Here is a 139564-nt window from a genome sequence, read left to right on the forward strand (position 1 = left end):
AATTTTTTTACTTTTTACCCCAGACTCGAAGATCAAACAGGAATTTAAAAAATCATAACCAATAACAGGGACACATCGTAAAGTGCGGGACATCCAGACACAGCCACTATCAATCTCTCCTCCATTTTGCAATCGGAACAAATAATCAGTAGGAACCAAAGTCAGAGGTGCGGTTTTGGAGGAGGGTGCAAACATACTTTCTGATTGGTAGTCATCGCCGCGCGTCACTGCTCATTTGCATAAAGTTGAGCCGAGCTCAACTTGTTCGCGTCGCTGGGTGTCGCTCACTCTCATTGAAAATGAATGACTTCCGGTCGCCGTGTCGCTCTCGTCGCTTTCGGTGTGAACGCAGTTAGAGGGGAACCAGCTCTCGTCGTTCACTTAAAAGAGCCGGCTCTTTGAACCGGTTCGTTCGCGACCGACACCTCACTATTGTGTACGTCTGCGTGTTTGCGTCAGTACCTGAGAACACAATGGTGCATTTATGTTGCCTCGAAAAAAAAAGAAATCAATTTTAAAAAAAGCATGTTGCCTCTGTAAATACGTTAGAATAAGGAATAGATACTGGAAAACAAAACACCCGATTTAACCATGGTATTTGCAGATGCAAAAAGGCTAGAGGAGATGCACCGTAAATTCGCCCGCAAATTAAACCCGATGCACTTTGAATCTACCGGTGCAGTCGAATCGCAGACATGTGTGTCGAATCACCGATGTGAATCTGTGAATCTCCCCATTCCTAGTGCAAACGAGATAATTAAGTATTACTTTATATATAAAGCCAGGTTAGCAGTCAGTTAGTGCACATCCCCTCCTTGGCAGTCAGTTCGTGAACATCCCTGGGAGCAGCTTGCTTTGCTGTGAAAAAAAAAACTTTGTTGCTGCTTGTGAAAGATGACATTAGTATCTCGTTCCCACGTGTTAATTATCTCGTTTCCACCCCTTAAATATCTCGTTCCCACGCATTAATAAGGCGTTCCCACGGGTTATTAAGTCGTGGCCACACATTATTTTTTTACATCTTACGGGCTCCGTAGATGACAGATCAAAAGTTTAATCTGAGTAAATATAACATTTTAAAAGAAAAATATGTTGATTCAAAATTTCACAGTGTCAACAAATCCCAAAAAAGTTGGGACAAGTACCAGTAGCAATAAGTGGCTGGAAAAAGGAAATTGAGCATATAACGAAGAGCTGGAAGACCAATTAACACTAATTAGGTCAATTGACAACATGATTGGGTATAAAAAGAGCTTCTCAGAGTGTCAGTGTCTCTCTGAAGTCAACATGGTAAGAGGATCACCAATTCCAACATAGTTGCGCAGAAAGATAGTGCAGCAATACCAGAATGGTGTTACCCATTGTAAAATAGCAAAGACTTTTATCATCAGCCGTGCATAACATCATCGAAAGTTTCAGAGAATCTGGAACAATCGCTGTGCGTAAGGGTCAAGGCCGTAAAACTCTACCGGATGCTCATGATCTCCGAGTCCTTAAACATCACTGCACCTCAAACAGGAATGCCACTGTCAAGGAAATAATAGAATGGGCTCAAGAATACTTCCAGAAAGCATTGTCAGTGAACACAATCCCCAGACGTCTGTTGAGTGTTGTAAGAAGAAGGGGGATGCCACAAAGTGGTAAAAATGGCCTTGTCCCAACTTTTTTGGCATTTGTTGACGCCATGAAATTTTGAAACAACATATTTTTCCCTTAAAATTATAAATTTTCTCAGTTTAAACTTTTGATCTGTGATTTGTGTTCTATTCTGAATAAAATATTAGATGTTGGCACCTCCACATCATTGCATTCAGTTTTTATTCACAATTAGTTTAGTGTCCCAACTTTTTTGGAATCCGGTTTGTAAAAAGCAGAAAGAGTTTTAAATGTAGGGCTTCTACCAGAATAGAGATGCCTTTGCTCACTTGGCTAACACTTAATTTTTATTTCAGTAATAGGAGCTGGATGTTTGCACCTCTGTGTGTGTGTGTGTGTGTGTGTGTGTGTGTGCATTACAAATCCTGCAAGCCAACTCCTCATCTGTGGGCACTTTAGCTCGAATTGATCAGCAAAATGGATGTAAACAGATGGAAAATGCTGGAAGTGATTATTCTGACCAGAGCATGCTTTGCATCTCATATGTGAAATTATCTGTCATGTGACTACAGTAGTGGAATGAGTTTCTATAGATTTCCAGTAATAACACAAACACAATAGTTCACTAAGCATTGTGAGTTGCAAAATGTAATCAGCAGAGCAGAATAACTTTTTAAGGAACTGGCCTTGAGTTTCTGTGCACGTTCTGATTCAAACCTCAAGGAGCTATCAGAAAGGCTCTATCACATCACATTAACTTATGCAATAGCATATATACACAATATGCTACACTGTATGTTTTTTGATATATATGAAATATTTTTTAAATATTCTGGTCTGGGTGAAGTTGTGTATGATTGAGAAAGACTGTTACCATTGCCTGTTAAACTGGGTTGTTTATTTATTTGTTTGTTTTAGAGTCGATGTAGTGAATTGAGGGATGTTTGACCGCATTATCAATGAAAATTACAAATTTTTTCAGTCACATGAAAGTCAAACACTGAAAAGCCTTTGTGAGATGTGTCCATATTTCAGCAGCGGAGGACACGTCCCAGCAGCGTAGGACACATCCCAGCAGCAGATGACACATCCCAGCAGCGGAGGAACACGTCCCAGCAGCAGAGGACACATCCCAGCAGCGGAGGACACGTCCCAGCAGCAGAGGACACATCCCAGCAGCAGAGGACACATCCCAGCAGCGGAGGACACGTCCCAGCAGCAGAGGACACGTCCCAGTAGCAGAGGACACATCCCAGCAGCAGAGGACACGTTCCAGCAGCAAAGGACACGTCCCAGCAGCGGAGGACACGTCCCAGCAGCGGAGAACATGTCCCAACAGCAGAGGACACGACCCAGCGCAGCCGAGGGCTGCTACACAGGCCTTGTTTGTTTCACAACCAGTGCTTTCCATTATCAGCAAATTAAGCTGGACGGCTTAAAGCAGAAAGCAGGGGAGATTCATTCTGGCGACACGTTTTATTTATTCTGGGCTCTGTCTGCTTCACACAAGAGTTTATCTCCCGTCCTCGTCCCATTCCTTTCTGAAATTTGATAACATCGTCCCTGCTGATTTATGCCAATAATTTGCTGATACACACAGATTTCACCCTGACTGTGTGGTAGACCTGCTGTGACTAAAGTTAGCTTAGGGCGTACTCACACTAGGCACGGTTTGCTCGTTCCGTGCTGGGGCCCGGTTATCCCCCCTCCCCACTCCCCCTCTGGCCTGCACTCACACTGGCTTCAGCAACCCGGCCCGAGCACGCTTACGTCATCACAACGCCGCTTTATTTGGAAAAAAAAGCGCGCTCGCACAACACTATGGAGTTCACGATTCTCTTTTTATTGTATTTTTGGAGTCGTTTTGGGAGTGCAGAAACACGGTGCAAGCACAGATTTATCGATAATTTAACACAACGATTGTTTGCTAATCGCTTTGCTGCTATGACTGTTTAACGTGAGCATCGCATCACTGACGTCATGTTTGAGTTCCAGCGAAATGAACCAATCACACGAGGCACCAAGCGGGCCCGAGCACGGATAGTGCTCACACTAGAAGCGAACCGTGCCTGAGTCCACATGAATCGTGCCCTGGCCCACCTCTTCAAGCAGGCCCGAGCACGGTTAACTGATCCGGATCACAGAGCCTAGTGTGAGTACGCCCTTACATACACAAAAATGACACCATGGGGATGTTTATGGTCTCCCTTAACCATGCCTGTTCCTGTAGAGTTCTTTTGTTATTGCTGGAGATACCATAGCCTCAATGTGGAATACAGCTTATAAGCTACACACATGATTGTTCCCCTACGATTTCTAAAACTCAAACATCAGCTCCAGCACACTGGGATGGTTTAGATTTGGGTGGAACTGGATCAAGCAGTGATTTATCACACTAGCCTTGGCTAGCTGATAAAATGCCTGACTTGGTCTCAGCTTTCATAACTGTGAGATAAGATTTAGCAAAATTACTCTTGGAAAAAGCAGCACCAGAGTGATGACCAAACTCCAGCCAATATGAAAGCATTCTGACCTCAAGCATACCCTGAAGCTCAACACTGAATTTTATTTATTTTTGCTGCAGAGTGAGTGTAAATAAAAAGGCAACAGAAATCTTCAAGAGCTTTAAAAAAAAGTTACTCAGCAACAGAAAGGAGCTATGTGTGGAGGAGCTGATCTGAGCTAGAGGCCACACCCACTCATTAAAAACAAACCACGCCCACACATTTAAAACAGTAGCGAACAGTAGTGGGGGGGGGGGGGGGGGGGCTGTGACACTACTTCATCTCTTCACTGAGCCATGCTTTAAAAGGCCCTGGCTCATCTTCAGCACAATAATGGGCACTGCTCCATACAGAAGCACAAATGTCATATACCTTTAGTGAGACGCTCCCAGAAGCTTTTAGATTAATTGGCTAGTTTATGATTACAAAGAGTGCAGGATATTGTGCGTGCAGGACGACGTCTGAAAGGATCCCGGATCGAACATTAAATGCAGTAGTAACACGGAACACAGCTAGTGTGCTAAATTTAGCAGCGCTCACAATGAATGAGCACTGGAGAGAAGCCTCTGGGTGAATCACAGAAGTCAATAATAAAACGAGGGCTGCCTTTCAGAATACTGTGAGTAACTAATATTTTATTCAATGCTCAGCTATAATAGTAATAATAAAAATGTTTTTTATTAATTAATGTTAATAATCTTTTTCAAGCCATGTTAATTACAGTCCTTGATTTAACTCATTGGTGGATTAGAAGAGACAAAGGATTGATTAAACGTCAGAGAAAATTAGTAATGAACACAGACAATATCACTAGAAACGCCTGAACTCAACGATAACTCCACGATCAGGCATCTTTCAGAGGGAAAATGCCCCTTTGAATCACGACATGTTGACTCATCTTGAGTTGGGTGTGAGGGTCCTGTATGAATATAAATGTGACCAGAGGCGGTAGAGGAGTGTGTCTGAGGTAGTGGTGTGTGTTTGAGGTAGTGGCGTGTGTTTGGGTGAGTGTGGTCACCATTGATCACAGTGATAACAGCCTCTGATACAGAACACTCACTAACAGAACACTCACAGAACATCACTCACAAAACATGTAAAATCTCATCATTTCATCATTGAGACCTTCACAATTTTTCATTCCATAATGTGTTGCTAATAGTCAGATCATGTAAGGTTCAGGACAACATTAGTTAACTCTAGCTACACAATAGCAGTATTGTCTAGGTTTTATTCTAATATGCATGCATTCATAAAATATGCTAATAGATTGTTGCTACAGAGAGGATCACTTAATATAATGTATAAAAATTCAGACATCAAGCTCTTTATCGATCAGTACATAAATAAACGTCAAAGCCCTTCCAGCCAAAATATCAGCCAATGTTGTGGAGATTACATAACAAATAAAAACCACCCCATGTATTTCAGAGAGTTAAAGCAGGGTTTATACAGTATATATGAAAAGTTCTACTGTGGAGACACAAACAAAATTCCTATTGTTGCATTCTGGGATTGGAAGACTATGAGATGTGCCCACTTGCTGTGGATAATTTCACAGATCTTGTTGGTTAACAGAGCGATGCTAAATAACTGAAAGTAATCATCAGGTCAGAACTCAGTAGTCTAGCTGTACAGACAGAAGTGAACAGATCCACTAAAAAATTATAAATTATGTATATATGGCAGCTTGGAATGATGGCTAGCTGTGGCTTTATTATTCAAGGCAGCATTCACAAGAGAACAGAGAAAAGCAACAGGCATGGGGCAGAGTAGAGTGAGAGTGAATAGAGTGAGAGAGAGTAGAGTGAGTAGGGTGAGAGTCAGTACAGTTAGATTGAGTACAGAGAGAGTACATAAGAGTGAGAGTGAGTAGAGTGTGAGTGAGTACAGTGAGAGTGCAAGGAGTGAGAATAGTGAAAGAGTAGAGTGAGAGAACAGTGAGAGTACATAGAGTGAGTACAGTTAGAGCACTAAATTTAGCCTCATTCTTCTATCCCCCTCTATACAGTCAGAGTCCTGCTTGGTCTACCTATGGAGTTCATAAATTCATCCATTTGCTGGTAGAGGTACTGTTAAATCTATTCAGCATAAAGATGCAGCTGAAGAGAATAGCTGGTCTCATTCTTTGTTGCAAGTAAGGTTGACACATGTTACCAAGACACCCTTCAGAGAACGTTTGACAAGCATACAAATAACTCAATTTTTTATCATTATATTTGTATATAATTTTTCAGAGGTGATTATGTTGTCCCACCCCCTTTTACCCCCTTTTCCAGTGTTTGAAATCTCCATCATTATATGCAAACCATACATTATTCAACATATGCAAATTGAGAACCATAAATATGCAAATTCGACACCATTTCAACCCAATGATCATCCCACACCATGTGACATGCGTAAGATGAAGATGTTTTCCTATATTACCATGTCCTTGGAGAAGAGAATATGAACAACGTCCCCCAGATACTCACAAAGGAGCCTTCAGCTCTTATAACAGAGATAACTGCTCTTACTTATCATTCTCCAGTATTGCTAAAGTTGTATCTTTATGTCTACTACTGGAGTAATGAAGCCATTTCCCATGTTTGCTATGGGAACATTCTGGAATGGTCTGCTTTATTCTCACACAGTGACCTTGAGGCCATCTGCACCCAGTACCTGTGGAGGCCTTCACCGTGTACCCAGAGACCAACAAAGGCCTCGGCTTTATACCTCAATTCTTAGGTTTTACCTTAGACTTCATGCTATGTTTTTTATTCAGTGCCCAACCCTTCTACCTTCAAACAGAATACCCTTTTTATTACCTCACTAAATATGGGAGAACACTACAAACTGAAACGCACAGTCCTAGACACAAATCCAAATAGACATACCGGGAAAATACAAATCCATTAATGCATATGGACATGATAGAACAGTGACATATTGTGGGTTTTCACTGGGATATAAATATTATATTGAACCAGGGAGGTTGTCTCTAGAGTATTACATGCATTAAAACAAGAGCATGTCAAATTTGTCTTGAGCATTTCTACTTTCTGAACCTCTTGGTCTACGCCTCACCAGAGGAGCAGGCGTCCCCTCTCAGCTGCCCCTGTGGAAAACTCAAATGATCTCGCCAGTGAAGCGGCAAAAGTCAGCGTTGCATCAGTCAGCCAAAAGCTTCTGTCTCTCAGTCTGAGTGGCACAAATTAAACTGACAGCTGAGTCAGATGCCACACGGTCTGTGAGCAACTCCCAGCACAAGCCAACTTTTCCCATTATCAGTGCCTTTCCTCTCCTGAGTCCAAACCACTGGACATAGCTAACACCACCATCATCATTATCATCACCATCATCATCACCATCAACATCACACGATATGATATGAGGTGTCACAAAGACCAAATGCAAAAGTATTGATGGGGGTGGAAACAAATCTTTCATTTCTTTCCTATAAAAATCCAATTATTGATTTTAAAAATTACATTTAGACATGCAGAAGCTGAATTCACAATATCAGGAATAATAGGACTAAAAGCTAAAGTGGTCTGACATGGTTCTTCAGGCTGTGTTAAAGAAATGTGACATGTGATTCACAGTGGCACCCAACTACGATTTTTCCAAGACCTCTCTGCCAAGGTCCTCAGAAGACAGCAAGTATTTCGCAAGGTGAGAAAAGCATTCTCAAACCACCAGATGTTTCACAGATTCACCTGTGTGCTCAATAGGGACTTCCTTAAAAGTATTGAATGTGATAAGCTCTTGGTAGAGACGGCAGTTTCTTCATTGTCTAAAAGAAAGATGCAGTACTGCTTTCCCAGATCTGTGTTCCTGGTATTGTTTATTCTTGTTAAAGTTACAAATGCTTGCACTTGGGGTTATATGCTCAGCCACGTACATTATACTCTTGCAGCCATGTCATGTTTTTTTGAAGGGGGGGGGGGGTCTTCAGTGATGAATATAAAAAATACAGATATATAACTTGGATTGTGGACAAGTTAGGACACGATAAAAAAAATGATTTGAACTTTCCATATAAAAGAGAAAACATCATGAAGTGGAACGTTGAACAAGCACTGGGTAGGACAAGGACTGAGTAGGACAAGGACTGGGTAGGACAAGGACTGGGTAGGACAGGCACTTGGTAGCACAGGGACTGTATAGGACAGATCTTTATCTTTAATTGTTATTAAAAACTGCCATTTATTATGGAAATACCAATAAAGAATCCTGAGTGTTGATTCATTCTAATTTCCAAAATGATACTTGGGCAGCATGCTTTCTTGATCGATGTTTACACCCAAATTGAAGACTCTTTCAAATTTATATCCAACAATATTTTTATTATTTAATAGGTTTTGCAAGGATACAAGCATTGTAGCTCATTTCAATTCTAAAGTAGAAACTTAAAGATAGGTTTCTTATACAGTACCAGATCAGACAATTACCTCGTAGGTTTTTGATGAAGATATTTGATGCTCCGTTTAGAGAAATCTGTCCTAACATACTGTTATTAACAATACTTGACCTCTCTCTTAAGGAGGGATTAGTGACACCTGCCACATCCTTTTCTTAGGCTACTTTAATGTCTGTGTTGCAGGATAGCTGAGTGGCGCTTGCAAAAAACTGAAAAACAGAACTGGAAGTTCCAATATACCACTTTTATTCAGTCCACCGTGAAGAGTGCCTTCGAACCCAACAAACATTAATAAAGAATGCAAAAAACAAACAAAAAAAAGTCAACATAAACTAATCAACTCAACAGACATATGTCAACCAGGCCCTCAAACTCCTCTGCACTCCAAGCCAGCCCTCTCCCTCTTATCACAGAGTTCTGCCTTTTTCAAACAGCTTACCCCTTGGATTCAACCACCGACCGGCACGCCCGCAGGTAAGGTTTAAAATGCACAGGTTCTCATTACCTTTTTCTATTTTTAAAGAAATCAAACATTTTATTATCTAGTCACTACTTTTGTATGAATATAAAACATTTCATAATAAAACATGAAATGTTTTAAGAGGCTGCAAACATGCTGGGACAAACAGTTAAGTTTAATGACTTTTCAAAACCCACAATAAACAGTTAAAAATGCATGGAATTTTGTAATCCTCTACACCATCAGTTGGCCACCCTGAATAGTGCCAGATAATCACAGTCGTTTATTGTTTTTCAGAGTTCTGACAAGGTCCAACCGGTGATTGTCACTGCAGCCCTGTGGGTATGAATAAAAGAATCTTTAAAACTTTGAGGTTGTCTTGTGGTTCTGTTCTTCATAATAGCTCGCAACATGGAACGGACAAGAGCTCTGTTACAGTCTGCTTCACACTTCCGGGTTGCGAAGTATATGCCACGTACTGAGCGTTCTCTCTCTGCGATTGCCTCTCTGTGTAGTGTCCTCTGCTCTCCTCCTAGACCACGTTCCCTACCTAGCCCTCCTGCACCTCCCGGACTCTGTTCTCCCGGTGTAACCCTGGACATCACATGCAACACCACTGTGTACCGTGTGACGATCAGTGTTTTGCGTTGTTCACCATACGTTGTATTTCCACTATTAATAAAAGCGGCTTTATTCCGCATTTGGATCCTCGTCTGCCTGGTTAATACATTACACATACTTCCACTGGTATACATGAACTTAAGTTTAAGATCAATATTGAACACAAGTAAATCTACACAAGGGACACTATACTGCCAAAAGTATTCTCTTACCCATCCAAATTATCGGAATCATGTGTTCCTATCACTTCCATGGCTTCAGGTGTATAAAATTAAGCACCTAGGCATTCAGACATGATAGAATGGGTCGCTTTCAGGAGCTCAGTGAATTCCAGCGAGGAACTGTGATAAGATGCCACCTGTGCAACAAATCCAGTCGTGAAATTTCCTCTCTCTCTGTATTATAAGAAAAGTGTTTGGGAATGCAACTCAGCCATGAAGTGGTAGGCCACGTAAACTGACGGAGTGGGGTCAGTGAATGCTGAAGTGCATAGTGTGAAGAGGTCGCCAACTGGTGTAAAGCACATCGCCACTGGACTCTAGAGCAGTGGAGGCGTGTTCTCCGGAGTGATGAATCGCACCTCTCAATCTGGCAATCTGATGGATGAGTCTTGGTTTGGCGGTTGCCAGAAGAACGGTACTTGTCTGACTGCATTGTGCCAAATGTAAAGTTTGGTGGAGGGGGATTATTATTACTATGGTGTGGGGAGGTTTTTCAGGAGCTAGTTCCAGTGAAAGGAACTCTGAATGCTTCAGCATACCAAGACATTTTGGACAATTCCATGCTCCTAACTTTGTCCTCCTAACTAGTCCTCATTTGGCCATCTGTTGATCTATGGTCGTTTGGGATTTTACTTTTTAAAAGTCCTTAACTTTCTTTGGAAAATGTGTTTTTTGTTTTAAACATATTTGTGAATGTGTCTGTATAGAGATAGGGCTATTGGCAAAAGACTTTGTGGCTATCTTTACCAGTGGAGTTGAAATAAATGATAAAACCCAATACAAACAGTATTGGTTCCCTTATTCCCTTATTCCAGTCTTAACCTCACACTTGATGAGTAACAGAAATGGTTGTTGTTTCAATATTGGCTAATACAGCCTCAGATTTTAAGTTCGATAAACCTAAGTAGCATTATGCTTTATGTTTCTGGATTCTAGTAATAGCCAGTGTGCTACAGCTGTGATAGGTACAGACTGAGATCCCTTTAAACAAGGTGAGGTCACGTTCACATTAATCTGAGCATCTCTTTATAGCTGCCTGACAAAGTTAATCAATAGTTTCCACAGCCAAACTATATAGATTGTTCTTTCTTTGAGGGACCCAACATCCAGTGCAAATGCTAATATGTATTTTCTTGACGCCTAGTTTAGGACAAAAATAAGACAAAATAATCCCTGTGAGATTTCACTGTGTAATCTAACAGGTCACTGCATATTCCCTGCTCTTGCAAATGAGTCTCAAGAACCAAGGAGAAATCACCTAGACCAGATGACCAAGGACATTTTTTCACCTCAGTGAACATTGCAGTTTTATAACGCATCTATAATGCATCTATAATGATCTATAATGCATTGAGATACAAAAGACTTTGCATTTAGCATTGGTTTGGGTTAGAAATGGTCTGAAATGTCTAGTTTTTCATCATTTCAAATTGATATATGCACATGAGACCAAAAGAAATGTTTGATACGCTCAGGACAGGCTGAGACATGGACACGTGAGCACAGGGTTCAGAGGAATATGGATTATGGATAGCCAAGGCAACCCGAGAAACACACCAGTAAAGGCTGCTTTGGCACCATAACATTTACATGTCAACATGCTGTTAAAAGCATGCAGTGAAGACTAAAACGTGCTGCAGCAGGTACAAATACACTGTATTGTATTTTCAACTTTAAATGTGTGTCAAAGAGGATGATTGAAGTGCAGTAATTTATTATTCATGATTAGCATCTCTCCTCTGGACTGCAACGCATAAAATGTATGGGATGACCACAGCTGAACTATGACCATGCACAAAAAGAAAATGTTTCCAGTTCTGGACATTGAGGTTTCCAAGCAAGTTTTTTTTTTAAGGGACATACTAGCTAAGCACACCAAGTGTACTGCCTAAGTGTACGTGTTGATTAAAATGTGCAATATGGCAAAATGTGGGTTTTCTTTGGAGAACTGTGATTTGCAGTCATGTGAGTTTGTTTGATGTGAATTATTCACCAGCACTTTAGGGCCGTCTCGTTGTCCGAGGGGTTTAAGTTCTCATTCAGGCACTTCTGGATCAGTCGTCTCCCAGGACTACACCTCATCACGCTGTCCACTCTCCCGCCATCATCCTCACTGAACTGAGCACCAACCATAGATGTGAGGGGCTGGTAATCAGTGCTACCTACGATACAGCAAGTCCACATTTTAATGCATTAAGCCAGGGCTGGCATACACCCAAAGCATCTGGAGAGATATCTGGACAGCAGTGGTTTTTATCAGGATATCTAATACACTTGATTAGACTTGAGTTTTTCCCAGGAACTGAACCTCATGAATCATGAGTTCTTGAGGAGCTCTATATGCTACAGGTCTGCAGATGCTGATTAGTTCCAGTTAACCTGCATACAGAAAAGCTGCATATATTTATACCAACTAACACCAAAGGGCAAGAGATGAGTGCAATAGTTGTGTGTGATAGTTCCGTTTGACCCCCAGAAAGGTCACTGCATTTCAATCAATGATATCCAGCACATTTTCCCAGGATGTACAAAGTGACAGTCAGAACGTCTCAAAGCACAATCACTCGGGCCGTTCACAAGAGGTTGGAGAGGTTTGTAATGCTCATTTCACTGCTTCTCCGTCTGTTGTCTTAAACAGACTGTGTTAAAGTAAACGAGCTATCGATGTCCCACGTCCTGCCCTTATCTCTCTAGTCCTCATTACTCAAACAGAGAAGCACCACAAGGTTGAACTGCTTCGGCCTCACGCAGCACCAACACTGACTCGAAGCGTCCTAAAGGTTGAAATTTGTAATTTGCAGCACTTTTTAATATTTAAAAGCAAGTTACAATACCGTGTTTATAAATATTGTGTTTTCTTTCAACAGCCACCTGTTTGCTGCATAAGGGATTGTCATATGGAATGAAACACTTCACTTACGATTGTAGCAAAAAAACTTCTGAATTAATATATATTAATAAATAAATACACAGAAAGGTGTCTTGGTATAATCTAGTAGACAAATTAGGATTGAGTGTAATCACTCATTGTAAAAGCAGAATAGGTCCCTTACAGTGGCGGTTCTAGAGGTGGGGCCACAGGGGCATTGGCTCCAGCTGAAATCTGATTGGCTCCCTGAAGTGCCCCTGTCCTGTCACTCATCTGTCCTTTGCCCGAGAGCGATGATCATCATTATAGGTGGATGCAAATCCATACCCAAACACTAGTGGCGCCAAATCGGAATGTCCAGCGTGAATAAAGCTTACAGAAGATTTGCACGATCCGGCGGAGAAACTTTTTCTATCCACAACCGATGGCACTTTTGAGGAGTTGGTTGGTAAGTCATAAATCCCTGTTTACTCACAGCTGTCACGTAGATTTAGTCTGATTAACATTAAATTAAGATGCAAAGCTAACAATAGTTAACAGTAGTGTTAACCGAGGCCCTACATTGTGTTTAGACATGAACGTTAGCATTTCGCTAATAAATGTAATGCGAATTCACGTTCTTCTTTGTAACTTGTGTGTTAACATTAAATATAATGTTTGGCAATGATAGATAATATAAAAAGAAAGGGTTTTTGGCCAAAAGATTGAGCCAGCCAGACGCTGAAACAGAGCAAAGAGAGAGAGAGAGAGCGCAGCAGAAGACTGCAGACCTGAGGCTGGTCAGGAGCAGGGCAACAACAGTTAATGCTGTAATGTATGATATTGTAACTTGTGAAATGGCACATAAGTTCACTGAATTCGTACACCTCATAGTGATGATTTACCATAACTTGAATGTAATGGCTTAAATTTGTATTGGTTCGTATATGACCACATCTACCACAACTCACTATATTTTAAGCTTTCAAGTCTTTCCTTCAGTTTTAAATAAATAATAATAATGTGGTCTTGTAGACAACATGGTTTCTGCTGAATAGTTTGTGACATATATATATATATATATATATATATATATATATATATATATATATATATATATATATATATATATTTTAGCCACAAACTGGGACAGGACTTAACTCCCCATTCTACTGAGCCACCAGTCACTGATCAGTGCAGATCCTACAGGATCTGATGGTAAGAGGCTATCTTGGAAAGTAATAACTGATTGCGTGTGTATTGTGACACTAGGCTTATGTTAAATAATTTGTCATTTGCTGCTTTCAGACATCTTCCAGTGTGGTGCACAGAATCCTGTGCAGACATCAAATGATTGTTCTGCTCCAGTGGGACCTGATGGTATGCTTTTCATTCTGTAAATGGTCTTTAAATTTCAGTGAATTATGCACTCATTCACTTACTGTTGCTGAATGCCATGAGTTAAAAGTTGAGGGATATTAACAATTGACTGTGTGTGATTGTGTGCAAGGATGTTGGACAAATACTTGGTCCCTCTATGAATGTTGTGGCCCCTTGATGGCCCCTTACTCAGAAAAATCCTAGATCCGCTACTGGTCAGTTATTAACTAGACAGACCCTCCAGAAAGTCGCGATGTTGCGATTTGCAACTTCAACGCAACTTCAAGCAAACACCGCGAATTCAGGGCGGTGTTGCAACTTCAGCCAATCACCGCAACTTTCCCGCAAATTTGACCAATCACTGATGTCGTCTTGATGTGACGTCGACAAACTCCCGCCTTACTTCCGTATATACGTTCAAGAGGAGCAGACTGAAAGCAGCATGAGCGACGAAAATAACGGAAAAGCAGTATCCCGGTACACTACATGAAAGCGGGGATAAACTGTCCAGATCCGACCCGCGAATTGATTATCTATGCCCCCCTGGATGATATTTAATTACTATTAGAACCGGCCCGCAGGCCACAGCCGCCCGATGGTGTTTTGCACGCACAAACACTACATTCCCCACAATGCAACGGTAGCCCGCGAAGTCACTGCAGCGCACACAAGCGGCGAGGGTCTGAGATAAAGTTTATAAGTTTAAACTTTAAACTGAGATCAAGTTTAAAGTCAGAGATAAAGTTTATTTATGAGTTACTAGTTCGCTCTGGCGCCAACCACTGGCGATCGATCTCGATATAATACTTAATTTGTGTCCATTTTACAGGCCGCCCGGTAACAACTTACGTTCGCTAACCCCCCCCCCCCCCGTGTCAACAATTAATGTTCGCCACCCCCTCCAGGTTCAAATCTCACTCCAAGCGATCTTGAAAAGTTGGCAACCCTGAATAAATAGGTAAATAGATAATTAAAATGGACTACTAAATAGAGGAAACCATACAACATTTACTCCCTATTGTAATGTACTCACAAAAAAGCAAAAACACACCGCAACTTCCATCGCAATTTTTTTGAAAAACACCCGCAACATCAAACATTTTAGCCCGCAACAATCACAAAAAAGGCCCGCGAAATCCTGGTGGGACTGACTAGAGGGCTGATGGACAATAATCTGGCTGCATCACGTTCGCTATGTGAAAATGTTGGCCGTCTGCAATATATGCAAATTTCAAGTTTCTAAGATATAAATATTAATGAGTCATGGTAATAAACTGTTTCCAAAAGGTCAATCAGTTAATTTGACCTCTGATGATGTAAAAGCTCGAGAAATTATCGGTTTCACAGAAACCTCCTCCTCCTGTGTTCTTTAATGTGAGAGTACACCATCAGCGATTTCAGTTCCTAATTCTGGAAGACATCTGTCATTCAGCAGGGAGATCTGTTTATCAAGGCACATTGTTAATTTATTCATGTTATGTGCGCACTTTGTGTTCAAAACATCCTGTATAATTAGACCAAGTGTTATCCTGGTCTGTACAAATTGTGTCAACAGAGGGCATCGCATTTAGCAGATGTTTTATTTTATTTTTTCAAAAATATTTAGTTTATTACTTTAAACTAACTCCATTGTTCCAGTCTATGGTTTGACACATTAAAGGGGAGTGTTAAAGATGATTACAACAACTGAGCAAACTATCATTAAAGATGCTTTTAAACACCAACCACAACGTACAAGACGACTAATTTTTTTTGATATGATGCCCCCTGCTGACAACTTACAATTTATTTGAAATTCTGGAGGTACATGGGATTTATTCCAACATATCATAAAATTTTTTTTTAAATATTTTTAATATTGCATATTAAAAAACGGACTATCCACATTAACTTTTTTTTTTCTTTTTGACAACCATGAGAATCAATCTGCCTTCAATTCCATTTCTATTTACATAAAAAGTACAATCAAAGACTTACAAAGGCATTAGCAAGACTTTGAAGTCCACATGACTAAAAGCAAAAAGTATATTTACAGGTTGATGTCAAAACATCATTATCTACAAACACGTGGACCAGCAGGCATGATGAGAGCCTGGATCTCCTGGATCTTGGTTGGTCAGTGGAGCATTCTGTTGTACCACAACACAGCAGGCTCCCGACAGATGTTATGAATGCTGTAGGATTTCCCTACCACACAGAGAAATTTTTGAAATTAGATTTTTTTCTAAGAAATTTGTTATTGTTGCCAGTACATTAGGATAATTTATAATGAAGAACATTAAGGATTCTTACCACAAGGTGTCACAAATGTTTGCCCTGAATTGTATACTGCTTTGATGCCATCGATTTCTACCCGCACACAACTTGAGACAACGTTAAATACCTTGAATAAAAACAAACATTCACAAATAAGAGTACACCTAATATACACATGAAAGTTGCCTACTACTACTGGCGATCGATTGATCGCGATATAATACTTATTTTTTGTCCATTACACCCCCCCCGGTCAACAATTTACATGCCCATGTATGATGTGGCTCTTTGCCATAATACAGTAAAAAAAAAAAAAGTGGCTCTTGGTCTCTGACGGGTTGGCCACCCCTGTGTTAGGAGTTCACATCTCATCACAATGTGTAGGGGGTGTGCTGAAATAAAGTAGCATGAGCCAACTACTCACAGTCACTGCGTTAAGGTCCACCTGTGCAGGTTTCTTCATAAACGACCCCAGCAAAATCTTGCCATTGGAGAAGGTGTTGTTCTGAAGGTCAACCGTATGACCCATTCCTCTGCCCCCATAGGAGTGCCAGTGGAAGTCAGCTGGGCTAATTTGCAGGCCATCTAAGCAGGGAAACACTGAATTAATATTAGTGTACAGCACGTAATTAAATTGATAATTAAAGCCAAGTTAATTAAAAGATTATAAGCTTGTGCAAAAGCCAGAATGTCAGGATCAAGCCTGTGGGCATAACACGTTCTGGACATCACAGCACAACATGTCTCTTGCTTTACAACAAGTGTTTACTGTTCGAAGGTGCAGGCCAGAGGTGTGAGAGCCAGGCACAAATGTTGTCCCAGTCTTCAGGCTCCAGGACGATGGGCCGTAGGGGGGGGGCACACAGATCACAGTCTGCCAGCACCCGAGGAACATGCCACTTCTGGGGTATGACCCGAGATGACGGCAAGTCTGAAATCAGAGCGCAAGACAGTCTCTGTAATAATGCCCCATTGGACAGCTTCAGGATATTTCTTAATTAGTTAAACGATTAATTAAATTTGTGATGCTAATTATGTGCCACTTACCAGCATCCTCATCCTCTTCATATTGCCCGAGTTCAATCATTGATGAAGGGCCACTTTTAAAACCAATGTCACTAAATGAGACAGAAAATCCACACAATTCTAGAGTCAGGATCCAGCAGATGGATTTAACACACCCGGAGAAAGAATTTATTTTACTTGTTCACAGATATGACAACTTACTGATCAGACACCCTGGACCTAGCTGATAACCTAGCGTTGGTAACGGGCTCCATGGTGACACCACTCACACAGACATCAAAGGTAGCGTTACTGCTTGCGTGTTGTCCATCACTGTGGGCGTTGTCACTGTGGGCGTTGTCGCTGGAGCGCTCCGACTGCTCCTCCAGCGAATGGAGCAGGTTCCTGCAGCCCTTTCGCTCGAGACCCCTTGCTCTGGAGGACTCTGCCTTTCCAGAGGCTAAGATGGAATTAAACGTGGCCAAGGACCTTCGCACAGACTTCGGCGTGTTGCTCAGGTTTCTTTTATTCCTTTTCAGAGAATGAACCGCCGTCCGTGCCTTCCGTGAACTCGACGCACTGACGCCATGGTGCGGGTCCTTCTGTGGTATGGGCTTCAGAGGTGGTGGGGAGCTGTCTGGAGATCTCTGAGGAGGCGGCGCCTCCCACCAAGCGCCGGGGGCTTTCCGCTGCCTTCTCTCGGAAACAGTCACTGGTCCTCGGAGTGGAGACGGACGACGTTTCTGAGTAGATCCACACCGATTTTCCCGTGTGTAAATCTTATCAAACATCTTTATGTTTCCTAAGAAAAAACAAAACATCATACATGTATATCACACACATACACACAAAGTATACCAAGCAAAGAGGGTGAATTTCTAACTTTGTAACTGTACCTGGAGTAAGGCTGCGCTGTGGAAGAGGAGAACAGCTGTGCTGCTCAAGAGGAGCACAATCCTGCACCTCTTCTCCAATCACAGGGGCTGGTGCGATGGACAGCGTCTGTTGGCTTGAGGTGAAAGACTTGGGTTTCCGTTTGCCACGTGCCATCTCAGGGTTTTTCAGTTCAGCCACAGAGCTGCACTTCAGTTCATCAGCGGGGGGCTTCTTGCCCTTTCCTTTGCCCTTGGCCACTTTCCTAGCAGGCACACTGCTGTCAGGCTCTCTCGGGCTCTCCTGAACAGGCCTAGGAAATGTCTCCCTGGCACGGTCAGCCGGGCTCGAGGGAGCCTCTTGTCTCTTTCTTCTCTTGTGGGACTTCTCGTCTTTCTTCTCCTGGGGTACAGACCGATGAAGGACCTCCTCCTGCTCCTGCGTGAGGCTTTCGCTTTGGACGCTGACCCACCACTCCCCAGGAGGTTTCCTTTTCCTCCTGCCCGTCACAGGACCCTCCGCAGAAAGGTCACCGTCGGGAACAGTGCACTCCTTTCTCCTGGAGTCCACTTTTGCGTTCACCTTCCTGACCTTTGGTGACCTCTCTGAAGCAGCTCGCTTTGTGACAGGCTGCTTGGTTGCTTTCTTACCGGCTACATGAAGAAAGGGAGTAGACGACTTCAGTAAGAAATGAAATTGCAGTAAATACATATTCCAGTCCATTTTTAGGATTAGCCTTTACTTTTTAAACAAACACTGACCTTTCAACCCTTTAAACTTTGTCTACAGCACCCTAAAACTAGATGCACTAAAAAACTGATTACAGTATTACAACAACTAACTTCAGAAGACTTGTTTTAAAGTCTAAATTTTAAAATATCTTGTTCACATGAATGATACTAAAGCATTTCAAGACATCACTGTAGTTTGTGGTGTTCCCAGTAAACCTAAAAATGCACGCCAAACTATAGAGCGAACCTGCAGTAGTGCAGTGCTGCTGGGGCTGTGTGGTGCTGGAGGCCAACTCATCATGGTGGGCCGGTTCCTCCTCCTGCTCTTCAGACAAACTCTTCTGTGCAGCTGTCTGTTTTCTACCCTGATTTCTTGGTTTTGCTGTGCCACTTATTTTTATGGTGGGTCTGGCTGGGGTGGGTTTGGTCTTCCCGCTGCACTTGCGTGCTCTCCTAGAATTGGTGGGAGGAGATAATATGGCAGATCTCCTCCTTTTGGATGAAGATCTTTGACGTGGACTTTTGGCCGGGACGTCATGCTCTGCATTTTTGTTTTCACTCCAATTAGGTTTGGTTTTGATTCTTGCTTTCTGTTTATCTGCATCTATAAAAGAAAAAAATGGTCCTTCAATCAAAAAGAAATGAAATACATTTTTGATGAAGCATTGGTTAACAACCTTCCAAGTTCAACAAACAATCTGAACTTCTCTGACATCCGTGAAGATGCAGACAGCTGGACAATATTCACAAACGGCAGGAAACTAACGTTTCTTTAAAAATGAAATAAGGCTGGAATGGGGTTATGTACTTCAGCCCTGCTGACACTCAAATGAACAGCACAGCTGGACTGCAGGACGAGGCAACAACCTTCCCCTCTGAGCAAATCTGAAATCTACCAGGGTGTAGCTGTAGACACCAACCCGTCTGGCACGAACCCTAACCCTAGCTTTTGAGGGTAGGTAAGTAATCAAATGCAATTCACCTCAAGAAACTAAAGAAATAACATCTCCACTGACTAACCAGGCAGGCTTGAGCTCACCTGACCTCCCCACATCAAATTATATATCCACTCATTTCTACAGCAAAATTGTAGCATATTCAATATTTATTCCGAGTTTCAAAAGTATTATGCATTTCTTTCACCTACAAGGCAAATCGGCTTCTTGGTTGGTCTGTATATTTGCACTGATCTGTTCACAGAGTGCCACTTCTTCGCTGGCTCCTAAAGACACTACGTTCTCTCCCAAAGCTGCCTCATTCTCACCGTCAGTCTCTTCAATGCAGGTTTGTACACCTTTCTTCACTGTTGTTTTTAGTTTATTAAGAGGTTCATTTTTATAGCTCTCATCTTCTGTTGGCTTTAGGGCAGCCTGCTCGGCCTCTGCCACCTTCGTAAGTTTGGCCTTGGGGGCTCCCGACACGTCCGTAGGTTTGGCCTTAGGGGCTCCCGACACGTCCGTAGGTTTGGCCTTGGGGGCTCCCGACACGGCCGTAGGTTTGGCCTTGGGGGTCTCTGGTGCCGTTTTCCCTCTCTGGCTACTTTCCAGTTTTCTTGGAATGGTGAACAGAACAGGAGCGTTGTCTTCCAGGATCATGAAATCATCATCCAGTTGAACTGGTGAAGCAGCTCGAACTGGTTGTTTCTGAGATTGTTGTTTTCTGAAACTAATTAATAGGTTTCAATTTCAGCAAAGACTGCAAACATAGATGACACAAAACACTTGTTTTACTCATGTTTTACTTTTAAACATGTTTTTACTTTTTAAACATGTTTTACTCATCACATCAAACATACACTTGAATAAATCGAATCTATAATCACTGAAATTACCAGAGGTCACCAAACACAACACTGCTGTAAGTCTCATCAACTAATCACATTTTTAGTTCACACGACACTGGAGTAGAGTGGACCGGTGAAGGCACTGGGATTGCTAAGACTGTTTAATAACAATATTCACTGAACAGACCTATTCACTTAACCACAGTAAATTAAATCACAGGAAAGTGAAAAGGAGTGTGGGTACTAGAGGGGGTGTGGGTACTAGAGGGCGTTTGGGTACTAGAGGGCGTGTGGGTACTAGGTGGTTTTGGCAGCTGCTGTGGGTTGCTGCACACTGCACTCTCATATCTAGATATATGAATGGCTGAAAAAGACAAACGATCACTCCAAAACTCACCACGTAGTTTTAGGCTGTAATGCATTTCTGAGTTTTTGCTGGAAAGACGAATTTTTGATTGCTGCATCCACCTCCAGTTCCTGGGCCTGGTCCTTACGCTGCTCCTGTGGGAGGGGGGCAGGACTCCCCTGAAGTACAGCTGCCAGTGGAGGGCTTGGGCTTCTGTCTCTAAACACACACGCACATTATGAAAAAGACTGACACTACAAATCTGTTACGAATGGATACACTCATCACCACTGTAACAATTTATGCAAAAGAAAGTTCTTACATTTGCAACTCTTCCTGTGTTTCTGGTGCTGGGGTCTGGCTCTCTAGGTCTGGCTGAGTTAAGGTTTTCAGAGTTGTACATCTATACAGGAAAATAAGTAATATGTAAAATTTTACAATGCCAGGTGCGCCTTATATATTGAAAATTGAATAAACCTACAACATAAGTCAATGGGCAAACCTTGGTACAGAAACATCATCCAGATTAGAAGGCTTTGTGAATTCTAAACGTGCTGGTGGAGACTCCAGGAAAACACTGTCCCTACAAAAAAAAAAAAGGAAATTATGTATAATGATACACACACACACACACACACACACACACACACACACACACACACACACACACACACACACACACACCTCTACACCAGTAACTTTAATGGTGCTTTGCAATACTTCTTACCCTTGAAGGATCTTTTTGGGAGAGCTGGGTCTCTGAGTGGGTGCAGGCAGCTGTAAGTCACCTTCCAAGGGCTCCTCATTCTCACCACTGAACAACAGAGGGTCAGGCTGCCCTGCATCCCCTGCTCCACTTCCAGCTGCTGCCTTGTCGATAGGGCTGGATGTCTTAATTGGAGCAATTCCTTTAAAAGGATTCCCTGAATCACAACACGTATGGCCAATAAAAGCAATACAATGTGACACAGTGACCACAACTTCACATATTCATTCAAATTATAACTTATTACCTTCATCATTTAAGTGGTCATCCTGAATGTCATTTTCTGATGCCAAAACCTTTTGTCCCTGAGGATAAAAATCAAGAGCTTAGCAGTTTTTTGAGCAACTGAAATATGATAAAAACACAACTAAGAACCCTTTTTGCTTTCCTGTTATTGTGTTTCCTACATTTTATTGTAATTACCAACATTCCCACAATTAATATTTTACCCAATGTTTACATAGCACAAGAATAATTTCTGTAAACTTTACAGAGAACATTCCAGTTTATTTGAACTTGCAAGAGGCTTAAGATAGAGAAATATGGTGAAAATGAGCTGAACTTTGTAACACACACACACACACACACACACACACTTATCACTCACATGGAATCTTATTGATCTAAATGTAATGAATACAGGGAGGAACATTGTCTTACTACCTGGCCTGATGTGTTGCTTTTAACTGATCAACTCTGCACGCATTAAATGAATGTTACAATAAACGACCAAATGCTGAGGCCTGCACCAGGAGACTCACCTCTATAATGAACGGTGAGGGGGGCTGCAGTTCTGGAGAGGAGCTTTCACATTCGTCTTAATATAATGAATTAATGAACACATATAATTAACATACAATTAAGTCAAGAGAGAGATTTCAGTGGTAAATCAAAAACGAATTTCTCTTACCCAGATCATCAAAAAACCTGTCAATATCATTTAGCGTCAATACGTCTTTAATGTTGAGTGAACATGGAGATCTAAAGAAACAAATGGACAGGTTTGGGGTTTTTTTCAACTTGAAGATAGCAATATTAGAAAACGGTAATATTTATATATGCACCATCACATGAAAACATGTCAGTGTACAAACTCCGGATCATTGGATAACAAACTCGGTTATGTAACTACTTACTTTTCTTCTGCTCGGAAGTAGCGAAGTTTCTTTTTCGCTCTTGCCTAAGAACATACGTGGAAATAATCTTAACATACGTGATGCTTGGGCTAATCATATTACAATTCTTATTTCGAAGAGTGAAACGCTTAGAAACTCACGAAACAGCGACAAACATACGTACACAGACGGTGTTGCTGTATACACCACAACGTTAACCAAACAAACTCAGTGCGCTGAGAGTCATATTTAGCTAGCTAGCTAAAAACACGCTACGCTAGCAGATGTCATAACATAGCTAACGCTAGGTGGCTAATCAACTCGCTATTGTTTTGTTCATATCAAACGGTTTTACCGCTAGTAATGGTGCTACGGTGAATTTAGACGCTCATTACTGACCAGGTTGGGCATCTTGCGGTCCATGTTTGTGTGACGGGCGTCAGTAAATCAGACGTTAGTGACCGCGCTCGCGACGCGCTGTTTACACAGCTAGCAAACCTGGCTAGTGGCCCGCCACTTTCGGGTAAAATTTTAACAAAAAAAGGTTAAGATTGCATTTATTTTAAAACGGTTCGTTTCATGTTGACGAAATATTAAATAATTTAAGCTGTGCATACATCACTTAAGGTAAAACAAAAAAAACGAATAACAAGCCATAACCAAACACCTAGTTAGGAAGCTAGCTATGTAGCCGACTCGATGTAAACACAAATTCTCGCGCTCATTATCTTCTTCATCGCTCATTCAGTTTCGATGAGTAAGAAAAACGAATATCGCCATCTACTGGACTTGAACAAAAACGCGTTTGCAGTGTAATTCGCGGCAAAAAATACATGAAAGTTACTCTCAGTAATGTTTCATATTGACATATTTCACCCACAAATCATAAGTTGTTTCATTGTAGCATGTGTTGGTCTTTCCTAGTGTTAAATAAAACACTAAGTGTCGAGTACTGCTGTAAGTTGCTCTAGACATGGACATCTACTAAATGCTGTAAATGTACTATAACATTTGGAGCTATAGTAAGTCAGCACCTCTCATGTCTGATGTTAAGAGAGTACATGAAAAACAAACAAACAAACTTGAACCTCAACTATGGTGAAAATGAGAGCCAAGTTTAAGAACAGAGTCCCACAGCACACAGTACAAATTACAGACCCTCCTCATAAGATACCGGAGAGCTTTATTCAATCTTACTAATTTACTTACTATTATTAATGTTGCTGATGTAGTTGTAATATTATATATATATATATATATATATATATATATATATATATATATATATATATATATATATAGTCACTGACACTTGCAAATTGTTATTTATTAATTTTTTGGCTTGATTTAACCTGTTTCCGAATAGGTAGTGATGACTTTGTCCTCCTGTGTGCTCACGCTTGGTTGGAGTTAACTACACTGCATGAACTGCAGATGTCCAAACTCCATCATGACACTACAGAATACTTCTGAAATCTATTACTGTATATCTGACATCAGTAGAATCAATGGCTACAAAGCACATTTGCATTTTTCGTCCAGCTTAAAATTCATAGTGCAGTTTAATTCTCACTTCGGAGGGTTTTTAAACCTTTATGAGTTTTTCGTTTTGTTTTGTACATTTACAATGTTTCAGTGCGGACTTTTATTTTTGATGGAAATATCACATGATAAGAAGTGAAAAACATTGAACTCCTTTTATGGTTGAAAACTTTTGTAGCCTTACAAAACTTTTATAAAATGCCTTTACTGTGTGGCGGGACTACCAAACACCTTTAAATACTTTTTTTTACAAAGACTTTGAAGTTTTCAGTGCAAAATCTTGTTGGTAACAGTTGCTAGCAGGGACAAATTACTTCATTAAGGTAGGGCACATGACACTATTAAACACAACCTTCTAGTTAATCTATTAAATCAATTTGTACATTTAATAAAAATTCCTATAACCACTGGCAATTGCTAATATGTATTTCCACAAATGTCTTTCCCTGTTTCAGGTGCATGTAGGTGGTGAAGACTACGTTCACCTGCGTGTTTATCAGAAGCTGCCTTGTGAAGGGAGTACACTGTCCCTTCATGGTCTGCAGATGTCCAAAGTCCACCAGGACCTTATTGAATATTTCTGAACATATTCACTTGGATCGTAAAACATCTTTAAAAATAACGTGTGCTTTGCTTCCATAGGTGTTCTGGATACTTTACAAATGTTTACAGTTTAATCTGTGTATGTGGGGTAAGACTCCATTCAATGGAATACATACGTGACATCATGAGTGACCTTTTGGTTCTGGATTTGTAATTGTTTATCAAAGTGACATGAGGAGTGGGTGATGGTTTAGCAGCTGCATAAACATATACTAAAATATATGGCATGTAATATGTAGAAAAATACTACTTCTTAGTGCTTTTTATGGGTACCACAATTGCTATCATATAAATAATAATTCATGGATAGGTGACTGGGCCGCTGTTTTGTAAATGTACGACGTTTAAGTGCGGACTTTTATTTTTGCGGGAAATGTCACGTGACTTTGCAGCGACTCTGTCGGTTCTTAAATCACATGATAGGAAGTGAAAAACAAAGAATTCTTGTAACGGTTGAAAACCTCTGGAGATTTAGAAAACCTTTATAAAATGCCTTCACTGCGTGGCGGGACTACCGAGGCGAAAGATGCAAATGAGGAAGTTCAGAAAATCTGTGACGATGTCAGTAGTTCTTTTATTTATTTAAATACTGTCTAGAGCTATGAACCCTGTCGTTTACACTACAATATTCCCCTCCCCATTCAACATTACAAACACTGTAGCTTTGACTTCTGTTCTTTTCGCGTCCTTATATAAGTTTAAGTGAATCGCATAGTAAGCCAATATAAGTTCAGAAAACACCGCTGCTTATACGTGTAACGTAAGGAAATATACATTTTCAAACCCAAAGTGAGCTTATGGCAAGACGAACAGGCATGGCCAACCCTCGCTGACTGCAGTTTAATCATGTGCCTGATCCACGTCCGTAAAACTGGTCCTAAGTGCACGTTTACCGATGCAATGTGTAAAAAATACATAAACGAACCAGTATGTAATGACGACCAGTTGATGATCTTATACATGGACAATGATATTTTCTTCAGAATTAAACATGACCAACGCATCCTAATATGGTATCTTAACTAGTGAATTCGACGTTTATTTAAGAATGTTTGTTTTGGAAATTGCAGATAAAGTCTAGTGCTGAGGAGAAAGCAGGCAAGACCTTTGAAATTTTCAGTGCAAAATCTTATAAGTCCCAGGTGGTAGCGGGGACCAATTACTTCATTAAGGTAGGGCACATGACACTATTAAACACAACCTTCTAGTTAATCTATTAAATCAATTTGTACATTTAATAAAAATTCCTATAACCACTGGCAATTGCTAATCTGTATTTCCACAAATGTCTTTCCCTGTTTCAGGTGCATGTAGGTGGTGAAGACTACGTTCACCTGCGTGTTTATAAGAAGCTGCCTTGTGAAGGGAGTACACTGTCTCTTCATGGTCTGCAGATGTCCAAAGTCCACCAGGACCCTATTGAATATTTCTGAACATATTCACTTGGATCGTAAAACATCTTTAAAAATAACGTGCGCTTTGCTTCCATAGGTGTTCTGGATACTTTACAAATGTTTACAGTTTATCATGAGTAACCTTTTGGTTCTGGTTTTGTAATTGTTTATCAAAGTGACATGAGGAGAGGGTGATGGTTTAGCAGCTGCGTAAACATATACTAAAATATATGGCATGTAATATGTAGAAAAATACTACTACTTAGTGCTTTTTATGGGTACCACAATTGCTATGACAGAAATAAAAATTCATGGACTTTTCATGGAACTGGGACTTTTATTTTTACGGCAACTATCACGTGACTTTGCAGCGACTCGATCCGTTCTTAATTAAATCACATGAGAGGAAGTAAAAAACAAGAACTCCTGTAACGGTTGAAAACTTCTGGAGATTTAGCAAACTTATAAAATGCCTTTACTGTGTGGCGGGACTACCGAGGCGAAAGATGCAAATGATGAAGTTCAGAAAATCTGTGACGAGGTCAGTAGTTTATTTATTTATTTAAAGATTCGAGCGATGAGCCCTGTCGTTCACGCTGCAATATTCCCCTTTCCCCGATTAATATTACAAACACTATAGCTTTGACATTTATTTTCCTATTTTTTCTATAGTGTTAACTTATGTTCTTTTCGCGTCCTTATTAAGTTTAAGTGAATCGCATAGTAAGCCAAGGTAAGTTCAGAAATCACCGTTGCTAATATGTGTAACGTAAGGAAATATGCATGTCCAAATCCTGATCCACGTCCGTAAAACTGGTCCTAAGTGCACGTTTACCGATGCATTGTGTAAAAAATAAATAAACGAACCAGTATGTAATGACGACCAGTTGATGATCTTATACATGGACAATAATATTTTCTTCACAGTTAAACATGAAGACCAGCACATATTAATATGGTATCTTAACTACTGAATTCGATGTTTATTTAAGAATGTTTGTTTTGGAAATTGCAGATAAAGTCTAGTGCTGAAGAGAAAGCAGGCAAGACCTTTGAAATTTTCAGTGCAAAATCTTATAAGTCCCAGGTGGTAGCGGGGACCAATTACTTCATTAAGGTAGGGCACATGACACTATTAAACACAACCTTCTAGTTAATCTATTAAATACATTTGTACATTTAATAAAAATCCCTATAACCACTGACAATTGCTAATCTGTATTTCCACAAATGTTTTTGCCTGTTTCAGGTGCATGTAGGTGGTGAAGACTATGTTCACCTGCGTGTTTATCAGAAGCTGCCTTGTGAAGGGAGTACACTGTCCCTTCATGGTCTGCAGATGTCCAAAGTCCACCAGGACCCTATTGAATATTTCTGAACATATTCGCTTGGATCTTAAAACATCTTTAAAAATAACATGCGCTTTGCTTCCATAGGTGTTCTGGATACTTTACAAATGTTTACAGTTTAGTCTGTGTATGAGGGGTAAGACTCCATTCAATGGAATACATACGTGACATCATGAGTGACCTTTTGGCTCTGGTTTTGTAATTGTTTATCAAAGTGACATGAGGAGAGGGTGATGGTTTAGCAGCTGCGTAAACATATACTAAAATATATGGCATGTAATATGTAGAAAAATACTACTTCTTAGTGCTTTTTATGGGCACCACATCAATAATAAAATGAGATTCATGAAAACGGAGTCCTCATTCAAAGTTGTCCCTCTCCCACGCACATAAAAATACATGCGTGCACACACCACCTTGAATTGTCAGTGACTGAAGTTGCACTGTGGACTCAGTCATACCACCTCAGACACATATTGGCCACTGGGAGATGAATCTTTATAAAATTATTTTTGTACAACAGCTGTATGAAAACACAGGTGAACAGTAATAGTCTTGTGTTGCTATAGAAACACATTACAGTGGGATAAGGGGAGGGCGCTGGGTCTGAAGCACAAATGGCAGAATCCCGTTTGGGCTCCAGCGGTGGACCACAGCCAATAGTGTAAACACTTGGCATGTTTCAAAATGAGAAACAGTCACTTGATCTTTGGTGGGGTGTAGAAGATTCGACACCTTTCATTGAAAACCTATGGAGAATCAACAGTAGCTTTTCAAATGCACGATTCAGAGGTGAGGATATGGCAGTACTAAAAGTTCACGAATGAATTTACACACACAAAAAATGTCCTGACTTTCTGACCTTCAAACTGCGGTCTTTGACAACTTCTTCAACATTCAGTTCGGACTGCATGAGTTTTAACTAAAAGTAAAGAGAAACATTGTTTACAAGGTTAGATGCCAATTTTGTATAAAATTCGTAAAAAAACGAACAGTTGATTGTTACAAGGTTATTACAATACTTTGCCACATTGACAACAGTTGTGCATATCTGATACAATATGTAAGAATCCTTCATGCCATGTTAACCGTTCTTCCCGAATGTATTTGCTGCCCTCATGTGGCAGAAAACAGAAGTACCTTGGTTTGCTCTTTCCTGAGTTGCTTAATGAGTGACAGGTTGTCATTGTCCTTTGCTCTCTCTTCACGTAACTGCCCAATGACAGCCGAAGTTTCTCTAATACATGTTTTTATTGCTTTATCTCTACTAAGATGAGCCTCCATCAGCTGCAAGAGAGTTAAAATTAAAAAAGGGAATTCAAGTGCCTCTCATGAAAGCAAAACAATCGAAGAGTGAGCATATAGTTATTTGGCAAATGAATTACAGCTTAACAGCATTGGATAAGGCAATACCGACAGACTCATAGAGGTCCTTGCAGGTCTTAGAGGCGTCCACTTTGCCTGAGAAAGATGCAGTGGGTACAGTGGTGTTGAGAGCATGGACAATCCGATCATCAATTGTACGCATGACCTTTAACACCTCCTACAAGACGTGGAGATATAAATAAACAATTTTATGCATTTTAGTATCACACCATATTCAACAATAAAGATATTATTGATCTGTCCCTAAATTATTTGGACCCTAAAACACTCTGAAGATCCTCAGTAGCGTCTTAGGGGTGATCAAAAGCCTTCAATAAACGTTTTATTTAAAAGTTCTCCGTTTAGATTTACACTTGCTCTTCCGTTTATGGCTTTGAGACGCTACAAGAACCCATTAGAATAAAAAATAAACTAACCCCCCAAACCAAATAAATCCACACGCAAGAATGTGGTGGTCATTTGAATTTTCAAAGGAGAGTTATGGTCACAGGGAAGACCGCAAATTCAAGGTCCAAGAGCGATACATGGACACTCAAGTGCCTTGGGCAGGGAAACACGAAGAGTGAACTCGTGTGTATTTTTCAGTTAGACAGCAGCGACTGTATGAAGCGGATAAATTGTGACCCATCAACGAGGTAGATAACATTTGGTTTTATAACAGTACTAGGATCGCATGACTAATGTGAGAAAGCACAACAGCCATTTTAGGCGAATCAATAGTTTTTACCTGAAACATTGAAAAGTCCTCACAATTAAGAATACCACTGGGGGCCGCCATGATGGATTAAGAGGTCCTCGCAGACTGCGCTCATCAGGTAGTGCCCACGTAGTGCCCGAATCTTAATAATGGTCGATCAACACGGTCTCATTTAAACGATGTAATTTGGGATTTTCATTAAATTAGGAGGCCCGCATCATTCCTAAATCAAAACAAAAGAAGGAACAATTTATACATTAAGACAACACCACATTAATTTTACGTAACAAAATAAAAGGTACATCAATATGAAAAGTTTGTACATATGTTATATCTACTCGTTATTTTTTCCGCGTCGATGTTTTTGTATTTTTATGTCCTCGATGACCTAAACTGTTTGTTTTTACAGATTATTTTCAGTCACACGGGGTCCTTTATCTGGGGTCCGTTCAAAGCGAACATAATTTCTTGTGACGTGAAAACTGTCCTAGATACTTAGTGTAATAGTTACATGAAACTGTGTTCAAATATTGTAGTATATATACGTATTAATAAAGCTGAAATTAAGGGTGCAATAAATCGACAAGCATTTACATGTCAACTATTTATATATTAAAACGTTTAACAAGAATAGACATTACACGATACTGCTCTTTAAGGATTATGTTTTGTCTATTTTACTTTATTTAGAATTGCTTTGTTTATTTAAGAATGTGGTACAATTGTTTCTTCAGCGATCCTGAATTTGATTAAGCGATTTTGAAGATGAATGTTTCACAACATGTGAATGTTTCACAACGTTTTATACAAATAAAAGGCATTATTATTACCATCATCGTTACTGTTATTATTATTGTTGGAAATATATATATATATATATATATATATATATATATATATATATATATATATATATATATATATATATATAGTATAATAAGTAGTAGTATAAGTAGTATAAGGGTAACGGGGAAACACTGAATACCACGAACCACCTCGAGCACCAAGAATCCTAGGCGTTTTGAACGTGCCACAACAATCATTTCATCACCATATAACAAGCAGAGGGTTGACTTATCTAACCTAGGTTAGCTAGCTACGCATATGTAGAAGGAGCAATACCATAGCCGTCTTTTTTATTTTTGCTGGTCTTCACGATTAACAAATACAGCTAATTATCTCATATAGTTATTCTGTAATAGCAAGATATGATCTTCAACGCAATACGCAGAAGTTTTGTAGGTGAGTAGCTGAATCCGGAGAAGTGAATTGTTGTGGGAACATAGAGCTGGGGACTGAACTAGCTGGACAGTAACAGTAACTCTGTTACCTGCCAGTAAGATGCCAGAAGCGGTACATTTATCGAAAATCTATGAAGCATAATTTTAACGTTCTGAATATATAGCAAGTTGTTACAGATGAACACGTAGCTAGCAAGGTGGTAAGCTAGCTAGCAATATCTATTACTATTAGTTAGTTCCTTTACGAAATTTCATTTGAGCCTCTCTTCTAGGCTATATATGTATGTATGTGTGTGTGTATATATATATATATATATATATATATATATATATATATATATATATATATATATACACACACACACACACACACACACACATACATATATATATATTTATGTATATATATATATATATATATTATATACATATATATATATATATATATATATATATATATATATACACGAATGATGCATTCTGCTCGCACAGCTGATAATGAAGAGCCTCTGTCGTAAACATCCTGTGTCTTTTGTGTACTTTACTACAGTTTAATCAAAATCTCTCTCTCTACTGAAGATAGCTACAAACGTCGCTGCTCTTTATAGATAATTATTAGCAACCATGTCTAAGGTCCTTTAAAGTGTCTTCAGCAGTGTTGCTACAGGTAAATAGAACCGAATTATGTGTTTTAAAAAACACATAGCCAATCATGACTCATCAAAAACACAGATGACAGTTTCGAAATGCTCAGAGACACTCCCTTGTCATCTATATTTTAATTGGCTTACCTGCGTGTTAACGAGACAAAATTTACAGGTACAGAGGCAAACAACGTTACCTGAGGAAGTACTGCCACATTACTGCTAAATGTAACGTAGTTGTTCGGTCTCCCCTGCAGGGCCGTGGAGGAGAGCCGTACTGAACACTGTCAACAGGAGGCAACTGTGCAATAAAGTACATGAAGAGGCACCCCTGCCTGCACACAGTAAGAAAGTGGGCTGGGGTGGGGTGGGATGGAGTGGGTGTTAAGACTTGGTGCTGTCAAAGTGGAACATCACTCAGACCATGTTTGACTCATGTATTCCTCATTTAAATTTTTGTTTACCAATAGCACAACAACATGCGTTCAAACTGCCTGGCTTTCGACCATCTAATATGGACAAAAAGTTTCTGATCTGGTCTGGACGTTTTAAAACTGTGGAGGAAATCCCAGAGTTTGTGTCGTAAGTGGTCACTTCCTGTTTATATACTGGCTTAAGTTTTAGACCTCATGCAGTGCTGCAGTCTCATTGGCTCATTCTCTGCATTTATGTCATGTTAGATGATGTCTGCTATGGAGCTTCTGTTCTGGAGCTCAAACAGTCTTTGTTCCCCATCCCTGCAGTTAATTAGTGTAATTCCATATATCTGGGTACAGATCAAAGAATGCGTGTAATGGTTTGATGCAAAACGGGTGGCCCATATCTAAACCTATATGGCAATCATAGAACAGGATGCTCTGTTAGTTAGATTTAAAGGAACAAGGACGTCCAGCTGGTTTTGTCTGCCTTCTTCTTCTGCCCTTCAATGGTTTTGCACTAAAGAATATACATTTTGGTGGAAAGATGATTGGGAGCATGGCCATACTGTTTCAGCAACAACAACAAAAAAACACGTATCCAAAGATGCGAGTTCACTGCGTCTCAATCTTTCCCACCATCTTTTGAGATTAAAATCCTCAACTACTCAAGTGACACCAGTTTATTGGTAGTTAAGTGCTGTGTCTTATCATGACTTGCATTTCATATATTAGAACTTACGGTGTGATTTCCCAATGTTCTATATTATTTTCCAGAACGCTGTCTGTAAAGACACCATTCTGTGCCCCAATTTGTTAATGTTAAGTGTCTGCTAATGACCCCCAGCTATGAGACGATTGATAAAGCCAGGAACAAGATGCGTGTGAGGGCCTGCTATGTCATGATAGGCGTAACCCTCATCGGCTGCGTTGCCATGATTTTCCTGGGAAAAGAGGTACTTGATTCCTGCAACATATAAACATGAAGCATTGCAGAGGCCCTGGGGTGAACAGGAATGAAGACGTTCTGTGACCCGCTGCTCTAGCGTTTAGAAATAATTGTGTACTTGTATTTGGACACTGCAGGCTGCACGACATCATGTAAACCTCACCAGCATGAACATGGAGAAGAAAGCTCAATGGAGACAGGATGTCCAGCAGGACCAACTGAGGCTGGCTGCCCATGCAGAGAAGCCCCAGTGAAGCCCCATTGGTGGGGTACCAGGACACCAGCTGCTTGGGGAAGCCCAAGACCCCCCCCCCCCCCCCCCCCTCGAAATCTGCAACATTAGTGCACCATGTTATTCAGTATAGCTGCTCACAATGTGGGTTCCAGATAGCATAGAAATGTTTAACAGTAGGTGTTTTGCTTATGGTGTGAGAACATATATGGGCTTTCTTTTAGTTTGAGAGACTTAACTGTATTATTTTACTATTAAACAAAACTATTACTTTAAACTAAACTGTTTAACTTTAAACTATTATTAAATAAGAATTACCCTATCAGTGGTTGCTGTCCTCTCTGTAGGCTTTGGGGTTTAGGTAAAAGAAAAGCATTACAGGATCTTACAGTCATGTGGTCCTTGGGGCTGTGCTGGTTTGATGGCGAGTATGAGCTCTTGACCCTGGTGCCGTGTGCCCCGGCTAGAAGACACCGTCCCTGTTATCAGTGTTCATAAGACACTCTTTATCAACTTTCCCACCCTACATGCACAACAGGACCGTGAAGGGTGATGCGCGGGAGGAGTCCGTTTGTCCTGCCATCCTGCTTCTGCTCACAATGACTAAATCAGGACAGTTAAAGGACAATCCTAAAAGTCTGCATTAAACTAATCATGAAAGCAGGACTGACTGAAGTATCTTGAAGTGTGTGACCCTGAAATCTCACACACATTCACATGGTCACAATGTTGAGCCTGTATATATTAAGCAATTTAAAAAATGTACTGAAATTAAACTGTCCAAAATGGAAATGAAAGAATTGATAAATGGCCATGGACTTCATGAAACAGGATTTATGCAAATGGCTTAAGAGACAGTTACACAATCTCAATACTACAGCAGTATTGAACACGGAGAGCTGGTCACCTCGGAGAATCTGACATAAAAAAAAAAATCTTAGTAAACAATCTTGCAGCTTTTGAGCTAACAAAATCCACAGTATATTTCAAGTTTAATTTGGATTAATTTAGGCTACGTTTTTCTTTTTTAAACTCAATTTCACAATGAGAATTATGGCACCTTCAGAACTCATGGATTCTACCCCCAAATCAATAAAACGTATGAAATGTATTACAGATAATGCAGTTTTTTTTTTTTTTTTTTTTTACTGTTTTAGGGTCATATCCTTCTGGTTAACAATATAATTTGGGATTATCTAAACATCAGTTTGCACTCAGCATAATCAGATAAAATTTATAACGCGCATACATACACACACACACACACAGACACACACACACACATTCATAAACACGCGCGCCAAGCCTTCAGCTCGTTAAATGTTCAGAGAGTCTGACTGCTAGAGGAAGCTTTGTAGAGGCGGAGTCTATCAGCCAGGAGGAGGCAGTGACACTGCACTCAGATATTTAGTGTGTTTCTATTTGTGAAGAGTTCTGTGATTGGAGTGCACACCATATGCACACCACCTTCTCCCCTCAATTCCTGAGGAGTGGAGCGCAAAAGTGTGTGAAGCACTGCACAGAAAGGAAGATGGTTAGAATTTAAACTGAACATAAAGTGCAGATGATAACCACATGGAATTGTCCTTTAAAAGTCCCAAAAGTCTTCTTGAAGTCCAAAGCCCCCCCCAATCCACCCCTACCACAAAAATAAAAAAAAAGTTTGTCTTTGTCCAACAGTCTCAGTGCGGGACACAAGGACTCCAACTCCCAGAATCCTAAAAAGGTGCAAATGCTTGAAAAAGTGAGTCGGAGCCCAGCCAGTCAGTTTTCAGTCACTGGAGGAATGCATGAGATTAAAAGCAAAATACTTTGCCCAAGTGGCATAGTGAATCATGAACCCCAAACATCAGTCCTGTCGCATGACAAGAGCAGTCTTTACACTAGCCTGGACTAATACATTGGTAAAAGTGCGTCGTTTCAGCAGATGTCTGTTCAGTCTTCAGGGCAGACTGGCCATGTCTCTGTTGGTTTGTGGGTTTTTTTTTGTTTGTTTGTTTGTTTTTGGAGCGCCTGGAGATGCGCACACACAGTCACACGGTCAGTCCAGTGTTTTAAACAGGTGAAGAGAGATCTGCGTGCAAGCCACCCCTCCAGAGTCAGTATTGCAGTAAGGTCATACAAGCAGTGTATTATCAGTTTCCATCAGCTCACAGCCAGATGTTCCTGGTTTACTTTGCACAGGGCTCTTGACTCTTGCTTATACTGGACACATCTGGGTGTGGATGGGGAATATCCCAGATCCTTGCAGGGTTTGGTACTGGAGATTAATGCGAGACACTACGAGCTATTGGTATAATTATGGTGTAGTGGGGGTGGTGTTTTGAAACATCCCAGAGTCGGTTGGGAAGGTTTAGGTGGTCAGGATGAGCACGGCACTGTCGGGGTCTGGCCGTTTTCTTCTCGAGACGTTCTTCAGATGCGGACCAATGACAGCAGAGATGAGGGAGGCGGGAAAGAGGGATCTGGGGTTGCCCAGCAACACAGGCTCTTGCAACACCACACTCTAATAATCATGATCATTAAATCACTCTCTCCAATGGGGCTAAGGGGCACCTCTGCCTCTTGTGCGGGGCATGTGGAGAGGGGTGTTGGTGGTGGGTGGGGTTAGAGCTGGAAGCCCTCCATGGGAGTCTCGCACTGCTGAAAGAGAAACTGTTGCTGCTGTAGGTCCACGGCGGGAGCCAGTGCCGGGTCCTCGTCCTCCGTGCTGAAGTAGCGCTCGATCAGGTCAAAGGCCTTCTGATAGATCTCCTGATTCTCGTGTCCCTGCAGGAACTCCAGCTTGTCCAGACCTGTGGGAGAACGTCAGCGCGTTACAAACCGAATCACGCTAGAGTATGTCGGTGTGACCCACTGCTAAACCAACCCATAACCCTCCCTCAAGTGAACATGCAAGTTGAACGCAGTTGTGGTGTACATACCATATGCTTCTTCAATGAGGGCACAGTAGGGGTTAATTCCTCCACCTCTCTTGGCATCAAGCTCTCCCAGTCTGAGGATGTTCTCCAGACCATTCAGAGCCACCTGCACTATCTTGGAGTCCATCAAGGTCAGAAGGTCACAAAGAGGCTTGATGCATCCCAGCTCCACTAAATGCCTACTCATGGCACAGAAATAAACCAACATCAAAACACCTGTAGAATTAGAGCAAACTCCCAACAAGCTCAACTAATCTTTAAATCGGGCACTTCAGGTCAGTGAACGTGAGCTCCTCCCTCTAAACAGACTGTAGCCGTTTCAGTTTTGACTATTTTTAATCTGTGCGTTCATCATTTAAATCCATACCTGCAGAGTGCAAGACACTTCTGAAGGACTGAAACATGTACGCTAATTATCTACAATCCTTTTGAGTCTTCTTTAACTTTCTATCTAGCTACATCTTTCACAAAAACCTTGTACATCTTTCACAAAAAAAGCTGTACTGTGGAGAATGAGGTGATGAAACACTAGCCATATCTATACTCTCTTCCACTTAGCCAACAGGGATGAACAGACATCTTAAGAGTTTCAAATAGGAAATACGGATATTCAGAAATTGCCCTGGCTAACCTGATCTGCTCAGCGGAGCCTCCTGAGGTGGCGTTGGTCACCGCCCATGCTGCCTCTTTCCTCGTACGAAACTCTGCCACCTGAAGGATGTGGATGAGAGGAGGCAGCAAACCTGCATCTATCACCATCTAGAGAGAGAGAGACAGTTTACATTACAGTATTGGCATTTAGCAGGAGTGCACTGTACAAAAGATGGGCGTTGACACCAGACAGACAGACAGACAGACAGACAGACACTGAGAGGCAGACAGTGGCACCTGTATCTGCGCCCGGTTGCCAGCTGTAATATTGGAGATGGTCCAGCAAGCTTCTTTCTTAATGGACTCCTTGGGACTGCTGAGCAGGTGAAGCAGGCTCTGCAGGGCGGAGCAGTTCAGGATCACCTGCTCAGACACAAGGAGGTGTGACTTTAGGAGCACATAAGTCACGGTCCTACTGTCTTATAGGCCACACACTGAGAACTCCCCGTTGGGACTATGAAAACATTGCTGTAAAGCCAGACAGCACCCAATAAAGTGTTATTCTGCTTTTATTACCTGCGTCTGAAGGTCGTCTCCTGTTACAATGTTTCCTACAGCTCTAAGGGCTGGAGAGACTACCTTATAATCCGAGTGTCTGGAAGAAAAAAGGAACTCTTTCACTGCTTCTGACGACATTCACATTTTCGAAACGGTCTCCGTCACATGCTTGAATGAAACGCTCTGTCAGGAAGCTGTTCAACTCATGTAGTTAACAGTCTGCAGTAGTCTCCTGTGCTTGTTCAGAGGACTAAATCCAACCCACTTGTACACATTTTCATCCCTTAAACAGTTACCAGACTCTAGGGTGCCCTGTTGGCCGAGGGAGAGGGCTGTCTTACAGGAGGAGCTCCACCAGTCTGCGGCACACTCCTGAGTCAATCACAGCCTGGATCTTGTCGTTGGGGCCATCAGACAGGTAGGACAGCGCCCAGCAGGCATCCGCCAGAATGTCCGTATCGTTTACGAAGAGCAGCCAGGAGAGAACGCTCAGGCATGGAGACACCTACACACACACACACACACACGTGCCTTAAATCTTAGAGCCAAACCAGGAGAAACAGAGCAAGTATTTGAATGATAAAACATACAGGAGCACGTCTAGCCTAATGTTAGAAACCATCACCAGGACCACCCAGTGCAGGAGAAGCTGTCTCTCCATGGGTCGCTCTCACTGGATTAAACAACGAAGCCCCACGTGTTAAACTGGTTTAGTGGATCGTACCTTAGAGAAGTCTGGAGGCGGGTTCTTCCCTCTGCACAGGTTAGACAGAGCCCACACTGCATTCCTCATCATGGTCAAGCGGTTCTGTTTGGCCAACAGCCTAGAAACAGGAGTAAGAATGTTCAAGACCCAGTCACTCAGTAGCAAAAATATACAAGAATACAATCTGTAGCTCACTGCATAAGGGCTGGAAGGATGTTGCAATCCACCACGTAGTCTCGACACTCCGCGCTGTCCCCTGCGATGTTGCCTAGCGCCCACACCGCCTGTCGAGAAACACACAACATGGCAGTGATCCATCAACACGTACATCACAACAGATGCTGCATCTCTGGCCTACAGTGTTATTTGAGTCAGTCAACAAAACCTGATGCAAAACTGACGAACCAAATATGATGAAATACTACAAACGTAAAAACAACATTAGAAAAAGTCTCGGTTGAAAATGTGTAGTGTGTATTGTCAGGTACAAGCACTTGTTTAATAAGCTACATTCAAATGGTGTGAACATGTAGGTTACCTGCTCTTGGACATCCTCAAAGTCTGAGCCAAGCATCTCTATGAATATGGGCACGGCGCCAGCCTGAATGACCACGCGCGTCTGGTGGGAGGTGCCAGAGGCGATGTTGGTCAACACCCACGCAGCCTCAAACTGCAGGAGACAGCACCCATCAACACACTGCACTAATGACTAATGACATAATGCACTCCTACACCATGAGCTCGTCTCGAAACCGCACCATCCTACGCCACAGACTCTGGGGTAACAGCATGTGTGTTTACCTGTAGGGTACAGTTCTCCATCCTCTTCAGGAACTCCACAAAGCGCTCCACCACACCGGGCGTGGCGATAACTTCATCAATGGGGGGATTGGGCTCTAACGTGGGTTAATATACAACTGATTAGCAAAATGTCTTAAAGTCCACAGCTCGTGATTGGGGTGTGTAACAACGAACCTTTTGACAAAAGTTTTCTGAAACGCTGTGTTCCCATCAGCTGCTGTTCTGGAGAGCTGGAGAAGATCATCTGAATCATGTCTTCAGAAATTACACCTCCCTAATAAACAAAAACAAAACAATTACACACGTAAGCAAACTGCACTGGATAGATATTAGAGACTGAAACAGACATAAACAGCTATAGCTATGGACAGGCAGAGCTGTAAACGATAGAAAGCTGAAACTATGCTAGATCTACAGTGTTTAACGGTCACCGTGACTTGGTCCATGTTGTTAGCCTGGGACTCCAGGTAGCCGGTGTCCGACATGCCATCTTCCTCAAGTGTGCAGTCTTCCTCAACGGTGGCCACGTTCCTCCGTTTGAACAGCTGGAGAACCGCAGACACAAAAGCACACACAAAGCTTCAGCCTCAGTTAACTGAGCCTGCGCCGATCAACAGGTTCTGCCTAGGTAAGAGTTACAAAGGTGTTCATTTCTTTACCAATACCATGAAAAACATATTCCAGGTTTTAAAGTGTAAGTTCAGTCCAACTGTCCAGGTGGTTTGAATTCCCACTAGTGCGGCATCCTTACGTGGTCAGGGGTATGGGCCTTCCAGATATTCAGTCACGCAATGGCACACTGACTCGCACAGAGATGTGAGCTAAGAACCCACATACTGAAGCAACCTCTGCACATCTGTTAGACCTCGGTTGTGTGGACAACTGTTGCCATGATACCGCAAAGTCATTCATTCCTTTACCTCTGCATTCACTGATCTAACTGCTATTTTGCTGCCCATGTGTGCAGAATTATAGAAGCAGGCAACGTTCACAGATCTTCTTACGTTTTGTATAGATCTTGGTTTTCTGTTTTGAAGACTCAAACTGAGGTGTTTAAATGAGTATGTGCAAAAGAATCCAGCAATTGTTACAGCAAAATAAAATATTGACGGAAGCATTCATCACAAAAGGAGATTTCCAGTTGAAGGCCAACAGTTCACCAGGTGTTGAGGATTAGGACAGGAGGGTTAGAAAGGGCCGTTTCTGTTTCACCAGCTACGGCTGCCTTTTCAATACATGTGTGGGTGCAGGGGTCATGGGACCTGAATGTGAACAACAACTCCTGAAGAATGAAAAATAAAAACGTTCTGTAAATTGATTACACTCCAAGTTCCTTTCTGGCAAAAGTTCTGTGGGCGGAAAAGTGAGGGGAGGAGCTGAGATGTGGTGGTAGATGTGTGTGATAAAACACCTGATCAAAACTGAAATGCTAACACAGGATTGAAATGCTGATACAGAATATAACCAAACTTCACTTAGGTGGCACAGGGGAGAAAGATGAACGTGTAAAAGCACCAAACAAGCAAGCATATGACAAAAGTGTTAATGACCACATCACGAGGGACCCGGACAGGCTGTTCCAACTACTGAAATGGTCCAGTTAGACAGAGCCAATCTCTCACCTGTTCATCTTTCTTCTGTTTGCGTAGCTGCAAGCCTTCTTCCTCCCTCCTCCTCCTCATCTCATCCGTGTTGAGAGACTTGTTTTTGTAGCTTCTGAGTCGCGCGTTGTCTTTTCCCTGACTCATGATGCAGCCTAGAACAGGAGGGATGTTTACTACTACTGTCCAAAACATAAACACGTTAGAGTGGCACATTGGCACGTTTTGAGGGTAATGCACACAAGAAGTAAATAAAGCAAACACCAAAATCATAAAATCATTGCAGTTTACATGGTAATAGTTCATCACACACAAATTTGTTAAGTGTAAAGAACTGAACATCTACACACTGATGTGAAATATCCTACTGACATGGATGGTCACCTAAATATTGAACCGGATTTATGCTCCAATGAGACATTTATATTGTTTATCACCCACATTTGTTAACTGGAATGTGTCCAATAAAGGGCCTTCTGCTTAAAAAAATGAAGATGATCTTTGTAGCTCATTTTTACATATTAACTTCACTTCTCAAACATTTGCATTTCACAACACAAAGTAAATCACTTACAAGGCATAACCGAGAATTCAGATTGTAGCAGTTCACCAGCTTGTCAGGGAGCAAACGTATTTCTGTATTTTCCAATTATTTTGGATATGGATCAGGTAGCCATGTCTTCATCAGAATTCATTTGGGTCAATGCATGTATGTGGCGTGTTTTAGTGTCCCTACAGGTAAACTGGACGTGCCTATGACCTTATATGGTCAGAAGAATACAACTCTGAAGGGGGGACGTTTGTTCTTACATGCGTTTGCACGCATGTAATTCGGATTTAACAGTCCATCACAGACTAAGAACAGTAATGTAGTGAATTGCACGTGTCCACCTTTCATGACAAACTGAGGATTAACCAAACGCATTAGTATGGATAATCCGGCTAATTTGGCATACCCCCTTAGTCGTTTTAATCCGCTCATGATCCAGGTAGCTACTCAAGATATATAGGAAGCTCGTAACTTCTGAAAAGCGTACTAAAAGTGTATGGAGAAAGCATAGACACCATAATCTATCCTTAAACCATCATTTCAAAGACTATGTACAAACCGATGGCTAGCTAGTTTCTCAAGAAACCTGGGGCGACCCACAGGACAGTGTTTTGACAGTCACTGCGCTAGGAATGGGGAGTGAGGCGGGAGTGGTTTTCCTCCGGTAACGTCGGCTAACGTATCGCGGTAGCTACGAGTCCTGACATAGATAATAAGTACTACCTAATTAACTTTAGTTGACTTTAATTAGTTAGCCAGCTAGCTTGTCAAGTGACTTTGCTTAGCCAGTTAGACGCCAACAACTGACGGTACATTGTCTTAGCTAGATATCTAGTAAGATAACTATATTTTAAAAAAGACTCGCTAAACGAATGTCAGTGGCTACAAAATATCCAACAACCCCTTAATTTGACCTGCAAGGAGATTTCTAATATAGTTCGGTTAACTAGACTCGTAAATGTCAATTGCTAGTAGAAATGTTGGCGAACTAAGGTTACAACTAAAACAGTCCGCGAGACCAAAGCGGCTAGCTGTCTGTCGCGAGCAGATACGTTAGTCAGCTGTCTGTCTGTCGCGAGCAGATACGTTAGTCAGCTGTGTCGCGAGCAGATACGTTAGTCAGCTGTCTGTCTGTCGCGAGCAGATACGTTAGTCAGCTGTCTGTCGCGAGCAGATACGTTAGTCAGCTGTCTGTCTGTCGCGAGCAGATATGTTAGTTAGCTGTCTGTCGCGAGCAGATACGTTAGCTGTCTGTCGCTAAGCTGCTGCGCGATTGGTCGATGGCGCTTGTGAGTCATCGCCATGACCGACTCGGTGTGGTATTTTAAGACAGTACAAACGTCGATGAACAAACAGCCAGCCAACTATACGAGCTAAGGCAAGACGACCCAGCTGGCTGGCTAACCATGTAACGGAGGTTAGCGCGCTGGTTAGCCTGCTAGCTCCTCACCACCACGTCGTCCTAGTGGGTCCCCCGGGCTTCTTCGAGAATAAGCCTCCCGGTCTACGCAGTTGTGGTAGCTTGCTTGCTAACCTAGCTAGCATAGATAAAGATAGCTGACAACGGCTCGCTTGGTGACTCCCGTTATGCCCCCCGATCGTTGTTACATGGATATTTTGTGGTACTTGGGTAAAAAATAAACAATAGATAGAAAGTATTAGAGATTCTCAGCACACTTGCCTGTAAAAACTGTTTCGATTATCCCCCTTGACGTTCAGGCCACTGATTTGGAGCGTACACCGGTACTATGCTAATGCGCATGTGTGATTGCAGTGGGTGACGTTCAGCGCAGGCGCGTTCTCTCTCTCTCTCTCTCTCTCTCTCTCTCTCTCTCTCTCTCTCTCTCTCGATAAGTTATTTTTCCGAGTTTCCTAATTTCATTGCTCCCACTGTAAACGACAAATCCTTCATTCTGATGGTCTCAAGGTGTTCAACAAACCGACCAGCATGCCTTATATACGGGTATATGACAATCTAAAACACATGACTTTCAGACACAGCCTGTCAAAATGGTAATGGCTAACCACTCGGACACAACAGTGATGGACAAACAGCAGAAGAGGGTCATAGTTGTAGATAAAGCAATCCCAAGTGATAGCAACATCAGGACCAAGGAACACAAATCCCTTGATAAATACCAAGAGCTAGATAATATGTGGAAGGTGAAGGCAACCAGTGGTTGCCATAGTAATCTGAGGACTATGGGCTTCTCCAAACTGGGAGAGATGCTCAAGCAGATCCCAGGATCAACGTCAGAGATCAGTGCAGTCCAGGGAACAGCTAAGCACAAATATTTAGCACACACAGTTGTCACACTCGGATAACTGTTAGGATGGGTTTGGATCAGGGCTAACTTGAACCCCAAATCACAATGGGTGGTAGAGGGTCATGTCTGCACTGTCCACGCGCAGACCACCAGCGAGGCTTCCTCGTGGTAGCTGGGTGTGGCAACATAGTAGTGCATAGTAGTGTGTAGGTGGCACCATCAGAGAAAGTGGATGCGGGCATGGTAAGCTCAACGATGCTGGACGCATATGTGAACTAAACGCTAGCTCACGACTCCTGTGGCCACCACATTTGTTTCGTTGGTAGTTTTTAGTCATTATGTCGGTAGTAATCATACGCTATATTATGTTAATATAGTGACTAGCTGCCTCTGAGCTGACCTCACATTCATGCGCATGCGCGCTGTAATGTAGATGAATTTGATGTGAGCACAAAGTTAGATTACAGCTCTCACCCCTCTGTCGATGGAAAAAAATGCAAAAATGTCACAAAAGGACAGAAAAAGAAGAAAAAATAACAAGGTAATGTGAAGTTGAACCCTCTCCAGATCCACTGTTTAAGTATTGTGGAATGGGAACAAAGTCAAGGTCACAGACCCTTCACAGTTTCCCCAAGTGCCAGTGTCAATGATGAAAAAACATTCATGTGCATGCATGCTGTAATGTAGATGAATTTGGTGTGAGCACAATGAGATTAAAGTTAGATTACAGCTCTCACCCCTCTGTTAATGGAAAAAAAATGCAAAAATGTCACAAAAGGAAGACAAAACAACAAAGTAATGTTGCATGACTGCTTATCATTAACATTCTCTGGATAGATGCGTTAAACAAGCCTCCAGTTCAGTCGAGGTATGCTCACTAATTTAGCTAAATAACTTGTTTTAATAATACATTAAGCAAAGAAAATGTAACCGTATCTAGAAAGAAAAAATAAAGATTTTTTTCTGGCTTGCTAGTTTAAAATAACGTTTTGCTAGATTTGTGTTCCAAAAATTGATACTGAGAAAGCATATTCTGTTCTATTATATTAAAACAAAGTCAAGGTCACAGACCATTCACAGTTTCCCCAAGTGCCAGTGTCAATGATGAAAAAATCTTACAGAGGGAGGTACTGTTTATCTAAGTTGTTTGATTTTAATTATAGTTGATTGTTTATTTTTTACCAAAACCAATTAAAGTGGTTAACCCATTTAAATGCGCTGTCTGCTGGTTTAATAACTTTTCAGTACTACACGTTCAGTATGCTAATTCATACTGTATTACTTTCATTATGAAAATGTAAATTAACACCAGAACACGTCAGTTTAAGATCTTTTCATATCAAAACATACCCAATCGTATGATGAAAGTAGCCTACGATGAAAGCAACAAAGCTGCAATAAGTGTCACTGATTATGGATGTGTTAGGTTTACAGAAGGAATAATTCAATTCCGAATCAAAGATGAGTCAGATTCTATTTAGTGCCCATTAAGTTCTGGCCCAGCCCTACTGAAACAGGGCGATGTCGTGGAAGTGGACGCGGGTGTCAAACTTGGATGAGAGCCATCTAGCGGTGGGCGATGAACATCCAAGTAAAATGAAAAATTCACCCAGAACGCTGTCGTAGTATATATTAATATGTAAATGAAATAGTTCAGTTTTAAATGAGCAGCAGATAATATGACTATATTTTATATCAATATCACATCTGTGACGTAAGTTCAGTACCAAAGCATGAAGTCCAATTACCTGCACTGACAGGTGATCAGCTTTATGTGACCTGCTAATATTTGCAGTACAATTTCAATTTTGTATTTTAACCTTCACTATTCATGTGGTTATCAAACGTGCGTGATTTTCTTTCAGTTGCTAAATCGATGGTTGTTTATTTGTTTGGGCAGACGGTTCGTGTTAGATACCTCTATAGAGGATGTAAAATAAAACTCATAAGGATATATTGGCTTAAATGTTCCTCATCGTCTTTCAAATGCGCCATTACAGTTTCAAAAGGTCAAAAACGGTTAGTTATTTATCCTAAATATTCAGTGATGGTCATGGACGTAATTTTGTAATAAAAAGTGGGGGGGACATGGATTCGTCGCTATTTAAATATTTGGTTTTTGAAAAAGTGTCCCCCCCCCCCCCCCAATTACGTCCGTGGTGATGGTTAAGGTTGGTTGCTTATCCACACCACACGTTCATGCACGTATTTAAATATGCGAATTATCCGTACTGTGATGTACAATAGTAATAAGGTAAAAGCTCACTAACGCCAGAGGGCAGCGTCAGAGCATCAGCAGTGGGTGAGAACAGCCCGTCTCCGCTTCACCTCGCGCCACTTTACCAAGTAAACGAGCAGAAATGACGCTCTTTCCACTTTTACGTCGTATTAGTCTTGCCGCTGCATTTAAACCGGTTTACTATGAGGGAATAGCAGTTGCCCGTGGGTTAAGGACATCTGCTGTCAAGTTCAGCGAAGATCCATCCAATCACGGTAAAACTCTTAATAATATACAATTTATAAAAATAAACATTTGCAAAGGTTATTTGTGATCCAGAATTGTTTTGTGCCTCTGTCTTTCGGTGCTATCTAGATTCCTTGGCACATACTGATTTAAAACATAGAATTGTAGATTTAAGATCTTGAAACTTTAAATCTGTTGCCACGACCTTGTAGAAGTCCTTATCTTGATAAGGGGTCAAAGACCATATTCACCATACCTTACTACCACGGTCTATTTCCGTATTGTGATATCCCTCTAATTTTTTTATTTGTCATTCACAATTTACAAAAGATTCACTTTTTATAGATTTCACTTACGAAGATTTCACTTATGTAGTACTGGGCGTCAATATTACTACAGAATAACACTTCATGCAATCATGACACTACAATCACTTCCTCAAGAAGACTGCATAAGTGTTATATTACAATATTACAACTAAATCATTATTGCTTTCATCGCATCAGATTCAGTCGTGACATATAAACAGCTGAAGACCATGCTGGCCAGTCACAGTGTCCAGTTGATTGACGTTCGAAATCCAGACGAATTCCAGGCAGGCCGCATTCCTAATTCCGTCAACATTCCATGTAAGAAACCACTCTCCTAAATATGAAACACCATATATCACAGTTATAGGAGCGCGGCTGTGTCTTCATGCACCATCAGAGATGCATACGTCTTCATGCAGCCATCTGTGTGCCTTAAACAGTGGGTCAGTTAGAGGAGTCTCTGAAGCTCTCCCCAGAGCTCTTTGAAGAAAGTTTTAAAGTAAAAGCCCCCAAAAAGGAAGATAACGACATTGTATTACACTGTCAAAGAGGTCGAAGGAGCCTCACTGCCCTCGGAATTGCCCAGCGTCTTGGATTCATCAGGTAAGCTGCTAACCTTTCATACATGTAAGGCAACCAGACCCTGAACTAAAGCACTCTCTCTCTTCTGTCTCCCAGAGCACGTCACTATGCAGGAGGATACTCCGAATGGGCTGAGAAAGAGAAGCAATAACTACTCATTTGAAGATCATGCCACTATATTTCCACATTTCCTATTTACCTTCATATGAGTTCATTCTGCATTTCATTGCCCTGTGCTTGTACTGAGCAATGCCAATAAAGTCTTATCTATTTGAGTCATATTCATATTAATTGTCTACTGTATCGAAATGTCTTAACATTTGTTGTTGTTATATTGTGGACAACATTAATTTCTCTAAAACCTACGAAATGGAACTGTGGGCATATGTGGTTGATATGCAAGGCAGCGCACGCTGGTTAGTTGTACAATGAAGTGCGCGTGCAGCATTGGACGTTATGGTCAGAAGGGGGCAGCAGAGTAACATTATACCTAACCGATGGACAGCACAACGCAGGTTTCACAGGGTCATGGCCACGGGTGCTGATAAACCAAATAAACTGATGGAGGAGTACATCCATACATCAGCACACACCTGTAAGACTGATGGAGGAGTAGACCCCTATGTCAGCACACACCTGTAGGACTAACGTCATCAGTTAAAGACCCAGCACATCATTTTCCCTCTTAATTCAAAATTTTATATGAGAAGAAAGTTTGTGATTATCTTCATACTTTTGCTATATTTCAACATTTTTGGGCGCTACAGAGTGTGTAAAATAACATATGCATGTTATAATATATGAATATACTGCCCCCTAACATCCTTTCAGGAATTACATTTCATTTGGCTTATCTTAGTTTTCATAGATAATGCTAATTTGCTAAGCGTATCATAAGCGACCTTGTACTGCATATTCATGAACTGTGAAATCAACTGACCCACCCACACTTACAAATGCTCAGATTTTGGATGTAAGCGGGAGAAAATCTTTCTTTATATCTTGATCCAGAAAACGAAATGCACCAAACACAAGAGCTTGTAGCAGGGATTTTTACTGCGAATTCATTGGGAAAATTGGCTCAATACAGCTGTGGATGTGAATGAGAATAAAAAGACTTCACAATTGTTATTGTTGTGGTTTGACACTTGTTATATTTTCGGTGTATCAAGATGAGTGATTAAAACATAATGTGCAGGCTTTTTGGAAAAATTCATTTGTGATTTACATGGGCACTCATGACCACATGGTATGCTACACTAAAATGGCTCTGATCTCATCCGTTATGGTTGCTTATCCTCTTCCTTGTCATCTCTATGCAGTATTGGACTCCAAAGATATACAACTTGTGGCCTCTTTACATGGCTTAGTCTGTGATTACTATCACAATGTTTTCACAAGATATGTAAAAATGAGATATATGTGTTTTTACCTGTGAGGGCTGGGCTTGGGTTTACATGTGAGGACTGGGTTTGGGTTTACCGCAGCCAGAGTTCTGACCAGAACTAGAAAATTTCAGCATATCAGACCAGTCCTATCAGCCCTGCATTGGCTCCCAGTTAAATTCCGTATTGATTTTAAAATTCTTTTATGAACTTATAAAGCACTGCACGGGCTTGCTCCTGAATACCTCCAGGAACTTATTTCCTATTATGAACCCCCACGTCCACTAAGATCACAGGGTGCTGGTCTTTTATTAGTTTCAAAAATTAATAAGGTAACAGTGGCGGGAAGAGCCTTTTCTTGTAAGGCCCCCCAGCTTTGGAACAACCTTCCAAAATGCGTCCGGGACTCTGACACAGTCACAATCTTTAAGACTAGGTTGAAAACCCACTTATTTAGTTTAGCGTTTGATAATTCATATCCCCCCTTAGATAAAGGTACAGATCCAGGGATTCATAGACGAAGGGTTTTATGGTAGACTGGGGCGCTGGTTCGGTCATCCTGTCATTGCTCGTGGTCACTCAAGTTTTTTGACAGTGCAGTGGACGGATGCCAATGTCTCAGAATGCCCCCAAGCCTATCTTACCTTCTGGTTCTGCCTTTTTAGCTAGGCTGTAATAATTTAACTTAATGCCGGAGTTAATGCTTAAACTTAATGCCACACTCCAGAATTGTTCATAATTTCATCTGTCGTGTATATGTCCGTATACAGAGTTAATTTTCCCAGTTTTATTTTCTCCACATGGCTGCCTGCCTACTCGAGGGACAATGAGATGAGGAGAGACAAGCGATCCGTCCTGGGCCGGCCACCTACTGCCTAACCGGATATGCCCACACCAAGATGGACATTATCCCTTGCATCTTTTTATTCTTTCTGTCTAAATTGGTGTCATTGGCATGGTGACTGGCATCAGCCAGAGGAAGATGCTCCCCCCCCCCCCCCCCCCCCCCCCCCCCCCCCCCCCCCCCCGAGTCTTGGTTCCTCTCAAGGTTTCTTCCTCATGCCCTTAGGGAGTTTTTCCTTAACTGTCGCCCTTGGCTTGCTCACTGGGGGCTTGGACTCTGCACTTGTAAAGCTGCTTTGTGACAACACCTGTTGTGAGGGCTGGGCTTGGGTTTACTTGTGAGGGCTGGGTTTGGGTTTACTTGTGAGGGCTGGGTTTGGGTTTACTTGTGAGGGCTGGGTTTGGGTTTACCTGTGAGGGCTGGGCTTGGATTTACCTGTGAGGGCTGGGTTTGGATAATTGGTAGGGCGTGTGGGAATTGCATGACTGTGTTTTTCCAAAATAAACACATGGCTTTCAGTTTGGAATATTGTGTCTAATGTAGGGAACTGTGTTTAATTTGCAACTGTGTATTTAGCAAAAACTGTATTTTAGAATTGCTAAATGATGTAAGGCAGAGAATGTACTTAAGGTTTAGTGCACCAGGTCAATAGATAGGCTACATCAGTTAATGCTTTCCCAAATCGTGCTACAAGTACCAGTTTTTGGGTCTTAGCGACTGCAAAGGACTGTAACGGTCAAGTGAGGTTAGGCTAAGAATAGTATTTTTGCCATCAGCAAAGTGTGGGTTATATTCTGCTGTGAGTTAAGATAATTTACTGTACCTTGTAATATTGTTTGGGCTTTGATGGTACACTGTTTGCAAATAAGCTGTAGGGAAAGTGATCTCGATGCACTCCCCAAGAAGAAACTGAATCATTCAAAGAAGCATGTTCACACTGCGTCTTGCGTTGTTAGCTGGCCAGCTGAGTCTGTGTCTAGGGGCTTCGGTTTTCAAACGGCACATTTATACCTACGGGGGATGCGCGAATTTCTCCTTTCATCCAAAAAAGACAAGAAAAGGAATAAAAGAACCTTTCAAAATGGATAAACTTGTCGCTACCCAATCAATTTATATATGTAGCCTATACATATATAAAAGTATTTTTTTCTTCTTTTAGCATTAGATTGCGAGTTTTTATTTCTTGAGGTATAAAATCAGTGAATGAAAACTGGAAAGATTCATTCGCACGGGAAACGCTTTATGAAAGGGAATGATGTATTAACTCTCATAATCAGCACAGCGTAAAATCTTGTAAAACTAATAGGGATGAGGGTTTTAGTGTAATCCAATGCAGAAACCTGGCATGTGGATGTATTTGAAGCAGAATGCAGTAATGAGTTTCACAAGAGACGCACAATCTCCAGAGCGGGGAGAATGATGCCGTTTCTGGCCGCTCGCGCGTCCAGTTAACTTTCATCTCCTACCGAAGGAAGCAGGGACATTCCGATGCGTTCCAGTTCTTCGCTGCAGAAACATAACAGGTACACATTCTATAGATGTGACCGTTTCATATGAAAATCTATTAAGTGCTCGATTTTGCGTAATATTAAGATATATATTTGCATTGTTAATACAGAGCAATATTTATCTTTGGCATGGAGTCATGCTGTAAGTTTTAAGATGAATTTGTGAACTTCGGCACTAACAATGTACTTAACATTTTTCTTTCATATGTCTGACTTCGTGTCCCCTGACACTACTGTAATTTCTCTAGAATTTACTTAATGCACAGTGCTCGTATGCGTAATTCGTTGCACCTGTAGGTGACTAAATTAAGAAAGCGATTTTTGACCACACGCATATTTGATTACATGCAAAATTAGTATTTTTGAGAATCATATACCTAATCAGATATGTTCCAGATTTATTGGGTTTCAAAGTATAAACGACAATGAAATTGCCTCTCGGCCATTGCAAATGCCAGATTCAAAATAGAATAATACTATTCCTTCAGGTGAAATTAAACCTAACTTACATTATTGAAGAATGTATTTATGGCAAACGTGTATAGGCTATTGTACATATGGAAATGGTGGTTAAAATCACAATTTGAAGATTAATTTATCGGTCAGCCATGCGTATTTTTATAGTTGGTGTGGTGCGAAGCAAGTTGATGATCCATATTAGGGTACACAAAGTCGCACTCTGCTTTTAGAAAGAGAACATTAAGGTAAAATGTTAAGTTTACAGGGAGCAAATCATTCTCTCTCTCTCTCTCTCTTTCTCTCTCTCTCTCATATACACTCACTGACAGTGTGTAAGGGCTTGGTTTATTGGTTTTCATTATTTTCTAAACCTCACAGTGCTTGTTAGATCATGGTGCCATGCAAAACTCACCGTGACCCCCTTATAGTATGGTCTGTATGAAGTAAATCTTCATATTTATTCTTATTAATATATACTGTCTTTGAAATCATACACAGGAAGTTGTAGGTTTCAATAACATTTGACAACTTTATTTTGTTTTTTTTTTCTTTCCAATTGGTTCAATTCCACTGTGCTCAGGTCTCTCCCACACATGGCAATGTTTCACAGTGGTGAATGGTTGTGGAATGATTCAGAGCAGTCATTCAGCACAGGGACAAACTCCAGCCTGGCTCCAGACCTCCACGAGGGCCTGTTGAACTACTATGCCATGCTCTATTCACTGCTCATCTTGGCCATTGTATTCGGCAATGTTCTCGTATGCCTGGCAGTGGTCCGAGAGAGGTCTCTCCAGACTACCACTAACTACCTTGTGGTGAGTCTGGCAGTGTCGGATCTGCTAGTGGCTTCTCTCGTCATGCCTTGGGCTGTCTACTTGGAGGTACGTACCCACGGGCAAAACAGGCTATTGAGGCGAGATTCTCTCCCACAGTCGTGTATCAGTTTAATATTGAATAGGCTTTCACCAGTATTCTCGCTGCACACAAACATGTTCATTAAGTTATGATCCAGATGTTGCAGGGGACCACTGAATTACCACTTCCACCCCTTTACAAACTGGGTTAGAAAATGACGTAGAGTTGGCTAGTCGGCTAGGTCTCTGTATAGGTGAATCACTCAGTAACTGCTATGAATAGGCCAGCATTCTGTTAGGCTGCTCTCCCCAACACACTTTAGCTGGAAAGAATATGTCCACCTCTTTGCATAGTTCAGTTGCCTTCCAGAGTGTGTAGAGTCGAACAAAACTCGATTCGTCAATTTGTAATGATTTAGGCCTAAATTACCTTTAATGTAAATTATTTTGGAAAAAGCTATCTCATTTCAACCGAGGCAACCTTTTGAAGAAAATAGCACTCTGGAAAAATTTCATTTGCCCAAAGAAAAGAACTCAGACAGCTCTCTTAAGAGTTTAAAGTAGCTTATAAGGCATGCCAACACTGCTGATGTTTCTGTCTTAATTCATTTAGACACTGGTGCAGCCTTTGATACCTTGACCATTGTATTTTATTAGAATGGCTAATACATGGCTAATAAATTTTATTAGAATGGCTAATATGTAAGAAACCTGGGTGTGATATTTGATCTCCATCTTAGTTTTAATATATACTTCAAGAGGGTTCTTCAATCCTGCTTTTTTCAACTTAGAAACATTAGCAAAGTTAGACATTTACTTCCATTTCTGGATATGGAAAATATCATTTTATTCATGCCTTTGTCTCTACCCATTTGGACTACTGTAATGGCTTGTTCGTTTGTCTGAATCATCTTCTGCAGCTTGTTCAAAGGGCAGTAGCTGTCTGCTCACTCCAGAAAAGTGCACAACATTACACTTGTGTTGACCTATCTTCACTGGATACCTTTAAGCAACATAATTGACTTTGGAATTTTAGAGCTTAATTATCATGATTTACACAACGAGGTCTTAGCATACATTACCGAGATCTTGTGTGCTCTTTATAATGTGAGAGTGTTAAGGTCTTCAGATCAGGGGCTTTTAGCTGTCCATCAAACCCAAGCATCAGAGAGGGATTGGACCTGTGTAGCTGTAAAAGTGTGGAATAATCAGACTCTGTCTTTGTTCTTAAAACACGCAGGTGGTTGGGGGTGCCTGGCTGTTCAGTCGTCTGTACTGCAACATCTTTGTGACTCTTGATGTGATGATGTGTACTGCCAGCATCCTTAACCTGTGCGCCATCAGCATTGACAGGTAATGCATCCCTCTGCCATGCATGGAGATATACTTCCTTTGGGGTTTCGCAAATGTTCTGCAACATCAAACCAAAGTTCCGCTCACCAGGAAATTCATGTACAGAGTTTGAAGGAGCGTGAATTTCTAGTGACACTGCCTTAATTTGTTGGTGACGTATACATGAATTTCATACATTTCTATTTCACGTTGTTGAATTCAAAACATTGTGTCATAGGCGAGTGTAGAGGATGTAAGTACAAGTAATGTTAAATGCAATCACACAGTCTGGACAGCCAAACAAAACAGAACTACACAGAACCACATGGCGCACAGCACCACACGAGGACACTGGGGGAGTGGACACTGTGTCCTCAGCAGGTGGGACTTCAGGTGTGCACTGGCAGCACTGTCCCGGGAAGAGTGCCCAGCTGAAACGATCCCTCCTGTAAGCAGGGTGTCTGGGGCTTCTTCTCAGGCATGAACCTGTCAGCCCCTGGATGGCATAACCCAAGCTCCACCTACAGGAACCACAGCAGTCTCCAGGCTCCACCTTCCTCCACATTGTTGGGTGGAGAACTAGTGCAGGGCTCCTGAATCCTGAAGCAGTCTCAAATGCTGTCATGAACACACAATCAGTATAAATGAACAATACAGGGCACACATGGGCATTTAAAAATAAAACTTGCAATAATGCTTCAAATTATTGCCTTTGTTTCGTGGAATGTAGAAGAACAGTATATGGTCACGCTTGTTTTCTTGTTCCATGGGCTCAACTGTGTTTAGGTTCCATTATTTATTGCACTAGACACATGGTACATGTTCTATTTAATGTTAATGAACATTCTGTACATTCACCTCCAGCCAAAAGGCACTTCATGCACTTCTCTAATGGACAACCTGGCAGAGGAAGTCTGCACATGTGACCTCTCGTGTGCGCCTCTTGGGAGCGACACCTGCATTAATGACTCCGTTATTATTTAATTCCTGCCCAAGGGTCAGGTGCATCGTTAACACCCTCACACAGAGGTGACTGCTTTGAACCTCGCCGGGAGTGTGAACAAACGAGTTTTAGTACTGCTCCAACAGGCGAATGCTAAATAAAGCTTCCCAGATTTGGAGGGTGCTGCAGTCTTGTGTCTCAGCCTGAGGCGATATTAGGAGCACTGGAGACTGAAGTCCTACGGGTTCTAGCAGAGACAGCGATTAAGATGAATGAGGGACAGATGTGTGTGACTACTGATTAATAGTCTGTTGAATAGGAGGGGCAGTTGAGTGGGTGTGAAGAAGAGCAAGGTGTGTGTGTGCGTGTGTGTGTGTGTTTATGGGCGTGTCACTCTGGCTGTATGTCAGCTGAACTTTGTTTTATGGTAGGATTATAACTGGTTATGGTTGGTTAAGAAAATCTGCTGTTTTGTAAATGCTAAAAATCATATGTGATGTTAGAGAGAAGGGCTGTAAAGTAGGGACAGAAACAGAGTAGCTTGCAACAAAGAAATCTGCCCTTAAACAGAAAGAATTGTAATTTTAATACCTGTTCTTTTTCACTTGCTGTATATCTGTAGATATAGACAAGAAGAAGAAGTATAAGAGTTGAGAAAGAGATCAAGAGGAAGTTCTAAGATTTCTATCAGTCTGGCCAAATCCCAGCCCTCTTTGCTAATTGGATTTTGCTTTCTTTGGCTGGAATTGTTATGCTAATGACAGCTGTGAAGGTTCCAAGTGTGGTGTTCTGTTCTGCTCTGTTCTGCATTCGGCGGTGCATAACCTGAAGCCACTTCTGCAGAGAATCATTCACAATTATGAGCACTTAATTAATTTTTAATGAAAAATATCCATTCCATTGAAACATACAGCCTCAAAAAAGCCCACAAAGTAATATAAGTTGAATAAAAGCAAATATAAATTACTTTTTTCTTTATTCCCTTATATCACTGCGTCAGCTTAAAATACCTAATAAGAAATATATTCTATAACATTAACTTTACTTAAGTTTTAATTTAGTTCCCCAAAGATTTCTGTGGGTTAAAAGTCTGGTGTTATGCCCTGTGGACAGTGTATAAATGTAAGAAAAAAAGCTTATTCAGATTAAACTGATTGTATTTTACATTTTGAACTTATGTACACTTGGTCATTTCATGAACATTGAGTATTCGCGTACTGTATGTTTGTATTTTTATGCAGATAATTGATAAAATAACATCCACCAGTAATCTAATTGCTGGCTTTTGTTCTGTAATTGTAACACAAACCTCTTCTAAAATGTATGTGTTTGTGTGTCCTGATTGCATATTCAGCATTCCCTGACTATCTAGCCATGGTTAAGATGCACAAGACACAGAAGAGTAACCTGGGTTATTTCTTCCAGCCTCAGTTCTCTCTCTGCCGTCAGATAGATAGGGATGGGGCTCACTGGGAATTTGATAAAAGGCATTAATCTACATTAATAATTCAAATGGTTAGTAGGTCCCAATGTATCCAATTACATCTACAAACAAGCAAAGTGAGCTTACTTGGCAGAGGAGACAAAAACTGCAACTTCCAGAGGATCTCCATGAGTAGACAAGGCAGCTCCTCACACCCCCCCCCCCCCCCCCAAAGTAATCTCAAATAATTTAGATATTTAACACATTAGCTCCCTTGTTATGGATAGTAAACAGAATAAGGTTCCTTCCTGTTTATATTAGGTGTTCTGTTGGAGTATATCCCCACAACGAGAGACACCCTCCTCTATCTGACCTCATCTACTTCCTAGCAACGGATGATACACAACACAACCAGACACTGAACCTTAGTGCTGCAATTCCACTCTGAGCCATTGTGGGAACCATTATTTTATAGTATTACACTCTAGAGAACCATAGGGCTTCCTCGTGGTCCTCCTTCTCGCTTCACGCCTTCCTTCATTGTTTCTATGTGATTAATGAATAATACATCCTAATTGCTAAATACGTCTGCAGCTAAAGAGGTAAACAAAAAGAAGCACTATGAGTAACAGTGGTCATTAGTCCTGAGTTCATGTGGACTTTTATCCAGTCTCAGTCTTATACTGAGCCATGTTTTTTACAGGCATTTTTAATGTTTTGCTTTCTGCACTGACCTGTGTTCACCTGTCCCATAGTGCCATAGCCCTTACTCCAATAGTTCTACCACATGTAGCACCGATGGTGAAATCTTACATGTGAGGTAAAACACTTGAATCTCTTGAGTACTAAGTACTAGTGAAGGCCACTGAGGTTTAAGGAAGATCACAAGTGAAGAGTAACTGTGGATCATGGATACAACATTCATGGATACTACATAAACCAGGGAGAGTCGAGCAGGGTCATTTGCCCACCTGCATCGAGTTGAGCAAGTGACCCTGCTTTAGTGGTTTCATGGACGTAATTTTGATTTCAAAAGTGGGGGGGACATGGATTCGTCGCTATTTAAATATTTGGTTTTAACCGTAAAAACTGGGGGGGGACCAAAGCCGGCTTTTGAAAAAGTGGGGGGGACATGTCCCCCCCGTCCCCCCCCCCAAAATTACATCCGTGAGTGGTTTAGAGACATGGAGTGTCCTCCAAAACGATCCAAGCATTCATTAACCGATACTTGAGAAAGATTCTCCACCTGAGATGGTGCTGAACAAGGCACTATGGGTAATGACAGACCAATAATGACCACACAGATAGGAAAGAGCAAAATGACAATGAGTCAGTCACAGCTTGTAGAAAGAACCTTTCTGCATCACCGAAGAGGGCCTCAAGGGAGACACCTGCCCTTTCAGGACCGGAATATCTCTTCATGGAAATTAGACACGGTACCCTGGAGAGTAGTATAAAATCAGATGAGAAGTTTTCTTAGACAGTAAACTGGGAGTGGTGTAATTGAGGAAAAACAGCAAAAGTTGATTCAGTAGATGTAGACAACTCATGGATGGAAGGGGTCAGAGAAGGACGCTGTGGATCATTCTGACCAACATGCAAAACACTAATTGCAGCTGAATTCAATGCTGATGCTCCAACTAATATGTCCGATCAAATCATCATTCCTTAGCATGGCTGGCCTATAACAGCAGATAACCATTTTGACCACATTGCCGTCTAAGGGAAAGACTTCAGTGGGCAAAATTGCAGGAACTGGATGACTGAGCTGTCGAAAAACATTGCCTGGTCAGATGAATCCAGACAGCTGTTGCGCCATGCTGATGTAAGGGTCAGAACCTCGCACAAGCAGCATGGATCAATCAGCCCTTCCTGTCAGGTGTCAATAGTTCAGGCGGGTGCAGATGGAGGAATGGTGGGGATGATGCTTTCTTGGCACACCCTTGGCCCTCTGACCAAGAGTTTCATGCTTGTCTGACTTTCTCAGACCCCAGATCTAAATCTTGCATCTCTGGGATGAGCTAGAATTGGCTAATTAGAAGAGGTCACTACATCCATCTACGTACTGCGAGACGCTATCCAGTCCGCACAGGCTAAGATTCCTGCACAACGATTTCAACACCTAGTAGAATCTATGCCACAATTAATTGCTGTGGGTCTAAATGCCAAAGAAGGTGGAATGCACCACTATATAGGCATTTTCAAGGCTGTTTTCTATATGGATTTTTGTGTTTAGGGGTTTATATTGAGTTTTATATCTATGTGTAATGTTTTATGTGCAGAGAGAGGCCTGTGAATGAACTTATTGGTTAATATTGGTGTTTGAGTCACGTGACAATAAAAAGTGAAAAGTGTTGCTACTCTCACCTTTCCAGGTAGATGACATGTCTCTGTCATTGCAGGTACACAGCCGTGGTAATGCCTGTCTTGTACAACACTACTCACACTTCTCGTAAAAGGGTGTCCGTCATGATTGCTACTGTATGGATTCTGGCCTTTGCTGTCTCCTGCCCCCTACTGTTTGGTTTCAATACTACAGGTAAACACTCATGACATCTGTTTCTTTTCATAATGGTGGCTAGGAGTGGTCAAAATCTCGGACCTCACAGTGGTTCGATTTGATTACAATTCTTTAAGAAACAATTCAGTTTATCATGAGATTTCACCAAAATTTTACTCATTTTGAGTAAGTTATTTTGGTATATTACAGAATTATTTGAAATTCCAATGCTGCTAGACTAGTTAGCTGTAACTAGTGTTCTTTTCTCCTTCACCACTCCGTTACACACCTGCTTGAATCTTCAACACAGTGAGCAAACATACTGGAAAGCATACTGTATTGTTGCATTTTATTATAATTAATTCCATAACACTTTTCAATACGGTTCCTTAGTAACTAGGTTACTAAGGAACCTAGTAACTATGCAAGGACAAATTGTGAACAAATATAGCATCAACATGAATGGATATAAAAGTATCATAAAGGAAAATAGTAATTATGGCAAACTCGTACTGAATTATGCTTCACTGAACAGTCAGAGAACAATCAGGAGAAGGAACTTCCTCTAGTACATCTACAGAAAGAATGATTTTACATAGTAACAGGGGACAAATACTACTCACTGTTACTGTTAATGAGCGCTTAGGCATCGATAGGTAGTGTTTGTTTACTAATGCATTTCATCACTTACATATGACTTTGTGGCATGATCTTACATTGCAATAAGGACACCGAAACTCTTAACTAATGAAGGTGTCTCATACACTGTTCCAGTTCATGATTCATGATGAAATGTTGAAGTCTGGTAATAAATCATCTAATAGATTGCCAACCATTGATATTTTGTTTGAATATAAAACACATAGCAGCACACCTTTTAGGATTCAGACGAATACTATTGTGTGATGGTTAAATGGTTATTAATTATTTATTACTTACTATTTGATGATTTGCATGAGTGTTAGTATGTAGAATCACTATGCCCAAGGACCAGAGAGATACTCGTCTCATTCACCTGAGAAGCAAAATCTAACATGAGTTTCTAGATGTTATTTGTTTATGATGTTTCTATATTTGTTTGCTATGTTTCTATACTTGTTCATGATCTTACTATATTTGTTTTTTATGTTACTATGTTCAGTCATGATTTATCCTTACATAGTTACTAGGTTACAAAGGAACCATATTAAAAGTGTTACCATTGTTTCTAAAGTACAAATCTTCAAACAGCAGTGCGAATATGCGTAGAATCAGAAATAAAGATTTGACATTTCAATCAGTCTGATAAAATTTTGCAATTGTATAGAACAAATGCTGAATCCAAGTAATTTATGCAATCAGTTAACAAGATTACTCTCATGAGAAGATGTAACAAGCTGTATCATACAAAAATAAGACTTCCTGGAATAATGTAGACATTTTTTCTACTTGCTCCCAGTGGATTCCTCCTGATCCACCTACTCTAAAGGGTTGATGGTGACAAGTTACAAGGATCTTTAATTATGTCACCATAGAAACTAGCTCATATAATTGTGAATTCTGCAGGTCTGTGCATGTGAGGGTACTGATTACACGTTAAAGCAGAGACAACTTCATTACTTCCTCTTCACTTATCACATCGTGGCTTTGATGTTTAGAACACCATAAAAATGAGCTGACAGATTCTAATAATGTTTGAGTTACGGTTGAACGGTGGAGTCACAGAGTGCTCAGATGTAGTTACACATGTTAAATGCAGGTTTTGGTGGTGTGTTTATGTGCGTTGGGTGTGTGCTTTGGTGGTGTGTGTGTGTGTGTGTGTGTGTGTGTGTGTGTGTGTGTGTGTGTGTGTGTGTGTGTGTGTGTGTGTGTGTGTGTGTGTGTGTGTGTGTGTGCGTTTTGCAGATGACCCACTGGTGTGCTCCATATCAAACCCGGATTTTGTCATCTACTCATCAGTGGTGTCATTCTACCTCCCCTTCATAGTGACACTTCTGGTCTACATCCGCATCTACGTCTTCCTCAGGCGGAGGAGGAAGAGGATAACGTTTCGCCAGGCCAGTGGCCAGGCTCAGGCTGCCCAGCCACCTGCAGTAAGAGCAGAGCACACACACACACACACGCACTTATTATTATTATTATTATTATTATTATTATGTTAAATCATAATAATCATAGTCATTGATGGAATGAATGGTTATGATTTCAACATCTACACATACAAACTGGTTCCTCCTTCTGATTGAGGAGCACAGCTAATGGACCCTCATGTCTCATAAAACTGTGTGTACTTAACCATTATTAATCTCTCTCTTTCACTGTCTTACACACACACAATACACAAACTATATATACATATATATAGAATAGATAGAGAGTGAGAGCGAGAGAGCGAGAGAGCGAGCACAGTCAGTTACATAGGAATAAAATAGTTATCTAGATATTTTATTTGCTATATCATTTTCTAAGACTTTCTAAGTCAGACTCATAAACGTTTTGATGTTTTGAGGTGTTGTGATGTTTGGCTGTGCCCTGCAAAAATCATCCTTCCATTACAATATAAAGAACACAAGATATTAATAACAGTATCTCACATCCATTAGGTTTCGTGTGGGTTTCAACACTGCATCCAACTAAGTGATTCAAACCACTTTGTTAGAGATAAATCTTGGATCACACCCTACACTGGCATTATTTTCCTCAGCATTGAACAAGCACTAAATACATTTGCTTTTCTTCAGACTTTCTTCTTCTGCTTTACTGAACAGCATGACTGTGGGTTAGCATGTGGTTGTTCACCCAATCACATGACTGGATTTCCATATTATAGCCTTTGTTTGAAAGTCAAGCCCTTGGAAATGTCCCAACAAAGCCATTCTGGCGCTAGGCACTCTAGGAATTTTATTGCATGGTTAGGTTTCATTTAAATGCAGTGATATGTGATATGCAGAGGAAAACCTTTTTAAGATGTGCTGAGAGGTTTTCTTTCTTTCAAAAAGTCGTTTTACTCAGCAAGGAGAGTTTAGCTGCTGATTAACACATCTGCAACTACCATAGCCTGCTGTCCATGACACACGTGTCCTCTGGGAACCTGCTGTCCATGACACACGTGTCCTCTGGGAACCTCATGCTTGCGTGGCTCCCTTTGCTGTGGATATCGTTGGACAGAACGTCCCAGTACAACTGAGATTGCTTACAGATGCATACCTGGCTTGACAGTAAATGCATGCATGCTATTTCTGCATGCAAGACCCAGAAGTCCGTGCATGCTTGTGAATGAGCAATGTGCCAGTTAGGGTGAGGATATTAGTGTAATTAGATTTGATTAGAAGAGCACTGCTGACAGCAGGTAAGGTTAAGTAAGGTTCTCCTCTCTTCTGCTCAGTCTTTCTCTACTTCACTCCCTTTTCTCAGTCTCTTTTATCACTCTCTTTCTCTCTCCCCCGCTCTACAACACACACACACACACACACAATTTTATATATTATTTATATGACTATCTGCATCTGACCCTTTGCCTTTGCTTTAATTTGTGCAGGAGACTTGTTTGCAGGAGGAGACTCATAAAGAGAGACATGACCTGTCCCCCATCCAGCTCAATGTGGTAAATGTGCGTATGACTGTGAGACTGCATGTTAAGCAAGTAAGACGACCCCCCAACCCCCCCGCATTTATGCGAGCCTGACTCCGCTTCACGTATCCGACTCCACTATCGCAGAGGCTAGTTTCAGGACAGTCTGGGTGCATGTTGTCACTAGCTAGCAGCTTTGTAGCTGCAGGACGGACCGCCTCCCTACGCTGCCTCCAACAGCACGCCTCGCCTCCCTACGCTGCCTCCGACTACCTTCCTCCTACCCGTCACACACATTTCCACAGATAACTTCAAAGAGTGGCTCGCTTCAATAGGGCACTGGGCCAGGCACCGGGCCAGGCACTTGCGGCGCACTATAGCCGCTACACGAGTGTCCACAGATCAAGACTGGAGATCAGGGGCGTGTGAGAATCAGAGGTGCTGGGAGAGGGGGACAGCAGTATCTTGTGTGGAGATAATGAAGAAATGAGTCAGGTCTGCGGACATGTCTGGCTGCAGAAGCTGACATGACCTTGTCCGCTCAGTGGAGAAACAAAAACACCAGAACTTATATAGTGGCTACTTGGAGAGGTGTAGCAAAGTCTAGTTGATGGGGATGGAAGATAAGTGACAGTGAGATTAAAGATTACAAAGGTTTCCTAGCAAAGCTGAAACAATACTGGGTCCCATGTGTCTCCATCATTTGAAAGTTTAATGAAAAACTGTGTTACTTTAAGAATAACTAGATGAACACTGCACTCATTGTGTTACTGTGATAGTAAAGCCATTCTATCATATTTCCCATATATTTCCATTTTTTTTTCATATGTGATTAGGAGAGCTCCGAGAAGGTCCTTCGTCCCAAGCTTCTCCCTGGCTGTCTGCATCGCAAACGCCTACGGACCGTGCCCGCTAAGAACTCCCTGCTGCCCCCAGTGGACATTCAGAACTACTGCAGCATAAGCCATGCCTCCTTTGCCCGCACTGAACAGGAGCCCAACCAGGAGGACGAAGAGGGACAGGAGGAAGGCCAGGTGGCCATGAGGAGCTGTGAAGTGAAGGAGTCGTCCAACGGGCGTACGCACACCACCCTCCAGCCACTCCCTCGTGGACCACCCAGGTCCACCCAGGCCCGCCACAGGACTATGCACTCCAGGGAGAAGAAAGCTACACAAACGCTGGCTATTGTACTGGGTGAGTAATGCCCTGTCAGAAAGCCCAGCTCCTTCCCTGAATTAATTTATGAAGAGGGTTTCACAAAACCAACCCGGAATTCGGACTTAACGAGGCAGACAGTACCGTCTCTAACTATGACGTATGGAGAACAAGCGATACTTCTGTTCACTTTCACTCTTGTACCTACGTAGGTGATGATGAGAGGGGCAATATGCTGGAGTCACAACTTTTAAAGTCCCAGATCTAGAATCCTAGCTCTAGAGCCCCAGATCTAGAATCTGAGCTCTGGAGCCATGAGCCCAGCAGCCTCTCACAGCTGCTGTCTGCAGAATTTCACACAATTAGCATCGTGTCTCACAATTTGTTGCAGCACTCTGTGGAAGACCGAAGCAATCGAGGGCTGATGAATGATGCTGATGGTAATCTGAGGTGTCTGCCTAATTGGGGAATGAATAAAATCAGCAGCCACAGCTGAAAGCTGATTGGTCAAGCCGTTCTTGAGGCCAAGCCCTTAAGATAGACTTCTGGGTATCTTACACATTTCAGAGTGTGATTTTTTTTTGAGCATCATTTGAAAGAGCAGCTGTTGGACATCTAATCGCTACCATATATTAGGAGCTCTGAATATCCTGGAGGGATAGTGCATGGTAATGAAAGCTAAATGTTTGATGTATTAATTGCAAGTTCATATTCAGTGTATTTGCTTGTGTGTGTGTGTGTGTGTGTGTGTGTGTGTGTGTGTGTGTGTGTGTGTGTGTGCGTGTGTGTATGTGTCCTCCAGGGGTCTTCCTCATCTGCTGGCTACCCTTCTTTGTGACTCACATCTTGAACACTCACTGCAGAAAGTGCTACATACCCCCTGAGCTCTACAGCGCCTTCACCTGGCTGGGCTACGTCAACAGTGCCCTGAACCCTGTCATTTACACCACCTTCAACATCGAGTTTCGCCGTGCCTTCATCAGAATTCTTACATGCTGAAATTGGACTGAACTACAAAACGGAAGGAAAAGGAGAATACCAGGCCGCGTGGGCCTCCACACCATCTCATGAACTTTTATCACCTGTGAACCCTGGACTGGAGGTAGAGAGGTCGTCAACTCTGCGATGGCAGGAGGGAATGTAGGGGGAGTCCACCTCCAAATGACTGATGGGACAATGACCAAAAGCAAAAGCTCGCAGCATGGATGTGACGCGACGGTTCTGGACCGTTCTGTTCCTGCCAGTTACTCAGTAGATTCTCTCATTTCTGGCCTCTGATGGAGGCCCTCGTCCGCACCTGCATGGAAGGCTATGTATCATTTATACTGAGATCTGTGGCATGCCTCCACGTCATACACCATCACAGAAAGTCATAGAGGAAATGTAGAGAAGGCGTGGGATTGGTGGGCGGGGCCCGAGTCAGGTGCAGGGACACCAAAGGGTCAGGATGAAAGATCTGAGACTTCATCTTTGATGCTAATGAGAGGTGATGGCTATCCAAGACTGCTGAGATGAGGGACAGATAAGATCCATGACATATGGAGCGTCTTTTGTGTTGTTGTGAATTAAATTCAATTTGGAGACTGCATCAGCTCTGTGTTATTACGAATCCGAAACATAAGAGCGCACGACAAATTCCTTGAACAAAGGAAGAGGGAGAGAAAAAGAACGAATAGTCTGGCCACGAGTCTGAGACAAAAACCTCAGCACAGGTTGGGGGTGAACGCGCAAATGATTAAGTGACAGAAAGCATTAAATAAAAAGAGCGAAATGTGCGGATTTTCAAAAGCCTTCGATGAAGGGCTCAGCTGGAAATGAGGTACACGGATAGATGAAGATTGATAGAGAGATGGAGAGAAGGGGAGAGATGGAGAGAATGGGTGAGGAATGCATGCCAGGCTGGAGTGTATTTGAATGGCCTGCCTGGTCTCTCTACACTCGGGAAAACTAGCTGTGCGTGTTTGATCTCGGTGGCTCAGCAGGACAGACAGGGTGAGTGATAGCAGCTCACTCGCTCCCTAATTGCTAGTGCTGGGCCAGTGACACCTAATGAATTCCCCCTGACACTGGTCCAGTGCTGCAGTCCCGCTCAGTCACCTCTGCCGTCCACACCAACCCAGTCAGACTGTGAGACAATGAGGTTCTGTCAGAGTGATCTTATCACTCACAGGGAAGAGTCCTATATACGTGTGTGTGTGTTTCAGTGTTCTTCCTTACCCACTTTGAGACATAATAATGGCAGATGCTAATGGAGGAGGTTTGAACTATTACAGAAAACTCTTCACTCCCACTTCTTTAACACAGTGCACACAACGACATAAACGGGCTGAGTGCGCGCGCGCACACACACACACACACACACACAAAACACTGCAAACAGGAAACAACATTCACACATGCACGCTACGTCTGAAATATCCTGGAAATGACCCAGCGGAATAGAGGAATTCACATGTCGCACAAATCTGTACTCCAAGCCACTAATTGGTCGGTAGGGATTCAGGATAAATATTGTAATCTGCAACGTATTTAACACAGGAACATGTTTCATGTTTAAAAAAAAGAATAAAAGCAATTCATTTTTTTTATTATTGCAGCAAATGATCTGGCTGTATGTATCCATGTGACTGTGTGTAAGAGAGGTGGTTTGTGGGAGGATTTAATGAACGCTCGATGAGTTGTTTGGTTTAAGTTTGTATTTCTAATGAGATTTTGAACATTGTGTGTGTACATGAGTGTGGATAAATAATTTGAATGTGAATTAAGAATGTAAATCTGCTCAGATTGAACACCGATTGTGTGTCTATCTGTGTGTGTACTGCGTGTGTTTGTGTACTATGTATGTGTGTATACTGTGTTGTGTGCCGTGTGTGTACTGAAGTGCCACAGCATTACTATCCGTGTCCTTCCCTGCGTGTGTGATGTCCAGCAGTAAAGCGGAGTGAAGCAGGCCCAGGAGGTCCCGCCCCCCCACACATCCAGACTTCACTCTGCCCTCTCTGCCACAGTCTGACCACATGCTGCTATATACTTATTGGTATGTAAATCCGACCTATAGACTGGTAGGTATGCAAATGTTCCTGTGGCTATTGTGTCCCATGTCTGGAGCCTGAACGCTGCCTCCTGTAGACCGAGGCGCCCATGTTCACAGGCTCCATTCTCCACCACACCACCTCAGAGCGGCTGCCTCTCCATCCAGCACTGCACCACCAGCGAGATAAGGAGGAGAGGGCAGAAGACAGTCCGTGCGTCACATACAAACTCCACAATAATCCATTAAAAGTCAATGGTGCTTGATAGTGAAGTAACTTATGTCGCCTCTCACAGTCCTTTAGCGACAAAACAAAGGGCTGATAGTTCTAGTTAATACCATTTGATTACAGTTCCAAAAACTGGTACTTGAATTTTGGAAACCAATGACTCGCCCATCTATTGACCTGGTGCACATTAAGCACATTCTCTGCCTTAAACTCATTTAGCATTTCTAAAACACACTTTCTGTAAAACATTAAACACAGTTCCCTACATTAGACACAACATTCCAAACTGAAAACCATGTGTTTATTTTGGAAAAAACAGTCATGCAACTCTACCAATTATCCAAGCCAATTATCCAAACACTTCTAGCAAATTTTACACATTTAGTAATGACTAAAATGTGCACTATAAAGAGGGTACAAATGATGAGGAAAAGGATGAGAATAAGAATGAAAAAGAGGACAAGCAACTATAATGGATGAGATCAGAGCCACTTTGGTTGACCATGTGGCCATGACCATGGGTTGAGGCAAAGTGACCAGCCTAATCTGTGCCACTACACTGTAGCATCATCTGGTCAATTCAATTTAAGAAAAATATCATCTGGTCAATTCACAATAAGAATAAGTAAGTACTTATGCACTCTACCATGCTACCTAAATTACAGAACTGTACTACTGTGGTGTAGCACCATATAAGTAGTTACAGGAACTTACAATAGGTTGATTTCATGCCAATACAGTAAAATGTTCACATCATGTTTTTGCAGAACTGCTGGACTACCCCTTAATGGGGAGAGAAGCCCACCCCCCAGAACAGAAAGAGGCCATCATCAATATGACCAGAGCAAACATTAGCATACTTTTACAACATCTTAAACTGTCACCTTTAGCAACATCCATTCAGGATGCACCACTCCAGAAGGAACTTTCCCCGCTGTCTGGTCAGAGAAGACAGCAGCTGTGATGTCGATGAGATCTTCTAGCAACACCCAAATATGACAAGATATACTCTTATTATGCATGTCAAAGTTACAAGTCTTCTTAGTTTGCCTTTTGTTATATCTATGTACAGAGCCGGAGTGGCTAATCGGGAGATTCGGGAGGATTCCCGATGGGCCGGTTCATGTTAATCTCTAGTTTGGGCCGATTGGGAGGGGAAAATAATTTTGGGCCGGATTTGGTCATAAAACTCCCGGGCTGAAAAAGTGTCCCACTCCGGCCCTGTCTATGTATTACAATGTATACGTCATGTTTTGCAGTACTGAAAATATGGAAATTCCGCTTATAATTGTGTTGTACTTTATGGGGTATATATACACTGAAAATACATAAATAATCTGTATATTTGAGAATATACATGAATATACGAGTACTATGACAGACATGTACAGCAGACTACACACTGAGCACACACAGAAGAAGTGTTTTCCATGTGTCCCATTAGTGTAGTAGGTGTCATATTGGAAAGGCTGTTCATCTGATATTTGTGTGCAGTTCGGAAGCAAAAATACAAATTTGGCAAGAGGTTAAAGAGTTTTGGATGAAGTCTTTGCTTTTTCCAAAAGCGTGAGATGTTTCGCGTGTTGTGTGTGTGGCTTTGGCTGCTGTGTTAAGTCTTGATAAAATTGGGTTTTAGCAACGGCAAAAAACTGTGATGAAAGTGCTGGTTGAAGCCACTGCATTTGGACAGTGAGTAGTTATGCCATTATAACCCTCAGTATAACAAAACAGTGTATGAGAGAGAGAGAGAGAGAGAGACTTCATATAGCACAAGAGATTCTATTCCAAAATACTGCACTATACTGACAGAAACATACGACTATGAGTGACATTCCCAAAACATTAATTCAGGTCTGTGATAGGTCAGTTTAATCAGCACTAAACATTAATTCAGGTCTGTGATAGGTCAGTTTAATCAGCACTCAGTGGAATCTATTTGTTAGATCTAGAAGTTTTCCCTCAGTTCTTTGCTCACTTTGCTCAAACTTGAAAAGAGCCTGTCGGTGCTTTTAAAGACGCAGTGGGACTACTCAAGTGTTCCTTTCGTTGAAGTTTATTAGTGTCATTTATATTAATGACTTTTAAAATGAAGAAATGAAGAACATAGCATTACTGTAACCCAAGTCTAAATAACCAAAACAGTAAGTTTGTGCAAGTCCATGCCAAAACAGAGTACACATTTTCAGTTTACCTATAAGAAGTATGCATTTCATGCACCATAAGCATAAGATGCTTCTCGGTACAACGTGAAGTGAGTCACTAACTCATTTACAAATCATCCAGACAAAACAGATTACATAAACAGTGGCTTAATATTCCCCATTTAAATTGACAGTGTTCAATCCCGTACCAGTTGCATCTTGACCGTGGGCTCAGTTGTCTTCCATGCTTCTTCTATCCTGTGTGCTCCTCTGTTCACAAATATTTTCCCAACCAGGTGTGCAGGTGTTATAGCTGCTTCAGGAACTCCCTCTACACACCTCTGCCCCCTGCAGGTTCGGAGGTTAGGAGTTGTCACAAGTGAATGACTGAGTGGTGTCAATGTGCCTCGAGTTGCCTTAACAATGAAAGAAGCCATTTGTTATGTGACCATGGGTGAATACAAAATAAATTAGACATGTCATTCACATACTATCATTAACATACAAGAAGGACTATGGAAGTAGTTAAACAATACGAAGATGTATGTAAATATGCAGGTGGTAGTGTCTGTGAGGCAGGGGTGGGTTTAACTGGGGGAGGAGCTATGACATATCTGTCTGCACCACATGTCTGTGAGGTGCAAGATGTAGCCCAAGTAAACTGAAGGAAGGAGTAGTGTAGTGGACAGGTGTGTGAGGTGTAAACAGAAGGAGAGAGTAGTGTAGTGGAGAGGTGTGTAAGGAGTAAACAGAAGGAAGGAGTAGTGTAGTGGACAGGTGTGTGAGGTGTAAACAGAAGGAGAGAGTAGTGTAGTATAATAATAATCAGAAGTTTAGTTGGTAGGTGAGGGGGGGGGGGGGGGGGGTGCCATCATCTACAGCACATATGTCAAAGTCAAGGCCCGCGGGCCAGATCCGGCCCGCGAATTGATTATCTATGGCCCCCTGGATGATATTTAATTACTATTAGAACCGGCCCGCAGGCCACAGCCGCCCGCTGGTGTTTTGCACGCACAAACACTACATTCCCCACAATGCAATGGTAGCCCGCGAAGTCACTGCAGTGCACACAAGCGGCGAGGGTCCGCTCGGCGAAAATGACGTAATTGCAGTGGCTCCGCCCGTGGGCGAGGGCGTCGCGCGCTGTCGATTCGCGAGGTCGTGCACCTCTCGAATTTTGTAACTTTGCGCGCACCAGCACGTTAAACTTAATAAAGTTAAATATTTATACATCTATTCGAAATTATTCGAAATAATTCGCTTTTTATTCACATTATTTAATGGTTGTTTATTTTCAAAACGCACGATCTTAACGTCTTCACGTTCTCTCATGTTTCGTCCTGGAATTACAAGAGGCTCGTATTTGTTAACGTAATACAAGAGAACTGTTCAGTCAGATATTTGTTGTGAAACGAAGTAGTTACAATTTCAAGCATTTTCAAGTACTTTAGCCTAAATTCCAGCACTTTTCAAACCTTTACTCATTTATTAATTCATTTAATGTACAGAACATGTTTTCTTTGAAGGAAGTTTGTTTTTATCTGTTTGCTTGTTGAAAAATGTTTTCACTTGAAATTACTGACAGATCCATAAGAAATATTGCTTTATTCATTTAAGCATTAAATAATATACACTGTGTTAGGCTATGTGCAATCATTTCAATATGTTTTAATAAACATTGAACCAGTCCGGCCCTCGACTTGTAGCAAATTTGGTTTTTTGGCCCTCTGTGTATTTGACTTTGACATCCCTGATCTACAGTGTTGCTGGTAGCTCACTATTCTCCGCAAGGTATTGCAGTCCAGATCAGAGCAGCTCTCAAACCAAGCAGTGAGGCATCTGCACAGCATGCTCTCTGAGGTCCACGTTGTAGGACATGGTGAGGGTTTGAAAGGGGGGTTTTCTTCAGCCTCCCCGGGAAGCAGAGTCACTCCTGGGTTGTTAAATCTAAAAGAATATTATTAGTATAAAAGCAGCTTTGGGGGTGGAGGGGGGAGAATTGTCTGAAAGACTTTCAGAAAACTTGAGGGTGAGTTTTAGAGCATCAGCATAACTAAATATAACTCAGAAGAAACTGAGTTATATTTAGAGTGTTTTCTGAATTGTGGGACACGTGAAAGGGTTTTGAAAGGTTGAATTTGGTGCCTTATTTGTTGCTGTGAAACAGAATTATAAGGACAGTATTTAACTTGCTCGTGTGCTGACATTAATGATTAGTGCCTTCAAGTACCCTGAAGTTGCTATGGATCATTCAAGTGCTTCTCAAAGATATGAGTCTTCAATCTAGAAGACAGCATGGGACTCTGTAAACACAGGTAGTGGAAGTTCATCCCACCATCTGGAGACTAGTACACAACAAATTCTTGTCTTCCCTGTGCCTTGAGGGGTGGTGGTTCAAAATGACTGTACCTACAGGTACAAGGGGTGCAGGAAATAGTATATGGTGAGGCTAGTGCGTGCAGGTGGGCGGAGGAAAAAGAAAGTACATTTTTGGCTTTGTAGGCAGCGTCAGGGTTTTAAATATGATGCAGGCAACTACAGGAAGCCAATACAGGGAACTCAGCCATGCAGTGACGTAAATCATCTGCCTAAATCATCTTGATGTTGTACGTATGAAACGTGCATATCTGAGTCATAGAAGAGGCATGGACAGAGAAGAACAGTGTCACGTCTAGCCCCGCCCCCACCTGTCAAGTGTACCTTTTGTTTATTTAGCCATTTGTCTATGTTTTGGTTTCCCATGTGTTTCTCCTGCCACGCCCCTTCCATTTGTAACTCCGCCCCCTGTTAGCATTCCCACCTATTTCTAATTGTTTCCCTTGTGACAAAAAGCTGCCTGGCCAAAGCCACGTCCAGGTTTTATGCATTTTTGGAGGGCAAGATCAAGGAACTCTAAAAGGAGCTGTCCAGATTATAGCATTACTGGGATTCAGTTTTATAATCCAGACAGCCATCCATGATGAGGCGTTAGACAGGCATGCTGAGACCTAAGCTGAGATGTTTTTGAGGGAGTAAAGTTATGGAAGGAGCCACGTGAAGATACTAACTCCACGAGAGAGGGAATAGAAGAGGTGAGATCCAATCTGACGTTTTTCGTTACCTTGTTAGCTAAAGCAGTTGTCTATTAATGATGGAATGTGCGCACGGTTCTTCTTGATCACAGCTTGGGACGCCTAGATGGTGGGACAGCACCGAGGTCACTTCACCGTCCTTTTTTCCAAAGATAACCATCCTTCTGTCAGTGCATCGTCACGCGCTCTCTATATAGGACACTTCTTTGTACACGCATTGTGCAACTTGGGGGGGGGGGGGTTGACTCTGCTTCATACAAGCAGAAAACGTGTGACACGAGAAAAAGGAGTGACCAAGCGTGTGAAAGCGTGAGTGTCGATTGTTTTCACTCCCCTTGCCTTAAGTCCCTTCATCAGAGTTCTATAGAGGCCCATTTGTGGCGGGAATCAGCTTCCTTAGATTTCATTCTTTAAACTTACTTCCCATGAGTAAAATCCATAACTAAAACAATTACCATTACATTAGATCTAAAGTTGTCAAAACAGTAGTCACATGATTGTGGGATTTAAATTTTTTTTATTGTGGGGGTGGTTTAACTGTTTTCATTGTCTTGTTTAACTCGCACACACACACACACACACACACACACACACACACACACATATATACATCTACTCCCACATATGTGCCCGCACATGTCCATCCAGTCCCACATATGCACAGCAGCACTCAGCCGCTCGTGTGGGCACAATGTTGGATCGTAAATAATGACCAAAGCAGATAATAAGACACAGTAGTAATTTTACTGCGTGGAGAGGATGGAGACAGCAAGGGATAAAAGGTAATATATGGAAGCAGACATTGTTTGTCTTAAACCAGGATCGTCAGGATCGTCCATTTTCTATGATCACTTGTTTGAATAGTAACGCATGCAGAGCTATAGGCTCTGCCAGTGTTATACTTTGAACTACAGACATTAAAGCACTTTACTAAAATTTCTCCTGTTTTACTTAGCCGCTGGCTTGCTGGCAACCCCCCTTATCCCCCCCCCCCCCCGTCTCCTCTCCTGAACCGGAATCTGTAAGTATTTGCCTCCCCCCCCCCAAACCTTCCTCCACACTACAAAATATGTTTTGGTTGCAAACATCTTTGCAGCAACACGAACTGTTCCTTTCACACTCTGGTCTGCTGATTCAGCACTGCAGTAAAACGGTGCGGTCCAGTCACCACACAATGGGACAATCTATTCTTATTAAAGGCTGCGTAAAAACAGGCTAACTTTGTTTTGTGGTAAGCATTTTAGCATTTTTCACAAGTTTTATTAAAATTTAGCATTTTTCATTTAATTTTTAATGCTTCAGAATATATCACTGCATCATATCTGCTTTGGCAGATGTGAGACAGGAGGAAATTCTTGCTGATTCTACACTCTGCCAACACTTTGTTACAAAGTATGCAGCCTACATCAACATCAGTGTTATTACTGCTGTCATATTTTCCTCATGTTTAGGTGTATGTGTGAAAACTAATGACAGCCTGGGAGACTGATGCTGTGTGGAGCCATCATGTCTGTGTCTTAGCACAGTGATGTTTGAAGGCACGCCCCGGTTCAGACAAGCTACAGCTGGAGGAGAGATGGGGAAAACCTTCCAAACTAACACACACATACCCCAAAAGTTACATTTCTTGGCTGACAGATGAAGTGTGTGGGTGTGTGTGTTTTTTAATCTACTTCTAACCTTCGGACTCTCCGCTTCTCTTCCAGCTGCCGATGTCCCTTCTCATTTGATTGTGGGTCCCAGCTGCAGGATCTGAATTCATTAGCTGTTATAGACTGGAGGATCTAGACCTGTGGATTAATACACAAGATCTGCAGCTACAGAACTCTAGACTGGAGGGTGCATGTACAAATAAATCAACATCCACACCATGCAGCTGTCGCCCGAGATAATTCACTAGATCAATAACGTGTGCACTAGCAGGTCCACATGCAGCCAAAACACCACAGTACCACATTCCTCCTCATACATACTTATGTGATTATCCCTCATGTGGACACACTCACACAGTAAGGCCTGTCCATCCCTGTCTCCCACTCTCTGTGGTACAGAAAACGAACTGCACTGCAACACCTCCTTGTGTAATGGAGGGGCCTCCTTGTGTACAACGCAGTTGTAGGAGGGGCCTGCACAGGCACACAGGGTGCTAGTGTAGTGAGAACACACAAAAAATTCATTCATAAAGATTCATTTTTGAAGACAGAAGATGAAGTATACTGGTGCATTGTGCAGTGCACCGTAACCCTAGGCAGGGTTTTTGCGCGCAGACATCAGTTAAAGATTGGAGAGGGTGCTTTCAGCCACTATGGCCCTAAACTCTGGAACTCTCTTCCTGAGGAGCTCAGAGAGGTTTCATCCCTGCACACCTTCAAGAAGAGCCTCAAAACCTTTTTGTTTAGTTCTGCATTTTACTTAGGAAATTTCTATGGGTTATAATTTTATTAGTTTTGTTTTCATCTATTTATTTTATGTCTATAGATTCTGTAAAGCACTCTGAGTTGCATATGAAAGGTGCTATACAAATAAACATTAATATTATTTTATTATTATTATTCAGCACTTGGATTGAGGATCCATCTTGCATGATAAAACTTAGACTGTCTGAACCATGAGAGTTGTTATTGTGTTTTGTGTAGAAAGGTTAGAAAAGTTCCTGCACTGGTACACAGCACCACTCAGACAAAGGGCAGCTCTTCACACTGCATGTGAAGTGTCTGTTTATCACAAGGACTCTGGAAACAATCATTAAACATTCTTTCAGATCAAAGTCAAAAGACCCACCTACTGCGTCCCTTGATCTGACCACATAATTGGTTTATGTAAGAGGAAATATGTGTATATATAATTCAGAGTATATATGATTTCATAAATGAGTTTGTTTTTGGTGTTAACGTTGCATTTGATTTATTTTTAATGCCTGATGCACAAATGTATTGCTGATATTTATTCATGCATTATATGTTTTTCTCTTAACAGCCAGAGTTTAAAAGGAAGTCTGGACCTTTCGGAAATGTTTACTGTTTCCTTTAATGTTGATGTAACCTTTAAAGGACAGAGACATACCTGCCCAGAATGGGTACAGTGCACTGAATGCTGTGATAGTCTTTGAACTAAAAAATGAAAACACTCAGATAAATAAATGCAGTAAAATAATGTCAAATAATCTTAGTCCTTTAGTTTCGTAAACACATCACAGTAAGTAAATGAGTAAATGAGAGTTACTCATACAAATACTCTCTGGTTACAAAAAGGGTCATGAGGGGACCAAAACATGTCTGAAACAGCCCTGAGTACCAAACAAAGGCTGAGCGTAGTATATGACAACAACAACAACAACAACGTATTATATGACGACAACAACAACAACAACGATAATGATGATTTAGCACAGGACCAAAGTGCCGCAGTGAAGCTTCAGTCTGCATCAGGAAACCAAGCCTGTACGTCAGGAGACTCCTTTCCTAGTTGAGCTCTTGACCAGCCAAATTTATAAACAATAGTCTAGATAAGTCAGAGCTTTACCTAAAATGAACTTCCAAAGTCACTTCCCAATAACACAGTTATGCTTTTCCCAGAGCAATTTTAAACTTGTGTGCAGATAAATAATGATATTATATGTTATGTTGCCTTTAAAGTTGCACTCTGGGTACTGACTCATATGATAAAGAAGGGGAATTCAAGTATGCTTTTTTCCACACAAGAAATAATGTACCCCTTGTGCGGTGGGTCCCCCAGCCCAGACCAATGAGTTCTCAGGCAGCCGAACTCCCCCACCAACCCAGCTACGTGGCCCGATTTCAGCATGCTGCTGGCTCCCTGGCCTGTGTCCCATACATCGTTCTCGCTGGGACAGAAACAAGGACACGCGCCCCATTTGGACACATTTACACCCAACCCTCCCAGTCGTGACTAGCTCCTCCCACCCTGGAGGGGACGGCATGTGAGGGGCGCAGCTCTTGAAGTGACCAAACGGGTGGTGCTGATGCGGGAGGTGCTAGTCTGCATCTGCGTTCATTTTGAAGGTGAAAGCATTGCACCAGCTGTAATGACAGAATCTGCCTCTAAATCCAAGAGCCAGGTCTAGTGAATAGGGTGTTAAAAGAAGGCCATAGCTGACGTGTTATTATGGTCTAGATTATTGTTAAGGTTAGAATATCTTGGTCATATTAACTAAGAAACTGATCTAGAGCCAAGGGCAAACGTATTACTCAGCACCTGTACTCCGGCTCTTCTGACATTGCTTATAGACCATTCAATCTTTTATTGATCTTAAATCCCTTAGTGACCTTAAGCCTTCATGAATGGCATTTTCTTAAATCCTCTTGAAGAGCATAACGTCCCTGTTCAGCAGGATAACTAGATTGAGAGACCTTATTTCAAACTCAATTTCGATTCTGTTGTATAATCTGCGGTTTCCCTATATGGACATAATCCCACAGGTCAGACTCTTATTTCCTCATTTCGTGCAACACTGATCATCTTCTTCATCTTCCTGACCTTTCTTCAATGTCTCCAAGCTGGTAATTCCAGAAATTCCTGTATGTTTCAATGTTATAAAGCAGGAGGACAGACATGGTGTAGTAGGTAAGTCTTTAGCCCATCTCTGTGCAGACACCCATTTTCTGCTTGGCTAGGAGAAAACCACCCCATCATCGTAGGACATGCCAATTCCTCTCCCACTACTGTCACTAAAATATATGCATTCATGGAAAGCTCTTCTGTTAAAAATCAACAAAGGAAAACTTCTTATTGTGAACATAAAGGGATTTTTATTAAATCCTACATGTGAAATTCCATTGCTGCATATCAGCAATGTATTAAATGTATCAAAATGCATTGTGGTGGAATGTGGGTGTGAAGGCAACATGAAGGTATGTTTGCTTCACCTAAAAACTTGTCTCTGTTATCTGCTGAGACCTAATTCAGCCTGAAGGCATTTAGACAGACACACAGTCTCTCCAGACACATTGATCAAAAGGCTGTTGATGCCTTAAGTTTTTCAAGTTTTAATGAATCGAGTATCTTTCCTGAACAATGACTGGAACAGTGCAGCTGACGGAAGCTACTGATTTCAGAAGAATTCATCAGAGAATCTATTTTTGTCCTTTCCAAACACGTTATGCTCTTAGATGCCTTCCCAGTTAAGCATGACAGTAGACTGATGTTTAGGGTAAGTGTGATAACAGACAATGAATTCCACAGGAAAAGTGTTACAAGACAAAATGACTGTCACAGAATTCCACTTATTCAATGGTCTTACCCCTTTAAAAAATACGTTAAAAAAAACGTTCACTTTGGTGACAGGTAGACAACTACTATAGGTCATGTTTTTTGATGAACCATACCTTTCTTTTCTACCAATCAGCAAGGCAATACAATAGCAGATGGCAAACAATTATTTAAAATGTAGACATTTGATTGTGTTAAATACTGCATGCATTAAAATATTTCTCATAATGAGGTTCAATACAAAGAATGGCAGCTTCTGGTGAATTGACAGACATTTCAAACCTCTTTGACCTTTCCATAATCATTCATCCTGTGCTGCAGCTACAATAGATTGATAATGGGCCCAAAGACCCAGGATTCTCAGCATCATCACAGCTGCATTCATTGTCATTACACTAGAGGTATAACTCATGCAACCCCGGATCATTTTATCATATATAATACAGCAGATGACTAGTGGGATGAGGGAGACAACAATTTGTAGCCAACAGATGAAGAGCCGTTCCAGAGGTCACTCGCTCTGACTGACCTACTCTGATAACCTTTGTCCTCCATCAGCAGACACCCACAACCTTTATTCCCATAGCCTGACCTCACAGACTGCCCAAAAGCAGCAGAGCAAGAGAAGATTTATATATATATATATATATATATACAGTTGTGATCAAATTTATTCAACCCCCACTGAAATAAAGTGTTTTGGCCAGTTTGACATTGATTTTGATCATTTCAGTCATCTTATTTACAATTATATCAAAGAGGCACTTATAAATTAGACAAACATAACATAATATTTATGATGGAATAACCACAAATGTCTTTACTGTGCTCACATCATTATCAGTTTTATTCAACCCCCTAGTGACATTATTTTTTAGTACTTAGTACAACATCCTTTTCCAGTTATGACAGCTTTCAAGCGTGAAGCATAGCTTGACACAAGTGTCTTGCAGCGACCTATGGGTATCTTAGCCCATTCTTCATGGGCAAAAGCCTCCAGTTCAGTCACATTCTTAGGCTTGCGCACTGCAACTGCCTTCTTTAGGTCCCACCAGAGGTTCTCAATTGGATTTAAGTCTGGTGATTGCGATGGCCACTCTAGAATGTTCCAGCCTTTCATGTTCAACCATGCTCTAATGGACTTGGATGTGTGCTTCGGTTCATTGTCCTGTTGGAAGGTCCAACGTCTCCCAAGCCGCAGGTTTGTGACTGACTCCATCACATTTTCCTCCAAGATCTCCTGGTACTGAAGGGAATTCATGGTACCCTGCACACGTTGAAGCTTTCCTGTACCATTAGAAGCAAAACAGCCCCAAAGCATAATTGACCCCCCGCCATGCTTCACAGTAGGCAAGGTGTTCTTTTGTTCATAAGCCTGGTTCTTCCTTCTCCAAACATAGCGCTGGTCCATTGTCCCAAACAGTTCTAATTTAGTTTCATCTGACCACAGTACACTGTTCCAAAATCTTTGTGGCTTGTCCACATGACTTTTGGCATACTGCAGTCGACTTTTCTTGTTCTTTGGAGTCAGCAAGGGGGTGCGTCTGGGCGTTCTGGCATGGAGGTCTTCGTTATGCAGTGCGCGCCTTATTGTCTGAGCTGAAACTTCAGTGCCCACATCTGACAGGTCTTTTTTCAGTTCCTTAGCAGTCACGTGGGGATTTTTCTCCACATTTCGCTTCAGGTAGCGCACAGCAGTCGCGGTCAGGATCTTCTTTCTGCCACGACCAGGTAACGTTTCCACTGTGCCCTTTAACTTGAACTTGCGAATGATACTTCCGATAGTGTCTCTTGGAATATTTAACAACTTCGCAATCTTTTTATATCCATTGCCATTCTTGTGAAGAGCAATAACCTCTTCTCATGTCTTCTGGGACCATTCTCTTGCCTTCACCATGCTTGGAAACACACCAGTAGATGTCTAGAAGGAGCTGAGTATCACAGTCCTTTTAAATCTGCCTAATTGGTGCTTATCATGCTTGATTGCTGCTCGTTGACATCCACAGATGTTTTCAATACCTGATGGAAAACACTGGAATGAACCTCTGTTCTTAGGAGTGGTAGTCGTAAAGGGGTTGAATAATTGTGTCAATGAAGAAATCACAAAAAGGCCATTTAATACTTTATGACAAAAAAAATTGATGCTATCTTAGTTGCATTTAGTTCTTTAACAAGTCCTTGTAAGATTTCATTATGAACACAATTACAAATGTGCACTGAATTCCATAAAACCCTTCGCAGCATTGGGGGTTGAATAAATTTGATCACAACTGTATATATGTATATATATATATATATATATATATATATATATATATATATATATATATATATATATATATCATAGGAGAATATGTCAGAGGTAAATGGAACAACATCCTAGATGACTGAAAACTCATGTGGAAAATGTCCTGCCGTGCTGACTTGGGTGTGGTTAAACATCTTGTGATGACTGTGAGGAACACAGGACTGTGACACTGAGGAACAGCCTCCATGGTTTGTCATTAACCTTCACATTTCACCTTATTGGTGTTAATAGCTTGCTTATCACTTGATACCAGAACACCTTGGGGTAAAGTTCGACTGACGTTCCGGTTATGTCATGTGTTTTGGACACCAAGGAGAAGAGATGAGGTGCTGATCCGTTAACTGACATGCAAAGGAAAGTCGGGAATTAATTGAACTCCCACCTCCAAGAAAGAGCTTGCATGTTCCAAGGGAGGTGGTTGATATGGAGTTTGATTGAACCCTGTTCAAGACCTCAATTTTCAAAGAAGCTACGCATAATTGTGGCCAAAAACATGTCACTACCTGTCAGTCTTTATTGTCATTATCTGTGATTATAATGAAATTTCATTGACAGCTTGCTGTCTTCACAAAGCAGCAAAACATACATTTGCAGAATAGGCAGCAACAGAGCAGATCTGCTGCCTACAATACAAATGAATCTTAAACAAAATGACAGTGATCAGTGATTTGAAATTAGTGCAAGTTACAATTGTAAGTTGGTGGGTAGAATATACTATACTATATAGAGTATACTGTATTTACAGAAGGCGAGTCAGAAGTAGGAAGTCAGAAGTAGAAAAACATTACAGAATGAATGAATAACCCTGGTCTGTGTTTGTGAGTATTCATATAAAGTTCCAAAGGATGCAGGGTGTAGTGTTGAAAGTGCAAGGAGACAGTCGATGGTTTCCGAGTGCGTTGGTCCGTGTGGGGATAATCCCGTACTACTCTCCAGGTCTCAGTGCACTGAAGTGGCAGCGGCACAGGTGTGTTGCATCCTTACTTCAAACTGCTTCCACATGGCAGCAACACAAGAACCTGGTGGTGGAGACCAATCTTGAGGGATTGAGGTTTTCTGGGATTGGGGAACTCCAGAAATAAATAAAGATTACCAGAAGGCGAAAAGGTTTGTTGCTTGTACAGTTGCATAAGAAAAATTCAGAGCATGGGAGGAGTTTGGAGAATGACTGAAAAATGCAGTGACAGCTCAGACAGTTCTGAAAATGCTGTGAGGAGGAGGAGGAGGAAGATGGACACCACACAAGCTGCACTCAGCAAGGACGGTTAAGCTCTGATCTTGACTGAGAATACTCTTGGGTGTTGGATGGAACATTGAGGAACTTCTTAATGTGAGAAACATGCCTTCTCTGCAGAAGGCAGGACCAGGGGCTACCAGGAGTCAGATTCCATCACTCTGAACAAAGTCACTGCAGCAGTTGGAAATCTTCAAAGAAGCATGGCACCAGGGATGGATTAAATTCACCCATGTTCTGGGGCGTATTTTAGCTGACATGCCTCTACAATATCCCATGGCCCTTGGGAACAGTACCTTCAGACTGGCAAACTGGTGTGGCAGTCGCCATTTTTCAAAGGGAAACAATAGACCAGGGGTGGCCAACCTGTCAGAGATCAAGAGCCACTTTTTTTTTTTTTACTGTGTTACAGCAAAGCCACATCATACACATGGGCACGCTTGAACATCACCCATCCCTTTCTCTTTCTCTCTCTCTTTCCCACCCCAGGCTAGGGCTGCCTACTTTGTTAAAAATGTCCTCTCTTAATCATGTTTTTGTTTTACTGTGATTTTTTCCTGCCATTTTGAGAGCAAACCTGACACAAATTGTTTAATGAAATATTGGTCTGACTGGGAAGCGGTGTTTTCATCTCACGCATCATGTGCGTTTGACGAAAATACCGGGGTGAACTCAAGCTAAGCGAACAGCACATTAAAAAAACAAACACAAACTTCGATATAATCGCAAGTCGTGATGTGCTTCAGTACTTTGAAACGGTTGGAGGTGAGCCACGCACGGCGAGGTTGCTCAAGCATGCACTCTACGAGCTCTGTTATGTACGCAATTGTTGTTTTTTAAGTAAAAAGTGGATAAACTCCGTTATCAACACTCGTTACAATGCCACTGACCTGCGCTCACCTTTAGGAAGAAGAGAACAGACAGTGTCAGTAGTTTTGAAGCTCCCTCAGTCGTGTGCGGTGCCTTTGCTGCACCTCGTAAGTGATTTATTCCAAAACGTGACAGAAGACATTACATTTTACACGCGTCTCACTAACGAGTTTCAAAACACAATCACAATATCACAGATAGTTCATGCTGCTAGTCTCACCTTTTCGACCTCGCCGGTTTTAAACGTATTAGCGGCTCACTAGACTTGTAAACAAACCGCGCACCACAAAGATGTATCAGTGTGTCGCCCTCAGAGCTGATGAGGTAACCGGGCCACGACACACCGTTAGTGCAGGTGAGTGGACCGGCTGGGGAGGCGCATGAAACCAGGGGAAGAGCCGCAGGTTGGCCACTCCTGCTATAGAGGTCATGCCTTCCAGCGTGTCTGGGAAAGCTTATGGCAGACATCAATAGACTGTCGATTAGAATCAGGAGGAAAAATGTGGATTGCATCCTGGCTGTGGAATGGTGGGCTAACTCTTCACCTGCTCCCAGTGGAAGGATATGAAACTTTGCCACTTCAGGTTATCTGTTTGATGGATCTGGAGAAGGTATGTGACTAGCTCCAGGAGCTCCCATCTGAGGTCGCTTTGTTAACTAACCTGTGGTCATGAGCGCCGAGTAATGACGAAGAATGAGATTGTGGGTACATGCTCGTGAAAGTAGCTTTCTCCACCAGTACGCTTTCTCAAGGTGGAGTTCAAGTTTCCGGGTGGAGCCCACAGCAGAGCTATGGTTCCTGTGTTTTGAGATGAGCTAGTTGGGGTGGTTCAGGCATTCGAAACAGATGCCCCTTGGTGACCTCTTACAAGGTAGGATCACACATGGTTTTACATCATGTTTAAACTAATAAAATTAATGGCAAAAATTACAATTACAATGAATCCATAGTTATAGTCTTGGGGAAAGCTATATATGTAACGTATGACACCTGAAGCACTGTTCTTATCCCCCCCGCGTCCGGAAGTAATTCTAATTATTTGAAAATTTGTGAAGACAGCAAGCTCATAGAAGTAATTTGGGGATGGATTTGTTCATACGAGCGATTGCACACTGTGCATATCCCTTAGCAGAAGATCTTAACTGCACTTCCTTTCTGAGGGTGTTCCTGCTTTAGAAGTCAGTCTCACACAGCATTAACAGGCTATTTAATAGCACACTCACCGAGTAGCCTAATCATCTCAACCACGTGTGAAGTTTAGAATGTAGAGGAACGCCCTGTAACGCTGTTTAGTGAAGGGAACATTTTAATGATCTTCTTGGCCTCCCTCCACGACACTAATTGGCTTAAACAAGCAATGGGGACCACCTGCCTCCAAGTGCCAATCAGACACCTTTAATTGGAAATGTTGCCTGACCTGACCTGACCCTCGAAGGTCACACCGCACAAGAGAATGACACACACACACTTCGCCGCCCATACGTGCACAACCAGGCACATACTGTCACACATTCACAGCCAACCACACACACACCCAAGCATATACTCACTGCTCCCCTTCTCACACACACACACCAAACCAAAACCTCTCACATACTACATCATAAAGATAATGTAAACCAATGCACCCCACTTCTCATCATAATGAACTAAAACCCATCAGTATATTTTCCACTCCAGACGACAGCCACAAGCATTCATAAGATTAATGGAATAATTTTAGGTTCAAAAGCATTCATACATATAGCATAGCTGACAATGAGAACAGATGTGTTCCTTATGTAGGGATCATTCTCCCGTGAGCCACTGTTTATTTAGCCATTAAAAAAAAGACACAGATGAGCAAAATGCTGAGACTGGCCACCACAATCTGAACACACAAAGGGTGTAACACCCTGGGGACAGCTAGCAGTCTCAGCACAAAGGTGCTATAGTAAATCAACTCAAATGTCTATGAAACCGCTGGCTGAAAAACGCCGTAAAACACATTTTCGCTTATTTGCACAAACAAATATATAAAGTGTTTTCCCAATAACGCTGTCACCATGGGAAGATAAAGCCCGGTGCTCAGAACTCCCACGTTGCTGTTCTTCCCCAGAGACGGGGGAGGGAGACACACTGTGGCCCGTGTGTCAGCAGAATCACTGGGTGAGGAGGAATGGATTCACCAACATAATAAAGCCTGAAAGCTTCCCTCCTCTGGTCCGTCTCTTTCATGTTCAGCCAAACCCCATTAGTCCTTCTAATCATTTTCTTCCTCTCAAGTCCACTGTAGTCACTGCGGTCTTGAGTTCCTGTAGCTGCTCACGCTTTATAGCTTCCCGCAGTGCTCTGAAGAACCCCAGGTAGTGGGCAGTGTTGTGCAGCATTAGCAACACCCCTGCCAGCAGCTCATTGGTCACCAGTAAATGATGGACATACGCCCGGCTATGGTTCCCGCAGCAGTAGCAGTCACACCCCTCCACAAGAGGGCGGAAGTCTTCACGGTACCTGAAGACAAAACGCAACACTGACTTTGTCAGAACCAGAAACACAAAATGCACAATTATGAACCATTTTATCCTGGAAACACACTGAGCAGGGGTGGCACGGTGAAAGCTAAGGTTCATCAATGATTTTGCCAGTTAGTATTGATGTTCAGACTACAAAAGGCTTTTGCTTACTGAAGCAATGTACTCACAAACCAACCATTTAAGAGCCTTTGAATAGCAACACTGGCATGTTTTTCAAGCTCACCAGAAAGTGAAATGAAATGGACAACACTCCAAAGGGCATTCATGCCAGTGGCCTAAACCCACCAGAGACATGGCTTAAATCCACCCACCACTCAGAAGGATGCAAGGGGACCGACCTCCAGATCAGCATATGGTCCAGATTTAGTCAACAGAGAGGACAAAAGTGGACTCTGAATATCAGGATGCTGTACAGTCTGTGCTAAAATCCCGTAGGGCTGTGTCTATATAAAGCCAGTTTGGGCAATCGAGGTAAGGATTCAGAATCACACACGAAACTAAAGCCTCTTTCTTTATTTACGCCTTAAACCACTAATCTGATCTGACTCCACAATTGAAAGCAATACTGTGAAAACACAAAAGGTCACCAGAAATATTGGTTCCATCCATCCAGTGATTTTATCAAGATGATCAGATTAGAGGGAGAGTGATAGAAGAATGAGAGTGTTAGGGGCCATAATCAGATAATTACAAAAAGTAATAAAAAAGATAACATTAATCCTCATTTACCTTATGTCCTTCAGATTCATCTCAAACTGTGTTATAGTTTCAGGGTTGCCATCTTCATTCTCTTTGGGATGCTCTACAGCCGGCCTCTCTCCATTTATCTCCAACACTGTCTCACACACGCACACACACGCACGCACACGCACGCACACGCACGCACACGCACGCACGCACACGCACGCACGCACACGCACGCACGCACGCACGCACACACACACACACACAAAGTAACTTCTCAATGTATACAGATCACAACCTTTTCCATTCCATTATGATGATCCCTAGTGTGTAAATATGTGCCTGCACGCACGCTCATTCACTCACACACACACACACACACACACACACACACACACACACACACACACACACACACACACACACCAATTCAACCGGGAAAGTTGCTTGTCCACTCGTTTCTTTAAATGTGTAATCATGTGCAGTCTCGGTGAGAGTGCTCCGGTCAGCTGAAGTCTACAGGGCCCACCCATTTCTCACACACACACACACACACACACACACACACACACACACACACACACACACACACACACACACACACACACACCTCTGCCCCCCCATCCAAAACAGGAGCGAGAAAAACAGCAACACAGAAGATGAGAGGAACAAAAGAGTGTCGGAGACAGAAAAGAAAGGGTCAAGTGAGGGGAAGAGTGAAGATGTGCATGTGGATGGAACACATTCCGCAGGGTCTGGGGGTCGCTGGCCAGCCACCACCACTCCCCTCCCTGTGCTGCTTCCTAATTGGCCGAGACCTGCCCTGAACCCTTCGCACATAACACATAACTGATTGGCTGTGCCTGATGCAATACCTTCTTTGCATCACTCACTCAATCGATTGCCATATTCAGAGGCTGAGATGTTTTGCCCATAAAGGAGAACTACATTATTCATTGGACATGCAGAATTGCTGTGATCAGTGACTGCCAAAAATAGAAAGCAGTATGATTGAGATTACTCACTTTACCTTAGCGAGAATCAATGGACTCAGGTATTTAATTTGGCTAAAATGATCAGTTTCCTTCCACAAACCTTCCTGCTGCACGTTTCACTCTTGCACTCGGGAAGCAAGACATGGAGGAAGAGGGAGGGAGAGATGGAGAGAGAGGGAGGGGAGAGGAGAGGAAGATGGAGGGAGAGGTGAAAGACAGAGGGAGATTAGAGGATGAGGGAGAGATAGAAGACAGAGAATCAGAAGGGTGTGCTTTTGTTAAAGTGTGAATCCTGCGGTTTCAAAAGCATGTATTAAGACGCTGCCAAACCTGTAGGGGGTGGCGAACCTGCATCCTCTGGGTCCGGTGTGACACTGTATTGGAAGCAGAGGGCACTTCCTCTCTCAGTCACCTGGAAGGGGAAGAAGCCCTCGAACAGGTCCACTCCGGCTTCCACACACGCGATCACCTGGTCCGGCCGGCCCACGCCCTGCAGCAGCCTGTGCCCAGAGCAAACAAGAGCTCACAGAGGCTGCATAAAATCTTCCAGTCGTGAAAACTGATGTGGTTTGGCTATACCAAGTGACATTTCAGATGTGAAGAAGCAAGAGATTGACCACTATAAATGTACTAGTGGAACCAAACGCCAAGGTCACAGGGTTGTTGTGAAGTATGAATACACTTTCTCTGAGTCTATAGTCTATATTTATAGACCAAAAAACAAACAAACAAGACGAACATCAATTTTAAGAGCTTACATTAGAATTTAGATTTTCAGACAGCAATAATGCGGCAGCATTATAATAAGGCAGCAAGGGCTGCTTGATGGCACACGGCAGCGGAGACCATACAAACCTGTAATAAATCCTCCACACAATTCTGCAGGAATTGCCAATTCACCTGAAGTAGTGACCTCCCAGGCAGCGGTTGGAGCGCCACACTCATTGTTATATATATATTGATGGCAGCGTTGATGTCGGACTCCTTTTAGCCCTTATATATGCAGTTCACCAGGTGTACACAAGCGGTTACTAGGAGACAATACGGCTCTGGCACACCGGAGCACAAACAAAGAACATATAAAACCACAGGAATCAATACCACTGCTGACTCTACCGACGAAGGAGTCCACTCCCTCCATCCATCCATCCATCCATCCATCCTGTCCTCCAAAGATGTCCACACATGCAAAATAACTGATTGTTACAGATTGGATAACTGAGTGGTTAATAGAGATTGAGTTTCGATAAGAGCAATTAGTTTAGAAATATTTTGTTCACATTATAGAGCACAGGAGATCTAGACGTTTCTAGGAATATTGCAGATATATAAGGATAAACACAGTTTAGCCAAAAATAAATCACTTTAATGATTTTCTTAAGATTGTCTCAGCACACACAGGCTGAACCCAAGTTCTCATTCTCAGCTTTTTACTGTCCAAATATTAATGACCACAACAGCCCCAAGGCTACAAATGATCCAGCAACAGTCTCTCTGGCTTGAGTGAAACCTAAATCCACAGTGGCCACACATGCTCTGTGTTACATGTGCAGACCCCCAACACGAGTCCACCCCTCTCCTCCAGTTCCTTTCAACCTACTGTTACCACGGGAAACCTTCAAATGAGACCGCCACAGGCATCCGAGAAGAGCCCTGCCTAACAACACCCTTAAGCGCACCTCCGAATCCACAGAGAACCAGCCTGCTCTCTCGCACTGAGGACCCCCCCCCCCATCTCGCCCAAGCCGGTTTTTATTACAGCAAAGCTAGGAGGAAAATGGAGCACGCACCGCAACCCACAGCCCCATGTTTAGAACAGTGCACATGCATCAACTTCACCCTTCCTCCTCCCCAATTGGCTGGTGATGCGGTTGCCATAGCAGCCGGGCAGGTGGGGCGTTTCAGACAGTCTGAGGGTATGCAATCAGGGAAAAGCGATGAGAAGCTAAGTAGAAGGCACAACGCCCACTCAACCTCCGACCAGGAAGGAGAAAGGTACTCAGAGTGTTTGTGTGTGTGTATGTGTGTGCGCATATTGGACTCTACAGGTAAGTGTAGACTAATGCTCACCTTGGTTTTTCTAGAGGCAGCTCGGCGGTCACGGCAGTGATCAGCTGACCTCTTAGCTCCTGTTCCATAGCAGGAGATTGGAACCCGTCCAAGACGAATCCGTCCACGGGGCGCTTGGCCGTCTCCCGCGCCGACCTGACCCTTTCCTCCAGAATATCGCCTCCCTCCACCACGCCGAAGACCGCGGTGTTCTTCAGCTGCTGTGGTGGAGAGCGCAGAAGCAGCAGTGAGTCCAGGGTGCGAGGACTCCCCTCCACCACATGACAGTTAACCACCAGCATGATGATCAGAGGAAGGCCCATTACTGCCAAAGATCCTCCACAGAGAAGTTACACACACACAGTGTACAGCAGATGCCCAAATGTCTCAGACATGAATCCATGTGTTAATACAAATACAACAATGTGGATTAAAGAAGTACTTTTGTGACAGTTGTTTCAAAGACCATAAAAAAATACAAAAGTAACAGAGAAATATTATTCTCAGTGCAGATAAACACCTACTTGTAAACGTTATGTTACTGATGTCACAGAACACATGCAGTATGTGCTGTGCAGCATAAGTACAAATTACAATTAATAAAGTTAATGTTACAAAAGTCAGCAGTAAAGGATCCAAGCATTGTGGAGCAGTAATAACACAGCTCACGGGTCAAAGCAATTCACAACCCCAGGAATTTGATATCTTAAGCCAATTAATAATTAAGCTGGAAGCAATTAAAATTAATCACTAAAATTAATTTTCTTTGTTAATGCATAACTAGGAAATTATATACACAATATAATATGGACAATATACATAAGTGAAGCATAATATGTTCATGAGAGCAGTGTGAACTTGGGTCAAAATCCAAAAAAGTTATTCTGCATTTGTAAGTGCACTCACTAAATGTGGTGTGATGTAGTGATTTCTGCACTAGTAGGGCACAGGTTGTTTGAGATGGAATGTTTAAACGCAGTGGGCATTACCGCGGTTTTGTGATGCAATAGGAGACACTCGTCCAGGTGAGCCAGGGTGCGGTCCACCGCTTTGCGAACTCTCTTGCGTGAGGTATTGGTCTGCCAGGTGTCGCCGTCCGCCATGCTCTGGTAGCAGTCTGGTTGGATGAGTGCTTGCATGGCCATGAACTTGGCCACAGTCATCTCAATCCTTCCCCCGCTGCCCCACACGGACACAGTCTGCAGCACAACAAACACAATCGTTCGCCAGCATGTATGCACAGTTACGGGACAATCCTAAACAAAGAGCTTCGAGCCAGAGGCTTCTGAAAGCTGAACAAAGCGTTCCCTACACATCCATTTCAGGGGATCTTTAGCAAACTCTGACCTTGTTAGTGACGTGGCCGGTGGGGCAGGTAGTAGCAGGATCGTGGAGGGAACAGAAGACAGCAGTATCATGCAGGCCTGTACGGAAACATCACCAGCTTCACGATTACACAACCTGCATCTCTACATACCTAAAGCACTGCAGTGTCGTCACTGGCAAATCATTTATTGCTGCATTTTAGGAACCAGCAACTTCAGTAAGTGTTCAGTTTGTGTTCACATGCACAAAGAAAAGCATTAAAATCTAGCATGTAAACCAAGCCTTAAGCAACCTTGAGACACCAACCAGACCAACCCAAAGCAGGTTGGCCACGAGGGTTAATCAGTGAGAGAATCTGACTGGGGAAAACCACACATATACAAAGATAAGTGTTCTGTGTAAGGAGTATGAGTGTACACCGTTATGCATGCATGATACTAAACAGGAAATGAATGCATGGCTGAAGCCAAAGGCAATCAGCCAGGACACTTCTTCATTATGACTACAATGGCCAACCTGGCCACCTGCAGTACCGAGGCCTCACATGATTGGTTCAAACTGTTGACAAATTAATTCACAGATGGAATGGAACCAATTATTGAACTGATGAGAGGGACTGTGATGACATCTCTGTGAGTGGGCCAAGTTGATTTGGCTTCAGGGCTAGAGATCAATTATGTGTCATGAAGATGAAGGCTGATGCATAATGAAATCAAACAAACAAATGTCTGAGCTGAGAAAGGTGCAGACAACCATGCTCAAAATGATTAGAGTTTCCTTCAATAACACTGGCTACCCCTTCCTGCTATACTCACCAGCGTTTCCTCGACTGAGAAACAACACATGGTCACTCCAATTACATTTTTCATTTCCCATGTGGGTGTAAAGGTCAGGTAAAGGGCACTAACCCTTCTTAAAAACCTCCACCAGTTTGCAGCAGATATAAAAATACATTTGAGATTGCATCATACATGTCTATCTATTCGATACATGTAGACGGTGGTAAATTAGCTTCAACTGCACATTTTTCAGGAAGAAATGTTTTAGTATTCTACCAATACTCAGCATCTTCTATAGCTGTGCGCTTACATTACAGAGCATAAGAATGTACACTTGTTTTTGTAATATTCTCTTTTATTCAAACTGGATCATATTTTTTAAATCTCATCTGACCACCTAGTGATTTATGTTTATAAAAGTACTATAAGGATTGTTTTAAAGATCCAGTTAGCTAAACAATCTTTATGGTTTTTTTTGCTAGCGCCTGCTAGGTCATCTGCTGTTATAGCCCATCAGTGCTACGGAACAATTAGTGGTTGGTATAGTGTAGTGGGTAATAACGATGCTTCTCCTATGGGGACCAAGATTTAATCCCCATGTATAAGTCACTCTGCATAAGAGTGTCTTCCAAATGTGTTAAATGTACATAGAGTCATTCACTCAGACATGTATAACCTGTACAGAACAGAGAGTGAAAAAGGTGTCATACGAGTTTTACTGACCTGCAAATTTTCTTACACCCTCTTGAAACTCCTCTAGCACCTCATGGTGCTCTGCACTGCAAAATCAACAAAGTATTATTATTATTATATATAGTAATAATAATAATACATTCTTATAGAGCGCTTTTCTAAGAGCCTAAAGTCGCAGCCATTAGTACATGGAACATAGTAAGCAAAAAGGCACAGGGAAAAGACCAAGAGGATGTTCTTACAGGCTGTCCAGCGTGACCTGGGTCACTGTGGGCAGGCAGCTCAGAGTGTGGAGGGTGTCTTGGGTTAGATGAGGCACCGTGGCGCACCGCGTGTACAGGAGGCAGCCCGGCAGCTCCAGCGAGTGTTGCTGCCCAAACCCGGTCCAAACGCCCAGGCGACAACCTCGCACCACTTTACACAGCTCAACTTTCATCACGCCACACTGAAAATAATGAAGGAACGGGGTTTTCACCCACTGTCGCTACCGCTAATACCTAGCATCGGCTTACCAAGTACTATTTCAGTACTACTTTTATAAATACTTCAAACAACAAGCCTATTTTACAGTGATATTTCTGTGTATATATATAAATATCATATAACTAGTGAATATTAAAATAATCCATCATCCTCTTACCAAACTTGTTTTGAGCACGTGAACACAAGCGCCTCAAGTCGCAGAATTATTACCGAAGGCTCTCGTTTTCTACGTCACCAATAACCCATGTAGTTCTTTGCACATAGTGAAATACAACTACTTAATTTTTAAATGTCGTTTAGTACAGAAAACAAACAACCAAAAAACAGATGTAGCCTTAGTATAAAGTATAAATATTGATAGTATAAATATCAAATTAACTACTGATGAGAAAGGCTGTGTTACCAAGGTTACTAAGCGAACGCTTCGCCATGTTAAAGTGTTGGCGGGATGTGTAGTTGTAGGGAAAAGCAGGACGGTTCAATAAAGAAATCCAAGTTTGGTGTTATAACTACAGTTCCCATAATCCACCCGGCCAATAAACTCGTCATCCTGATGTTTGTTGTGTTGTGTCTTGCAAGAGGTTTTGGGGCTACTTTCATTCGGGAGTAACGTTTGTTTGAAAAACTTATTATGTGCAATCGTTTTCCCAAATATTTATCTAGCTACTAAAATCGGTTAAGAATGTTTAGCTTATTATGCGGTTTCGGTGTGTATTAGCTAGCCTGTCTAGATCATTTTTAGTTATAGTTACTCAGTTCTTCAAATGAACTGACCTACATCGTTTAAACCCAACTTTATTTTAAAATGGCACATCCCGCAGATAGACCAGACATTTTTCGCTGGAAAAGATTTACAAGACGTAGAATCCCATCAAATAGTAAGGTAAGAAAAGTATCCCTCGTTGATATTTAGCTACCTACTTAGGCTGATGTCAGCAGTATTGAGATCTTGTCAGGTAAAGTGTTGCTGAAATTTAATTTGGTGGTGATTCTTCAATTTTACTCACTAATCGCTGAAAGCCAAAAATGTCGCTGTATGTATGAATCCAAAAAAAGGTATCATAATAGACTCTTTGAGTTTACTTATATGTGTGGTGAGCCAGAGATATTACATATAAGAGCAAAACCATCCCTAATTCATCCATTACATGAGTCTCTTGTTTTGTGATCTGTTTAAAAATGTAGCACTGATTTCATCCTTCTGCAGGTGCAACTGACTAATGGTGATATAAACCAATGGATGAAGGTTAGTGTGAGCAATACGACTGATTCAGAGTATGATATAAAGAATGCGGAAGTTAAAGTCTGATCATTTTGATTCTTCTCAGAGGGTCGAGATGGCTTCTGAGTTTGCCATATCTGAAGTGTTTTCACCACAGAAAGCTCACATTGTTCGACCAAGCCATGCTGTAGCACTGCAAAACATGGAACAGTTACAGGACCACGATGACGCGTACTGTGAAGGTATGGCCAACCAGCCCCATCCCGAGCTCCTCTACACAAAACACTCACTTCAGAACATCTGTTATAATGATGACATGTTTTGGGGATAGATTCATGTGTGTTTTGTGTCCCACAGCTCAGGCTATTCTTAGTGACTGGATGAACAGGAAGTTGCGCCTTGAGCTTGAAATGGATGAGGAGGGGCAAGAGCTGATTGGCTCCAATAAGATGGAGACTCCAGAGTTGATGGAATTAAAGCAGCCTGCACACCTGAATTACAAAAACTTTGACGGTGCGATTTGTATTATACAACAAAAGAAATATTTGTCTTTATCATATTTTAATTTTCCGTATTACTGATTTCATTTCTTCCACTCTGTCTTGCTTGCTTTACCGTCTTCAGATATGTATTCTCAGCTTGCACAAGAAGATGAGAGTTTTGAGGTCCACAACTTCCTCCAGGACTTAATGAAGGCAGAAGTGTTGGACTCTGGGACAGCGGAGGACCTCGGTCTGGACGCGGAAACGGAGAAGAAGCAGAGAGGCAGGGACCCTGGCGTCACCATGGAGCTGCGTCACAGGCAGGTGAAGGAGAACCGCGCGAGGAGGGAGGTGGAGCGAGAGAGGCAGCGCAGGGTCGAGGAGGTGCGCAGGGAGGCCAGGGAGGAGGCGTGGCGTCTGGAGCGGGCGGAGCAGAGGAGGAAGCAGCAGGAGGCCCGCCAGCAGGAGGAGCTGCTGCAGCAGGAGGTGATGCGCCTCCGCAGAGAGATGCAGGAGAGGAGACGCACGGAGGAGCTTGCACGAAAGATGTATGGACCTCCAAACAACGGCATAAACGGGCAACGGTGTGGTGGCAGCAGGAGGCAACGTTTTGCTTGCATGTCTGTTAAACAGGGAGAGGCAGAGGCTGGAGGCCCTGCGTGGCAGCCAGAAGCCTGTAGCGCCACAGCCAGACTGTGACACGCAGAAGCAGCTGTCCTGCAGGCAGCAGCAGGTGGAGGAAAGGGTCCACATACTTCGTCTGCAGGTTGGGAGCGTGAACAGGCTTTCAGTGTAGTAGAAGTAATGTGTCCATAGATATATTTATATTCTTCATATTTATTACACTCTGTTCTGTGGACAATGCTGCTACTGCATTCTGTCCTGTGATTGGACAATTGTACAAGGACAAAGTTGAATCTACTTGTTAGAAATGAGTGTTATCATAATATCACTGCAGTATGGCTGGTGGTGTGTGTGTGTGTGTGTGTGTGTGTGTGTGTGTGTGTGTGTGTGTGTGTGTGTGTGTGTGTGCATTCCAGTGCATGCAGAAGCACTTCTCAGGCTGGTACTCTGTGGTGCTGGAGAAGAGGGTGTGTCTTGGCAAGGCAGCAGCGCTCTGTGATTGGAGGAGACAGCTGAGGGCGTGGCGTGGATGGAGGGCACTAGTGTGGGTGAAGAGAGAGGAGAGAGAGGCCGAGAGGACAGAGGAGGAGCTGAGAATGGAGAACAGGCAGGAGCAGACAGACACGCAGCCGACCACACATGCAGACGCACACACGCAGACGTCTGCACACCTGTACATGCATATATACATGTACACACAATGAGCAGTACAAGCTAACAACATAATCGTTGTATAGGTATTCGTATATGTCAATATCACATTACTATAGTACATATCCATTAAGGTTAAAAATATAAATGTACTTTATATTTTTATTACATCAAAAGGATTTTAACCATTGCAACAAAAATGGAAGCCTGATGGTACTATTGTTATGTTCAGTCTGTGAATCGCTGTTCAGTAATGCATCCACTTATTGCAAGCCAGAACAGTTTCCACCAGGCAGGCCAATAGCAGTGGGTCTCTTCCCCATAGGCGCTGCCAGGTAGCAGTGGAGGGTGACCAGAGACGCCTCATGAGGCGGTGCTTGAATGACTGGCGTCTGTGGTGCCAAATTGAAAAGGAGCGGCGAGAGCTTCTCAGCCAACAGGAGGAGACCAAACGCAAAATGGCTGACCTGATCAGTGCGGCAACCTCTGGGAGACTGTCAGCAGAGAGCTGCACCAGGCCACCAATCACAGCCCTGCATAATGCCTGTAACCAGCCAGATGAGATCACTGAGACGGTGATTGTTAAAATTGTTCTACACACGTACATATTCACATGATATATATTAAGTATTTATGAAATGGTTTAGTACATTTTACGTAAATTCCATTCCCCAGTTTTTTAAATAAAGATGATCATCACTACAAATTTATAATTTTGGTCCAATTACAAGGTGTTCCTGTTTCAGGTAGCAGTACAGAGAGCCAGCTCCGCCCACCCCATATCCACATTGACTGACAGGAAAGCTGCCCCTCCCACTCAGGCTTGGCAGGTGACTTGTCGTCACGCTGCTCTCTCACCAGCAGAGCTCCAACAGGCCTGTCATGGGCGGTACCTGACTAGCGCCCCCCGCTGTCGGAGTGCAGAGGTGCGAGGCGGCCGCTTTGAGCACCGCCACGCGGTCCAGCAGCAGACTATAGCCGAGCAACGGCGTCTTCTCAGAGAGCAGCAGGACCTGATCTCACACCTGCAGGAGAAACAGAATGTTCTGGAGCTCAGACAGGAGGCTGAGAGAACTGCACAGACCGCAGCAGCGTCTGGGCCGGTGGACGTCAGACACGCAGCATCTCCGAGCGTCACACAGGCCGAGCCGGAGGGCATGGATGGTAACACAAGGTACTTTAACGTGCAGCTCATTTGTCTTTCTAACGTTCCTGGCTTCAGATTAAAAGCAAATCAAGCTCGACATCAAGACTACAGCGAAGACATTCCATGAAAAGAAAAAGTCTCTGTAGATTCTCTCTCGTGCCTTCATTATGTCTCACGCATCACTGCTTTTCGAGAGAATCGAGAGAAAGAGAGAAAGATGAGGTCAGACGCTTGAATGTTTCACTCTCCTAGGTTGACCGGAGCCTCAAGGGACGAGAGAACCAAAACGGTAGTAATTCATCCAGTTGCCCTTCACCCTGCAGTGCGAGGTCAGTTTCACACACACACACACACACACACACACACACACACACACACACACACACACACGTATATATAGAAACCAAGCCCGAGTTTGTTTAAGCGGCCGTGCCTAAGAACTGACAGGATATGTGCGAGTCTTGTGCTCCTCTACTGCTGCCGGGTCCATGCAGCCAGAATCTCCCGGGCTGAATTTAGTGCATGTGGGAGGAGGACAGAGGCGAGGACCAGGCCAGGCGTGCAGGGCCGCAGACGAGGGCTCCAGGGTGTGAAGACTCCCAGCTTAACAGCCTTATCTCTGCTCAGAAGGCATAAATGCCTTAACTCTCCTCACTTATCCAGAGGCCTCATTCCACCCACACTCTCTTTTCACTCCTCGGTATATACATAGAAAACTCAATCCATAATACTGACACATACTGTAACACATACGGTGCTTGGCACAGGGACTTGGGCCGCTTAAAATTCAATCAAACTCAACTTTGCCGTTATATGTACTATGTATACATGATGTAAAGTATAACGAATGCTGTTGGTGTACGTACATGTGTGGACAGACATACAATGTGTGCAAATGTGGCAATACAAATGCTGGTGTGAACATGCATAAGTACAACAGGTAGACGTGTGTAGTCTGAATATGAGTCTGTGCTATGTAGCACTGCATTGTGAATACAGTGGCTACCGTTATGTCCTGCATGTGTATGTAGGGCAGGAGTGGCCAACCTGCGGCTCTTTGCCTGGTTTCATGCGCCTCCCCAGCCGGTCCGCTCTCACCTGCACTAACGGTGTGTGTCATGGCCCGGTTACCTCGTCAAGTCTGAGGGCGACACACTGCTACATCTTCGTGCTGCGCGGTTTGTTTACAAGCGTTGTGAGTGTTGATAACGGAGTTTATCCATTTTTATACCTAGACAACAACAGTTGCGTACATAACAGAGCTCGTAGTGTGTGTGTGCACGTATACATGAGCAACCTCGCCGTGCCGTGGCCCACCTCCTCCAACCGGGCCAAAGTCCTGAAGCACATCTCGCCTTATGTTTATATCGAAGTTTGTGTTTGCTTTTTAATGTGCTGTTCGCTTAGCTTGAGTTCACCCCGGTATTTTTCATCTTCATGTTTTTGTTTTGCTGTGCATTTTTTCCTTGCCATTTTGAGAGCAAACTTGACACAATTTGTTTATTGAAATTATCTTGTCCTGACTGAAGCTTGGCGGTGTTTTCACCTCACGCACATGCGCGTTTGAAAATACCGGGGTGAACTCAAGCTAAGCGAACAGCACATTAAAAAAACATAATCACAAACTTCGTTATAAACATAAGGCGTGATATGCTGCAGGTCTATGGCACGGTTGGAGGAGGTGGGCACGGCACGGCGAGGTTGCTCATGCATGCGTGAACACACCCTACGAGCTCTGTTATGTACGCAACTGTTTTCTAGGTCAAAAGTGGATAAACTCCGTTATCAACACTCGTTACAACACCACTGACCTGCGCTCACCTTTAGGAAGAAGAGAACAGACAGACTGCCCCCACATTGTTTGTGTGTGACATTTACAATATATCTGAGCAGAGGTCTCTCGGTGAGTGTGTGTGTGTGTGTGTGAGAGAGAGAGAGAGAGAGAGAGAGAGAGGATGGATGATGTTCGAGTGTGCACATGTGTATGATGTGTCTCTTTGCTGTAACAAAGTAAAAAAAAAAGTGGCTGATCGTCTTGAATGCTAAATTAAAGTCAATGATCAGATATAAGTGGATGGAATCACAGATGGAATAAAACACTTTGATATGATATGATGTCATGTTAAAAGACAAACTTAAGTTTAAACTGAAGTGAAAGTGGTTTAATGTAAGAAAACTTTAGGACAAAAAGTTTGCAGAAGTATTCCACCTCGTTTCACTTTGGTCTTGCCCTAATGAAGACACGATTGATGTCTGCCTGTTGATCATTAAAAAAAGTCCACCTTTCCTGGATAAAATACCCCACTAATTAAAGAACCATTTGTCAGGCTGTAAATCTAAAGAAAAGCTATGACAATGAAGACCAAATTGCATTCAACAAGGTTACAGATATGCACAATATGGAAAAGGCAAAAAATCCCAGTGAGCACTAAACCATTTGGAAGAAGTGGAAGCTCCCGCCCATAACGGACCGGCCCTCCCACCCAGGCCCCGCCCATACCAGAGGGCCCCGCCCATACAAGACCCCCCCCCCCCCCCCCAGGCCCCACCCATACCAGACAACCCCATAGAACTCAGGAATGCCAACAGCCCTAATGATGGGGTTTGGAGGCAGAGGCTGGAGTGAATGTGCACCAGTCAGAAATAACAATTCTGCATACAGCTGGGTTACATGGGGAGGGTGGCTAGAAAAAGACAAAATTACACAGATATAGTGCAAGACAACCTGCTTCAGAGTAAAAAAAAACTAGAGTTTGAATCATAATCCCAAGCATAATTCCAAAGCAACACAGGCTTGGCTGAACAGTGAAGAGGAGATGGTAATATAGTGGCCCCGTCAAAGCCCAGATCTCAGTCTGACTGAAAATCTGTGTCACGGTTTGAAAAATTGTGATCCACAAGCATCATCTCATCAATCTGAACAAGCTAGAGCGAACATGCCATGAAGAATTTTTCAGGTTCACTCAAAAAAAAAGAAGATACAATGAGAATTTTGACAATGAAAATGTACTTTAAGGTCAGACTGACTTGCAGTATAAATACTGGCTGATGCTGGTTTAATATATTTTATTAGTATATTTGCAGTTCAGACATTTAACTGGATGCGGCAGATTTAGGGGTTTGGGGCAGGAATAAGGCCTCAAACTCTCACTCCTCTTTGTCCATACTGGTCAAATGTTAAGAGCTACTGGGAAGGAAAACACATTTTACCCAGAGCAACCCACTCTCTCATTCTCTCCCTTTCATTCTCATTCTGTCTCATTCTCATTCTCTCTCTCAATCATTCTCATTCTTTCTCATTCTCATTCTCTCATTCTCATTCTCTCTCTCTCTCTCATTCTCCCTCATTCTCAATTTTCAATTCAATTCAATGGTGCTTTATTGGCATGACAAATATGTACATTTGTATTGCCAAAGCATAGGATGCATACAATGGTAAAATATAATAAAATAACATAGTAAAGTAGAATAATAATAAAGTAAAATAATGGCTATATTGTCATTACAATTACATTGTCCACTACTGCTTCCATAACTGACATTTATAATAATAGTTATGATAATAATAGTGGTAAAAGTATTAATAGTATCCATAATAATTATCCACCACTGCTTCCAGAACTGATATTTATAATTATAGTTATTATAATAATAGTGGTAATAAAAGTATTGATAGTAACCATAACAACAGTAATAATAGTAGTGGTAAAGATTAGAGCAACAACAACAACAGTGTAATTAATGACAATAACAACAGTAACGATAAACAACAGTTTTCAGATCATCAAACAGATTTCAGTATCAGAGATAACCTGCGTGATTACAAAATGCATTTCTAATAATGTAATACATACAAACTTACACACACACATTTTTTATATATATTATATATATATTAAAAGTCCTCACCAGGATTTTGCTAAAGCTTGCTAGATTTTCTAATTACCAATCCAGGTAAAATTAGTGGAATCAACACAATCCAGGAAGCCTGAGCAAAATCCTGGTGAGGACTTTTAATCGCAACACCTGGAATTGACAGCACTAATATATATATATATATATATATATATATATATATATATATATATATATATATATATATAATAACAATAGCTATAATGACTGCTTTGTAGCTGGTATCTGTCATTCTCACCAGGAGTAAACATACAGCCCTGCTAGCGTGCTGATCTCTCCATGTTCACCAAGAACATACAGCAGCTTCACTTCATCTGGGAGATTTTGAAATTCAGGGAATATCTTACAAAGTTTTCTATAGAAACTAGATCTAATGTGGTTATATTTTATACATTGTTAGGAAGTGCAGCTCTGTCTCCATCTTGTTGTCCTGGCACTGTTGGCCACTGTTGAGAAGCCAACACTGTGTCTGCCCGTTTATGGCCAGGTGGTGGGCACGGAGTCTGTACTTCGTCAGTGTGGACCTCAGTTTTGGATCAGCATGCTTAGGTATCCTGCCACGTTGTACTGTCATTTTAGGGCCAAATAACATTTAATTTTACTCTGTTTTTGATTGTCGATAAGTTTAAATAGTTTAGTTTGAGTTGTTTTGTGATTTGGGAGGTTCTGATTGGTTTTGTTGTCAGTGCACTCTGGTCCTGGGCGTAACAATGGGTATGTGTACGGTTATTGTAGTGTTAGAGTGTGTTAGTGCTGAACTGTGTGTCAGGACCAGCTGAGTGAGGGGACTGTTTTCTTTGCTCAACTCTTGGTACTGCAGGGTTAAGGTTCTCATTCTCTCTCTCATTCTCAATCTCTCACTCTCTCTCTCTCATTCTCAATCTCTCACTCTCATTCTCAATCTCTCACTCCCTCAGCCATGGAGGAGCGAGCGCGGCGGAGAGCAGAGCGAAGGCGGGAGGTTGAGGAGATGAAGAGGAGGAGAGAAGAGGAGAGGCTGGTGAGCTCTGTGAGAGTGGGGCCTGTGGAGGAGAGAGGAGAGGCTGGTGAGCTCTGTGAGAGTGGGGCCTGTGGAGGAGAGAGGAGAGGCTGTCATGGTGGACTAACCAAACCCCGTCAATGTTTCCCCCTCAGGCTCAGATGAAGGCTGCCGAAGAGGAGCGACGGAGACAGGAGGAAGAGGAGAAACGATCAGCAGCAGAAAGGAGGAAGGAGGAGAGGCAACAGCAGAAGGAGGTGCGTGTTAACTAAGTTCTGGAGTTTGCTCAACCCTCCAAAATATGTGCAAGTAGGATATTAAGATCTTAGCTTTCAGATTATTTTTGTCATTTTCAATAATCTATTATATTTCACACTCCTTTCAAGTATTTTACAACAGGGACGTGTAGAGTGCATAGATTGTTTATACTGTGTTCTTGAACTCACATGCACATTAATCCCTTTGTTCATTTGCTCCTCACATTGTAGATAGCTAAACACCATACGTTATCAAAATTAAAAACACTGCTTTAACCTTAGTTAAACATATTATCATAACTAAAACACTGCTGTCAGTTAAAACCACCTCCATACCACAGTTAAGAACATTGGTTTCCTATAGCTAAAAACACCACCTTCTATATAAAATGATTGCCTTATTATAGCTAAAAACACCACCTTATTATCTTCCTTGAATAGACTCCTGCCAGGTTCCTCACTTCCAGAGAAGATGAGTAGCTTCCCCATTGTTAATGTGCTGGCCCGGGTTCTGTCCAGAAGGATAGTGAGCCTCCACTACCATAGACATGACAGTGCAGACAGATCAGCCAATCAGAAGCCATTTCAAACAGCACACACTCCATCACTGGGTCAGCATTCTGAAAGTGCTGCAGAGCATCAGTGGTCCGGCCCGGTCCGGTTTGTGCTGGCACCAATCTAGGTTGTCCTTCATAGATTACAACCCAACAAAGCAGAGAAGAGCTTGTATTTTCAAACAAAGAACACCTGTCAACTGTACAATTTCATGCCCAATCTCCCATGTTCTCACTGGGTCATCATAAAAAATAAATCTTAAAAAAAGTTGAACTGCATTCTGTGAAAACGTGGTGTGTTTTCAGCGAGAGCTGGAGAAACAGCAGCAGGTGGAGAAGAATCGACGGTTCCTGCAGCAGGCAGTGGAGCACCATCACAGATCTCTGCTACTGCACAGAGGCCTGGCACCATGGAAACGTCTGTTGGAGGACAAACGGACCCAAACACAGGTCCGCGTACTCCGCCGTGCGTGCATATACACTATACCTGCATTGTGTCGGGATATTAGCAAGTTCTGTGTCACTCCAGTTGAACTGAAACACGGGGCCGTAAGGTATTCACACACAGCCAGCCCACTGATGAGCAATGCTCTTTTTTTTTTATTTATATATAATCGATGTGCACCTGGCAGAGACGCATTTCCAGTTCAGGACAGATTAAGCAAAAGCCTCGTCTGCAGAGATGCTGCGTCTGCCCTCCTGCTGGTGTGTGCGCAGTCTGCGCAGTCGTGCAGGTTCCTTAGGAGCCACTGGTGCAGTCTGAACCTTCTCGCTCTGCTGCGTGTGAAGTCCAACGTCCCGCATTTCCGCTTCGCAGGATTCCTTGTGCTTCGGAGCGGTCACCAGCACACCTGTGCTGAGAACACGCTTCTCCGGCCTCCTCCGTCACTGACAGCAGCGGGCACAGCTGGGATTTGAACCTGCTGGGCAGCGATTTACCCACAACACCCCACAGGGGAGAGAGACCTAAATTGTGATGGTAATGCACGTTCTTCGCCTTTGCCTCCTGTAGAAAGCCGTGGACCATTACAAACGGGACCTCCAGAGACGCTGCCTCCTCTCCTGGCTTCGGCTAGCAGACGAGACCTCGGCCGACAGAGAGGCCCGGGCAAACGAGTTGTACGAACACTTTCTGCTCCGGAGAGCAGTCTGGGCCTGGAAAAGGGTAAAAATAAATTTTTTTTAATGTAAAAAGCTGATTATTCTACTCTGGCCAAAAAAAAAAAAAGTTAACTTCCTGGAGAAAGCACGTGGAGTTTGGAGCTAAGCGGTTTCTGCCGTGACTGATCTCGTCTGATGTCCTGCTGACCGATGGCGCCGTGTCATTGCAGATGAAGCACATACAAACTCTCCTGGGAGAGCAGGCAGAGAGCTTCTTCCACGCCAACGTTCAGAGGAAGGCTTTCACCGCCCTGCTGGACCACACCACCCACCAGAGGATCGTAGCCCAGGAACACACCCAGAAGGCTACAGAGCACAGCGCTAGGTAAGCAGGGTCACCGTGACTATTGGCTACGGAGCGCAGCACCGGGTGAGCTAGGGTCACGGTTATTACAAACCACATCAGGTGAGATAGGATCACTACCATCAGCGACTAACGTCAGCATCTTTGCTGTGGGGAGTGTGTCGGAAACGGTACACCAGGCCACTTCCTTCTTTGTGTTAAGAAAAAGTTGCAGAACACAGCAGGGCGTATAATCAGCCCCGCAACAACCCGGCGGTGCTGGCGTCGGTCCCTGCGATGCTGACTCAGGGCTGTGTGTGTGTGTACATCTCACAGACGACTGCAGCGCAGGTGTTTCAGGGGCTGGAGGCTCCTGCCGGCGGTCCTGCAGGAGGAGAGAGAGCGGGAGGCACGCAGACAACGTCTCCGACACACAGTGGCAGAGATCCTACCAGACTTCTGCTCCTCACCTATGGAGAGCATGAGGAACTCTACACAGCACTCTTAACCAGCCTTTTTTTTTTTTTTTTTTTTTTTTAAACACACACACACACACACACAACCTCCAGGTTCCCCAACCTACAAAAGACTCCCATGACAGAATTTAAATATGAACCCCACTGCAAAAGCACGCAAATGACATTTAGGTGAAACAGTCAGACAGGCATTTGGGCTTTACTGTTTAAAACACTTCTGCCTTTTATTTAATCTTCAGCGTTACAATCAGATTGAGCATTTTGGTCACTGGTGCATTCTGCCACACAATACACAGAACAGAATAAACCCTTCTAATTAAGAAAACACACCATGGTTGCAGCAGTCACACTCTGTGCTCTTGTATGAAGTCTCTCTTTGTAAACGTCTTGTTCATGAGGCCCGAAACCCCTTCGAGTCACATTTATGCTAATCATGACCTGATTTCCTAAACATTGCATTTTATCAAACAGCTAGTAAAACTACAAAGATTCATCCCCATTTGAAGACCATAAAAACAATCACACAACGTTCCTCACACAACACCTGCTGGCCCCCTGCAGAACACGCAGCGTGGCGCCGACAGAGTTGGAACCGTGGACTGGGGTTCTGGACCCATTGTTCTGGCTCCATTTCTCATGTCACAGCAAGGCACTAAATCAAACTGGATTTTAAAACGACGTGAAAGCCATGTTGAAAAAACACTGTTCAACTATGGCAGGAAAGAGAGAGAGAGGAGTAACAAATAAAACAGGGCAGCTCTGTAAAAAGAGGTTCTGATGTTTAGGTTACATTGTGTGTTCATGGCATTTATTATATGGCTTATGATTCACAATGATGTGAAATATTAGACAAACCTGGGCAAACTTCCACCCAGATCCGCACCATGTACTTGTATTGCCAGTGCGGAGTTATTTGGATATAAAAGAGAAATATAGAATAATAATGCCATCTAGTGGACAAAAAGGTAGTTACCACATTTCTTCCACTATTAATTGACAATACCATTGACCCCAGTCTAGACTGACCATAATTATAAAAGTAATAAAACCTGGGAATAATAGATCATGGGATGGTAATTAAGCAGCAAGTAATCCTTCAAAATAAAAGCCTTTACACTACCCTGCAGTACATCCCATATCTTTAAGGCTCTGTGCACTAGCTGCAGGACAGACGGCTGACCCTACACTAGATCCGTCCGCTTCACCGCAGGGCTCTGAAGTGTGTTGCCCATGGTTAGGAACTCGGTCCAGTTTGCCCAGAATCCGCGGGAGTAGATGCCGGTGTCGACCACGAGCCCGTAGAGGAGAGTGCGGGCGGTTTTGTCCCTCAGAGCGATGCGAGCCTCGCGCTCCGTCACGTTGTAGCTGACGTTGATGGCCTGAAGGAGCAGAAGGTGGAGCAGACCTCCAGTGATGACGCTGCTGTACCAGGCACACGTGAAACACAGCGCCGAGCTGAGGGGAGACAAGATGCTTCTGCTGAAGATCACGAGACCGATCCATCTCCTGTCCTACGCACTGAACAACAGCCAGCAAGACGATGCAGTGATGCTAAATCTGATTCCAGATCAGCTGCAATATACACCACATCATCCTTGCTTCCAACTCCATATTTGGCTGTGGGAGCATGTGTGTAGCTAAGATGGAGGGGTTGTGCGTCAGCAGACCTGTACTGGCTGTAGACATCAGGGCAGTAGAGCAGGGCAGTGACCAGGGCCTGTCCTGGACACACGCGATGCAGCACCAGACCGATCCCGTACAGCGACGTCAACAGGAAGAGGAGGAGCGTCAGCAGGAAGCTGCGATGATTGCCCTGTCCCACACAGCTATTAATCCTGAGTGCATACAGAGAACGGGTCCATAAAGTCAGAGGCGAGAAATTGCTGATACGCTGAGCATTAGGCCATTGCTGATGCTTCAACTGCTATGAAGAGGCACCAATTAGCCAATTTTCCGCACGATTAAGCGCTGATGGCAGTGTATAAGGGTGCAGTTTTTAACTCAAAATGTTTACATCACAGGCATAAGTATTCATGACTAAGCATTCAGTGTTAAGCAGGGACTTAAAGCTTTTGCAAGCATTCTGTGATATGTTCATCACTTTTGTACACAAAACTGTAAGGCATAAAATGGCAAACCAGCACAAGATTCTGGCATTTACCCCAGGAGCAGAATCTACCTCTGTACTTAATTTTCTATGGAAAGCATACAACCCTAACCCTACCGATGACACATTACATCCTTCGTGAACAAACTGCTGATTCGCTCCAGTCAGCAAATAAAGCAAGCTGGAGGAAATGAATAAAAACGTGGCATACAAGGAACTCTAAGCCATTCAGTCCTTTCTCTCTCTCCTGACCTCATAATTAATGACCCTGTAGGAAGCCCATGGTCCTGGAACGGCACTCACCAGACACAGTGGTGGTCCAGGCGCAGGACACAGGCCCTACAAATGCGGCAGTGTCCTGCTCTCGGGGGACGCACCGTCTTGCAGTTTGGGCACCAGTTCGCACCCCTGGAGCTCAACAGCGGCATACTGTCCGTCTCCATCCTGGCTCCGCCGCTCTGCTCCAACAGAGTCGCGCGACTGGAGATCACCACCTGGTTCCAAGTGCCTTTTTGGTACGCGGCGTCCACGTCTGGCCGAGAGCTGAAGTAAGTCACCGTGCTGTGAGTGTTAGAAGGGTGGGGCCTGACGTAGCCCGGCCCCCTCTTGGTGTGCACCAGGGCAACGAGAGTAAGGGCCATACCCGTGGTTACAACTCCCAGCTGTAAATAACTGACATCTCCGCGCGAGACGACCTCGGTGAGGAAGACGTAGTACATGTAGAAGAGGGAGAAAAGTGCCAGACTGAGGAAGAAGAGAGTGCTGCCTTTCTTACGGTGGGTGAAGTAGTAATACCACAGCACCAAGCCAGGTAAAGCGATTAGAACTACAATACCCAGCAGGTAGTGCAGTGCAGCTATATGCAGCAGGACTGGTAGCAGGATAAGAGGAGGGATCAAAGTCACATCAACTTGTTTAGCCCCTGCAATCCAGGGAACCCGCAAGCGATCGGTCACCGTGTCCACCAATCGAGGTAGAGTATCTGGTCTCTGGGCTTCTCGCTTTAACCACCTGTGAAAGGTAAAGAGGACATTGTAAAACACAGGAGCCAATCACTGCGCTGGTCCCCACAATTCCCAGAAATTCAGAACAGTCGGACACTACACTCGCTCCTCTGACCCTCAGCCTCTGTTGTGAGCTGCCGGTCCTTCCTCACCTGTCACAGGCCTCGTCCAGATCCTCACAGTCACAGCAACACGCCGCCACATGGCGCCGCCCACCACGCCGGTCCACATACTCACAGCAGCACAGAACATCGTCCGGCGCCTTACTGGCCGTCTTCACCATGGTGGATGTTGGCTCTTCCAGTAAACACCAGGTCAGAACAACATTCACCTGGAGTTGTACAAGAGGGCAAAAATAAATCAAGGCTGGCAGGATGTTTACGCTCCACAACCCGAAATTCTACACACTTTAATTGTGTTATAACTTAATTCAGTGGTTCAAGTTGTGGTCGGAAGCATTTTCATTCGGTTCTAAATTATGCAGTTGAGGTTTCATGTGACAACAGCCCAGCAGTCAGCAGAGAACTTGACTGTGTTACATGAACAAGGACACATACACCTGTTTCACTGTAGGTCCATACAGTGACCACGTTCAGGCCGTTGCAGGCTCCGGTTCCGTTTTTTTCATTTTTATTCAAAATCAAAACCGTCTGGATCTACATTGGACGATGGGCTAGAGCAGCACTGCCACCAAGCACCCAAAGCTATCGCAGCAGTAACAGCGCCTCCTTGTGGAGAGGTTGTGTTTTTACCCTAAGCATGAGGGGGGTTACAAGACAGGCCCGTGATCTTTAGAAAAAAACTTTGAAAAAAAGTTTGATCTCACCTTAGCAGGGCTTAACCTTAAACTAATATTGCATGTATTTCTCCCTTTGGGAAGACGCAAAAGCTAAATAAGTCCGCCAAATTGGAGAGGAATATAGAGATGTCGTCTAAAATGCGCAGAGCCTCTACCCAGACTTTATTTCGTTAATAATGCTGTACATTCAGATACATCAAAGCCATCTAAATAGATTAGTTGTAGCGTTTTGACGTTGTTTAGTTTGTTTAGCTTCTTCGTGTCATGCATCTTTAGTTTACCATCCCACCAATTTCACCTTACAGCCCGGTTTTTGCTTGTTGTGGTGTGAAAGGGTTTTTAAAAACTACGCAGTTTAAGAAAAGGTGTGTTCTTCGAGCAGAAACGTCTTCTTCCGAGCTCACGGTTCAATACAAAACCACACCATCCTGACCCAGCACACGATCAGGCTAAACTCAGTTTCGGTTGAATCCTGCTCAAGTAACTTTATTGACAGGAAGTTAAAGCGCCCAGGTGAACGACGATTAGCCAAAAACTGAATTTCCCTTTCAACACCATCTCCTAATGGTCGATGGCATCCAGAGGAAGAGACAACTTCATATGAACCGATCCAACATCCCAGAATGGTCTACAAACAAGGAGGGTGATTACTTTCTCCGAAATGGTCCACCAGGGAAGATGTATACAATACAAATAAAAACGCCAGATATACCTGGTTATGTATCTAGTTGTGTAAACTTAAGTACGCTGCGATCTTATGTTTAGAATAGGCGATACATTCACAAGTTTACGGATTAACGTACTTTAAGCCTTCAGAACTCTCCCCACGTTGATCTGAAAATTTGTAAACTATGTGACACATTTGAAATACTGCAGTTTTATGAAGTTCGGTATCCGGATGGCCCAATTAGAATTCTTTAAAAGGATGTTGCTGAAACAAACATCGCAATCGTGTGTTTAATGCTTTGCCTACCTGTGTGGTGCGTGTGATGTAATTTCATTCAGAACCTGCACGACTAACACACGGTCGCCTAGGTCCATATCCAGCCCAGAACATTCGGGTCTTTGTAATATGCTGAGCCTACACGATATGTCAGCATACTTCCAATCCGAGGTGAGAGGCGTGAGGCACCATGCCTGTACCTCTACAACTAAATATGCATAGGATGGAGTAGAAATACTGATGGAAGCGTCAAAATCCCTCCAATATTCACTCTTAGCGCACGCATGTCCAACCAGGCGATTATCCTGCTCTGTAGCCTGTTACAAGCAGGAAACGAGGTTGCCAGATTCATCTTTTCTGCTTCCTCTTCTTGAACTTTACACACCCAACTAGGTATATCTCAAATTTCATCTCATGCCCTAAAAACCAAACCCGTGCCCTTGTTGATGTAGAAAACAGCATCCAGTAGGCTGTGGCACAGTTTAAACTCGTACGCTGTGAATGTCTTACGTATTTACACCTGTTATTTACCTTGGTCGCGTAGAGTCACGTTTGCGCAGGTCCGGATGGTTTTATCTTGCAGAACCTTAACCGTCTAGGACATCACCGAGTAGCAGAAACAAGCAGGTAAACGAGTTGACAGACCATCACCGTTATCGATAATAAAACGTATTATTTAATTCAGTAACATGAATTAGTTAGACTACACTTTTTATAACTAAAAACTCGTCTTTGTAATACGGAGCTTCCTACAATATGGCAACACGGAAAGCGGAATTGCCCGTTCAATCTCCTGACGTCAATACAGCCTTCATCTCCAGAGTTGAAGTTTTGCCGCCGTTTTACAAAGATGAACGCACGCGCATACAACTACGACGAGTATATGAAATACAGGACGAATAACTGGACCGGAGCACTACCAACGTTTCGGGTCTCATACACACCTAGGACCGTAGCGACGCGAACGGACTCAGGTGTAACTGGACCGGGAAGGTGCGGGGCGAATGCGTATATAGTGCGCCAAGAGAAAGGCTTTGTAGGCTACTCCTGTGATTGATGAGCTGTCCATCACCGCTTACCCAGTACCTGCGCAGCTAATTACCGGTTAATTAAGAAACAGCCGTTTTTTAGGGGCATACCGTTTAACGCCCACGAACGGGACTTATTTTCAAGCGATAAATATTACTTTTCCACTCAAAGCATCCATATGAAAAAGGGAAAGGGAAAGATGAATGGACATTCCAACTTAATGAGGTCAAAACAGAAGTTCTCCTCCTAGGCCATAAGGCCTCAAGACAGAAAACTCCACATCTAATGCTTAATCTCGCAGACTACCCCATTACACCTGACAGGATGTTCAAATAGGAATCTAAATTTCAAATAGTTCAAAATGCCGCAGCCAGAGTTCTGACCAGAACTAGAAAATTTCAGCATATCAGACCAGTCCAATCAGCCCTGCATTGGCTCCCAGTTAAATTCCGTATTGATTTGAAAATTCTTTTATTAACTTATAAAGCACTGCACGGGCTTGCTCCTGAATACCTCCAGGAACTTATTTCCTATTATGAACCCCCACGTCCACTAAGATCACAGGGTGCTGGTCTTTTATTAGTTCCAAAAATTAATAAGGTAACAGCAGCTAGGGGTAAGAGCCTTTTCATGTAAGGCCCCCCAGCTTTGGAACAACCTTCCAAAATGCGTCCGGGACTCTGACAGTCACAATCTTTAAGTCTAGGTTGAAAACCCACTTATTTAGTTTAATGTTTGATAATTCATATCCCCCCCCCTAGATAAAGGTACAGATCCAGGGATTCATAGACGAAGGGTTTTATGGTAGACTGGGGCGCTGGTGCGGTCATCCTGTCATTGCTCGTGGTCACTCAAGTTTGTTGACAGTGCAGTGGACGGATGCCATTGTCTCAGAATGCCGCCAAGCCTATGTTACCTTCTGGTTCTGCCTTTTTTAGCTAGGCTGTAATAATTTAACTTAGTGCCGGAGTTGCTGCCACACTCCAGAAATGTGTTTAATTTCATCTGTTGTGTATATGTCCTCATACAGAGCTAATTTTCCCTGTTTTATTTTCTCCACATGGATGCCCTCCTGCTCAAGGAATAATGAGATGAGGAGAGACAAGCGATCCATCCTGGGCCGGCCACCTACTGCCTAACCGGATATGCCTACACCAAGATGGACATCATTATATCTTTTCCTTCCTTTATTTCTTTCTGTCCAAATTGTTGTTGTTGTCATCATGGTGACCGGTGTCAGTCAGAGGAGGATGGGTCCCCCCCCCCGAGTCTTGGTTCCTCTCAAGGTTTCTTCCTCATGCAAAAAAAACTACGAAGTTTTTCCTTGCCACTGTCGCCCTTGGCTTGCTCACTGGGCACTTGTAAAGGTGCTTTGTGGCAACAACTGTTGTAAAAAGCGCTATATAAATAAAATTTGATTGATTGATTATTTCATCAGAACGGTTGAAATGACAATCACACTTTGAAATGTGCTTCAAAATACCACGTTACCGTGGTCTCTGCACTCTTAGTCAAACGTGCACCCCATACACACGATTACATCAGCATTCTCCACATTGTGCAGTTTGTCACTGGGAATACAATCACACACTGTGTCGGTATTCTCGGATTAAGAAGGAAAATAAATAAATAAATAAATAAAAACTTATATTAACTGCTATTTTCACTGAACATATTTAAAAGTCCTTCAGACGAACAGAACATTAAAACCTTTATTTTAAAAAATGTAATAATTACACACAAGGTACTATTGCAGAAACCAAAATACATACATCTGAAGAGTAATTCACAACCATTCAAAATACATATTCCCTCAGCAATAATTTAAAGTATTCAGTGGTGCAATGATCAACAAAATCAGGTTGCCGGAGTACATTTTTAGTGACTGAGAATTTACCAACATGGTAAAGAAATCCTTTCACGTACTTCGCCATGCACTCATAAGCGGTGCTATCGCGGAATATTTAAACATTCATATCTGTTTTTACATGTACTCTCACACCTGAAACAAGGTTGCATGTAGAGTCTGTTCAATACTACAAACACTCAACAACTGTGCAAACCAACGGCTTAAACGGGATGCTCCTAAATTAAGACAGTCGACTGTAAGATTTCACTCTATAATCAAAAGGGGGGGGGGGAGGCAACCCGTGTGAATTTCCGTGTACCCTGAGCTGAGGAGTCACAGGGCGGGCGGGTCTGCATAACAGCCCACACCACACCTTCCGGCGTAAAGACTCAAAACATCCAGCCACCCGACTCCACTGCAGCCAATGTCAATCGTGCGTTACTGGAGCAACTGTGGCTATGGCGATGCCCCTCGACGTGGGCAGGCCCTGCGGGGCAGCCTCCCCTCCCGTCACCTGGCAGCATGGCACTCACATGGGGCTGGAGGTCTTGTTGCGTCCCTGGAAGCTGCGCTGCAGTTCCAGCAGAGAGCTGCGCAACTGTAGAGGGAGGAGTCATCAGTACAGAGGGAGGAGTCATCAGTACAGAGGGAGGAGTCATCAGTACAGAGGGAGGAGTCATCAGCACAGAGGGAGGAGTCATCAGCACAGAGGGAGGAGTCATCAGCACAGAGGGAGGAGTCATCAGCACAGAGGGAGGAGTCATCAGTACAGAGGGAGGAGTCATCAGCACAGAGGGAGGAGTCATCAGTACAGAGGGAGGAGTCATCAGTACAGAGCAGCCCACACCACACACAGCCTGCAGGAAGGGAAACTCTGCCCTCTCATTACTGTCTGCAGGAGGAGGAATCTTCCCCCTTTACTGAGACAGCTGGTACAGCAAAAATAGTAACTGTACTGTGTTAGAAGAGCAGCTCAACTCCACTTGGAGCTAGGCATTTAGAGAATACACTTACAGCTGGACACACACACACACACACACACACACACACACACACACACACACACACACACCTGTTCTAGCAGGTTGATTGAGTCTTGCAGCACTGCCCTCAGTAAGCGTGCTTCATCTTGGCTCTGGAGCATGGACTGTCTGGGGCCCAGGTCAGGTGCCATACTGATTTTGAGCATTTAAAAAAAAAAAAAAAAAAAAAAAAGGATTTTATTAATAGAAGTCAATTACCCCGTGTAAGCAGTCGAAAAAAACTGTTTCTGTTTATATTGTATTTACACTCCATTAGTTTTAAATGTCCTTAAAATATTGGTATTAATTCTCTATGAGCTATACACATTCAATGGATGCAAAAGTGGGTTGCAGGCAAGGGCATGGTGGGATTGGGCGGGGCAAGGCCAGATGGGGGCGGGGCAAGGTGAGCATCCTTACCTAGCTTCGGCTCTCTCCTGAATGCGCTGCTTGGTGTTGAGGTACATGCGATGGGCCACATCCTCCATGGCCCAGAGCTTAAAGAGCAGCCCCAGGTTCAGTACAGTCAGAACCAGAAGACTGAAGAAAAACAGCAAGGACTCATTAATTACATCATGACTACAGATCTGTCCGTTTTCTAGAGCTGCCATCTTCCCTAGCCAATTTCAGAAGGAACTCCAGATGGTTTGTAGAAATGAATGGATATTAAAAATGTATGTGCGTATATGCACAAATAAATTAATTGGCTTGACCTGACCTATACTGAGCACACAGGTTGTTTCTAAAAAGACACACTCGCGCGCACACACAGCTAGACTGTGACAGGACTTCACATTGAAGATAGGCTCTGACATGGCATCTCAGAAATGAACTTTAATCACCTATGCCATCAGCACCGGCTTCACAGTGTCCTATAGACAAGTAAACACCCCCCCCCCCCCCCCCTTCACGATAGACACAGAAGGTTCTGTTTGAGCATCTGTCTGATAGTCGCCACACCCATCGCCCTATGCCCTCGCTCATGGCCCAGTGCCCCAGTGCTGAGGTAATCATTTAAGGCACTGGACCTGACTATACTCAATTACAGCTTCAGTTCCAACACATTTACATGTTACTGTAAATCACTCCTCCACCACCATCATAGTCCTGCATTCATTCTACTGTTCTTCTATTTTACATTTTCTCATCATCACATAATGTTCTTTGTAAACTAACAAAATCATCATCATCATCATCATCATCTCAAAGACTACACATGCAAGTAAACATACTGTTGACTTACATTAAGCTCATTCCAGTTATAATGGAAGTGATGTTCCACTTTTGTGCGCTCTTCACATCTACTGCACCTGAAATGTAAAGTCAAGGTGGCTCGGTTATGTCTTGTAGACAGGACACGCATCATGAGAATGTGTGTATGTTTAGTGTGTAATACACCAAAGTGGATGAATCCTGCCTGCTCTTACCAAACAGTCCAATCCTGAACACACTCGTCTGGCTGCACTGATGCTGGTTCCATAAACCCTGAACCAAGCAATCAAAGACACTGGGCACCCGGGTCAGGGGTGTGGGGAGCAGGACAGAGCAGGCTCGTGGGCCCTATTCTAGGGTTAGGGTTAGACTCGCCCATGCTGGACCAGGATTAGGAGCGGTTCACGTTGGTGTCTATTTTAATTCAAACTAACCAGGATTGCGTTTGTTCACCCGTTTGATGGTGGAGACCAGCAGACTAAACAGAGAGGGCTTCTACTTGGTTAGAACAAATACCAGCAGACAGGACAGAGCAGGACACCCCTGCCATGAAGACCAGGAGTTGAATGTGACCTTTTTACCCATGGTGTTGTCTCTGTGCAGCTCCGGGTCCACACTGTACTGCCTAATGGGTCTGGCGTGGTCCTGCAGCGTGCGACTGAAGGTCCTCCTACGTCTGCGCAAACTCGCCTTGCCCCCGTCGCCAGAACCTTGGGTCAGCTCCACCTCCTCCTCCAGAAGCTCCGCCTCTGTGTGCAAACAAGTAATAAACAACAAATAAAGTAAACAAATACACAAAGCCAAACTATACATCTGGACCACGTCAAACTGAAGGGTCCATGTGTTTGGTTTACGCAGCACATCTGGGGAAATGGATTCGATTCAACAAGCTTCATCAAGTGCTGTAAGAGGACTCCAAGGACCCGATCTGATCAGAGCTTCTCTTAATCTCCCCACAGCCTTCACTCACTCTGCTTTCCCTCCACACACACACACACACACACACACACACACACACACATTCCCTCCCTCTCACACACTCGCTCTGTGGGTTTCACTCAGCTACACTGTACTGCCCACTGGGTCTTTCATGCTCCTGCATTCGTCTGCGCAGACCCCCGTCTACACCGGAGCACCATGCTGCCCTACTGCCAGGAGCCCTGGGGCAGGTGTGATCCCTCCAGGCCAGCAGAGGGGGCCCTCCCCCAAGCCATGTGGATCAGGAAGCATCCAATATGAAGGTCTGGTACTAACCAAGATGTCTGAAGTAGTCCTCAATGCCACTCCAGGAGTTCTTGGTGATAAACGACTTCACAAAACCCCATGGCTGCTTGTTGTACTTCACATCAGTATGAATCCTGTGCAGAGATGCGCTGTTAATTTCAAGGTTCTTTGCAGTGATATCACAAACGAAGACAAGAAACAAACCGATGCCCACGGCTTACCGGAGCCGACACTTGTGTTTGGACGTTCGGATGATGCAGTAGCGGTTTAGAGTGTAGAAGTAGTCGTGGTATGGGACGTCATGGGTGTACACCTCAGCATCCACAATATAATAGTGACGCTCCCTGGACTCCTTATACAGAGTCTGAATAAAATTATGTGCCGTGTTAAAACCTTACTTTGTTTAATATTCACACACATGCACATGCACACGCACAGCAATATCAAAATATCATGACCACTCCTGGTGTGGAATGAACTCGGACATCCCAGATGCCATGCGGCAGGGTGTGCAGGGTAAAGGCTGGTAGCATCTCTAGAGCTATTCAAGAGCTGCTGTAGTGAAGGTGTACTGAGAATGAACTTCTTGCACGTTGCTTTACCATCGGCATAACACTGCTGCCCCATGGGCTAGAGAAGACAGAAAGGAACAGTGACTCCAGTGAATGGTGCAGAGCAATCGTCACACCAGAGTGGACCAGATACCCTCCGTCATGAACACTGTGGACCAGATACCCTCCGTCATGAACACTGTGGACCAGATATCCTCCGTCATGAACACTGTGGACCAGATATCCTCCGTCATGAACACTGTGGACCAGATACCCTCTGTAATGAACACAAGAGCACCCAAGGTCGCCTCTAGTTTGCACTGGAGTATCGTAATTGGACACTGGAGGATGCATGCATGTATGATGCCAAAGGAATGTGACCCGCCTCCAAGACATGAGACCCGCCTCCAAGACACAACTTGGGGCCAAAGGCAGGGTGGTGGTGGCAGGGTGCATGGGGGGTGTTGTCCTGGTATGCTCTGGGGCCTCCAATACTACTGCAGGAGTCTCTGAATGCCAACGGGTACTTGGCAGTACTAGCAGGTCATGTGCACCCATACATGCTGGTGTCGGTACACATCAACAGGATAACGCCCCACCTCATAAAGGATGTATGAGAATGGCTTCAGGAGCACGGACTGTGAATTTGCGTATAGGATCTCCAGGTTCACCACGCTGCCCCAGAACTCCACAGTCTGAAGGACATGAGTTCCTCCATGATGGTCTCCTAACCCTGACCCAAACCCTAATACAGTCCAGGCCACAATATCGCACTAATATCATCTGAGCCAAGGACGGTTATTTACACTATTAGGTGGGTGGTCATAATATTCTGATACGAGTGCATGTTTGAGTGTGGGACTCACACACACACACACACACACACACACACACACACACACACACACACACACACACGCAGGCTGACCTGATTTTCTGTAGCGGTGGAAAATTTACCCACTAGAGGGTTATTGATAGTGATGGTATAGTTTTTACTCCTTTTCATAGAGCCAGACGCATCTCTTTGCCAAGAAGTAGAGGTGCATCCTGCAGGGAGACAACATACCATGGTTACAAACCACATGGGACAGGCATGTACGGTTACACATCAAACCACAGAACCAGACAAACAGTCACACTCCAGTGTAGTATCGGACATTTCTCAACGGCGTAGACACGAGATGGAATAAGATCCATGTTCATAAGCAAATTAACAGGATGAAATTCCTACTGAGATATAAACAAATAGATTGGATATGAAGGTCATATTTACCCGTGATCTTCCTGGCGTCCATAAACCGACAGAAAAAATAAGAGTCGGTAAAGAGCAGCTCAAACATTTTCTCAGCACTTATACGGAAGACTCTGTTTAGAAAGAGCCTTCCCTGGGAACCACGGGTCGAACACTCCCGTTCCACTGAATCAAAGGAAAACAAAACACACATTTGCATGCATGTACGCATAGTGTGGGCCTCTCATTAGCACCACACACACACACACACACACACACACACACACACACACACACACACACACACACACACACACACACACACACACACACACACATATATATATTCAAACAGACACACAGGCCCTCTCACCATCCTCCATGCTACCAGAGAGGCTACTCTCTGAGGCACGATCTTCATTGGCGTTGAGGTCCAGGGACAGAGACGAGCACTTGGACGTCCGTTCAGGGCTGAAGCCGTTCAGAGGCGTGGCGGGACTGCGCTGGCATGACGACATGCTCCGGGTGTCTTCCTGCTAGACAGGCAGTGAAACACACACTCGTCTGTCTCTGCAACTCCATTAAAGTCCATCCAACACACTCCGATATGAAGGAGGCTACTTCATGTGATACGCTCACAAACATTCCATGGCACAGAGATCCACTCTGCTCAAAATTCCCAGGAACGATTAAGACAAAACTTAAAGGCAAAACTGTAAACAAAATGGATTTCACATGCTCCTTTTTCTTTATACCAGAGTTGCACCAAAGTAAACAGACACCACAGAAATGCTTTTCTGCACTTTTCTACTCACAACCCTCACCTCCACACACACAAAACAAATAGGCTTTTAAGTTATATTCGTTTTGTCCTGTCTGCTTATTCACACACGAGACAACCAAGACCGTCTTCACAAATTGATGAAAGTGAAGTACCCCAATTGGAGTGCTCTGCTGAACGACGGGCGAATGGGTGTCCTCCCCCTGTGGCGTGGAGGTGTCCTGTGGAGTCTGCTCAGTGTGAGGAAGACGCAGAGAGGAAGGTCTCTCCAAACGTCCACTATGATCCTCCCCCTTCATATTTAGGCTGAAATGGATCCAATCAGGGGTTCCATGGTAATGTACCATATTTCAAGGTGTGTGTGGTGTAGATGTTTGTGTGTAAGTGGTAGCAGGTTGTGAGTGAATGGTTTTTGTGTGGTTATGATGCACATGTGGTGTATATGAGTGTGTGCATGGTGTGTGGTTGTGTGATTTTTACACGTCTAGCATGTGTGGTTGTGTTTTGGGTGTGTTTTGTGGTTGTGCGATTGTGACGTGTTCATATTGTTTATGACTTGTGCTTGGTTGTGTGATTGTTGTGTACATGCATGTGTGACTGTGGTGTGTATGGCTATGTGTGGATTGTGTGTGTGTGTGTATACCTGGTTTGGGTCTGAACAGCTGTGTCTGTTGAACCTTGTAAACATTCCATCTCCTCAAGGCTCAGACCCAAGTCACTGCCATAATGCTGTTTGACCATCTGCAAGAACTCGTGCCTGGTCAGATGCTATTGGAAATAAAAACGTATAACAAAACCTACTGTAAGACTATAACACCACCACCACACACACGTTACTTGAAGAACAATCGGGCCCAACACAAGCACGTTTAATTCTTGACTTTTAGAACAAATCGCCTCTCACCATCACGGAAAACAGACCAAACCTGCTTTGCGATTGTTAGAAGAAAAGCAATCAGATAAAACCGTATTACAATAGACGCACTAATCTAGTATCGGTCTTGTTGATATCAGGATGACCGCAGTTGTACGGGCAGGTGGAGACGGCCCTTGATCAGTATTCTGAGACGCACGCGCATGCTGTAGATTTGGACCATGAACTCCACCTGCGTGAACGCAAACGCCAGTGCGTCCGTCTCCAAAACAGATCCACGGGTGCTTGTGCAAAGAACGTCACAAGTCGGAAGATTAAAAAGAGAAAAACTCTTGTAAGAGTGCAAAATAAACAGACATCGACTGCCTGGTTGGATTATCTGAATTAGATTTAAAGTGTTTGAAAATTCTAATTTCCAAAATTAACGGAGACAAACGTCCGGCGAAAAATTTACAATGTAATATAGCGACGGGTAACTGTTATGAAACAAACTTACGACAGGTACAAACGAATAACCACAAACCAAGCCACAAAACTAATTAAAAGAGCATATGGCAAACAGATTTAACAACGTCGACAAAGAAAAGCAAGATATTTTGTGACTGCTGAAGACAACCAAAACCACTTGTCAACTTCTGTTTTTTTCATTCAAATAACAGTGAATAATTATTGGTATACTTACAAATAGATATGTTACTAAAAATTCTTTCGCGAATTGCAGAATGCCTTCAATGAACGAAAGTAACCTATGAGCTGTCAGTACAGATATAGCCTACTGGCGCAGCAATCAGGAAGTTTCGCCTATTACCCAACGGTTTGACCAGAACGGCTCCGCCCATTGATCGCACTGACTCGTAGACTACAGACAAGATGGAGTCTTTTATTTACATATCAGCGCCGTCGTGGTTCACATGCATGTGGTTCGGCCAATGCGAGTTGGCACGGATGTTTTTTTTTTCATGCGGTGAAGAAAGCCACACCTAGAGAGGTCATTGAACTTTTCCTTTATTTGCCATCTTGTCAAACTCCCGGCTGACGCGACAAAACTTGTTTTTGCTTCAGCATTCCCCTGGCCTGAGGTCTGTTGGGCATTGCTCTGGGCTCTTGCTAAGACACTGCTCGACAAGACTGTTCATTTATACCACAGTCGTGTGTGTTTTACAGCGTGTGCAGGCCTAGTAGGGCACAAGGTTTCCAATGTCGTTTGTTTGCAGTCTGGATGGGTTCCTGTTTTGCACATGTAAAGCTTTGATAAGAGTTATAACTGCATAGTGTGCTGACCTGTGGGTGTATTATGTTGGAGTATGTTGCGGAAGGAGTAATAGGGCAGTAGTACATTTCTCCATCCTACCTTCTCCATCAGGAAATTTTGCCATAAGCGAAAGATGTTCTGGAAGCTTCTCTCTCTTGAAGAAAATGATGTGAAGAACATCTACAGCAGTAGATTACAGCATTAATTCACCATTCTGCGTGTGTAGCAGAAGTGACGACACACCTCAGGAGATATAGAGTGGCTTCCTCAGCCAGTTGGTACACTGGACTTACAACTTGTGTGTTTGTGCAGATCTGAATAGCATTTGGTATCCATCTGGCTGTTTTCTCTCTCGTCATGGCTGCAATATCTTTCAGCTTCACTGTAATCTTCAATGTAAAATAACACCAAAATTAAATGATCTACATATGGTTATCCTTCCAGCAGTGGAATTGATCACATATCTATGTTCATTTGAATCTGAGAGATGAGTTGTGATAAGTGTGCATGCACATGTGATCACCAGTGTGTACCTACCTTTGTTCCCCAGAAAATATTACTGTAGAAACAGAGACAGCTCTCTGTGAGATAGAGGCGTCCTTGCAGAATAATGTCCTTCTGTAGAGCACATGCGTAGTCTGTGGAATAGAGGAGCCCTCAAAACACTCAAAGATCACAACGCCACATACAGCTCACAGCCTCAATCAATTACTAGTTATTTGAAGGAGGTGTGTAATCTCTCTCTCTCTCTCTCTCTCTCTCTCTCTCTCTCACCAACTATCAGTCTTTCTGACTCAGCCAGTTCCTTGAATATCTTCCTAAACTCTTCCCGTCGTTGTTTGTAGGTGGTGGGGGGAGCTTGAAGCGGTCCTATACTCTGTCCGGTAATGTCTCCCTGTGAGGGGAAATAAATATTTATGTAATTTAAAGTAAAATAATTTTTTCACAACTTTAATGCTACCTGAGAAACTGGAAGTGTAAGAATTATTCTGCATCCTTTACTGGAAAATTCAGCTTCCATCACCTAACAGGTTCTAATTTAAGATCCTTTGCACACATGGTGTTTCTCACGTTAGGCAATTAAACTCACCAGATCCACATTCAATTGTTTTTCATCATTTTAGGCCCCAAAATAGTTTTTTTGTCAACTTCCACAAGAGGGCAGTAGGAGGCTTATTTTTCCATTACAGATGCTACACAGTAAAACTATTTAGATCTTACAAAATGAAGTAAAGGCCACTGACAAAGTAGATGTTACTCACCTCTTGCTTTATGTTATTCGCTTCTTGCTTTATTTTATTTGCTTCATATTTTGTGTTATTCGGTTCTTGTTTGGTTTTATTCGACTCTTGTTTGGTTTTATTCGATTCCTGATTTGTATTATTCGCCTCTTGTTTTGTGTTATTCAGTTCGTGTTTATTTTTATTCGTTTCTTGTTTTGTATAATTTCCATCTTGCTTTGTGTTAATTGCTTCTTGTTTTGTGCTATTCGTCTCTTGTTTTGTGTTTTTCGCCTCTTGCTTCATATTCATTTCACGCTTTGTGTTAACCTCTTGTTTTGTTTTATTCACATCATACTCCTCCGAATCCCGTCTTTCCTCAATTACAGTCCTTTCCACAGTGGCATCTTCACCCATCACTGGTTTTACTGGGTGTGCCATATTCCACCCACCTAGTTAAACCAGAACAAAAAATATATCAGTCTCAGTAACCATCAACAACACTCTAAAAATGAAATGGGTCTTAGCGCACTTTAAATTCAATGTTACATTTCCTTGAGTTATGCAAAGCAGGACTGTTCCATTCTAATGCAGAAGAAATATACCACAAAGGGAACACACGAGAACTGGCTCATCTTGCCCGGTGACCTGCCTACCAACATCGATAAAAGTAAATATCACCCACGAAACCGAACTTCACCTGTCATGTGGCAAGATGTTTACGAAAAGCTGTGGTTATCGGACATGAAACGCAAACATTTGTCTGAATGTTCAGTAGATAGGCTAATCAATAATTTTCTAAATTATACTCAGTGGGAGTCATTCACTACGCATCTACGCATCTCACGAAACGGACCAAACTTTAAAGTGCTTTAAAAGTGGATTAAAAGCCAAGGGGATGTGGTCTTACCTGTAAACGCTGTGGTTACGCGTAATAGATTGCAAGTCTAATATATAGACTAATTCACACGCAGGTCATAAAAACAACACGAGCTTTTTAAAAGGCAACTATTATAGCCTTGAAGAACAATCCTCTCGTAAGACATGTGTTGCAGTTTCTGTGGCGTATCCGCTCCCGGCAACAGGTGGATTACTGGACCCAACCCATTTATGAGCGTGCTTTGCGCCTCTGAAAACAATGGAAACAGATGATGCCTCGAATTGACATACTTCAGAGATCCTGACGGCTCGATATTCTCTGCTAAGGTCGAGCTGCTTTAGTTGTTGTGTTAAAACATTTTTACTCTGGGGTCACTAACGCTTGAAGAACGCACGCATGAAAAGGTTTGGGATTTAGCTTAGCTGTTTCAATCGCTTCATACTTTAAACAATAGATGTAACACATCACATTTCAGTGAGGATGGGTTACAGCAATAGGGAAATATTTAGACTAGATGAACGGGATTCCAGCGACTACAATGCGACAGGGTCAGTCCTGTCTGCTCCGCCAAGCAGCATCGTGGGTGCGCGCGTCATGCGCGTAACATCAGCGCAATGCAGCAGACACAGTCGTCTTCGGAAGAGAGAGCGCAGAGTATATGGGCGTAACTTAACCTCGAGTGTGAGAATACTTTCAGAAAATCCCTATTATTATCACGGTCAGTTCGTGTGTTAAACATTTATACATACACGATGCTCTGTGCAACGCTTACAGCATGCATTATTCACTCTAAAATTATATTAGAGTCCACATATAGCATTTGAATACAATTTCCTTATATAAAAGTCACACAGATCTTGACAAACGGTCTGCTTCATCTCATCGGCTTTGGTACTCAAACAGAAAATGTATTAATCGAATAACTTCAGGAACTGTCATACAAACCAGTTAACTGACAGTTTTGCTGTGAAGCAGTGAGAACCGGAGTGAAAGAACACGAGAGACTTGCCTAATTTTGGAAGTGAAGTTGAAAACTTTGACATCCACTCTCTGCTCTTCAACACGTTGAATCAGATATCTAGTAAAACGCTCCAGCAGAGGGTCACACAGCATAAAGACAGTTCCTAATGAATGTGATTATAAACAGGTCCCTTATAAATTGTACAAGAATTATAATGTTTTTAAAAATATGACAAATCATCGAACTCTTACAAAAAACAAAAAAACAAAAAACAGGTTCTGTTCACTCCTCAAGACTGTGTTCCACCTGATTACCTTTTGTGACATGGCACAGCCCACAGAGCAAAGAAGACCTTATCACTGGAAATTAGGATGTTTACACAGGTATTTAAATGACAGCCCTCAATTTCTCTATATTCCACAGAGTCTGCATCTTTCCCCAAGAATTGGGTGCAATTAAAAAATGTCATGGCTGAATAGTTATGTTAATAATTAATAGCTATGTGAAATGTTAACAGTTATTAAAATGTTCAGTCAACTACCAGTGATGATAGCTATCTGAGATTATTGGATTTATTCTCTGCCATTTAAACTCATGGCAAAAAACAGCTTATTATCTAATGAATTGTCTGAAAATTGTTTTAATTCTTTTGATCTGTCTAAGGTACATAAGATACATATTTTACATGCCATGAACTATTTCTAGCACATACACACCCACAGTGTAATAATGAATATGCTTTTCTGTGTTGTGACTGCTACCACAAACATAATCCAGGCTTACATCTGGAGACGGAGCACCCAGCTGTGTTATGTGATGTCATGTTAGTGCATTGTGATGTGTTGACAAGTAGACTATAAAAGGGTTTCAGGCCATCATCTCGAGCTTGCCTGATGTGGGAAACGAGGTGGATGACATTGTGAGCGAGACAGAGGAGACATCTGAGCTCCTGAGGATCTGAGTAAAGGCCGAGGCAGGGGGGAAGAAACATGCAAAAAAGACCATGGGGTGTGAGAAGTGAGGCTCAGACACTATTACACTTATCTGAGGACGAAGAAATGAGACTTTCAGTGACAGGAGTATCAGCTATGTTCCAGCTGTGTGTTGTCACTCATTAAGATGTGCTGTGCTGTCACGAGCCTTACGAATGGCGTTTTGTTCTTCTCTTTACTACGGGGTCATCTGTTCGCTGCCCTGCTCTCGTGGTGGATCCGGCAGAAAACAAAACTAGGAACATGAACACCAAACGTCCAACATCTGCCAGGACACAGACCAGCAGGCTTGACCTACACATCACTCACAATGTCAAATCTGGCAGTGCCTTAATAATTTACTTAATACATTTCAATACCCCTTAATACATTTCAATACAAACTCAAAAAATTTAATTTTATTTTGTTGTGACAACAAGAATGTGAGAGATTTCAAATACAAGTATAATGGTTAACTCTGGCTTTGCCTTTTGGGATCTGGACATGTTTGCACAAAAAGCATTTGCACATTTAATTTACATTTATGGCATTCAGTAGATGCCGTTATCCAGAGTGACTTACAAAAGTGCTTTGTCAGTTACTCATAGAATGTTTCCAAGCCAGAACAGTAGGTTAATGCTCAAGACACCTAAGCTCTATATAAGACTATGATAAGTGCAATATCAAATTGTATCTAACAATATGTGCTAGAGTTTCAGTTACACAACAGTAGTATGAATTTCATGGGTGCAGGATCAATGATCAATGCCATTCCACAAAAATATATAGTCTGCGTTTGACAGCAAGTACCTTAATAGACCTGCATAATGTAGGATCTCGATCACATGCTCCAAAATAACTATTTTATTGTAATATACAGGTGGAAATAATAAATGGAAATTTTGAAATGCTTGTCTTTTGTGATCTGGAAGTATACACATAAAGTATGCACATTTAACTGCATGTACCTTTAAAGTATCTATAGATTCTGACCAGGGCCATGAACGTAGTTATAGTTACTCGGATCCTGAGCAGGATCTATAGATCTATAGACAAAATTTCACTGGATGAAACTCACACATCAAAGACTTCGACGCAACTCAACAGGCGTTTTACAGGACAGAACATTATATAGACTTGACTTGGGAAAGTGCTTGTAGTTGGTGTTTACTGCTTGTGTTTACTTACTGTAACTGAAAAACAACTTTTGGAATGTGCTTTCCCCAATTAAAATACTTAATAAGATTTGAGTGAACAAAATTATGGGAGGTATTTCCTGCCAATAATAAAACTAAAATGAAAACACTAAAATGAAATGAAATGAAAGTTTTGCCATTTCTTTTTCCATACATGTGTGAAAATATTATGACAAAATTAAAAATAAAATGAAATCACTTAATTTGCAATTAAATTTTTCACTCGAGCACGGGTCATATGTGACAAATATAAAATGAAAATTAAAAAGAAGGATTGGCGCTACCTGCTGGTGATTTTCTTTTTCATTTTCCACTTTTCATTTTCTTTTTCCACTTTTCATTTTCGTTTTCAACTTTACCAGCATGCAAATACATGTAAATGAACAGTAGGCGGAGCTACAACTACAGTACCTCCCGTGAAATCCAGAGAGGGCAGCACACAGCGACATGGCTGACGTTTTACTAGAAACGGCAAATGAGATTGTGAGGCTGGCGAATTGCCAGATTATATATTGCTTAGATGTGAAGTAATCTTGCAGGTTAATACTGTTGTATGTCGGAATATATGTGAAGTGGTAGAACGCTTAGGGTCTGGATCGGGGACCATGGAAAACCGCCCAGTGCGAGGTCGGCCTAGGTTGGACGTTGCCGCAGAGACGACGCTGAAGTTGGTTACTTATTCGCAGTTTCAGATTCGTTTGGCTACTTATTCGCAGCTCCTTATTCGGTTCACGATGCGTGTTTACTGCGCACTTTGTTTAAAAGAGATAGATTAAACAAACGAGCATAGGAGCATACATGAAGAGGTTATTGTTTCCCATACTGATTTTGTGAATGTAGAAAAAAATATTAAAATATAAGAAAAGCATTCCTTTTTGTAAAATGGTTTCTATTTCAAGTCGTTACAATTATATGCAATTTGTACATGATTATGGAATTCGTCAGCATTTCTAACGTAAGGAAACATATTCTTAGATTTGAAAACTAAAAACACAGAAATGCTGTTCTAGAACACAAATCAATCGGAAGAAGATAATATACAAGCACACAACATGGTATATTGAGCAGTGAACGAATTTACAGGGGAAGGTTCAGAGGCTTATTGAAGGCCTTATTTATAGTGGACCAGATAAATAACAAATGAATCATAAAGAACAGGTCGCTCCCTAAGAGAAACCTGATTTTAGCCTGACCCTACTTATTTTACAGGGCCAGAAAAAAAGAGACCCATAACCACCAGGCAGTTACTTCCCAATGCTGCATAAGAACAGGTTGACATACATCTGACTGTCTAAAACAACTTTATTAAAGAGAATAACTAAACAATATTTTATATTTTAAAATTTTACAATGTACTTTGACCTATAAAGATCATTAAAACAGATCTGATTCTTGAGAAGAGAGGGCTATTCCTGGCCAGAGCAGAAGGCATTGAATATACCAATGGAAATTGAATTTGGTGGAGTTTTTTTTCTTTTAGAGAAAATCCTGGTGTCACGTAGGGCTACGCCCCCCTCTCCTAGCTGTCACTCCGGAGTGTCTGCTCCTTGGTCCCGCCCAGCTTGTCTGTTGCTCTGGTTTCCCTCTGTCTGCCACGCCCGTGTCGTTATCGTCCTTAGCTGTGTCTTGTTAGTTCCATGTTCTTATAGTCTCTGTGTTTCCCCAGTATGGTATCGGTGGTTTTGTGTCTTTGACCTGTTGACGTTTCCAGTGCTCCCTGTATCGTGTTCATTCGTGCCCTTGTGAGTTTTGTATTCCGTCGTTCGGTGAGTCTGTTCTGTCTGTTCCTGCCATTCTGTTTCCCTGCCCGTTTTGTTTATTATGCCTGTGTACCTATACGGTTCGGACTGCCTACCTTATATGACCCATGCCTGCCCTTACGACTACGTCTATGGAATTCCTTGTAATAAATCTTGCTCTCCCCAGTGCGTGCTGCGTTACATCTGGTCTCTGTGTCTGAGTATTCATTTGTGTGACTCTACATGAATAAGGCCTACAATTATGTAGTTGAAATTTCTCTAAATACAATATTAATAGACTGCACTATTAACATTATATAATATTTTAATTGCATTAGTAATACTATTATACAAACTGAAGTCTAGTTTATCCAATAGATAGGCACATGTTAAGAATGATGCATATGATTTGCCTGGTCTGAGCCATTAGAGGCATATAGCAGCAAGCATCTGCAATTGAACTGTTTCATTTCACTTGTGCAAAATTACACAATATGCCATATTGCCAGTTAGATCTGAGGGTTAAAGTGATGTCGGGCCATACTGTTATGTATGATGCATTTGTTATTTTCCTGGCCCGGCACCTTAAAGGTATACAGGAAGCCTCTGAAATTGCCCCTCTGATCCATTACACCTGTGTGCACAACTGCATGTGTCATGTTTCCAGTTAGATTTGAGGCATAAAATGATGCTGGGCCAGGACAAAATCAGGTTTCTCTTACAGATAGTAACGTGTTATGTATGATGCATGTGTTATTTGTCTGGCCCGACACCTTATAGGCATGCAGCAAGCCTCTGAATTTGCCTCTGAACCATTTCACCTGTGTGCTTAACTACTCAATATGCCATGTTTCCAGTTAGATTTGAGGTATAAAATTATGTAGGGTCAGGCTAAAATCAGGTTTCTCTCTTAGGGAGCGACCTGTTCTTTATGATTCATTTGTTATTTCTCTGGTCCACTATCAATAAGGCCTTCAATAAGCCTCTGAAACTGCCCCTTTAAATTCGTTCACTGCTCAATATGCCATGTTGTGTGCTGGTATATCTTCTTCCGATTGATTTGTGTTCTAGAACAGCATTTCTGTGTTTTTAGTTTTCAAATCTAAGAATGTTTCCTTACGTTAGAAATACTGACGAATTCCATAATCATGTACAAATTGCATACAATTGTAACGACTTGAAATAGAAACCATTTTACAAAAAGGAATGCTTTTCTTATATTTTAATATTTTTTTCTACATTCACAAAATCAGTATGGGAAACAATAACCTCTTAATGTATGCTCCTATGCTCGTTTGTTTAATCTATCTCTTTTAAACAAAGTGCGCAGTAAACACGCATCGTGAACCGAATAAGGAGCTGCGAATAAGTAGCCAAACGAATCTGAAACTGCGAATAAGTAACCAACTTCAGTGTTGTCTCTTCGGCAACGTCCAACCTAAGCTGACCTCGCACTGGGCGGTTTTCCATGGTCCCCGATCCAGACCCTAAGCGTTCTACCACTTCACATATATTCCGACATACAACAGTATTAACCTGCAAGATTACTTCACATCTAAGCAATATATAATCTGGCAATTCGCCAACCTCACAATCTCATTTGCCGTTTCTAGTAAAACGTCAGCCATGTTGCTGTGTGCTGCCCTCTCTGGATTTCATGGGAGGTTCTGTAGTTGTAGCTGCGCCTACTGTTCATTTACATGTATTTGCATGCTGGTGAAGTTGAAAACGAAAATGAAAAGTGGAAAAAGAAAATGAAAAGTGGAAAATGAAAAAGAAAATCACCAGCAGGTAGCGCCAATCCTCCTTTTTAATTTTCATTTTATATTTGTCACATATGACCCGTGCTCGAGTGAAAAATTAAATTGCAAATTAAGTGATTTCATTTTATTTTTAATTTTGTCATAATATTTTCACACATGTATGGAAAAAGAAATGGCAAAACGGTATTTTCATTTTCGTGTTTTCATTTTAGTTTTATTATTGGCAGGAAATACCTCCCATACAAAATAGAGATACATTGGTGTAAAAAAATCATCTCTTTTGTAGTTAGGGCTGCATAAACTGTACAGGAATTAATCTCAATTTTTTTCTTACCTGATGAACCATATCACCATATCACGTAGACTTGTAAAGTTGTACTTTACATACTCACATGTATTTGACTATGTTTCTTTATTTGTTTCGGAAATGTCTATCTTTTGCAATGGCATAAAGACATATATAGGATTTGGTTAATCCGAAATTTCAGTAATCGATGTTCAAGCCAGTCTATGGTACAAAAGTTACGGTATTACGAATATTAAATTTGCATAATTTGCATAAATTTGCGGCGCATAAACTTCTCCGTAATGCGTTTGGCGCTCATTGATGACGCAGATACGGAAGCGGCACCTCTTGTTTATGGTTTTGGTGCACGAGCGTTTTGTCTCCGCTTTCGTTTTCTAGTAGCATGTGTTGCTAATTGTAGTTTGTTGACTGTGTTAACCTGACACGCACGTACCTGTCACTGCCATGATTCCTATACCGGTTGTTGTGTGTGTGCTAGGAGGATGGTGCGCGGTTTATCTTGTGGACACCCTGCTCAGGGTAAGCTACAAGCTACATGCTAACGAGTCTACTGCACGGATTGCTTGTATCTAGTAATTACCTAGTAATCAAGCATTAACTGATATTCCACAGTGATTAGAATATTTATGAATTAGGTCGTACGATGTATTTGATTTTTAATCATTTATTTAATTCAGTTAGTTTAGCTATTAGATGCTGCTGTAGTTCTGTTAGGAAATATCCCCCAAACTATAATTAAATGTTGCAATTTCTTGATTAGTTAAGCATGATACAACGTTCAGAGAAACCTGCTGAGAATATAACCTTTTAAACCTTCTAATAATTAAAACCTTTTGTTTGGCTAGTGTTTCAATTACGTGTTGAAAACGAAGCATATTTCATTTGCTGAGATGACCAACTCGTCTGCGTTGTGTACTTGTAGTCGTCCCATTCGGTGAGGAGCAGCTATGAGAGCTGGTTGTCCTCCAGCGGTCTGTCTCTGTCTCCCTTCCACATACGGTGGCACACCAGCGTGTTCAACCGCGCGTTCGCGCGATGCGCGCTCCTCAACCCGCGCGCGCTGTATATGTGGTACGACCAAACGCCGCGCGTGCACGTGCATGCTTTATATGTATAGTTCACCTAGTCTTTAAGCTTCTTGTCTAGTTTAGACTGTAATGTAGGCTGTGTTTTGTAACAAAGCATTTCAGCAGATTTGTCAAATACTTCTAGACAAGAGCATGTGCTAAATGCTATAAACGTAGATAAGAATTCAACTGTGTGTGTGTTCGTTGTCTTCAGGTTCAGTGCTGGGATGGTGTTTGGGATTGTGGCCATGTTTGGCTCTGTGGTGCTGTTGGGTAGGACTCTGCTCCAGACTCTCAACCAGATGATGACCGAGACTCCTGAGGGCTCCCACGAGCAGGTGCTGCAGGTGGTGGTAAGTGGGACGTCCCTGCAGGGCTGGTCTTCTACACGTCCCTGCAGGGCTGGTCGTCTACACGTCCCTGCAGGGCTGGTCTTCTACACGTCCCTGCAGGGCTGGTCTTCTACACGTCCCTGCAGGGCTGGTCTTCTACACGTCCCCGCAGGGCTGGTCTTCTACACGTCCCCGCAGGGCTGGTCTTCTACACGTCCCCGCAGGGCTGGCCTACCACACACGTCCCACGCAGGGCTGGCCTACCACACATGTCCCCGCAGGGCTGCTCTACCACAGATGTCCCCGCAGGGCTGGCCTACCACAGATGTCCCCGCAGGGCTGGCCTACCACACACGTCCCACGCAGGGCTGGCCTACCACGCACGTCCCACGCAGGGCTGGCCTACCACACACGTCCCCGCAGGGCTGGCCTACCACAGATGTCCCCGCAGGGCTGGCCTACCACACACGTCCCACGCAGGGCTGGCCTACCACACACGTCCCACGCAGGGCTGCTCTACCACACACGTCCCCACAGGGCTGCACACACTCCCCATTCTCTCCAGTTCTGCCCTTTCCCTTCTGATATATAAAGTATTCAAGCAGTTTTTACTCACTAGCGTTTCAACACAGGAAGAGAGTGTTGGCATGCATCCAAAGTACTTCAAGCAATGTCTGGTGAAGGGATACCCCAGACACCTCATTTGTAGATGAGTATGAAATTGACAGAATGTAACCTGAGCAACCTGAGTTGCTTTAAGCGAGTGGGGAGTAGACGGACATGCGATATCTCTGCATAGTCTCATCATTGTCTCTTTCCTGTTGAGCAGAATCAATGGCTGCATGCCAGGCTTTCATCCATTAGCATAACCTGTATTTAAGGGTCACACAACACCTGTACCTGTAGACCAGCCACACCAGTGAGCTTTAGAGCATGTTTATTCCACACAGGCGTTTGAGACATGCCTTTACTGTTGTTTCAGGTGCCTGGTGTGAATCTGCCTGTCAGCCAACTCGCCTACTTCTTTGTTGCTATTCTGGTCAGTGGGGTCATACATGAGTTTGGCCACGGGGTGGCAGCATTGAGGTGAGATTATATAGGATTGGTAGTCCTTGCTTTGAACAGTCATGGTACTAGTGAAAGTTCATAGAAAAATATAAATGCTTCTGTGAATATAAAGTCAATTCAGTTTTATACTTGTATTTGTACACTGTACATGTAATAAAATGCACTTCTCGCTAGCTGTAGTAGGAAGTGTATTTTAGTGAGTTGGAAAAAGCTACTGCGCTGTTCCTGTAACAGCAGCCATTGTCCCCTGTTCTTCACTCTGCTGTCCACAGAGAGCAGGTGAGGCTCAACGGCTTTGGCATGTTTATGTTTGTGATCTACCCTGGTGCGTTCGTGGACCTGTTCACCACCCACCTGAACCTCATCTCACCTGTGCAGCAGCTGCGGATATTCTGTGCTGGTATGTTGGCGCCGGTGCACGTTTCCTTGGTTCCATCGTGCTCTTAGATCCCCTCAAGGCAGTTCTCTGTTCTGCCACTAGATGGAGCCAAACACTCATGCTTTTTCTCTGATTGAGACGGCTCCATTGCATTGTGTGCAGTTATAACTAGTGTTTGGCAAAAGTGAATGAGATATGGAGATGAGGTGCTGCGCTTTGTGCAGGTGTGTGGCACAACTTCATCCTCTGTGTGGTGGCCGTGTGCTTCCTCTTCCTGCTGCCTCTCCTCCTCTTCCCCTTCTACTACACCGGCGTGGGGGCCCTCGTCACGGACGTGGTGGAGGTCAGTCACTACACATCTGGCCCACATCGTCTCTTGTGCACGCGTGTCTTCTCTGGACTGGCTGGTTCTCCGCTGTATCGCCTCGCTGATCCTCGTCTCTTGCCGCAGGGCTCTCCGTCCAGCGGGCCCCGCGGGCTGTTTGTGGGGGACCTGGTCACTTGGGTGGAGGACTGTGCCGTGCGGGGGGTGGAGGACTGGCATTCATGCCTCCATCAGCTAACCCGCCAACCCCAGAGTGGCTACTGTGTCGACGTCACCTCCTTGCACTTCAACCACGCTGCTGACAGAGGTACTCGCCCACGGGACGGAGACAGACAGGACGGGGAGAGGGACGGAGACAGACAGGACGGGAGGATGACTGGTCAAAGCTTTGTTATCCAGAAATGCAGTCGGTTAAATGTAGCTGTTTAAGGAGTGCAGATTGAGCCATCTCAAACTCGTGGGCCGTAGTGCGAGCCTCCATTCTGGCCCAGTAACAGCTGTTCCAACATGTTGTCTTCCTCCCTCTGTAGCTTACAAGCGCCTGGATGGGACTGTGGAGTGTTGCAGTAACAACAGCCTGACCGACCTCTGCTTCACCTACAGCAATGACCTAGAGAGCAGACAGGTACACACACACACACACACACACACACACACACACACACACACACACACACACACAAGCTTCTCCATCACATCCTCTGCCTCTGTGTGTTCTAGTATGCCTGCCTGCCAGCTCGAAAGACCATCCAGGCGAGCTGGACGTGCCACACCAACACGGACTGCCAGAGAGGCTCGGCTCCGAGCCTGTGTGTAATCCCCTCCCTGGAGAACCAGACCAGGCTGATCCGGGTCCAGCATCCACCCAAGGAGGACATGCTCTTTGTGGGCTACCCGTCCCACCTGCAGTTCTCAGGTCAGCCGCACAGCGGTGCGAAGCCCGTGTTGGGCAGGCCCGCCTGCTTGCTCGGTAGTGATGGTGTTGTGTTCTGTCCCGTAGTGAGCCTGACCAACTTTGTGCCCCGCCTGGCCTTCCTCCATCTCGACCTGCCCGTCATGCTGGAAACCTTGTGCAAGTATCCTTCCCCTGCTGGATTAATCCACCTCCTGTGCTCCTGCTGGCTGCTGTCACAGTTCACACTCCTCTTCACAATCTATGTTTGTAATGTAATGTAGTATGCGCTAGTCTATTATAATGCAGCATACATGTGCAGGTAGCTTCCACTGGCATGTCTTGACGTTTTCCTGGTGACTCCGCCCCCTTTCTCCCTCTCCTCTTGGGTTCTCGTCCTTGACCGCTGCTAGATACCTGGTGTCGCTGTCGGGGGCGCTGGCGGTGGTGAACGCCGTCCCGTGCTTTGCTCTGGACGGCCAGTGGATGCTGACCGCCTTCCTGGAGGCGTCGCTCGGCAAGCTGATCCCGGAGAAAAACAGCCGCGAACTGCTGGGCTTCTTCATCCTGCTGGGGGGAAGCGCCCTATTGGCTGCAAACATAGCCCTGGGATTATGGATGGTCACGGCGCGATGACGGACGGGTGCCTCCTCCAATCGCATCGTTTTGGGGGAGGGGCTTGTTTTAGTGACTCTTTCGGATGAGTAAGATGTGTGATATGAGCAGAGTGGTGGAGACTACAACTCCCAGCATGCAACACATGCAGACTAAGGCTAATGGAGTACAGTAGGGCAGTGGTGGGCCTCTGTCTCGGAACCACATTGACGTGTTGTGGTTGGTGAGGCACCAGGGCAGCCTGTTGTGAGGGAAGACGGGGTTACTCGGGGGAGACCCGTTGTGCACCATGATGTCTAACCTAGTGCCTGTGAAGAGTGTCCTTCTGTACCACACACACACACACACACACACACACACACGGTTTTATTCTCCCTTTTTAATGTATATGTCATATATGTTGTTGTTGTTGTACTTGCAGTAAAGGTTAATTCATTCTGTTCTTTCTCATCCGGTGTCTCTTATGTTTGCATTTGCATCCACACTGTGATATTTGTTCAAAGTTAGGGTTAGTCAGAATATAATATATATTATATAATAATATATAAAATCATATAGCTGTTTTTTTTCTTTTTGTATTTGATTTGGGTTGTGAGGGGGTATGGGATGTTCATTTTCTGAAGCAGCCTAAAGGCATGTTGGGGGGGGGGGGGGGCAGACGTGCTATCTATAGGGGTGTGGCACGACACCTTCAGAGGTGTAGCAGACTCCTCATTTCCTCTCTCTCTGGCCTTTATAAGGTCGTAAATATGCCCTCTGGATTATAGGCCTTTTAATGGACTGTGCACACACCAGTTAATAACTGAAGCAAATGGCCAATGAGAAGGCAGCACAGGTCTGTGCCCACAAAATTACCTCAGTGTGTAGTTCATCTTATCAGAGAGGTGCATAGAACCCATTGTACATTCTCCCATGATGCAACACCTCTCTACACCCCCCACATGAAGATGAAGTGCTCTCTGACCTCGTTAAGCGTGTTGTGGCTGGAGATGTGCTTGGATGTGATTGATGTTATCGATCTGACCAATAATGACGACGATGACGTGCTGTGGAGAGGGTTCCAACATGCCTGTGCTTCTGAGGGAATCTTCTGTGCTGTGATGACTTCTGAGAGCTCTTAAAAACCCCTGAGGTAGTTTTTCGAGGTTGTCATTTTAGAAGTGCCGCAGGATACCTCTGACACATGATTTGATGTGAAGGCATTAAGCACTCGTAATGTAGTCAAATACGAGTAAGGGGTAATGAAGGTTACCAATACGAATACTTTAATGTCATTGCACAATGTACATGTACACTTGTTCAATGAAAATGGGATCCAGCCTCCATCATGGTACAAATATGCTATATACACTAATATAATAAAATGGATTTAAGAAGCAAAATAGAATAGTCGGAACCAAGAACAAGCAAAACAGAAGAAGCAGCATTGTTGTTGCACATTTCCCAATAAAGTTAACATCTTTAATTGAAATTGAATCTATATATTGCACGGTGCCCGAATAAATGTTTTAAGAGTTTAACAGAGCGATAGCCCTGTTGTAAAAACTGTCCCTTGCATACATTTTTATGATGGGGAAATTTCCTTTTGCCAGTGTTAGCAAATGAAACAGTGTTTATTGTAAAACAAAACTACATAGTTGTTCTTTAGTGATAAAAGCTTTCCAGGCTACCTGGCATTGAGTTTCATGTGGGAGCTTAGACTCGCAGTGACTGATGTCCACCACCAGGTTGCAGTGTTGTCATAATCCATCACTATAGCTGTCAAGCGTCCATACAGGATTGTAGTTAGTTATTCTGTACCTACTGCCACCCGAGGCTACAGGTTATAACCTAGATAAACACCCACAAACGGAATAAGGACAAGTTTGATCAGCTTTAATAAAGTGTTTCTATCACTGAGCCCCCCAGTCTGGCTAGAGAGGAAATCACAAGTTTCCTTTGGTCATTTCCAGTATGTCAGTTTGCCATGCAAGAGCATGAAGAGAATTTGTGTAAAAGGTATGTAGCATGTGGGTGTCCGTCACTCTGTGTGTGTTTTTTTAAAGATGTGATATGAAACTTTTGCTGTGCTTTAGATTAGATTAGATATAGATTAGAGATCCATAAAATTGACTTTCATTGAAGCATATTCCCATATAGAATGTAACAAAATTAACAATAAATTTACAAAGTACCAGAGGATTGAAAAGTTTGAAAACTTCAAATAATAACCATGTGCCAGGGATATAATAAGGGCCTTCTCACATGCTGTGATGTGTTTGAAGATCAGTCCAATGCACCAAGTCTGTCTGTCTGTCAGTCTGTTTGTCTCTCCTTCCCTCTCTCTCTCTAATACTGGTCAACTCACACCCAGTTGTTGTCATGGTGATGTGATTCTGTAGACATGTATGATTATTGTATAGTTGTCTGCTACTAGATGATATATTACAGGAAGCTCCAAGGTGACTCATCTTGTCCTGTGTTGGATGGTTCCTCCTACACTCACGCTGGTGGAACTATTCTTCCCGCCCTGGAGGCCCACGTCTAGGGCCGCGATCGTCCCGTATAATGGTCTGACAGTTGTAAGTGGTGCTCAGGGGGTCCCTCCTCTGGGGCTTCAATGGCCACATCCTCCCAGGGTGGAGTGTGCGGTTAGGACACGCCCCCCGCCCCAGCTCTGTACCACGGTCACCCGCCAAACTGTGTTATTTCAGAGGGACGTAATTATACACGCGTGAGCTCTGGGTGGAGAAGGAAGATCGAATAACATTGGCAGCCCGTGTGTGTGTGTGTGTGTGTGTGTGTGTGTGTGTGTGTGTGTGTGTGTGTGCATTTATCCTATGGCAATCTTAGGAAGATTACACGTTTGTATTCGCATTGTTTCTGGCTCTTGTGGGATCACACATCGTTTCCCACATGCTACTCTGCCTCTTTGCACTTCCTGTTGGATCTTTTGTTCACAGGAATCTTCCATTATAATTCCATTAAATATTCCATTAAATGTTTGACTGTGGTTGAAAGTGTGTGTGTGTCCCTGACTCACTTTGCACATGTGTTAACCTGTTCTGCACTTAGAGTATTTTCCCTAACATTTAACGTTTAATCAACGTCTCTGTTATTTACACAGGAACAGAAACAGTTCTAAATGCAGTATGTAATGCTTGGCTAGACACTCACCCACACCTTACCCACGCCTTCTCTCTGAGACTGTCTGCCAGGCCATTCCTCCCATGTCTATCTTCAGTGTTTTTTCTCCATGTGTCTGCGTTCATGATAATAATAATATGTGATGAGTGAGGTTTTTTTTAGGGATCTCCTCATTGTCCTGTCTGGGACTGAGTGTGTGCGGACGCATGCTTCTCCATATAGAACCCTTTGCTGTTGCGTAAACATGCGACATGCATAAATTTACCCCGGCAGTATAAATGATCTATTATTAGCAGTGTAATGGATGCCTGCTGAGATGGTGTTACGAGGGCATGTGTTTGGGGAGGAGTGGGAGGGCAGTGCCTCTTCCTGCTTGGAATAGGGTTAGAGTTACGGTTAGGGTTAGAGTTAGAATTAGAGTTACGGTTAAGGTTAGAGTTAGGGTTAGGGTAAGAAGCACAGGTGTGTTAGGGTAAGAAGCACAGGTGTGTTAGCGTAAGAAGTACAGGTGTGTTATGGTTAATGTAAGAAGCACAGGTGTGTTATGGTTATTGTAAGATGCACAGGTGTGTTAGGGTTAGTGTAAGAAGCACAGGCGTGCTAGGGTTAGGGTACGAAGCACAGGTGTGCTAGGGTTAGGGTACGAAGCACAGGTGTGCTAGGGTTAGTGTAAGAAGCACAGGCGTGCTAGGGTTAGGGTACGAAGCACAGGTGTGTTAGGGTTAGGATACGAAGCACAGGTGTGCTAGGGTTACTGTAAGAAGCATAGGTGTGTTAGGGTTAGTGTAAGAAGCACAGGTGTGTTAGGGTTAGTGTAAGAAGCACAGGCGTGCTAGGGTTAGGGTACGAAGCACAGGTGTGCTAGGGTTAGTGTAAGAAGCACAGGCATGCTAGGGTTAGGGTACGAAGCATAGGCGTGCTAGGGTTAGGGTACGAAACACAGGTGTGTTAGGGTTAGTGTAAGAAGCACAGGTGTGCTAGGGTTAGGGTACGAAGCACAGGTGTGCTAGGGTTAGGGTACGAAGCACAGGTGTGTTAGTGTAAGAAGCACAGGTGTGCTAGGGTTAGGATACGAAGCACAGGTGTGCTAGGGTTAGTGTAAGAAGCATAGGTGTGTTAGGGTTAGTGTACGAAGCACAGGTGTGCTAGGGTTAGGGTACGAAGCACAGGTGTGCTTGGGTTAGGGTACGAAGCACAGGTGTGCTAGGGTTAGGGTACGAAGCACAGGTGTGTTAGGGTAAGAAGCACAGGTGTGCTAGGGTTAGGGTACGAAGCATAGGTGTGTCAGGGTTAGGGTACGAAGCACAGGTGTGTTAGGGTTAGGGTACGAAGCACAGGTGTGTTAGGGTTAGGGTAAGAAGCACAGGTGTGTGAGGCTAAGAAGCACAGGTGTGCTAGGGTTAGGGTACGAAGCACAGGTGTGTTAGGGTTAGGGTACGAAGCACAGGTGTGTTAGGGTTAGGGTAAGAAGCACAGGTGTGTTAGTGTAAGAAGCACAGGTGTGCTAGGGTTAGGATACGAAGCACAGGTGTGCTAGGGTTAGTGTAAGAAGCATAGGTGTGTTAGGGTTAGTGTAAGAAGCACAGGCGTGCTAGGGTTAGTGTACGAAGCACAGGTGTGCTAGGGTTAGGGTATGAAGCACAGGTGTGCTAGGGTTAGGGTACGAAGCACAGGTGTGCTAGGGTTAGGGTAAGAAGCACAGGTGTGTTAGGGTAAGAAGCACAGGTGTGCTAGGGTTAGGGTACGAAGCACAGGTGTGTTAGGGTTAGGGTACGAAGCACAGGTGTGTTAGGGTTAGGGTAAGAAGCACAGGTGTGTTAGGGTAAGAAGCACAGGTGTGCTAGGGTAAGAAGCACAGGTGTGCTAGGGTTAGGGTACGAAGCACAGGTGTGTTAGGGTTAGGGTAAGAAGCACAGGTGTGTTAGGGTTAGGGTACGAAGCACAGGTGTGTTAGGGTTAGGGTAAGAAGCACAGGTGTGTTAGGGTTAGGGTAAGAAGCACAGGTGTGTGGCAGTCTCCAGGGAGATCTCCTGCATTCCCGCTGTGCTTATGAACATTCCTGCATAACAGAAACTAACAAAAATGATGTGTGAGTGCAGATGTGGCAGTGTTAGGGTTAGACAAAGCTCTAATGGCCAAGTCATAAATCCATCATCTGGTTGTTTCTGAAATATATAAATAAAATTTCTGGTCTTTAATAGACAAGCTCTGTATCATTAGGTGTATGTATGTATGTATTGATTTATTTATAACACCTCTAAAATGGACCTGGTTGAATTCCCTGGACTCAGGACATGCTTGTTTTCCACATTAAACACCTGCACATGACTCCTAGGGCACGTGAGATCACTCCAACACCTGCACATGACTCCTAGGGCACGTGAGATCACTCCAACACATGAACGTTGACTCCTAGGGCACGTGAGATCACTCCAACACCTGCACATGACTCCTAGGGCATGTGAGATCACTCCAACACCTGCACATGACTCCTAGGGCACGTGAGATCACTCCAACACATGAACATTGACTCCCAGAGTGCGTGGGATCACTCCATCACATGAACGTTGACTGCTAGGGCACGTGAGATCACCCCAACACGTGAGCATTTACTGCGACAACACGTGAGATCACTCCAACACGTGAACGTTGACTCCTAGGGCACGTGAGATCACTCTAACACGTGAACATTGACTCAGGATCAAACCTGAAGCGGAGGCTGGGTTGTGGAAGCTCCTTGCAAATCACTGATCATGTTTGCTTATTGTAGAAGTTATTACCCTCCTGGTCAGTGGCATTATGCCTGTGAAGTTTGCCTCCCTCTAACTGTTTGCCTCCCTCTAACTCACTAAATGAGTTGTGCACAGTAAGCTGACTCCACATGAGACTAAAGGTAATTGTTTTGGTGGGCAGTCTGAAAGTTTAACTGGATATTTATGTCCAGTTAGACGAGGAGTCGAGTCCCAGCCAAGCCAAATTGCCTCCTATGTTTTAACCCACCCAGGACCAGAAAATAGCACGAGTATGTGTTCTTCTGCCAGACTCCGCCTTAGGAGACAACACATCACCGAGGGCCTGCTCATGAGGGTTTCTGTGTTCAGCGTTTCCTGTTTGATTTCTGAGACCTGTGTTCCCCGAGTGGTGATAGCTCTGTGCTGGTTTCTCGTGCGTGGTGGCCGTGTGCTGAGGGTGGTCTCCTTGGCTGGCAGCGGACGCAGCTGGTTGGCAGTCTGCCGTGCGAGGCAGAGCTGCAGGGCAGAGCTGTCATTTAACAGCAAAAGTGAGTGCTCGTGTCATTAGACATTACAGTCATAACACTCCACGGAGACCTGCTGACAGTCGGGGACATCGCATGACCGTCAAAACTCCACATTTTCCATTTGTTTTTTTTTTTCCATTTGAGAACAAAGATGGCACTGAATGACCAGGTTGATCCACATGAAATGACACATAGTCGGTTTCTCTGCGACCTGTGAGCAGAGCAGTTCTAGAGCGCTTCACGCTCTACTTCCTGTCTCACTACGTGCAGTCTGTCTCTGTCCAGTCATGAGTACTGTGTCACAGTCAATAAGAGCAACTCTAAACACCATTGTGTGGTGTCCCTCAAAGGCTGTTTTAGGACCAGTAACCTTTCACCTCTATGTGCATTCATTGGCCACAGTTGACACACAGTTATGTCTGTACTTAATCACTGACCGCCAGGGTTCCATAATTTTATCATCATTGGGGAAGTTCATGAATGCACTGATGCAGTAACTTATCTGAAGTCACTATCAGTCATATTTAACCATGACCAACATTAAGGTCAAAGGTCTCCTCAAAGAACCTGAAAGAGAACAATGTCTGTTGAGCTTGTATCATCATGTCGATGATACACTACATTGTCAAAAGTATTCAAACAAAAAAATGCAACAAATCCAGTCTTGAAATGTCCTCACTCCTAAATATTCCACATGTCATCTGTATTATAAGAAAATGGATGTGTTTGGGAATGACAGCAACTCAGCCACAAAGTGGTAGGACACGTAAACTGACGGAGTGGGGTCAGACATCCATACTTCATGTGGCCTTCAGATGACCTTAAGAACAGTGCGCAGAGAACTTCATAGAATGGGCTTTCATGGTCAAGCAGCTGCATCCAAACCATACATCACCAAGTGCAATGTAAAGTGTTGGATGCAGTGGTGTAAAGCACGCTGCCACTGGACTCTAGAGCAGTGGAGGCACGTTCTCTGGAGTGGCGAATCGTCCTTCTCCATCTGGCGGTTGCCACGAGAACGGTACTTGTCTGATTGCATTATGCCAAGTGTAAAGTTTGGTATGAGGGGGGATTATGGTATGGGGTTGTTTTTCAGGAGCTGGGCTTGGCCCCTTAGTTCCAGTGAAAGGAACTCTGAATACTTCAGCATACCAAGACATTTTGGACAACAGTTTGGAGCTGGCCCCTTCTTCTTCCAACTTGACTGCACCAGTGCACACAGCAAGGTCCATAAAGACATGAAAGGCAGAGTCTGGTGTGGATGAACTTGACTGGCCTGTACAGAGTTCTGACCTCAACATGATAGAACACCTTTGGGATGAATTACTGCAGAGACGGAGAGCCAGGCCTTGTCCAACATCAGTTTTTGACCTCACGAACGTGCATGTGGAAGAATGGTCAAAAATCCCCATAAACACACTCCTAAACCTTGTGGGCAGCCTTCCCAGAAGATTTGAAGCTGTTCTAGCTGCAAAGGGTGGTAAACACAATAAAACACAGTAAAGCTGAGTTTACTTCTGATGTAGAGAAA

General features: G+C 43.0%; 13 protein-coding genes and 1 pseudogene across 22 annotated transcripts; 8 read left to right on the forward strand and 6 right to left on the reverse strand.

Moving 5' to 3' along the window:
* Positions 1-15510: 15510 nt before the first annotated feature.
* On the reverse strand, positions 15511-23640 carry LOC143519339 (uncharacterized). Of its 3 annotated transcripts, none has more exons than XM_077012666.1 (18): positions 23310-23640; positions 22932-22975; positions 22706-22776; positions 22557-22612; positions 22043-22100; positions 21757-21937; positions 21532-21612; positions 21352-21432; positions 21081-21248; positions 20048-20565; positions 19148-19504; positions 18193-18822; positions 17519-18098; positions 17339-17409; positions 17061-17222; positions 16716-16876; positions 16328-16418; positions 15511-16222 (listed from the first exon to the last, which is right to left on the reverse strand). In XM_077012666.1, the coding sequence occupies exons 1-18, from the start codon at positions 23331-23333 to the stop codon at positions 16152-16154; spliced, it is 3405 nt and encodes a 1134-aa protein (XP_076868781.1). In that variant the 5' UTR covers positions 23334-23640; the 3' UTR covers positions 15511-16151. The 3 variants fall into 3 exon arrangements, with proteins under 3 accessions (XP_076868781.1, XP_076868782.1, XP_076868780.1); XM_077012667.1 differs by having other exon boundaries at positions 15512-16222; positions 20165-20565; positions 21757-21952; positions 23310-23639; XM_077012665.1 differs by having other exon boundaries at positions 15512-16222; positions 21757-21952; positions 23310-23639.
* A 642-nt stretch (positions 23641-24282) lies between these two features.
* Positions 24283-25036, forward strand: LOC143519763 (cystatin-B pseudogene; annotated as a pseudogene). Its single transcript, XR_013132534.1, has 3 exons — positions 24283-24313; positions 24708-24775; positions 24908-25036. The product of XR_013132534.1 is annotated as a cystatin-B pseudogene (transcript).
* A 440-nt stretch (positions 25037-25476) lies between these two features.
* LOC143519346 (cystatin-B-like) lies at positions 25477-26770 on the forward strand. The gene is made up of 3 exons (XM_077012675.1): positions 25477-25616; positions 26126-26227; positions 26360-26770. The coding sequence occupies exons 1-3, from the start codon at positions 25545-25547 to the stop codon at positions 26486-26488; spliced, it is 303 nt and encodes a 100-aa protein (XP_076868790.1). The 5' UTR covers positions 25477-25544; the 3' UTR covers positions 26489-26770.
* Positions 26771-26812: 42 nt separating this feature from the next.
* LOC143519345 (cystatin-B-like) lies at positions 26813-28150 on the forward strand. The gene is made up of 3 exons (XM_077012674.1): positions 26813-26990; positions 27465-27566; positions 27699-28150. Exons 1-3 carry the CDS (start codon positions 26919-26921, stop codon positions 27825-27827), a joined length of 303 nt encoding a protein of 100 aa, XP_076868789.1. The 5' UTR covers positions 26813-26918; the 3' UTR covers positions 27828-28150.
* A 124-nt stretch (positions 28151-28274) lies between these two features.
* On the reverse strand, positions 28275-32097 carry mix23 (mitochondrial matrix import factor 23). 2 transcript variants are annotated; one of them, XM_077012672.1, is made up of 6 exons: positions 31964-32097; positions 29912-30104; positions 29216-29341; positions 28939-29085; positions 28661-28720; positions 28275-28547 (listed from the first exon to the last, which is right to left on the reverse strand). In XM_077012672.1, the coding sequence occupies exons 2-6, from the start codon at positions 29960-29962 to the stop codon at positions 28497-28499; spliced, it is 435 nt and encodes a 144-aa protein (XP_076868787.1). In that variant the 5' UTR covers positions 29963-30104; positions 31964-32097; the 3' UTR covers positions 28275-28496. The 2 variants fall into 2 exon arrangements, with proteins under 2 accessions (XP_076868787.1, XP_076868788.1); XM_077012673.1 differs by lacking the exon at positions 31964-32097 and adding an exon at positions 30220-30324.
* Positions 30921-33685, forward strand: fam162a (family with sequence similarity 162 member A). The gene is made up of 5 exons (XM_077012670.1): positions 30921-31123; positions 32024-32110; positions 32237-32348; positions 33030-33138; positions 33269-33685. The coding sequence occupies exons 1-5, from the start codon at positions 31090-31092 to the stop codon at positions 33383-33385; spliced, it is 459 nt and encodes a 152-aa protein (XP_076868785.1). The 5' UTR covers positions 30921-31089; the 3' UTR covers positions 33386-33685.
* An 804-nt stretch (positions 33686-34489) lies between these two features.
* kpna1 (karyopherin alpha 1 (importin alpha 5)) lies at positions 34490-41255 on the reverse strand. The gene is made up of 14 exons (XM_077012668.1): positions 41116-41255; positions 40563-40696; positions 39372-39485; positions 39115-39214; positions 38941-39035; positions 38678-38809; positions 38335-38423; positions 38158-38257; positions 37775-37938; positions 37452-37530; positions 37173-37298; positions 36916-37043; positions 36288-36463; positions 34490-36158 (listed from the first exon to the last, which is right to left on the reverse strand). Exons 1-14 carry the CDS (start codon positions 41120-41122, stop codon positions 35971-35973), a joined length of 1632 nt encoding a protein of 543 aa, XP_076868783.1. The 5' UTR covers positions 41123-41255; the 3' UTR covers positions 34490-35970.
* A 1330-nt stretch (positions 41256-42585) lies between these two features.
* LOC143519341 (thiosulfate:glutathione sulfurtransferase) lies at positions 42586-47048 on the forward strand. The gene is made up of 4 exons (XM_077012669.1): positions 42586-45851; positions 46329-46451; positions 46574-46736; positions 46812-47048. Exons 1-4 carry the CDS (start codon positions 45719-45721, stop codon positions 46864-46866), a joined length of 474 nt encoding a protein of 157 aa, XP_076868784.1. The 5' UTR covers positions 42586-45718; the 3' UTR covers positions 46867-47048.
* A 3119-nt stretch (positions 47049-50167) lies between these two features.
* drd3 (dopamine receptor D3) lies at positions 50168-65233 on the forward strand. Of its 2 annotated transcripts, none has more exons than XM_077010712.1 (8): positions 50168-50467; positions 51492-51792; positions 53006-53118; positions 57866-58002; positions 59848-60035; positions 61481-61552; positions 62350-62707; positions 63471-65233. In XM_077010712.1, exons 1-8 carry the CDS (start codon positions 50433-50435, stop codon positions 63665-63667), a joined length of 1401 nt encoding a protein of 466 aa, XP_076866827.1. In that variant the 5' UTR covers positions 50168-50432; the 3' UTR covers positions 63668-65233. The 2 variants fall into 2 exon arrangements, with proteins under 2 accessions (XP_076866827.1, XP_076866828.1); XM_077010713.1 differs by having other exon boundaries at positions 59929-60035.
* Positions 65234-82555: 17322 nt separating this feature from the next.
* Positions 82556-90618, reverse strand: qtrt2 (queuine tRNA-ribosyltransferase accessory subunit 2). Of its 3 annotated transcripts, none has more exons than XM_077012677.1 (9): positions 90462-90618; positions 90064-90266; positions 89852-89907; positions 88371-88447; positions 88013-88222; positions 87045-87241; positions 85305-85474; positions 84025-84130; positions 82556-83272 (listed from the first exon to the last, which is right to left on the reverse strand). In XM_077012677.1, the coding sequence occupies exons 2-9, from the start codon at positions 90255-90257 to the stop codon at positions 83029-83031; spliced, it is 1254 nt and encodes a 417-aa protein (XP_076868792.1). In that variant the 5' UTR covers positions 90258-90266; positions 90462-90618; the 3' UTR covers positions 82556-83028. The 3 variants fall into 3 exon arrangements, with proteins under 3 accessions (XP_076868792.1, XP_076868793.1, XP_076868791.1); XM_077012678.1 differs by having other exon boundaries at positions 85323-85474; positions 87045-87244; XM_077012676.1 differs by having other exon boundaries at positions 87045-87244.
* Positions 90619-90865: 247 nt separating this feature from the next.
* Positions 90866-102740, forward strand: ccdc191 (coiled-coil domain containing 191). The gene is made up of 16 exons (XM_077012679.1): positions 90866-91187; positions 91512-91550; positions 91633-91768; positions 91884-92039; positions 92151-92556; positions 92642-92774; positions 93049-93239; positions 93609-93858; positions 94030-94457; positions 94683-94759; positions 99263-99345; positions 99480-99581; positions 100442-100585; positions 101148-101300; positions 101467-101621; positions 101916-102740. The coding sequence occupies exons 1-16, from the start codon at positions 91110-91112 to the stop codon at positions 102085-102087; spliced, it is 2703 nt and encodes a 900-aa protein (XP_076868794.1). The 5' UTR covers positions 90866-91109; the 3' UTR covers positions 102088-102740.
* On the reverse strand, positions 102254-107980 carry zdhhc23b (zDHHC palmitoyltransferase 23b). Of its 2 annotated transcripts, XM_077012681.1 has the most exons (6): positions 107853-107980; positions 107440-107503; positions 105319-105497; positions 104466-105173; positions 103723-103890; positions 102254-103510 (listed from the first exon to the last, which is right to left on the reverse strand). In XM_077012681.1, the coding sequence occupies exons 3-6, from the start codon at positions 105447-105449 to the stop codon at positions 103237-103239; spliced, it is 1281 nt and encodes a 426-aa protein (XP_076868796.1). In that variant the 5' UTR covers positions 105450-105497; positions 107440-107503; positions 107853-107980; the 3' UTR covers positions 102254-103236. The 2 variants fall into 2 exon arrangements, with proteins under 2 accessions (XP_076868796.1, XP_076868797.1); XM_077012682.1 differs by lacking the exons at positions 107440-107503; positions 107853-107980 and adding an exon at positions 106939-107226.
* A 1657-nt stretch (positions 107981-109637) lies between these two features.
* Positions 109638-120220, reverse strand: gramd1c (GRAM domain containing 1c). 2 transcript variants are annotated; one of them, XM_077012684.1, is made up of 18 exons: positions 120064-120220; positions 119196-119605; positions 118708-118828; positions 118471-118571; positions 118227-118322; positions 118033-118113; positions 116451-116575; positions 115963-116113; positions 115400-115559; positions 115069-115212; positions 114724-114842; positions 113466-113608; positions 113275-113378; positions 112602-112769; positions 112052-112118; positions 111229-111348; positions 110859-110961; positions 109638-110384 (listed from the first exon to the last, which is right to left on the reverse strand). In XM_077012684.1, the coding sequence occupies exons 2-18, from the start codon at positions 119592-119594 to the stop codon at positions 110316-110318; spliced, it is 2271 nt and encodes a 756-aa protein (XP_076868799.1). In that variant the 5' UTR covers positions 119595-119605; positions 120064-120220; the 3' UTR covers positions 109638-110315. The 2 variants fall into 2 exon arrangements, with proteins under 2 accessions (XP_076868799.1, XP_076868798.1); XM_077012683.1 differs by having other exon boundaries at positions 115400-115562.
* A 7036-nt stretch (positions 120221-127256) lies between these two features.
* Positions 127257-132091, forward strand: mbtps2 (membrane-bound transcription factor peptidase, site 2). Its single transcript, XM_077012685.1, has 11 exons — positions 127257-127489; positions 127893-128041; positions 128252-128390; positions 129352-129455; positions 129710-129837; positions 130041-130159; positions 130268-130448; positions 130672-130766; positions 130862-131057; positions 131142-131217; positions 131447-132091. The coding sequence occupies exons 1-11, from the start codon at positions 127415-127417 to the stop codon at positions 131667-131669; spliced, it is 1485 nt and encodes a 494-aa protein (XP_076868800.1). The 5' UTR covers positions 127257-127414; the 3' UTR covers positions 131670-132091.
* Positions 132092-139564: the final 7473 nt, after the last annotated feature.

Source organism: Brachyhypopomus gauderio, chromosome 7, assembly GCF_052324685.1.
Source record: "Brachyhypopomus gauderio isolate BG-103 chromosome 7, BGAUD_0.2, whole genome shotgun sequence".
Classification (NCBI taxonomy): Eukaryota; Metazoa; Chordata; class Actinopteri; order Gymnotiformes; family Hypopomidae; genus Brachyhypopomus; species Brachyhypopomus gauderio.

What these genes read in the sequence shown, in the direction of transcription:
- LOC143519339 (XM_077012665.1), bottom strand. Translation starts at nt 23,333, where the DNA reads ATGGACCGCAAGATGCCCAACCTG. An exon ending in GCAGCACTGCACTACTGCAG is followed by an intron (nt 18,823 to 19,147) that starts GTTCGCTCTATA and finishes TTCTTCATGTAG; the next exon opens with CCGGTAAGAAAGCAACCAAG. An exon ending in CTGGCCTGCACCTTCGAACA is followed by an intron (nt 16,877 to 17,060) that starts GTAAACACTTGT and finishes TTCCCTGCTTAG; the next exon opens with ATGGCCTGCAAATTAGCCCA.
- LOC143519346 (XM_077012675.1), top strand. Translation starts at nt 25,545, where the DNA reads ATGCCTTCACTGCGTGGCGGGACTACCGAGGCGAAAGATGCAAATGAG. An exon ending in TTCAGAAAATCTGTGACGAT is followed by an intron (nt 25,617 to 26,125) that starts GTCAGTAGTTCT and finishes TGGAAATTGCAG; the next exon opens with ATAAAGTCTAGTGCTGAGGA. An exon ending in GGACCAATTACTTCATTAAG is followed by an intron (nt 26,228 to 26,359) that starts GTAGGGCACATG and finishes TCCCTGTTTCAG; the next exon opens with GTGCATGTAGGTGGTGAAGA.
- LOC143519345 (XM_077012674.1), top strand. Translation starts at nt 26,919, where the DNA reads ATGCCTTTACTGTGTGGCGGGACTACCGAGGCGAAAGATGCAAATGAT. An exon ending in TTCAGAAAATCTGTGACGAG is followed by an intron (nt 26,991 to 27,464) that starts GTCAGTAGTTTA and finishes TGGAAATTGCAG; the next exon opens with ATAAAGTCTAGTGCTGAAGA. An exon ending in GGACCAATTACTTCATTAAG is followed by an intron (nt 27,567 to 27,698) that starts GTAGGGCACATG and finishes TGCCTGTTTCAG; the next exon opens with GTGCATGTAGGTGGTGAAGA.
- mix23 (XM_077012672.1), bottom strand. Translation starts at nt 29,962, where the DNA reads ATGGCGGCCCCCAGTGGTATTCTTAATTGTGAGGACTTTTCAATGTTT. An exon ending in AGGACTTTTCAATGTTTCAG is followed by an intron (nt 29,342 to 29,911) that starts GTAAAAACTATT and finishes CACGTCTTGTAG; the next exon opens with GAGGTGTTAAAGGTCATGCG. An exon ending in TCAGGAAAGAGCAAACCAAG is followed by an intron (nt 28,721 to 28,938) that starts GTACTTCTGTTT and finishes CTTTACTTTTAG; the next exon opens with TTAAAACTCATGCAGTCCGA.
- fam162a (XM_077012670.1), top strand. Translation starts at nt 31,090, where the DNA reads ATGATCTTCAACGCAATACGCAGAAGTTTTGTAG. An exon ending in GGCACCCCTGCCTGCACACA is followed by an intron (nt 32,111 to 32,236) that starts GTAAGAAAGTGG and finishes GTTTACCAATAG; the next exon opens with CACAACAACATGCGTTCAAA. An exon ending in GAAATCCCAGAGTTTGTGTC is followed by an intron (nt 32,349 to 33,029) that starts GTAAGTGGTCAC and finishes AATGACCCCCAG; the next exon opens with CTATGAGACGATTGATAAAG.
- kpna1 (XM_077012668.1), bottom strand. An exon ending in AGACTGGTGGAGCTCCTCCT is followed by an intron (nt 37,531 to 37,774) that starts GTAAGACAGCCC and finishes TTTTTCTTCCAG; the next exon opens with ACACTCGGATTATAAGGTAG. An exon ending in GGCTCCGCTGAGCAGATCAG is followed by an intron (nt 36,464 to 36,915) that starts GTTAGCCAGGGC and finishes TGCCATGAGTAG; the next exon opens with GCATTTAGTGGAGCTGGGAT.
- LOC143519341 (XM_077012669.1), top strand. Translation starts at nt 45,719, where the DNA reads ATGACGCTCTTTCCACTTTTACGTCGTATTAGTCTTGCCGCTGCATTT. An exon ending in TAATTCCGTCAACATTCCAT is followed by an intron (nt 46,452 to 46,573) that starts GTAAGAAACCAC and finishes TGCCTTAAACAG; the next exon opens with TGGGTCAGTTAGAGGAGTCT. An exon ending in CAGCGTCTTGGATTCATCAG is followed by an intron (nt 46,737 to 46,811) that starts GTAAGCTGCTAA and finishes TCTGTCTCCCAG; the next exon opens with AGCACGTCACTATGCAGGAG.
- drd3 (XM_077010712.1), top strand. Translation starts at nt 50,433, where the DNA reads ATGCGTTCCAGTTCTTCGCTGCAGAAACATAACAG. An exon ending in TCGCTGCAGAAACATAACAG is followed by an intron (nt 50,468 to 51,491) that starts GTACACATTCTA and finishes CACTGTGCTCAG; the next exon opens with GTCTCTCCCACACATGGCAA. An exon ending in AGGCTGCCCAGCCACCTGCA is followed by an intron (nt 60,036 to 61,480) that starts GTAAGAGCAGAG and finishes TAATTTGTGCAG; the next exon opens with GAGACTTGTTTGCAGGAGGA.
- qtrt2 (XM_077012676.1), bottom strand. Translation starts at nt 90,257, where the DNA reads ATGAAAGTTGAGCTGTGTAAAGTGGTGCGAGGTTGTCGCCTGGGCGTT. An exon ending in CAGGTCACGCTGGACAGCCT is followed by an intron (nt 89,908 to 90,063) that starts GTAAGAACATCC and finishes TTGATTTTGCAG; the next exon opens with TGCAGAGCACCATGAGGTGC. An exon ending in TATTGCATCACAAAACCGCG is followed by an intron (nt 87,245 to 88,012) that starts GTAATGCCCACT and finishes TCTCCACCACAG; the next exon opens with CAGCTGAAGAACACCGCGGT.
- ccdc191 (XM_077012679.1), top strand. Translation starts at nt 91,110, where the DNA reads ATGGCACATCCCGCAGATAGACCAGACATTTTTCGCTGGAAAAGATTT. An exon ending in GAATTACAAAAACTTTGACG is followed by an intron (nt 92,040 to 92,150) that starts GTGCGATTTGTA and finishes TACCGTCTTCAG; the next exon opens with ATATGTATTCTCAGCTTGCA. An exon ending in ACAAACGGACCCAAACACAG is followed by an intron (nt 100,586 to 101,147) that starts GTCCGCGTACTC and finishes TGCCTCCTGTAG; the next exon opens with AAAGCCGTGGACCATTACAA.
- zdhhc23b (XM_077012681.1), bottom strand. Translation starts at nt 105,449, where the DNA reads ATGGTGAAGACGGCCAGTAAGGCGCCGGACGATGTTCTGTGCTGCTGT. An exon ending in CTGGACGAGGCCTGTGACAG is followed by an intron (nt 105,174 to 105,318) that starts GTGAGGAAGGAC and finishes TACCTTTCACAG; the next exon opens with GTGGTTAAAGCGAGAAGCCC. An exon ending in CTGGACCACCACTGTGTCTG is followed by an intron (nt 103,891 to 104,465) that starts GTGAGTGCCGTT and finishes GTATGCACTCAG; the next exon opens with GATTAATAGCTGTGTGGGAC.
- gramd1c (XM_077012683.1), bottom strand. Translation starts at nt 119,594, where the DNA reads ATGGCACACCCAGTAAAACCAGTGATGGGTGAAGATGCCACTGTGGAA. An exon ending in TCTGCACAAACACACAAGTT is followed by an intron (nt 118,114 to 118,226) that starts GTAAGTCCAGTG and finishes CTACTGCTGTAG; the next exon opens with ATGTTCTTCACATCATTTTC. An exon ending in AGCAGAGCACTCCAATTGGG is followed by an intron (nt 115,563 to 115,962) that starts GTACTTCACTTT and finishes CTGCCTGTCTAG; the next exon opens with CAGGAAGACACCCGGAGCAT.
- mbtps2 (XM_077012685.1), top strand. Translation starts at nt 127,415, where the DNA reads ATGATTCCTATACCGGTTGTTGTGTGTGTGCTAGGAGGATGGTGCGCG. An exon ending in CACGGGGTGGCAGCATTGAG is followed by an intron (nt 129,456 to 129,709) that starts GTGAGATTATAT and finishes TGCTGTCCACAG; the next exon opens with AGAGCAGGTGAGGCTCAACG. An exon ending in GTCCCACCTGCAGTTCTCAG is followed by an intron (nt 131,058 to 131,141) that starts GTCAGCCGCACA and finishes TCTGTCCCGTAG; the next exon opens with TGAGCCTGACCAACTTTGTG.